General features: G+C 44.7%; 2 protein-coding genes across 2 annotated transcripts; both read left to right on the top strand.

Moving 5' to 3' along the window:
* Window positions 1–185: 185 nt before the first annotated feature.
* On the top strand, window positions 186–4116 carry LOC131282742 (cytokine-like nuclear factor N-PAC). Its single transcript, XM_058312277.1, has 11 exons — window positions 186–284; window positions 386–518; window positions 594–861; window positions 1164–1289; window positions 1356–1482; window positions 1553–1813; window positions 1971–2468; window positions 2592–2732; window positions 2808–3021; window positions 3106–3195; window positions 3260–4116. The coding sequence occupies exons 3-11, from the start codon at window positions 824–826 to the stop codon at window positions 3457–3459; spliced, it is 1695 nt and encodes a 564-aa protein (XP_058168260.1). The 5' UTR covers window positions 186–284; window positions 386–518; window positions 594–823; the 3' UTR covers window positions 3460–4116.
* A 45420-nt stretch (window positions 4117–49536) lies between these two features.
* LOC131293165 (uncharacterized) lies at window positions 49537–100740 on the top strand (the record flags this gene model as incomplete). Its single annotated transcript, XM_058321244.1, has 14 exons — window positions 49537–49662; window positions 90612–90965; window positions 91723–91920; window positions 93085–93328; window positions 94378–94408; window positions 94481–96541; window positions 97310–97607; window positions 97678–99090; window positions 99166–99722; window positions 99803–99883; window positions 99968–100148; window positions 100231–100323; window positions 100397–100502; window positions 100574–100740. Coding segments are annotated over 14 exons (5853 nt in total), but the record flags the coding sequence as incomplete, so codon positions are not given.
* Window positions 100741–144179: the final 43439 nt, after the last annotated feature.

The following is a 144179-nucleotide window of genomic DNA, read 5'->3' on the forward strand; positions in this document are numbered from 1 at the left end:
AATTCGAATCTATTTCGAATCCCAAACAAATCAAATCTGATTCGAATCCCAATCGAATCAAATCTTTAGAAGTCGTAAAATGGGATTCGAATCTTTAGAATCCGTTTAGGGATCGAATCTTCGAATCTCTTCCGAGTCCCGATTCTGCCAACACTAATCACAACAACCGCCATTTTTTATTACCTCGTCGAACGATTTGCACCAGCATCTTGTCAGCGCAGTGAAAACCCAGCGTAGCGTCGGCAAGCGCAAACTAATTATCTTTCACTAGCCAGTGCCTAAAAGTGCGTCCCTGAAGGGCATAAACCATTGATTGATGTTTTATGTTCGGTAGCTTGCTGTTGCAAGAATTATTTTTATTATTATTTTTCATCCCTCATCGCAGCAAGCTTCGAATCCCGTGGTTAGCAGCAAACAGCGCGCGGTACGCACACAAGCGCGCTTACATGCTGTAGCACGGCAACGAAAGTGACGCGCGGACGGTTTTCAACAACAGCAGTGCTGCTTCTCGTTTTGTGGTATCGTATATTAGCGCCGCTTGACGGGCGCGTAGACATATTGTCGACCGGGTGCTTAATTGCTTACATTAAGAGCGCGACCAGCGGAAAACTGTGCTAGCCCTCGGTTCTCTATCGGCGGCGGCGGCAGCGGCGTCTGCTTATCGGGCAGGTTTAGTTGAGTGCGTGTGTTTGTCGTGCATCGCGAGTGCGTACGTTGTCCGTTGTCGTGTCGGTTCCTTCGCCCGCGAGCAGTGTGAACTTCAAGCGTACTGCAAGCAGCATTGGCAGCAGCAGCAGCAGCAGCAGGAGGCAACAAAACAAAAATGTCTGACAAGGGATACGCAGTAAACGATTTGGTTTGGTAAGTCTCGAGCGTACCAACGCTAACCCCGTTTTCGTGCAATGCGCTCCAACAAGCGCTACTTGGATGTGCCATTTAACACCCTGTGAAAAAATGCCAGCTAGCAAGATTAAAAGTGTCCGTCAATTGTGTGTGTTGACTGCATTTGCACTCGCTCGCGATGTCGTCCGCGAAAGAAGCGGGAGAATAGGCAACATAACCTCAAACCCGAAGGGCGCTGTTGTTTTCCTACCTTCCGCCACGGATGTTGTTTTTCTTTTTCACGACAACCTGTTTTCTCACTCGTCCTTTTCTTTTTGCAGGGCCAAAATGAAGGGTTTCTCGCCCTGGCCGGGTCGTATTTCGGTCCCACCGGCCGAGCTCCGCAGGATTCCGGTCAAAAAGAACAACCCCGTCAAATGCATATTCTTCTTCGGCAGCAACAACTAGTACGTGGAACGTTTTGTTGTGGTTTTCCTTGGGGCAAATGAAGTAATCCATTTTCTTCTGTTTAGTGCTTGGATCGAGGAAACGCAGATTAAACCGTACCAGGAGTTTAAGGACAAACTGCTAAATTCATGCAAAACTGCCCAATTCAAAGAGGCTGTGCAGCAGATAGAGGAGTTCATGGTTGATCCGGAGGTAAACAAAACCGTACCAGAGAGGTGTCCTGTGACAAAGTTAATATTCCTTTACCGTTTGACAAATGTAGAAATTCCAGCCCTTATTCGTGGGCGAAAACGAGTTGGCTAATCGTCCGGATCCGGATGTGGAGTTTAACAAGCTCCGCGAGGGTGGCACCGGAAGTGGTACCGAGGAAAGCGGTACTGAAGACACGCCCACGGTCAACAACACGACGACACCGGCCGCACTTGAGACGGTAGAAGATGGCAACGCCACGCCATTGGCAAAGAAGACCGCAAAGAAGAAAGTACGTGCCTCGTTGCCAATCAAGTTGAACGTGGATAAGGTGGTGTGTCATCGTCCTTTTTTGTATTATGATTTCGTTTTGGCACTCCATTATCTGTTCCCGTAGACGCTCCCTTGTCCTTTTGAATTATGCCTCCTAAACGAATCGAATGTGTGTTTTTCAAAGCAATATTTAACTGATCATTTTCTTTTCACAACAGACATCCGCCACGAAGGTTCGTGCGATCGGCACCAAAGCAAAGGCGTCCCCGCTCGAGGATGTTTCTGCAACGCCCACACCGAAGCGCAAGAAGAAGCTGCTGGACGATACCGGTGATCTGTCCGGGCTCGATCTGGATAGTTACGCCAGCCCGGTACGCCGCAGTGCACCGATTTCGCATCTGCTTAACCGCCCCGTGACCGTCACCCGCCCCGACACACCGGAGATCGACATGTCGACCGTCTCGGACGCGGTCACGTCACGTAACATTCAGGCGTCGCAGCTGAAGTTCGGCTTTCTGGGCCTCGGCATTATGGGGTGCGGCATCGTGAAAAATCTTATCAAATCCGGTCACTCGGTAGTGGTGTGGAACCGGACCCCCAGCAAGTGCCGTAAGTTCGAGGAGGTGGGCGCCGAGGTAGCCCCGACACCGTGCGATGTTGTGGAGATGACGGACGTTACGTACTCTTGCGTATCCGATCCGCAGGTGGCCAAGGATGTGAGTACATATTACGTCTATGTAAACCCTTAAATGATTGAATGCAAAATGAATTGGAATCAAAACAGGATTGTACGTTCGTAAGTTTAGCTAGATTTTCTATCATGCCTCCTACCTCTTTAGCTGGTGTTCGGAAACTGTGGCGTTATCCAGGCATCATTGACGAACAAAGGCTATGTTGAAATGACAGGCATCGACCCCGAATCTTCTCAGGACATCGCAGAGGCCGTCGTTCGTAAGGGAGGCCGGTATTTGGAAGCACAAGTAAGTTCCGATCACGTCAATCGTCTCAACGAACATCACTAACGTTGCCTTGGTGTTTGTGACGATTTCTAACAGATTCAAGGCTCAAAGACCCAAGCGGAGGAGGGCACACTAATCATTTTGGCGAGCGGCGATCGGTTGCTGTTCGAGGACTGCCAAAGCTGCTTCGAGGCGATCTCACGTAACTCCTTCTATCTCGGGGACGTGGGCAATGCGACCAAGATGAATCTGGTCCTGCAGATGGTTTCCGGCATCGCACTGGCCGGTATTGCCGAGGCGTTGGCTTTGGGTAGGTGCAAACACAAATCACTTTTATAAGTTTCCCACTTCCATGCTCTTATGGTTTGTGTTTTATTTCTGATTGATCATCTAGCGGATAGAGCTGGTCTTCAACAGAAGGACGTTCTCGAGGTTCTCGAGCTAACGAGCATGTCATCGGAAATGCTCCTACAGAAAGGAAAAGGTAAACGAAAACCCTTGTGTTCGCTCGTGCACGATGATTAATGTACACCTCTCGTACTCTGTAGCCATCATAAAGGGCGAGTTCCCGACGCACCATGCGTTGAAATACATGCAGAAGGACCTGAAGCTGGCGCTCGGATTGGCCGACGGGTTGGAGCAATCCTCCCCGATCACGGCCGCCTCGAACGAGGTGTTCAAGCACGCCAAGCGTCTCGGTTACGGCTCGCACGACGCCAGTGCAGTCTATGTGCGAGCACGGTTTTAACAGCGACCGCATTATGAGCAGGAACAGGAAGTAGACGACAATGACGACGGTGATGACGACACCGTCGAAGAGTTTTCAAAATTTCGCCGATAATAACGAACGATGGGAGGCGAAAACAAAACATAACTAGGAGTATCCGTATCGTCCTGATACCATCACACCATTTTGATGGCCCTTAGCGCCCCTCTCCCTCTTTTTTATCAGCATGATCATCATCATCGTTCACCATCTCGCAATGGAATGGGTTTAGCGAATGTATGTAGTATGAGAGCTTTTTGACCGCCAGCAGTAGCAAACAGGGAAGACACTTTACATTTGAGAATAAATGACGAGCGGAAGAAAAGTAGCTAAAATTTATCCAACACCACCAAGCTACTCCAATTGTGCGTAGTTTGTGGATGTGAACATATTTCTAGTGAACAGAACGACTTCCACGACTTTACATGCTGCATATCGCTCGGGAGGTCGGTAGGAGGTAGCATTTAGTTTTATTTTTGTTTTTGGGACATTTTTAGTTGTTAGATCATTTTCACTTGCTAGATTCATACACCACCACCCCGTTTAAACACCAAATAGTGCAATGTAGAATGTGCGCGGACAAAGAATAATTTTTACTTTGTTTTGGATTAAAATTGTCGTACGTCGCGATGAAACGTACTGTGTGCGATGGTATTCGGTTTTTTTTTCTTTTCATAAACTGCACTTTTACATTAACGAAGCTCTAAACATCTCTTCCCTGGATTTGAAGATAAAATAAATATGTCTATCAAGTACATTCGTTCGAGGTGTGCATTATTGAGGGGCAGATGTTGATGCATGATGATGATAAAAAAAAAATGTCGATCAAAATGAAGGGTTGCGGTTGGTGGTATCAGACGACGATAAGTAAGGTCACCCACTAGTTCTGTAGATGATGGTTAGTATCGTCGACGCCGCAATAGTAGTGAGGATTTTTATTGTTTTTCTTTTTCTCCTAAAGAGTATAATTTTCTTTTTTACATGGTTGCATGTTCAACTGATTTTTCTCCTAGATTAAGTGAAGCAAATATTCTTAGCAATAACAGAAACAATAGTAAACGCGTGTATAGCTAGCAGCCTGCACATAATGAGCTGGATTTGCGTGTAATGTTTCGAGATGCAAGTACCGAATGCCCGGGTTAGTTCACTTGTACCAAGGAAACATTACAGTGTGAGGCAGCCTTTAGCCGTTTTTACAATTTTTGATTTACCCCCTATTTTTTTATAGTCAGATTTCAGAAAGTAAGCACGAGTGAAACAAAGTGTCTGCCGTATTGATGCACATAAAGTTGTTGGTTTTTAGGTACGGCCAATTCGAAACGATTCTTATTGCGAACACATGCACTTTAATCAATTTATTTCCTTCTAACCATTCAATGAAAGCAAAAACCATCTGGTGTAAGTACAAGTGGAAACGATTACGCGAAAAGATAAATTGACTGACCTTATTTTGATAGGGAATGAAGATTTGAGCGAGAATGAAGGTAAAAAAGCTGCTTAAACAAAACCGAGATGTAACAGAATATTTTTGGCAAAAACAGACAAAAAATACTAGCCGACAACCGCTCGAGCGGGTACGTAAGCAATGAGGTCTGGTCTGTTAAAATCACTCGTAGTAAAAGCGAAACAGGGTACGCAAACGGGCCAGTAAGAACACATGTTGTATTTGGGGAGAACGATGGGTAATCACTAACAAAGATTTTACCCCTCGTGAAATGCGACGAGTATGGTATAGAAGAAATTCAAAACGTCAGTACGTACGAAACGTTAGTTTCCTTTTTCTGTCCGGTAAAAGGCCGTTGGCTACAAAACAAACAAAAAAACGAATGAATAATAAATGTTGATTTACGTATCGGTAGCCGAAGTGTGTAAAACGTTTATGACCTATCAAGTCTTCCGTAAAACTTGCAAGAAAGAAAACTGGAGAGAGAGTTATCACTGGGAATGTTTTCAAATAGCCAGCAGCACTGAAATGGTGCAGAATGATTCTACAGTCTAATAAAATTCCTCTCTCTTCACACCCTTTTGACTTGATTATTATGTTGCTCGAAAGTAGAAGCACCTATTTCCAACATAAAGAAGACATTAAATCTGCATCATGGTATTAATAGTCATTGCTTCGCTTTGCTTCAACGGGTAAGGAGGACGAACAACAACAGTTAATCCGAAGTTAAACTGGCTGTCGGCTTGAATTGGATATTGAAGTAGTAAATAAAATAATAGACAAATTACGATAACAAAATTCGTCGCATTTTACAGCAATAAATTGATTAGGACTTTCCCTCATTCCTTCTACGCAAATGGATTGTGTGCACCTTGCATGGTAACTGCCATTTTAAAATGGCAAGCATATCGTTGTAGTTTGAGCACAATTTCATTGGAGCTAAGTTCAATTATCGATTAACTATTCAACCATTCGTTAAGGTGTTTAGTACGTATCTTAATGGTTATTTAATCAATCAAACTTAATGCATCATAAAATAGTTGTTTCCCAAGTCAGAACATTGCAAACCAAGCGTTTTCTACCAATGTCAATTTCCCAAGTTGATTGAAGTGCGGTTGGCTAAATGGAAAGGAACTGGTAGCCACTTGTTTGTTGCGTGCTTTGGGTGGTTCAAATTCAAAACTATACCGTTGAATATTGTGAAAAAATGCTAAAAAAAGCATTTTGGGTTTTGTAGAGTGGCGTGTGTTACAGTTACGAAATAAGATTGTTATTTTTATCGTATTGTAAACGCCGTTGCAACGAGATTGTCGATATTTGATACGTTCTTCCGTTGATCCCGTCGATTGTCAATCCCATCCTTGTTCAGTGGAAACGTCAAACCGCGCGCAACGAACGCCACCTGGCGGCTTACAAGCTTGGGGTGTGCGAAGAGCGCAGCAACAGCAGTAGGCAATCAACCGACAGCACGAGCAGTCGCGTACTTCAATAGTCGGAGGTGCGCGCAAGATGTCTGTGCGCGCGAGAAAGAGACAAGGATAGGATAGTGAGCGAGGTAAACGCGCGGCCCGCCACGGCAAACTGGTAGCAGCAAAAAAGACAAGCAATAAGAAAATAAAATGGCGATCTTTGCGTGTTGTACATTTTTCATTACGACCGTTTAAGGTGATTTTCCGGCGAAAACTAACACGAGGTGGTACGTGACGGGTGTGGACGAGTGGCCGGAAGTGGCCAGCTACCAGGTGCCAGTGTAGTTCGAGTGATCCGTTGCCTCCCGGGGCCACAAAAGTGGCCATCACGAGGCCATCATCGGTTGGAACGGAATTTTTGGTGTTGGACCCAATCGAGTGGCGGTGGCGATGATGAGGACTATCGGGTTGTGACCGTCGATTTCTTGCGAGTGCGAAAGAGCGAGCGTGACGGCCAGAAGGAGAACGATTGCTAGTATCAAGGAGAGCCTTCTCGAGCCTCGACGCGCTGCCTTGCGGCGGACGTGTAGACGTCGCGATGTCGTGTACGTAGAAACGTAGTAAGCTGGCCCATCAATAGTAGTGATCCCGCGAGTAGTGAACTTTCCGCTGCCCTCTCGAGCCCGCTCCACACGTCGCAGGGTGGTTGTTCTCCTTTTGCCGTGGCTCATTTTCACGAACCGAATATTCACTTTTCATTGAACATTACCGACTTGCAATCTCGTCGCGATCAATTGCGTGAACATTGTGTCGCATTGTTTTTTTCCTTCTGTTCCAACCATCGTGTGTGTGTGTGTGTATGTGTGCCGTTTGTAAGTAACCGTTCTGATCGATTCTGCGTGCACAATTCGGTTGTTGCACATTACTGTCGGCCACAATCGGCATCCTTTCATTTCGCCGGCATCGAAGGACGGATAGCCGTACGAGAGGAGTGAAGAAAAGAAACCATAAAGAAAACTCCCGAAATCCAAGGAGTCCTTGCGCGATTGACATTTCCCTTTCCTTCGGCGAGGCTATTGGTGGGTATGCGTGTGTAATGTTTCAGTGCTCGATTGGCTTGTGCGCTTTTGGCGTGCATTCAATTCAATTCCCCGCGGATCAAAATCACGGACCTCATTGTCCCAAAGAAGAAGAAGAAGACTTTGGGAGGAAAATTCGAATTTTGAAGATTGCGAAATATATCCGCCGAGTGGGGTTTAGCAGTAGCGCCGAATTGTTGCTGTTCCGCTTTGTTTTTCCTCTCCCTTTTCAGCGCAACCTTCCCCATGAATGGTTTCGCGAATGTGAATGTGCCGACGTGACACTATAGTGGTCTGTTTTTTTCGCTTCTCCACCCTCCACCTCCTGTTCCCTCTCCTCATACTTTGCTACACAGATTGGGTTGGTGAAAGCTGTGCCATCATGGCTCGGACTAGCGTAGCGCCGTGCACGAAAGGGAGGTGTGGAAAGGCATAAAGAAAAAAAATGAAGGCAAGAAAATTACTCACAGTCAGGGAAAACACAAAGCCCGATTGCAATCCGGGTGCCCTGAAGCGCCCCGTGGTAGCCGTGGGACGCCGAAATGGGGAAAACACCCCGCCCCCCTCGTTACTACATTTTTCTAGCGGTTGGTGTTTTGGGGAAGGGCATGTTGCGGGGAAGAGTCTCGAACAAGCCGAGAAAGACGTCGACGACGGCGACGACGAACCGAGACCGCGACCGTCAACGGTGCGACAACGAGGGGTTTTAAACGCAAATCAAGAGGAAAGGGAAGGAGCGGACGCGCGGAGTGTTACAAGTGAGAAGTGAGCTGTGTGTGGTTCGACGAAAAAAACAAGGCAAAAAGTTGAAGAAGAAGACGGTGACGGTGTTGGATCACACACACCTCGTGCGCCTCGCGGAACGGGAAGGGTGAAGCGTGAAGGGAAGGGAGAAAAAAATACTACGACGAGATAGAGCCAATTATAGAGCCCCAAGACCAAGACTCCGCGCGAGCCGACGACTATGAACAAGACGGTTTGTGCGCGGTGGCGCTGATCGCGAGTATCTGCTGGCCCGCGCGCGTGTGTGTGTTTGTTTCACCGTGTTCATAAGGGTGGCTTTTTTGCTCCACCCCATTACCTTCCCCTGGTGGGGAGATTGTGACACGAGAGATCGAAGTAGGCCCCACATCCATCCCATCCAACAACAACAACGCACGGCAACAGTAGCACGCACCGAGCTGGTACAGTTTCAGCGGTAGCTTGGTTGGAGAGGTGGGGCACCGGTTGGGGTTTTCCCAATCGAAGTGTCGGCAAAGAGGACAAGGAAGCGGCCCAAGGGACGGACGGTGTATTGAACTACCAGAAATCGTCTGTTTTTGTTGCGCTTCACACTCATTGCATTGCGTGCTATTGATGTGTGCGTGTGTATGTGTGCCGATGGGAGAATGCTTTTCATAGAACGAATACTCAACCTCTCAAGAAAGATCCGACCGCAAGGATATGCAAGGACCAAGCAACAGTTCGCCTCCAAACCGTCAAACGTTGCAGCGGTTGTCATTTTGCGATCGGAAACAGTAAGAAAGAGAAGCGCCAGACACTAGACTCCTCAACATTGGGTTTTCAAGGCAAAGCATGTATCACAATCAAACATCAAAAAGTCCAAACATCTTCAAAATTCCACTGCAAAAGAGGGTAAACGGCAATCCAAATCATCATCATCATCATCATCATCATCATTATCTGCAAAATGTCCTTACACCGATGCAAAACAGTAGTAAGTTTGAGTTTACCCACCAAAGAGGGTACGAACTTGATTGAATGCAAGTTTTTTTGAGCCGTTCTAATTTGTCTGAAATTTTATTTTCCAGCGAATTTTTCAAACAAATCATCCAATCCTATCATCTGAAATGGCGTTGGCTTTTGAAATCGTTCAACTGTTTTCTTATTGGATGTCATTTGCTGTTCCTTGAACATGGCCTTCCAAGTTAAATGCCGATGCGAGTCGATGATTGCATTAAATTGGCGTTTAAATCAATTTCTAAAATGAATTCATAAGGCAATCAGGGTCATTACGGTTCAACTAAGGTTTTCGTTGCATTTCACCTTAACCAATGGGAGACAACAAAAGCAATTTTTATTGAGACCTGATTTGATAAATTAAACCAAGTAATTTAAATATAGTCAAACTCGCGACAAGATGAACGAATCAATTTAAAAAAAAATTACATTTTAGTTCATCTAAGTTTCAATCTTACAATTTAAGTTGGTTCGCGCTTTGGAAATTGAAATTCGTGTTTTTAATTTTGGTAAATGCATCCAAACTTGCTGTAGTTTAACTAAAAATGTTCAACTTCAATCATTGATTTGTTCATAAGCTAAACACCATTGTTAGACTTTTTCATGAACAATAAACACCTTGCAAATCGTGCCCTTGTCCATGCTACACCAAACTACCTTGCGTTTTTAGATTACTTTTTTTCACCATTGGTTCATGTGTGCGTGCGTGCGTGCATAAAAAGTAAAAAAAACCTTTTATATGAGCGACCCCTTATGGGTGCATATGTATGCGCTCATCAATGCCGAATGAAATTGCATATGTTACATCTCTTGTTCAACTGAGGTTGTTTTTTTTCTTCTCCTTTCGGTTATAGTGCGCTTTATCGTACGGAATTAGCCATTTTATTGCACCTCCGGGTACGTAACCTCTCCCCCTCTATGCAAAAGAATCATAAAGTGCCACGGGAAATACGCTGCCGGCGATTCTGCCATCTTCGGTTGTGCCATAAAACAACTCTTCGAAAGCGATGAATTAGCGAAGTTAAAGGAGCCGAGGATGGTGCATTGACGAGTACGTAGAAAACTTTTTTTAAGTCCTCGAAATCGTACGGGGTACGGCGAGGGTGCGATGGTGGAAAGACAAACCGGAGAACTTTGGGTCCTTTTTTCATTAAAGATATCCTTCCTATCCGTTCCTTTGCCACCAACGGCAGGAGGAGTGAGTGTGAACTGGTAGCTTGAGAGCGACGAGGGCGCACGGCGAGGACGATGACTATGACGATGATGATGTAAGTGACGGAAGTGCATGCTGCGTGCGTAGAGTGAGTCGAAAGTTGCAAGCCGCCTTGCATAGACCACAGCGAAGAGCCTTTTCTGTTTGCGAAAGCACGGTTGCATTTTGGTTTTGCAAAAAGTGCATCCCCATAGAAGCGGGAGCAGGAGGCTGTGATCGGCTCTAGTGTGTGCGAGTGTGTGTCGGTGTATTTAATATAAAAAGGTTTAGCAAGGCTCTCTATAAAGATGGAAACGAATGTAGTTCATTGGCGAATGGCCGCTGGGCGGAAGGGGAATGAAAAGAAAAGCTAAGGTATCCGTTTTGGGACGACCGTATTTCAAAAGCCACCACCGGAGAGGGTTGTAATAATGAAGCAAAGAAGGAGAAAAGAAATAAAAACGGAACCCAACTTCCCTTAGCAGCAGCAGCAGCAGCAGCAGCAAAAAGCAAGTAGACGAATGCATAAGTAACCACGGGGCATGGCCACACGCGTAAAGAAGGCATGATGTGTGCAGGGTGTTGTGTAGTTGTGCGCACCAGAAAACAAATTTCTAACGCCGCGAAGCAAGCAGAACGTAAGGAGGAAAAAAAAGCTCCACCAAAGCAGGCGAACCGAATAATCTCAACCCGGTGGTTTGGTGGAAGCACAAACGGAACCGTCAGCACACGGCGGTCTCTGACGTTTTCCGCGCCCCGCTCGTAGTAGTGGTGCGATGTCCGCTTGGCCAAGGAGGATCTTGTTTTCTTCGCGCTCTGAGTGTGTGTTTTTGTTTGTTCATTTCGGGTGGTTGTTGTTTTTCGTTTTTTTTTGCTGGGTTTGTTACGTCGTGTTGCTCGCGAACACGGCCGTCGTGAGCCTTTTGTTTTTTTCTGTGTGTGCGACCTCCATCCTCGTAAAGAAGTGCGCAATCGAAATTCGCGGATCATCATTCGCGAACTCCCATTAAGCCCTTTACTGTTACCACAAGTGGTGGACGTGTGAATGTCGGTTGGTGACTACTTTCCAGTGTGTGTTGTACGTTGCATCGTGCTGCTAACTGTGTGATAAGCGCAATCGGTGATCAGCGCGCGAACGTGACTAAATAATTCTACTGCGCGCTGTGAGTGAGCGTGAGCGCGCTCGCTGTTGTGACGCAAAACCCCACACACCACGAAGGAGCCACGCAACGATTCGAACGCGCAAGCTTAAGTCAAACAGACCTCGCCACCATCATCGGCCCGTGGACAACGCGGTGATCTTTCACGATCCGCGGGGTGCACTCGACCAAACACGCACACACATACACACACACACACACACACACATGAAAAGCACTCCGCTCGCGATCGCGAGTCGCGCAGCACAGAGACACGCAGCAGCTCGAAAGCTCGCGTAAACAGCTGCTGCTGCTGCTGCCGCTGCTGCTATGCTGCGTCTTAAACGGGTGTGCGTTGAACGAGTCGCGATGGTGGCCACAACACCACCACCAACCGAAGCGGAAATCCCATCATCATCATCATCCACCAACATCCGATATCCCAAAACACAGCGCGATGGCGGCGGCAGCGGCAACAGCGACCGGACTTCAGCATGATTCCCTCAAGGTGAGTAAATGGATTCTCTTACATGTTCACCTGGTGGCGCGCTTGGATGGAATGGGATAAAAAGTGTTGTACTTGTACCTGCCAAGGAAAAGGTTTAGCGAACCACTGGAGTCAAACACACACAGCCAGTAGTGAGCACAATTTGTGCGATCGTGAGATGAAGGTGTGATCTAGCAGCATTACGATGAGCTGCTGATCACGTTTATCTCACTCGCTCACTCGCTGCTTCTATGTTTGCATGGTTCAAAGTTGTAAAATAATGTTGTTTGCAACGGCTTGAAGGAAACCGGTGGGTAAAACGTTATCATGGCTCCGGCTTTGAATCGTTTCCCCCCCAAAAACGCGATTCGTTCGTCCCTGGCCTTTCCGTTCGGTAGGCCAATCAATCGTTCGATCCATTTATCAATCAATCTCCCCAATTCGCCAGCCCCCCGCCCCACTCCACGCCTTCCGCTGGGAGGATACGAACATATTTGGAGCCATAAATTATTTCCTTCGACTTCGAGTGCAACCATACCCAGCTCCAATCGGGAGGTGCAGGAAAAAGAAGAAGCCCTCAATGTGCACCGACAAGCAGACAGCCACAGAGAGTGGGCGTGGATGATGCAGTTTTTGTTGCATCGGAAAACAAATCATATCGGAGTTGTGTTGTTCTGCTTCTATTTTAAACAAAGACATCGATGGGGGGAAAAAATAACACCAACCCATCGACATCGACTTTGCACGCGTCCCTTGCGTGTTTTGCTCGGAAGAGTGGCTGGCTCGAGGCTGGTGTTGTTGTTTTTGTTCTTTCCTTTCGGTTCACACACACACACATCTACACACACGCACGCAATCGGTGCGTTTGCGTTCGGGTGTCGTTGTGTACTGAACCCGTACGTGTACTACTTCCGTTTGGCCACTGTTCAATGAAGTGTAACAAGCGGAGAGGGAGAGAGGGGGGTTGCTGGCACAGGTGTCTTCGTCGTCGTTGTCGTCGTTGTCGTTGTTTGTCCGACACAGTTTGCACACGCAGGCAGGCTGGCAGGCAGGGGTGTGTTGGTGTGGAGTACGATAACATTACAACCACCCCCTCTGCAGATTTTAAGGGTGGAAGGAGGGTGGTCCCGATTGTGGGTCACGGTACCCGCACCCGCACACTCAGTGGAGGGTGGTGGGGTGGTGAGACGCTACGATGTTGACCATGAGACGGACGTCTCCGGCTCGAGAGTCAGAAGTCAACAGACAGCTCCGGATTGGCAAGAACCGGTTGGCAAGGTTTCCACCCGGGGATTGGTTGGTGATAAATTACGCAAACGAGATGGTCCGGTAAACAATATACCAAAGTGATCTGTTTAACACACTTCAAGTGGATTTCGATTTCTGCCGATATTTCACAATTACGTAACACTTTAATAAAACTCGTAGAAAGAAACAATGTTGAAAGAACATAAAATCATGTAATATTCCGTGAAATATGCGAAACAAAATTCTTCCGAATCCGATGTCTCACAGATTAATGCAGATTGATTCTCGGACCTGCTCGGCACAGAAACCCTGATTGGCAGTAACTCGCTGGTTTTGCCTCTGGCCTGTATCAAAATGCATTTATTAGCACCCACCCATTACGGTTCCCCTTTCCAACGGATGACGCATCGCTCGACTGTTGACGCTTTCGTGCAGGATGCAGATTGATGTTGGGCCAGGGAAGCAGTTGAGAAATTCCCCTAGAAGCGAGATAGGACGTTGAGTGAGTCAGACGTTCAGGGGACAGCCAAAATGAACATAATTTTAACCGATCCCAATGAATCACCCATCATTTACATTTTGCTGCCCCTACACACCATCATCCTTTCCGGCAAATCCTCCTAGTTTGGCACTAACGACACACACTTTCGGCGTCATACGAGGGAAACACAGTAACACCGCGTCGTCACACCATGGAGGTTTTATTCGGGTCAATTCAAGAAAGTGGATTCCAATCGATGACGGTGTGTTTCTCGAAAGTACGCTTTTTGTAGGTAGTATTTTGCAGTTCGGTTTTCACCTCCTTTGCATGGCAATTAATTGGCCAGTTTCATTGATTTCTAAGCATTCCCTCATGTCTATTCCTGCCTTTGCTCTCATTGAAACATGTTGCGAAATTGATTAGATAAAGCGCGGGCGGAAGTTCTGAACTTTCTCGTCAGTGACCTACCTCACCCGCTTTATCGTGCGATGCAAGAAGAGAAAAGTTTTGATTCCTTCCTTTTTTACCTACCACGCACCGAGAAACCTTAACAGCGGGGAAAGGTATTACTTGTGGTGTTTCGCAGAACCCGCTGTCGCACCGCTTAGATCCATCGCTTAAAAGGTTTTACCGTGACCTTCTTACGTTCGCTCCATTTCGCCCAAAGCCGCCCGTCGGGCCACCACGACAAGGGGGTTTTTCTTTATTCTTCGGCTTGGAAGAGTAAACCATCGGCAGAACGAGTATAAATAAAACATCCAGCGGAGGAACTCACGGAACAAAAATCCGTGCAGAGGGCGGGGGTGTGAGAAGGTGCGAACCGGGTGGGCGTCGATAGCTCTATAAATAGCAACAATATCCTGCCTCTAGTGGCTGACGGTCTCTTATCAACATCATTTCCTTTTTTGACATTAGCAGCGCTTCCCAGCGCATAACGAGATTGGCGTTTGTTGGACCACCTGATTTTCGATGTTCAAAAATAACCAAATAATAAATAACACGCAAACGCAAACATGATATGCCAAGCCGTTTCCCTAAAAAGTTTCGCTTCCATCGTCCCACACAGGAGCAAGTTATTTGTGCCAACAAGTCGATGAAATAAACGGCAAAGTTCAACTATTTCGATCATTTTCTTGGCGAGTAATTTATGTATATTACCTTCCTGGCTTTCTTAAAAAATATTTCATTTCTTCCGGATTCATATTTACTATGACCTAATCTGTCATATAAAACAAAGAAAGGTTAGGTTTCACGCCGAGAAGTTTTTAATTGTCTTAACGTTTTATCTGCCCATCTAGGAAAAGTTTACCGGGTTTTGGGGCACGACGTTGAACTACAAATACATACACTAGAGGGACGGAAGAAGACAACATAACGTGATGCCGCCACACCGCCACGGAGCGGAGCGGGAAAAGCCGTGAAAAATCCGTCTTTGCGTGCACGTTTATTTATTTTTACATCGACTGCCCATGTGCCGGACCGTGTTGGCTTCTTTTTCCGGCCGTGCGCTTTTCCGCCACCGTCGCTGCCGTTGGTGTTTGTGGAAGCGATGGAAATGTAAGTGGGTTTCTCCCTAATATACACACACACACACGGAGTGGAGAGCGAGAGAGGCTTAAATCGAGCGAGTTGGGGAGAGAGAAAATTGGCGAGAAAAGCGGGTAAAAGGACGTTCGCAAAGGGGGGGATGGTTGCTGTGAAGGCGCACACAACAACAGGGCACAAGGGCACCGAAGGTTTTCCGTCGACGCGTGCGTTATGCTAGACTGGGAAAATGTATGTCCATGCTGCTGCTGGCTTCATCCTCCCACCCTTCGGCACTTTCTCCGCGTCTGCCCCACACTTTCTTTGTTATGATTTTGTTTTGGTTCCTCACTCTCACTCTCACGTTCTCACGCGTGACACGGTGGCGGCATATTTGTTCTTCTGCTCTCCGTTGGGGGGGTTTTCTTTTTTTTTTTTTTTTTGTCGGAGAACGCCGAATCCCATCTCTCGGTTCGATCGCTTTTTCCCACCCAGCAACAACCACCACCACCAACCCACCCACAGCATCATCGTGTCACACAGCGATCGAAACGCATGTGTTGTTTTGTCGACGGTGGCCTCCGGTGAGTGTTTTGTTGTTGTTGTTTTTGTTTTGTAGGAAATATTGTGGGCTTCCCACCTTACCCACTTGCTGCCAGCCGCCTCACACAGACGCATGACGCTTTTCCGAAAGCATCGAGCTGACTTTGTTGCTACATTGTTGCCACCGGATCGGGCCTTCCTTTTCCCGTTCGAAGCAGTGTTGGTGTGCGCGTTTTTCACCCCCATCGAACCGGAAAGAGGAGGACAGTTGGGGGTGGACGGTAAAACTATGCTTCGCGACACGCGGACCGACGGACGCAGATACTGCCGCTTGGTTGGGTATTTTTTCCCGTCCCTATCGGTGGTGGAAAATTCGGCCAAAGTTCCGCTCCAGCCCGTTTTGGTGGCGGCGGCGAACGGCTTCGGTTCGTTGGTAATCATTTGCGAGTACATACTGCGCAGGACTAAATATTCCCCACACCTTCCCCCCACACTTCCATGAGCTTTCGGTTTGTACTTTCTTCCCTTGCAAAGCGTGCCACAACTTACGCTCATTCGACGCTGGTGCTCCTCTCTAATACCGATCGTAGTCGTTGTCGTTGTTGTTCCTTTTTGGTGAACATGGTAAGGTGCCTTTTCCCCCGGTGCCGGTATGCTGCTGCTCCACATGGTTTTTGCCTTGGGGGGGAAAAATTATGACCGGACGTGCTTTTCCGCAAGCATCACCGTTTGTACCCGAGCCAGTTTTTTTTATCCGTCAACTCAGTCACACAGTTTTCCTATCATTTCAATGCGATTGGGATTTTAACTTACTTTTATTTTTCGTACAAAAAAGCCTTCCTTTGGGTCTGTTCTACGTGCAGACATTGTTGTATTTTAACTTCATTGGTTTGATTTAGGGTATCCGGCTCAACTTTGGTGTTTTGTATGCAAATGTTTAGTTCTTCCCCACAGTAATTTAGAAGCGTGATGTCCTATTTACCCTTTTAATTTTGTCACTAAACGCAAAGCTAAATTTCAGCTTTTTGTTTCTGTTTGCGTGTAACAAAAGATCTGTATCGATGGCAGGACCTCGTTTTTTTTGTATAAAAAGCAGAAAAATGTATCGCAAGCAGCTCATTTAGATGTCCCACACTTTTCCTCTCCTTCAGCCAAGCCATCTATCGAGCTCATGGCGATGGAATTCATAGACCCGTCTCGGTATGTTTCCGAAAAAACCGAAAGTGAAAACCCGATACCTTACGGCAGGGGTCGGCATACATTTCCTAAAAAGGGCCAGATGATCAAAAGCAAACCGAAAGCAAACTGGGCAGATACCTTAAACGATGAATTGATGTTTTTAAAGAATCCTTTTGAATGGAGTATCAAGTTTCTAAAAATTAAAGTTACATAAAAAGTGGGAAAAAATGAAACATTTGAAATTATATCGTAAAACTTTTTTAAACATTTTCTAAAATATTTTCGTTGAATTTTGAATTTTTCTACGTTTAACAGGAAAACCTCTTACGACTATTTTAATCTTCATTTTTAGGAAGAAAACAAACCTTACATCATGAACAAGCCCGATAAGAATTGAGATCGGTTTTTTGTACGAAGTACTAACATTTTCTTACGGCCGGGATTTGGCCCATGGGCCGGACTTTGCCGACCCCTGCCTTATAGTGTTGTTGTTTTTTCCCCCTTTCGAAAGCAAAACGAGCAATTTCCATCCTCCTCTCTGCGGTGATGTGCATTCTATACGGATCAATAATCGGATATATTTACCCTCGCATCCCTTTCACCCCCTCCTCTCGCTGTCGGCTTCTTCTGCTCGATTGCGTGACGATGGCCAATCCAATATCGTACTCGACGAATTTCGGGTGGCTCGAGGTTTACGGAACCAGGATCTGCCCGTATTTAGGGTGGGTTTGCGGTTCCGGGAGTAATTGTTTCTCTTGCTTTTTTTTACTCCTTTTCCTTTATCGCGCAGGTTTTATGTTGGTTACCCGATGGCGATCAAATGATGTTGATGATGATGATGATGATATTCGTGACCGCCCAGCCGATGGATCAATCAATCGGCCATCAATCAGGCATCGGGTCGTTGGACGGTGAAAGGCGTAGGCTGCTTTTTTAGATTCTAATTCGTTCTACTACCGAATGTATATCCCATGCGGGCATTTTGTCCACATTTTCCACCAGACGATTGCAGGAAACTATCAATGTCAACCACGAAAAGAAAGAGATAACACTTGATTCGATAGATGGAAACTAAACTGGTCAAATCTCTCCTGAAACAAGAATGTCAAGAGATCGAAAGTCAAGAGCACAACAGGGACAGGACAATTAGTAACAATTGCCTTCAACATCACGCAACACTTTAGTGTGCTGTTTTTCCCACGAAAGCCCTTCTCGACTATGCACTGTTTATGTCTTAAAACGTCGCACAATGTGTATCTTTCAACTACAATGTTTATCACTTTTATGGTCCCGGATCTTCCCCCCGTTCCCGTCCGGACGACGTTTATGAATGAAAGAGGAAATTAGCGACGCTGCTTAAAGCTTCATCGCAAGAAGCAGCAGCAAGTACATTAAAATTTTATTCTCCTCTCGCAATGCTCGTAACAACGCTTCTGCGGCGCGGGTCGGTTCGATCTTCTTCGACCCAAGGGGAGGGAAGTTGAGGAGGAGTTTGTTGCAACTCCCTCTACGCTCTAATCCCCCCGGGTTGGCTGGCGTGTGAGTGTGTAATCACTTTGCCGGATGTCACTCCCTCCGGAGGAAAAACTGTCTTACCATCTGCCATACGGTTCGATTTGACGGATTCGGATCGCAAGGCAGGCAGGGAGGGCGAAGGGTAAGGATGCAAGGAGAGACAATCATGTTCTTACTTCTCCTTTTCAAGCCGGCTACAAATCGCATCTTCTCTCGATGCCACCGTCTTTCGTTCTCGACTTCTTCGCCGGTGAAGCGTGAAGCAATAAACATTTGAATAAACAGTTGTGCCGTGCATCTCCGCGTGTGCACGCGTGTGTGCAGCCGGTGGCGAACACACATGTGTGTCGGTTTATTTTTAGGATTTTTTTGTTGTTGTTGTAGCCTCTTCCCACCCCTCCCCTCCCCGACCCCGGGGTTGGAAACGCGTCTTTGCTCCTTTGACTGGCAAACGGGCGGTGCATATAATATTTTACGACCGTTTAAATGCATTTTCTTCCCCGATGCACCACACCGTGCGTTCTCTCTCTCTCACCCTCTTTCTGCCGGTTTTCCATCGATCGTACGCTTATGGATTATTATTGGATGCAACTTTGTTGCGCACCGGAGAGAAGCTGTGTGCTTGTGTGCTTGAGGGAACCTTCGTTTTTCCTAGTGGAATTTTTTTTGGAATGTCTTAAAGTGTGCGTGTGGGCTAACGCCGTGTGTGCATACATAATGACACCCAACGTCATGACGCACCGTCGGCGTCGGAAGGAGAACGTAAGAAACGCTCGTTAATCGGTCGTAAAAACCGAAAACCGTTTGCGTCTTCGGTTACGGGTGTCGATTGCGAAAAATGGTTTTAAAGGTTTGCGGTGTGGTGGGTGGGATGGGGCGGAAAGATAATCCTTGCCCTCCCGGTCGGTGTCCCGGTGTGTGTGCGCAACAGTTGGTTCTCGTTTGAGCGACACTTGAGCCGGAACGATGCTAACAATTGTCCCGAGCTATCCGGACATTTACTACCGAAACGTTTTGTGTTGCTCATTGCCTTCGTGCGGAAATTGATTATTCTGGGTTTCGGCGGGGGGAAATGGTGGAAATGGAGTGCCGTTTGTTGCTGCATGTGACTTTAGTGGTGCAATTGCAATCCGAGGGGTAATAAAATCAAGGATTTGGATTTATTTCTGCGTTTTTATTGTGCTATCCTCTGTTGAAACTGTTGCTTGTTGCTTCGATGGATTTAAATTAATTGATTGCCGCAAAATTGCTCTTCCAACTTTCCCGGAACCTCTCGCTTCCAATTTGGTGCGAATTTTCATTTAGCCAATCGGTCCTTTTTCCGAAATTATCGCTCATGATTACGTTCCGGAAAACATCCCCCGGGTGCCATCGTGTTTTTCGGACGTAAATTATGATTCCTTCGAAGTGGCGTTTGATTTTATTTCGCTCGTTTTCGATTCGATGAAGAACGTTCGGCGCATCTCGCGAATTGGACTTTATTTTCGCAACCGGGCCGCGGGAGTAGGGATAGAATTTCCCGCTAAATAATTTCATCGAACACGTCGGGCCGAATGTCGATTTTGGGGGGGGCCACTTTGTTTTCTGTGGCTAAATGCTTTCGAAGAAATTGTGCCATTTCTGCAAAGATACAGGTTTACTATTTTCCGACCGACGCCAGGATTTTCCGGAAACGGCAATGAATGATACACACAACATTCCCTTCGGTTGCTTTCCCCCCCAGACCGTCGAGAAAAGCGGTACTTCTCGACCGAACGGACCGATGCTTCCGAGAAGTGTTCAATCTTTATTATTACTAGATTGCTTTCGTCGTGTTCCGGCGCGCTTCGGTTTTGGGATGGATTTCGATTCAAAGCATCCTCTTCACGCTTCTTCCCCCTTGGCAACGGAAATGTTTGGAGAACAATTTTCCACGTCGCGACACGCTTCTTGAACGAGCTTTGACATTTTGCGGCTGCCGTCGTGTTTTCGTTATTCTATTTTCGCCAACAAAAATATATCCTAAACCAATAAATGAAGCAATTCGGTGAATGCAACCCAAGGAGCTATCCTTTTTTTTTTCTTCTTCCTCCTTTGTGTTGAGAGCGGTTTTCCGGGGATCCGGGTTGGGTGGGAAAGTTTTTATTTTGCCCTCCCATTGTAGAGGACGCGGGGTAGCAATCATATTTTTCTCGGTAGTAGTAGCAGTTGTCGGTTAGGAAAATGGCCGGCTTGGGGAGATGGGGCCTGCCACCCTCCGTGCGGCTTAATTTCTTGATCGCTTTACCGGCGCTTGGTTTGTTTTGCTTTTCTATCTTTTCTCGGGAGATTATTTTTAAACCGGGGGTTGTCTCTTTCGGGAGCATTGCGCCGCTTTTCCGCCGGCGATCCTTTTCCTTTAGGAATTTCGGAAGGAGGTCGGTGACAGTAGTGCACCTCGTGAAAGAATGCCCGCAAAACGCCACACATATGTGTGTTTGTATGTTTGGTGCGGTGTGCTAGAGGAAAATCAGAACCTCCACACCGTGTTCGGGCTAACCAATTTCCCGACCTTTTCCGCTTTTTTTCACACAGACAAACTCAACCCCGTTGCAACGTTTTGTCTGTTTACGTTCGAGGGCCGCTTTTGAGCTCCCCTCCCGATCGGATCCAAGGGGGTGAGGCAGTGGTAAGAAGAACCACGCGGCTCGAAAAGGCCGGAGTCGATCTCGCATCGATTTCACGACCGTTTCACTTTCACAATCTCCTCATCATCACATCGTTTTCCAAAGCGCGTCCTCTGCATTCGTCGATCGATTCGAGGTGGCGTCTTATGTCCGATTTTTTTCATTTTATTTTCTACCAACAGTTGTTTCCATAACGCTAAGTCGCTATCTGCGGTCTGTTTCGCGTTTTGCCTTGGAGCAGAAATAAATATATCCGGGAAATGCTGCTTTTATTATGTTCCAGATTTGCAGCCTCAAGCTTCCTCTCATGCAGTTCTCTCGCAAGCATCTGTTCAATGTTTTGATTGGACACGGTTTTTTATATCTTTCGTCGTAGGTGCGTTTGCCTGTTTGTGGCATAAGATTTGTTTTGCAAATATTTTTCTTAAAATGTTTATCATTGTTATACTCCATTTTTATTGAAAACTAAAGCCGATGGCGCCCGATTTTGCATCCAGAGCCGAGCTCCCTGGGGCACTTACTTTGAAATGACGTATTAAATTGTGTCTCTAATGCCGGGGTCGGCTTACATTTACTAAAAAGGACCTTATTATTAATAGGGAAATTGATACCTTAAACGATGACTGCATGTTTTTAAAGTAGTACCCTTTTTAATGTAGTATAAATATTTTAAATAGTAAAGTTACATAAAAAGTGGTAAATGATAAAATGTTTAAAATTTTAGCATTAAATTTTTTCTAACATTTTCATACTTATTTTTGTTAAATTTTGTTGTTTTTTTTCAAATACATAACAGGAAGATCTCATTGAACAATTTTAATCTTCATTTTTGCGAAGAAAACAAACCTGACATCGTGGACAAATCCGTTGAAAATTGAAATGGGTTTTTTTGTATGAAGCACTCACATTTTTTTGCTGTAATGCATCAATTCTAAAGTGGGTTCATATTAGTTTTTTTCTTTTAATAATTGTTTTTATTACCTGATTCGTTTGTAAATATTCCATGCGTATATTTTGGCCTTTTAATGAATCGATTTGTAATCGATAAATCAAGATTTGCAAGCTGACTAATTGGTGCCCCAGAGACAAATTTGATGAAATCGAGGCAAACAATGATTTTTTGACGCTTTGGAGGTTCAATTTAGTTTAACAATCAATCTCAACATTGTTGATGTTCTTTTTACATTAAAGAAGTTTTTCTTCATTTTCGTCTTGTTGCAAACTATTTGAGTTCTTTGTTTTACTTTCCTTTAAGAAGGTATATTTATAATTCTTTTCTTTTTTCTTTTTTTTTTCTTCTCTCTTCTTTCTTTTAAAAAAGCTGATAACAAAAGTTATCATGTTAAATGATAACTATTCACTTTGTTTGCATTCCATCTCTCCCACTTTCGCGCGTATAATTTTGAAATATTCAAACATTTAAAAAACCCACTCGCTTTCCTCACTCGATGACGTTGGCCTTGCCAGTGTTGGTCGAAACGAATGCAAAATAGATCGCCGTAAAAAAATCACGCCGTGCAAAAAAGGGGGCGTGTGCGTGTGTGTGTTTCAGATTTTGAGTGCATTACCGTACACCAGTTACATGCAAATCGCGATGCCCGCGACGATACGGGCCAGTGGGCGGCTCTGAGCAATCTGTGGCGGCTGCCGATGGGGGTGGTCACCCCCATGCTCTCCTCCCTCTCGCACCCTCACCGGCCTCTAATGAGACTAATTTTGTCTTAAAGCGTGTGTTTATGGGAGCAGCTTGTGAAAATATGTGCTATTTTCGGTACTCGGCTGCAAGCGCGCGCGCGAGAGAGTATCCGGCTGGCGACCGGTTTTGGCGCTAGTAACCATTTTCAATCCGTTCTAGCCGTGATTCATGTGTGTGTGTGTGTGTGTGTGTTTATGGGATTATTTGTGATGGGAAAAGAATATTCTAAATTACCAAAACCATGCCGCACTAGTGGAACATTACCCTTCTCGGTTTGTTTCCATTTTCTTTTCCCTCCCTTCGTGTTTCGATCGGAACGTTGGTGGTACAATTTGTAAAACACACAGCGTGTCCCGAGGCCGAGGTCTCACGGATTGAGCCGCCAGCAAGCCCCACAAAGTCCGGATAACAGGATAAACAAGTAGGATTATGCTGTCGTTATGCTCGTCTGGTCCGGGGTTGCGGAACCAGGTGGATTCAAATGCCCTCCCCCCCTGCTTGTACCCAACGGAGAGCGTAATGTCACGTAATCCAGTTATATCAATGTACCGATCCGGAGCAAATTGTATATTGATGGTGTGGTGGTTTGTTCTGTGCCATCTTCTAGCTTAGTTGCTTCATTTGGTTAATTGATTTCTTGTGGATTACATTTTTCTCTGCTCTGTGAAGTGTTGATGATGTGAATGTTGTTTCGTTACTCGACGCATCAAATAATATTGAACGAAGATACAGCTTGCGTTCATTGGCTTAAATTAATTGATTTTCAATTAAAACGTTTTCTACCCCGAAAAACCCATTTCCATTACCCGACCAATTCACTTATTCGTTTTATTGACGTTCACTTTCACTTTCTGGGCAGCGACTCGTTTGACCGTCTGCAACGGGGAAAGGGCAGCAAAGAACAAAATCGTCTCAATTAAATTATATCTTCTTCCCAACCTCTCGCCCCCCCCCCCCCCGCCCCCACACCCCATTCCCTTCTAGATAGAAGGATTGGGGGGGCGGTTTTTCGTTCGTTCGATAAAAGATAAGATTAGTGGCTTGTGGGATGACGAAGTGATGGCACCAAAGATTACCCGCGGTTGTTACCTCCCAAAAAGTCGTTGCCCCCCGCTCCGCCTGACAAAGTTCATCGTCGTGCGCATTTTTTCAGCCCGCAGAAAGGAAGATGAAAATAAGTTGTTGCCCTTTGGCAGCGTTTCCTCCTTCAGCTTTTCCGTTAGCTTTTTTTTCTTCGCTGGGGTGGGAGGGGGGATCATGGCGAAGTAAATCGTTCCTAATCGTACACGCTTGCTCGTACACGGCCTTTGGAAGGTGGAAAAGCTAATCTGGAATGCGGCGAGCCTGGGCCAAGCAGAGGAACACCGTTATTTCTAATGCCCTGTTCGTTCGTTCGTTCGTTCGTTCGTTCGTTTCGGGGTTTTGCGCGGGATTCGAGTGGTTCTTAACGTTCTACGTTCGATTGGACTGCCCCGGCAAACAGTTGCGGCGACCGTGGTCGAGCATTAAAAGCGTACAGTGGCTTTACCGTAACATTCCTCCCGGTTTTCGGTACGGGAGTACGTATTCAACCTTCTTCGAGCCGTTATGGTTCGGTTGGAGGGTTGAAACTAGCACAGTTTTCCTTCTGCTCACTCTCTTTTCCCCAGCGTCGTTGCTGCAGTTTTTCGTTGCTCGTATAGACTCGAACGATAACGACGTCCTAAAGTTGAAGCCATCAACCACACAAGAGTTCGCGGTGGAAAACCGAAAGGGTGGGGAGGAGCTGCGATTGGGCAGTCTGCTTTTTCCCTTCTCCGCCTCGTGTGTGTCTCTGCTCTTGGGGCTTGTGGCGCTCGATGGAAAAACTGAGCTACCGCAACCTACTTTCCGTTGGGCCAATGAACGCCGCGCTGGCGTTCTTCAGCATCATCATCATAATTTTTCGCATTTATTGCGCTTCTTTCTGCATTTACTGTTTTGCTGTTAGGAGGTATTTTTTTCCTTTATCGCATGGGAGTATCTTGCGATTTTTGGTGGATGTTTTTCCCCCCCTCCGATGCATCGGTTGTTGTTTAAGCATTTATGTTCCAATTTCAACCCCTGTGGGACGTTTAATGATTTATTCAAACGTTTTCCCAGAGCTGAGTGTTCATACTTTCTGCAGGAAAAAGCTCGGCCATTGCTCTCAACGAAACGAACTATGAAGACAGGGCCTTTCATCGTTAGAAAAGCCTCGATAATCCGGCACCGAAAAGGAAAAGTCACAGTAAATGGATAGGAAACCCGTGTGGCGTTGCTTGAAGGGAAGCGGTTCGGGGGTTGGCCAGTAAAGATGTCTTTTCTGCCCCCGCGAAGGACCTGTTGCATTCCTTCCGCACGACGAGAACGTGCAACAACGCTAGGTCACAAGCTCGCGATTATTTTCCCGGGAAACAGTAGCTAACAGCTGGACGGAAGTGTCATCCAGCGTCGTTTTAAATTTCCGTCCCGAACCCTGCTGCATCTTGTCTTCCATCGTGTCGCTGTCGTTGTGTGCGGCGACAGAAGATAAAAATGTAGTTAAACAAGCGTCCACTGGCGGAAGGATAAAACGGTCGTGAGAGACGGTTCGGAAAATTAAATGAACAGAAAGAGTAGGTGATGGAAAACTTTATCGATTTACGGTGGGCTATTTGCTGAACATATTTAAATTGTGCTGCCGGCTCGCCGTACCAATTTCTCCCATCGTCCGAGCCAAGGGGAAGAAAATGGTGATAAAAAGCGATTTGATGGAATGTACAACCGAACGTGTCCTGGTCGATCACAGGATGCAAAGAGTGTTTCTTTGATGCATTTCCTGCCGGCTGCCTCGGGTCTGAGTCGATTTTCTTAAAAGCTTTTCCCCGACGTTAACGCGAAGTGAAGACTTTCTTTTCCCGCGTCACGTTTGATGTGCTTCTGTTCGGGATGATTTGGTTATTTTCTGCTGCTGGAAAAGGGGGGAAACAGTGTTTCAATTGGAAATAGTTGGAACGAGATATTTTTTATAGCCCTTGGGAAGATACTTGAAAAGCGAAAAAGAAGGTGTGCAGGAGAAAAGCGAAAGTTAACGGTAAAGATATAGAACGAGCGATTTTTCCGTGCCACGATACAATTCGTTTCAAAGTGGATAATACGATGTCTGGAGGGATAGAAACTGTCAGTAATATGGGTGGGATGGTGTATATGGCTGGCGATGAAGGTTGAACGATTTAAATATTGTGTTATATTCTTTCATCCAGACTTGATGATAGAATTCGAGTAATAAAAACCACATTTAAATCATCACCAAAGCTCGATTTTTCTAAGTTGCTTCGAACACACACTTCTTTCTGTTTCCTTTGGTTGTTATCCACCTCGAAACTCCGTGGCGTGATGCCGGGCAATAGCGGTTAAGAGTTTTTCACTCAACAAATTCATACGACGTACGGTTTGTGTAATTAGACCAAAGTGGATCCAATCAACTTGTTGGTCGGTGGTTTTCTGACGACATTGGGCTAGGCAAAAACGGAGAAAACAAATCAAATGTTGCGATGTGAAGGCCAATGATTTGGAGTTTGTTTAATCGATTTGTATAGCACTGCCTTGGAGCGCGCAGCGTGGATCTTTATGAAACCACAGTGGAAGAACCCATCGTCTCGTTTTCGTCCTGAAATGTTATCCACAAACTCCGAAAAGAAAAAGACACAACTAAACCAAAACGAGCACGACATGGAAATCACGTTCAGTAAATAATGCCATGCAAACACTATATCGGCGCCGTTTTCAGGATGCGCTACAAAAAACAAAACGAAATAAAGGGTGAATATTTTCTATTTACAACCTCTCACCCGTTTGTTTGATGACGTACAAAGTAAGGACGGTTCCGAAGGGCAATACTTTCCGTATCAGGAAAAAACTGCTGGAGTCCTGCCAAATGCGAATGCTCAGTCCTGCTCATCTGTTGAAGCCGCAGAGCTGTTGTCCTTTTTTTTTTCGTCTTGCGCTATCTTGTCGTCCTCCGTTTTGCGAAGCCTTTTCCCTGGAAACAGTTGTCCCTTCCTTGACCTCGATTTCCAGTAACGGAGAGGAAAAGATGTGTCATTGTTTTCAGATTAACTGGAATTAAAGGTCTTACAATCGACAAAGGATTTCCTGGTGTGCAAACGAAAAATGTGTGCACTTCCGTCCGGGTTGCAAGTATCGGAATGTTGCACTTAAAAGGTGGAGTGGGCGAGTAATGGTCATACAGAGATGAATCTGTTATTCCAGATGCTTACCATCTCGTTCCGGGAATCCTTTGGTTCTGTATGATTAGATTTGTTTTGTAACATGTCGAACCTAATGTGCATGCTTGATTTATTTTTGGATCGAGTTCTTAGTTGTGTATATCATTTTTCGATTATACGTATTATATTCTGTGATGATGATTCCAGATTATTTTATTTCATAAATTGTTTGTTCTTCGTTCTGTATTTTGCTTTTCGGTTATTCGTATTATATTCTAGGATTATAACTCTAGATTATTTTATTTCATAAATTGTCTATTCTCCATGCTATATTTCATTTTTCGATTATTCGTATTATGTTCTGTGATGATAACTTTAGATTATTTTATTTCATAAACTGTTTTCGTATATAAACTGATCCATTGTTTTTCTCCTTCTCTCTTGCAGATCATGTACCCAACATGGCGAAAACGTTGTGTGGCGTCCCTTGGTCCTTTTTCACATCGGACACCAACGATTGGATACAGACATTACAATTAGCGTGTAATAACACAAACAGTCGCCGGAACAGGGTCTTACCTGTGGCAAAACGAAACGTTGTGTGTGACATTTAACAACAAGGTGGTTTCATTTGTGCATCTTCTCTATTCTCTTCTGTCCTGCAGGTGATCTGTGTATTTGTGTTGTGTAGGTGTACACGGTGGTGGTTTGACGAGATCAACACGAGCACCAACACACACGTGCCTCAATTAATAGTGCAAGAAATAGTGCAGCAGCAGCAGAATTAAGTACAAGTAGAAGCTGCTTTATTTTTCCAACCCAGCAGTGCAATTTCAAAGACACTTTTCTAACGACGCCCCAAAACGACAACGACGCGGTCGGGAAGTGTTGGTGTGCGATCCGATATTGTTTTCCCTCCCTCTCTATCTCTCTCTATCTATCTGTGTATCTCCGGTGGTGCATATTACCTTCTTCGGCACTGTTGTTTCTTGCGCTAAGAAAGCGCCGTGCTGGTGGAAAGGGTGTGGTGGCCGTGGGGAAATAGTGAAGAAATGTAGGCATAAGAAAAGGGAAAGCAGCAGCAGCAGCAGTGCAGATAGGTAAGAGAAAAAAAGCAGCAGTGGTGATTACCTGTTTCGCAACGCAGTGCAACAGTTTAGTTTTTGGAAGCGGTTGTGTTTGTGTTCACACAAGGGGATGGTGGTGTGCCAATTGTGCTGGGAGAATGCAATAGAAAATCAAGCAAAAAGCAATCGGAAAATAGCAAAAGTAGTGTGTGGCGTGTGTGGTGGAAGAAGTGCGGCGGGCCGTTTGTTGCGGGAGCAGTGCGCCAGTGATATTGTAATTTAAATATTAAAGCAAGGAAGCGAAAGCATTAGAAGTCGTGGTGAATGGGGCAAATCCTTCCGGAGTTCCGCCCGGTGGCGGCGACTGCTTGTGGAGTGTGAAAAGTTGCAAGTGAAACAGCAGGGCAATATAGAAAGGGTGTGTTACTGAAAAGCCCGATAAGAAAGGCACCTTGGTTGGTGCTGAAAAATATTTCCCCGTCCTCGTTCGGGTTCAAGCGGTGTAGAATAATTGCCAACGTGAGGAAAATCGAAGCAAAAAAAGAAAATCAAATTAAGTTCGATCCGCTGAGCCAAACTACAACAGCGTCCGATGAAAAGTGCTAGCGGGGCAGCATTAAAGGCCACCGGAACAGTAGCGTCTTCCTCGACGGCCCTTTCCTCACCGGTCAAGATAGGCATCATCGGCCGCAGCATCAGCATCATCATCATCATCGGGCGTCGGCGTCGTCAGCAGCAGCTGCGTTGATCGGCTGATCGCGTTTTCCGTCTTCATCGGCACTGTCGTCCGCGTCGTCGCTCGCAGACGGCCGGCGTTGTCGGTGAGTTGGACATGAAAAAAACGCAAAAACCAAGGTACGTCTAGACCCTTTCTTTATTCGCTTCAATTAAAAACGATGACGAATTTTTCGTTGCGTTGCACAGATTCTGTCCTTTATCTTATTCCAATTTGTAGAATTTATTTCTGCCCGAAAACTAATTCGGATGGGTTTCAGATGAAAACAAAAATTAATGTAAAACGTGTTGCAAAGGTCCCGGTGGGAAAGGGTGCTGTAAGCTAGCTTCGGTGTTGATAGGGTAACGTGTGGCAATATGGACCATAACGACAAGATGACCAATTGACCAAATTCAAAAATGATACAGATTGGATCAATTAACCAAAGGTTGTTGGTTTTATACCATAGATAGTGTTTTATCAATTTAATTAACGTTATTTACTTATGTTTTCATTGTCATATTTTCGATAGCTGAACTTATCGTGTGGATTTTCCAGTATTAATTTAAACCAGACGTCGGCAAAATACGGCTCGCCTGCTAATTTTATCCGGCTCGTAAGAAAAATTTAGTACCTTGTAGTGTTCTTGTTATTTCTTGAAAAAAAAATCAAAATTCAACGAAAGTATGAAAATGTTTGAAAAAGTTTAACGGTACAATTTCAAATATTTTATCTTCTACCACAATTATGTAACTTTGTTATTTAGAAAGTTGATACTCCATTCAAAAGGTACCTACTTTGAAAACTTTAAATCATCGTATAAGGTATCCGGTCCGCGTTTTTGATTTGCTTTTTCATCAACTGGCTCTTTTGCCAGGAAATGTATGTCGACCCCTGATTTAAATCAGAAAAGTTCAATTTTCAATCACGAATTTATTGCAACATGCTAGTGAATTTACCTTTATTACTTGCAACTTAGTCTCAATCAAATATGACTTTTCGATCTTTAAAACTTCCATAACGCAATTTTTTCTTCTGGAAAAAAATCTTTTCAAAAATATTGGGCAACCGACGATGAAAAACAATTGTTTTTTCGTTTGTTCTAAAAAATTGCAGAGTGATATCCTATGTGAAGGTATAAATCGCTCGATGACATAAGGCTTTTTCGGAGTTTTTCTGTGTAGAATTTTTTTTCTATAAATATATTTTCTCCGTTATGTTTGAATTTTCAAATTTATTATTGTGCTGTCGGAAACTGCTATGAACATACAATTCTTTATCACACATTTCAAATTTGCTTGCTGGCAAGAAGATTTGCAATAAAAATTGATAACCTTCGGTGGTTTGGTATCACCCCCAGTCACCCTACTTCGCAGTAGGTTGATCCTTTTGCCGGAAAAAAGGACTCGGATTAGGCGACATTAAGCCGACCGGCTCCCTATCCAAATCGAAGCAAATTTTATGGAAAACGGCTCCTAACCCCGTCGTTCTCGGTGTGCCCGAGGCGAAAAGGACGTCATTAATGGCCGGGCCGAGGAAGGCCAGACTCGCTGGAGCGAACCGACTTTTTCACCGAAGGACGGGGTTGACACAAAAGGCCCCGGTGTTCCGATGGAAATGGATGGTGGCGCTTTTTGTATTAATTAAATTTCCTTTCTCCATCGGCCACAGCTTAATCGGGGACACATTGCTGCGATAAGGAAAGGATGCTTGGTGTTGTGTCTCCTTTCGTCCCACCCGTGCCGGCCCTCTTCCCATACGTCGTATCGTACTGTGTGCGCACTTTGCGTAAAGCTGTTCCCGGGAGGCGGACCATCACCCCCCGCGGGCGTGTCGTATTCATCTGAATATCGAGAGCGGGGTCTTCCGAGAACTTCGCGTCGATGCCGGGGAGAAAGCGGAGGTCGCATGAAGCTCTCCTGCTTCCGTCATCCATTGGGCTAAAGTTCGCCGATTAAGATGCGATGCAAAGTTTTCCTGCTGACTTGGCGGGCGCGTCAGCCGTTCTCTGCCAGAGGCTAGCCGTAGAAAAATTGCCTCCGGTTAGCGTCCTGTCGGTGCCCCGTCCATCGTCCTCGGCGGGCTGGTGGACGTAGGTAGTCCCAGTTCAATGCTCGAGGCCAACAAACTCTCCTCCGTCCGCTGAAAATGCCGGCGTTCCGCAAACGCGGGTCGTCGCGCCGGCGAGCTTTTCCCGAGCACGTCCCGAGCGGTGGGAATTTTAAACAATTTTTCCAATCCGATGCCCAGCGATGGAAGAGGATGTGTGTGCAGTTGACGTACTAACTTTTTTTTCCACCCTCTATTTCCGAACCCTCCAGCCTCGATCTCGGGAAGTGGAAATATTGAGGCGCGGGCGGCCATCGTAAAAGTTCGTGGAACCGTTTGCACAAAACGTGACATCCGTTCGCTCGTCGGGATTCGTCCACAGAGAACGTTCCCTTCCAGCCCGGTTCCACACCCCCTCCCCCGTTTGCTTGAGGGCCCCCGGGATTGGCATTGATATTTATAGGATCAATAACAATCGGCGACATCAATGCGACTTCGTTGCGTCCCTGCAGGGGCGTGGAGGGGGTGGGGGATGGTTTTCCGCGAAATAACAAAAAAAAGTAACGCAAAGCGGAAAAGCGATCCACCACCAACCGATGTCACGGAGCGGTGAGCCGAACCGGTGGGTTGCGTTGCGAAGGTTTTTCGTTGCGTAAAATCGTGAAAATCGAACCGTGGAAAATGCTCAATTTACAAGGCAGGGGGAACGGGGGACCGTTAGGCCAAGGGAAAAACTGTCAGCCTAATGAACCGCGCCCGGAGACAATAATAGCGCGAGCAGGAATAATGTAGCAGAATCGACGGCAAAGTGTTACTTATCTGAAGGAAAATGAAAGCAAATGGGAAAGATGTAATTATTTGACATCTAATAAGGACGATGCCTGTGTTTGCTCGGCGTTGGCGGTACATTTACGCATGATAAAATTGGTATCCAACATTAAGATCGAACGCTATGTCGATGAAATGGTCGTTATTTCTTTGGCCTTTAAACAATCTTGCTTTCTAATCCCTTCCAAGTGCACAAATACAACTTGTTACTAGTGTTGTAGTGCCTTACGAATCTTCAAACGTTTATGAGTCTTTCGAAATTATAATGAATCTTCATGAATCTTTATGAATCTTTCACGAATCTCCATGATTCTTTCATTGCCCTACCCATTGTTTGCTCATAACTTTTCATTAGTTGATGAATTTTTGGGACTCATGAATCTCTAAAACACAAACAACCATTCAAATTCATGAATTTGAATCTGAATTACATTACTGTATTTGTTACATTTAATTCGTCAGTTCCCGGGGGGTCCGCGACAGCCGAGCGGTAGCGCCGGTTAGAAAAATCGGCCCATGAGCGCCGGGGCTCACCACCTCGACGGCGTGGGTTCGAATCCCAACCGAGACCGGACCCTCCCCTGTACGAGAGGACTGACTATCCACGTACAACAGGGAAACAAGTCTCGTAAGCCCTTAACAGGCAGGCATGACCAAGAGGTCGTTACGCCAAGAAGAAGAAGAAGAATTCGTCAGTTAGCAGAGTGTTTATTTCTTATCATGCCATCATGTTTTGATTTCTTGCATATTTAGATGTCAAGGTCATGTTTTGTTTGTTTGTTTGTTTGTTTGTTTGTTTCAATAACAATGGTAATAAAAATAAAAACTATGATGTTAATCCTTCATCAATCAACATATGATAAAACACATGTTTCTTAAGGAAAAAGAAAGTATATGAAAACAGATGCAAGTGCATACCACAAACCATCGCTGGATTAGGTTATTGTTATTATATCGTAGTATGTTTCAACACCCACACAGTATTCATTTCTTACGTCCAATAATACGTCCGTTACAATATATGTGTGTTTCTATTGGGCAAATGACTTCGACTGTCCATCCAATGTTTTGTTCATTTCTTTTTCACACGAATCAACCATCCGGAGATAAGAAACATTCCTATCTAGCACTATCAATTTCGTGCGCTCGGAAAAACGTGTCCTGCGATGATGGATCGCCACCGGCGAATGTTCGTGAATGGTGGCTACACTGGTGTTTTTGTTTTATCGTCCCCATTTTGTTGTTAGAACTGCTCTCGATTTCCACTTTCGCTCTCGTTGCATTCGAGAAAAATGCAGCCCCGCGCACCATCCACGACCGGCAGCGAACCTCGCGGGGTCATTTATTTATAGTGACACCATATTTTGGTCGTTGGGAAGTGGTGAAAAACGAATGTGATTCCATCGAGGTGCGAAAAACGAACCCAATCCATGCTGTGTTGTACGGCGAGCTGGAAAATCTGGACGTTATGATTGATGGGCAGAGCATATCTGTGTCCAAAATGGAAACTGTTTTTAACTTGAGTTTGTCACGATGGTCCCCGTCGCGTTGTACGTGTTGATTATGTTTAACAAGATTAATGCAAGGTACAGCATCAAAACGGTTCCACTATTCCGGTTTGTTTACTGTTGACTGTTGTTGCGTGCAGCACAAACAAATTTAGTCGTTCAATTAATCAAGCTTTTCCTGCCTTTCATGTGTGTGTTTGTGCGTCGAGAAACGATCCCCTCGAGGCGTTCTTGAAGCGTTGTTGCGTCGTAGAAATTAGCTCAAATGGATATCAAAACAATCGCAAAATAAAAATGGCGCTCTCGGGGTGACGAGGGGGTGGGGACAGACAGGGTTTGCGTGCGGAAACGGGGAGGAGCGATGGCGGCGACTGTTGCAAATTGTGAGCCACCCTCCCTCCCCTAAGCGCGAAGGGGTTGGGTGGATTGTGTTTGCTGGGAGGCAGAGCGCTGATGATGGTGGTTGTGTGTCGTTCGGAATGATAACGTCCGGAATGAGAAGCGCGACTGTTGTGCGAGTGTGTGCGAGCAATGGCCCAGAAGGGGAAAAGGGTTTAGAGAACGGAGAGCGGTGGGGGAGGCCCGGTGATGGTTCCGAAAAGGCGGCTGTTCCGATTAATCTAGGTTAAACACTCTGCTGCCAACCCACTCACACCTCGCACAGAGACGACTTTATTCGGGTCGAACGCACGCACGCACGCACGTATGCGATGTGTTGCATGGCACTTTTTCGCACGAAAACGCCTATGGCGTCGAAGTGGTATGGTGGACCGCAGGCGCCATTGCAATCGCCATGGGGTGGTGTTGTTGTTCTGCACGCGAACAACAACCCCCTCGGACGATGCCGCGGTTTTGTCGCCGTACAGACGCAGACAGACTCGCCGTCGCGAGCGAACGTACATTTACTACTACTACCTCCTAGCGAGAAGGGGAGGGGGGCGGGTCGCGGTGTATGTAAAACGTAGCAAGTAACAAAAACAAACCGTCGGTTCAAAAAATGGACGAGACGGTAAGAATTCGATTCGTTTGTTTGTTAGTCTGGTTTCGATGATCCTCTTTCTGCTGTATGGGGTGACATGATACATTGACGTGGTCTAATTTTCCATCAATATTTGCTGACCTGACCTTCGCTGCATATATTTGGTGCAACAAAGTCGCCATATTGTGATTTGTTTTCGTCTCGATCCCGAGTGCGAAATTTCACTGAACCTTTAAATCATTCGAGAGGTTTATTAAAACTCCCAATTTGGCCCGATTTTGTATTTATGAGCGAAAATTTCAAACTCAAATCTTGCTAATCTAGACAATTATTAACCAACTGCAGCTCACTCATTGATTTAATGGGGCACACAAGAAAATGTAGGCATGCCATATAAAGTTGAAAGATGTGTGTTATTTTGTCCAATTGAAAATCATGTGCTCATATATTTTTACACATTATTGATGTTATTTTCAAAACAATTTGCTAAAAAGAAAATAATTGCAAGTTTCAGAAAAGTATTGCGAATGGAAACGAAAAATATATTTTGGGGTATCTAGCCCACGGTTTCTATTTATATTTGTAACTAGCTTGACGCCCCGTCGATGCTCGGTAACGAAGGGGATGGAGCAAAGTGTTTTGTTCTCTACTATTTACTTGAGAGTTATATTTTTACGCTCGTCGCTAAAGTTATGCTTTGACCCTTTCCGACAAAACTTTATTCGAAACACTTCCAGGAAGAACCGGTCGAAATCCAGTTCTGGACATAATTTTCTATTTTAGGATAATCAGTTTTTTTGAGAGGTCTACACAATTATGGCATTTTTTTAATCATGCCCCCGTACTGTATGAACCCCACAGTATAATTTTTGATGAATATACCTAGATTTAGGTCGCTGTTATTGGATAACAGTAGTGGTAGGCGATGCATACATACGCGGGTTGATGGCTAAATTTAGTTTGATATTAATGACAACCCCGAAATTACTAGGATTAATTATTGTTCAACGTAAAAAGTACCGAAAGTTATAAACAATCTTTGATTTGTGCAACACAAATGTAGATTTTGTCCATTTTTATGATGCGCTGTTTTCTTGTTCAGCACTGTAGAGATTTTTCATGTTTGTTTTATTTTCGTTCGCAACACTGAGTTTCGAACATTAAATTTAGACGATTTTATTTAAAGGAAACAGGAATAAAAAAAAACTTTAACAACATCTGTAGCGCTTAAGTTTAATGTGAGAAAAGTTTCAGAAGTAACGATTCAGTATTGGTTTAGTTTTGAGTGTACACAAAACTACATACGAAAAACAAACTAAAGTATATAATAAATCTTTGCTTTGAAACGTGAGCCGACCCCTTGCTTAGAATAATCGTTGAAAAGGCTACGTAATAACATGACAAATGTAGCAATACGGCCAGGCCGTTCTTTCTGAAAAAATAACATGACAAATGCACGAGCCGAGTTTTGCATGTGCACGTAACGTGGGTGATGGGACGGAAATTATCACCTACGTTCTAAATGTCGTAATCATTTTGGTTGCAGTTTTTTTATGTCTCCGCGTTTCTCTTTGTTGTCGAGTGCCAGGAAGGTAGTTTAAACTAAGGAAGTTACAGACCACTCGCCAATGAACAAATGAAATTTAGGTGCTGATAACTGCTTATTTAAAACACGTCTTGCCTGAAAAAAACTGTAATATGTAATGTAATAACTATTACCACTATAACAGTCAGTTTTCGTTTGATTTCAGCAACAAAACTACTTCGATCGCTCTTTAAAACTGGCGCTTCGAAATAAAAAACGACCGCAGTTTGATCGACTTTTAATCTCGTGCAACCAAATCAAATGCTGCACTTGCATTAAACGGGAACAAATCAAACTCACGATTGGGTGGCTTAATTTATTCCTGTTCTCTTCTCGCCTCGATTCTGCATTTCATTTTGAGATCAGGTTCTAAAAGTTTTGCCGTATTCCCCCCAAGCAAGAAAATGGTTTGCAAAAGGTTTCGTTTTGCATGGATTTTTTCCTGCCCCAAGGTTTACGGTTTGTTTTACTTTATTTTTATTTTATTTTGCGTCAATTGCCAGCTACATAATAACGTCATCACTCGTTGCGCTACCCGAAGCGCAGCGATTTGATTCGGTTCGAAAGCTGGCGCCAATTGCCGTTCCCGCGCCGTTCCCCGGCCGCGTGGCGCTTCATTTCCCGACTGCTGCTTTATTATGTGTGAAAGCATAATAGTATGTTTGTTCGGTGAGGGAGAGGGTGAAGCCTGGGGGTGCAAAAAAAAAACAGGTCCAACGGGTGCTTTTCCCCATTGCTTTTCCTAGTCGCCTACGGTGCCTTGCTTATGACTTGTGCTTTTATTGTCTTTACCCGTACTAATAAACTTACCAGTACTCTACCTTATGTGTGCATTTTACAATCTATTTGTTTTTCTTTCTTTCTGCGTCCAACCAACCGCTATGGGATATTTTTTACCAGCTTTAATGCAAATGTTTGCCCACTGTTGTGATCAACTCGACTCGTTGGCGCAATCGGTATGGAGAAGAATTAACTGCCGAGGGCGTTTTGGGCCGCGAGGGAACAAAACGGGCCGTTGGAAGCTTTCTCACTCGCGCGCCCGCTCATAATTTCCGGAAGTTTGGGGGCTACATACAACACCATTAATGGCCATTAATGCAGCCCTTCTGTTTGCGTTGCGTCAGCGCAACAGCGTACTCGCTTTTCGGGAGTCTCGCATTCCGGGGGCGCACAGTTTAAACGAAGTGATGGATTTGGAAGTGGGATTGGGTGCGATGAATTTAAAGGGAGGCAGGTGTGTTGCAGGGAGATTTAAAAGTATTCAACTTAAGCTTTATACAGCTTCAAACTAGTTGCAAATAAGCGAGCATTATTTTAATAACTGTTGCAAATTGTTTTTTAAGAAATTACAGCTTTCTTTTAGATTGGTTTGATACAACTTTGTTAACACGAAAAAGTGGTAAGCTTGTAAAATATAACAAAAACTGTTTGATTATATTTTTCACTCCATATTGTATTCAGTTTGTTGGAAAAAAATCTATACACTGAAACAAAATTGTTTGCTTGTTACACAAATAAAAGCAAGCTTCAGCATAAACATAAAAATAGCTCACCCGGAAATAAATCATTTCTCGGCCTTGCAAGAAAAACACCACCACCCTTCCCACGGTGGTTGTTTACGCTGTGTTGTGGCGCACGAGTTTGTCGATCGATGGCGAACCGCACGCGGACGCATACTTACTCTGCGTGGTGTGGTTAGAGAAAACATAAAATTACACCCCGTTTTGCATAACGGATGCTGCCGCCGTTGGGCGTTTGGCGCGTGTAAAGGTCAGGCAGGGAGGAGTTCCACCGATTGCCTCTTTTTAAAACGAATGGTTTAGAAAGTCGTGCCGTGTGACGACAACAAGCTAAAGTGGAAAATGTTTGCATTACCTTGAAAAATCTTATTTAGTTGGATCAATTTGTTTTCACAGCGAAACATAATTATTTTTCCTGGAGTGTATTAAGTCATTTAACCGTAAAGCAGTATGAGGAATGAATCAACGAAAGTAGCAAATTGATGAATAATAATCGGTCAAAAAGTGTTCCGGGCGAGTTTGGTTGCGGCCAACGTTCCGAAATGGCTTTCCCGAACAGAAAATAAATAAAAAGAACTAGTAATCATGTCAAAATAAACTACCTTATGTATGTGTGCCGCCCGGTTCATCATCGGCAAGCAAGCATCTCCTCCAGCTCTGCCGATTATCGGGAGCGGAAAGTTTTCTTCATGAACCCCAAACCCGGGATGTTGTTCCGGTCCGGTATTTTCGGACGGTCATTTTGAAGCCGTTTGGATGGGGAGGTTGCTTGACCGCGGAGAGAGTGTTCAAGGGGGTTGGGAGTGTGGAGGGGATAGTACAGAGCTGCCAACAAACAAGCCTCCGATCTCCCCTCCCTTTCCCCACCGATAGATCGCGGGAAGAGCTATCGTGGCATCGGGACGGGAATGGTAATATTTCAATTAATTAGTGTCAGTTCGTGGCGGAGATGCACTCGCCGTCGCCTGCATAACGCGCATGGAACCGGATGGCAATGTGTGTGCGTGTGTGTGTGTGTGTGCAATGAGATGGGAACCCGAGTGAGAGAGAGAGAGAGAGAACGAAGGGGAAAAGAACCAAAAGCAATAGCAACTATTTTTCCGACATCAACGCGCGTGGTGCATCATCACACCGCGACCGGGTTGGTTGTTTTGTTTTTTTTATCCTTTCGAAATGTTGCTACATTGCCGCAAAACGAATTCATATTCGAGTCTTGTTTTTGCGTTCATTTGTTTTTTTTTGGGAAAGGGTTTCCTTTTTTCATCGGGCATGCCATCGGGTTTGTGAAAAATCGTGGAAATATTAATGGAAATTGCTTTCCTCGGCCTGGAAGGGGAAGATATGGCATGCATCCAAGAGAAGAAAATGTTAATTTGTGTATGTCTGTGTGCGTGTGGTTTGGAAATGTGCGTGAGCATTTGTGATCGGAATTATGCAGAGTTTAATTAACGTTAAAAGCGGCATGTTATGTCACCGTGGGGCGGATTCGCAGGCGTGTACCATTTTTTTCCGGTGCCTGTGACATATTTATGGCGGTTGCTGATGATCGTGGGTTCACGGTGGAAAAGATGATATAATTATCATAAACGTTAAAAACAGGTCGATTTCGAGGATTTCCTCGGATTGCGTTCTGGTGACAAGCGAAAGATCATCCAAAGAAGTAGGTAGTGGAAGTGGATTTGCTAGATAAATAACCCTCCCAGGTAAATGGCAATCCTGGCCACCAATCAGTGGAACGGAAGCGATGGAAATAGGTGGGTGTTTGTTTTTTTCCTGCTTTTCACACACGTTCGAAATGTTCGGCTGATTCCTGTGACCGGATCTAAACTCATTCGAAAATCTGTCAGCAGACTAAATTGGCCCGATTTGCTTGTTGTGGTGGAAGGGGGTGCCGACCGACAGGGACAGGTGAAAGTTGCTACTCGAACACCGTTGCGACCGGTTTCCGGGCTAGGATGTAATGTGGTAACACTTTTCCATCACGTTTCCGAAAGTGCGGAGAAATCCGGTGGAACCGGGTCTCGGCGGTGCGGATTAAGCGCAAAGTGTGGCACGAAGAAACGTGACGTGGGAAAGGCGAGGAGGGGGTGGCACAGGAGAAGGAATTTAAGCGAGGCAGGTGAAGGTTGTCGCAAGGTTGCTGTTGTGCATGCATAGCTGCTGGCTTTAAAGCAAACCCCAAACTAGTCTTACATGACCAGTGGAGCACGGGGGGCGGTATTGGTGTTGGTTGTACGCTTGATGTTGTGGTAGTGGCCACCCCGCTCCGGGTGACGAGTAGTCTGCAAAGTTTGTCTTTTGCCAAGGCTAAACGTAGAAAATAAATAAATAAACACTTTTATGGAGCAACACAACCCGACAGTTGCTTGCGTTCGTAACCGAAAACCTCAAATGTATCTTCGTTCCATTGTTGATGTGACATTGTGGTATTTATTGGTTATTATTCAGATATTTATTTACGAAAGTAAAAGCAAAAAGAATTACTGAATGGAACACCTTAATTAACTGAAACGGCAGAAAAAGGTGTCTATAGATCAAAAGGAAGTACTCAAAAAAGGAATAGATTAAAATGAGTATGCTTTTTGATAATCTTTCCTGATTATGCTCGTGATTATATTTCTTTGTTAATGATTTGCAGAATGTGAGGGAAGTATCAACCCTTTATAGAGGTTTGGATGAATCTTTATAACCATTCAAATCATTAACTTCTTCTTTTGTGAATTAAAACACGCAAAATGGTTTATTATCTGTATAAAGGGACTTAAATCCAATCCATCAAGGATTACAACACCTCCTTGGAATTTTATTTTGTGTGGCTAGTTTATAGTAAATGTTTTAACATAAACAATAACTCTTTTGGGATTCAAATCAGGGAATCATACACTTAACATCGATTCAAATCTCTGGTGATATTTGTGTCTCATTTCTTTTCGTCGTAATGTTTTCTGGGCTCGTGATCCATTACTTCGGATGGCTTCTGCTTATAATGTCCGCGCCAGTTTTGGACCTGAATATGACTGCTGATTTAGTCAACCGTCTTTTACGTAATTTTCTAAGTTTAGTAATTTCTAAATTTAGTTATAAGATTTATGTAGTCCATAAGGTCAGATAAATTAATAAATTGAATTTTACTCACTCTCTTATATTCTTCATAATACAACTTCGTTTTTGTCATTAAATCACTGTTACTGTCCGCGATGGCTTGAATCTTTTTCAAATCATCAGCTAACTTCTTTCCAATCAATAATTTTCATCAAATAAGCACATTACTTTTAAAACATACTACTCTATTCAATTTTTTCACTTATAATTGTTCGAGTTAATCAGCTCGAAGTTTGAGTAAATGCAATTGGTTTAATATTGAACACTCGAACTACTTACTTGGTTAATGTACCTAAATCGTTATGAACCTACATTTTCGCCTTCTCTCCACGGGTTCCCTTTCTTACTATCTGCACCCTCCCCCCACCCTAATCCTGGTCTGACAGCGATACAGTACATTCCATAAAACACTGGCAACACTCGACTCGAAAGAGAAAACCCGGAGAGAGTTTTGCGATGCGCAACGGTTGATAAGCCACGTGGTAATCAAATCATAAACCATCATATTTATCCACACTCCAACCACGGCGCTCAGCGAAGTACGGAACTGGTTGGTTTTTGCCGTGTTTTTTTTTTCTTTTTGTTGTTTGCGTGCAGATTGTTTTATATTGCGTGGAGGAGGAAGGTGCGGGATGGCAAAGCGTGGATGGTGGCACGGGTTTGAAAACATTAAATCAGAGTGTCCTTCACATGCTCCATACTGCTGCTACCGACGCGCCATATGCTGCGGTCGGTCGCTTCCCGGCTTGGAAAAAAGGGCCTGTGGGGAGGGAATCGTTGACTGGGAAACGTGCGTGACACTGGCACATCCTGTGGGAGGGCAGCATTAGAACGTTGCCAATTATGCTGAAAGTGTGCGTGTGCTGTGACGATTGCAGAAGGGGGACTTAATTTTTCATTTGATGAGCTAAATGTTGAGTGTATTTTATTGCACTTTGCTTTTGTTTCCACTCACTTTTGAGGTTTCGTTTTACTTTCCACTCTTTTCTAGAGAGAGAGACAGCCAATATTTAAAAAGGTTACATCAATTTTGATAACAATCCCTTTTCTCGTTTAAAGTGTACTACTTCAACACAAAGAACCTGAAAAATATGTTACTTTGTAACTGAACTAAAAATGAACACAGTACGGTATTTTTTTTTAGAACACTTTACCAATCAATCAGCTCTAGCCACATTTGGCCTTTCCGGTGGGTTGGTCATGACCCCCGAATCGTCCGTGAGCAGCAACCAACACATGAACTAACCTCGCCGGTTCCCGTTTATTGGTTTAGTTGGCTGACTAGTTTGAACCAACCAAAAAAACCCTAGACCAAATTCCAAAACGCACCGAGCTTCAGTCTCCCAATCCTCGATCAGTTTAATGCTATTAGCGAGCGAAGGGCAGGGGGAGGGGAGTACGGAAGTGGGATGGGAAGGTTACAATACTGCGGCTAAGCCACCATACTTTTGAGTTGCAACTTTTTTGGCTTTGTTATTCAAAACTTGATGCAATCGATCGGAACGGAAAATTGTGGGTGAGTTGTTGGGCGGGTTTTTCGTTCCTCTATTTATTTTTTTTTTTATGAAATTGTTTTCCACTTTTCAAAGGGGGTAAAACGTACCGTTGCACGTCGATTTATTGTGTTTGAAGCGCACATCGCCCTACGCGGCGGAGGTCGTAAATTGAAACAACAGAATTGTAAAAATTTCCGAAAATAAGATTTAAATAAAACTTCCTATCAATCGTTCTTCCCATTAAACAAGATAATCTATAGAAACCAATAGAAATAGTAGAATATTTAATTTGGTTTGCGTTGTTTGCCGTTTTTATTGAACAGCAATTGGTAAAATCGTTTCGAAAAATTCAGTTACTAAGCTTCAGCACACTTTGCAAAGCTGCGTTTACAACTCCTAAGCTCTATGTTGTCATTGATGGTGTTGTTGTTGGTGGGTGTATGTGTGCGGTGTGCTGTACCATTCATCGTGCGCTCGGTAATGTTTCACGGCACCAACAAAAAACAACAAGATCGTCGGTCCGTTGGATCTGCTGTGGGCCAATGCCATGTTCGGGAAATGCTGGGCCGCGCGTAGGAGAGTACAATATGGCGAACTACGGAGTTTCTAGTCTCTCCTCTCTCCTCCCTCCACTCCCCACTGCCGTCGCGTTATATCGACCGAAACCACCCGCAATCGAGGCTCGCTCTCGTAAGCGGATTATTATTGTGCCAACGGTGAAGCTAAACACAGGGTGCGAGGCAAACTTCTCAGGCAGCGGAGAACGGCACAGTTTGACTTCGCCCAACTCGTTCGATTTTCCGCATGTGTACCACGACGATGGAAAGGGGAAGGGAAGGATAGAGGGTGGGCGGGGTATGTAAGCCACGCAGTGGCCACTTTTTGTTGTCATTCGATCGGTATCGCCGTAACATCCGCTAACCGACCGTTGGAGATGCTATTTTGCTCTAATTGGAGCTACGCGTTTCGGACGGGGGTAGTTTCGAGGGGGGGAAGGGTGAACGGTTGGTAGACACTGGGAAGACGATAAATTTCAATTAATTCAAAACCTCACACGTGTGTGTTATCCGTGACGTCGTCACAGCGCATGGTTGCAGCACTTAAAATTTGGCCTTTTAATTTTTTTTAATGGACACTACCAATTTAAGCTCATGAAAACAATGTTCATTGATTTTTGCGTAATTTCGTTATTGGCACGTTTCCACGGTGAGTTCGTTTTACGAATGGGAAATATTTATAACATTTTATGGAAATCAAGTGTAACACGACCATCGGAAACAATCTTCTTGCTGATTAGAACATTAGTATTATCACAAGATGAGTTAGATGGTATAATGGGTCTTCATTTCAAGATTCTACAGTTGGGTACTTCAGACTCAGATTCATTCATACGAATGAATCTTTGCTTCAATTTTGAGATGCATCTAGAGTCATTTAATTCAGATTCAGATTCATGAATCTAAATAGTTCATTCAGTTTTAGAGATTCATGAATTGTGAAATGAGATATTCATGAATCCTAAAGATTTATCAATTGATGAACAGTGACGGGTCTAAAATGGGTAGAGGGACTCTCGTTTTTTGGTTTTTGGTCGTATGATCCACGCCAATGCAAAAATCATAGAAATTCGTGAAGATTCAAGAAAGATTCAAGAAGATTCATTACGGTTTCGAAAGTATCTTAAATGTTAGAAGATTCGAATCCCTTGAGATTCATGAATCCATCGGAATGAATCTTAGCTGAAGGATTCATATGAATGAATCTCTCCAAAAGGTTCATAAGGCACAACATCATCGGATGCATTAGATTTTTGTTTTCGTCATTCAGTTTTCAAGAATTAATCTGAATGAATCTTGGTTGACTGTTCAAAGTAAATAAATACCCCCCAAAAGATTCATCGGGCACAATTCAAAAAAGTTTTCTTTGTTCGTATGATTTATGAAATAACACAATCTAAAAATGTTACTTAACATTTGACATTTTTGTATCCGAAATTCAACATTTTCTGGTGCAATCTTCAACATGGTTCATATTTGCCTTGGTTTATTTTACCTCAATTATCAACGCAGCTTGCCCTTTCCGAACGTTATGCTTTGATTTATTCGCCTTCTCGGTGCATTCGCACGGATGCAGCTCGCCCATTAGTAAACATAAAAATATGGTACAGAGTTAATGACGCATCGCTCATCGGAGCGCATAAATCGTTGCCGTTATTCATTCGGGTTTTTCGTTCTTCGGTAGCAACCGTGCTGGAACACGACCATGCGGGGCCACATAAACCCTTACATTGCGAAGTCAAGTGCCCTTAGTTGAACGCCTCCTTTAAGCTAAACCCTCTTCAGGTACAACGGGGCGTGTGGTGTGCGGAAACGATGGAGCAAAATACATCATTACGAGTTTGCCCTTACATGATTATTAACTCGTTCTTGTGCCGTACTTGTAGTGGTTCTGTGTGGTTTAACGAATTGTTGAAAAAGAAAACTGTATCACGCTAAATACTACTGGTTCAGTATAATTTTCTATCAAATTGAGGATGATGCTACAAGTTGATAAGCAAATAAAGGTCTGTTAGTTGCGAACCTGCGCCCCTCCACAAGTACCTTGCTGTAAATGATCAAACTCGCACAACATTTGGTTGCTGGTTCGTTAGCTTTTGATAGCATAATCTGACAAAACACATCTCATTTCTGTACCTCGCAGTACGTTGTGCGGTGCACGGTTCCGTACCTCCGTACCAATTCCCTGCGAGCAGCTATTTTTGCGGTTTGCCCTGGCAGCCCTGGGCCGGATCTGCAGGTTCCCTACACAGATGATATTTGTTTGTGGTCCGTTCGAAGCACATACTGTGCTTGCTGGCTGCGTGTGTTGCGTTTGCGGCTTCGAAGAGATAACCGAACGAGCCCCGATCCGACGGCTGCTGCCCGGCTCTCGGCTCCATTCACACCGAAGCGCTGAACTATCAATCATTTGCTGATAAGCGTGTCGGTATTTTGTGGTCAGGTTGGGGGCACCATGCGCGCGACTACCCGGCTGCGTACTCGTCTCGTGTGCCCGTGTGTGTGTGGGTGTGTCTGTATGCGAACGTGTCTGGTTGGCGAACCGCGACTTCCCGTCCGTGCCGGGTTTGCGCGACCCGTGGCGAAGCTAACGGAAGCGGATTAGACCCGAGACGGCTGTCGGGAACAGTTACCAGCGACTCCCGGAGCGAACTGGTAGGTTTTGCCGTTGTCAAGACACGGCACTGGTCGTTGCTCTTTCGACCTGGATGTGTGCGCGCGTGTTTAATGGCACTGTTCGATCAGTGTGACTTTGATTTTTGGTATTTCGGTGGTTTTTGCGGCGTCCTCAAGTTAGGATGGAACATTCCATCAATTATCCCTCGATGGGAAAATGGTTGGTTATCATTGTTAAACACAATCTAGTCGAAAGGACTTTTCAAAAAGGAGGTCCAGAAAATCTGCCCACTTTAAAAACAAAATGCACCTGCTTTATAAGCTATTGTCAGACGTGGATTAGATCTTATTATTTACACCAAAGGAGGGGTTTAAAAGGGATATTAAACAATTGCAACATTCAGTTAACAGTCAAACACTCATTTCACTCATTTGAAACCCAACTTAACTTGTCTAAACGGGAAATAAACAAGCATTTACTTAACGTAGCGTTTATTTTTCGGCAATGAAATTTATTTGACACTTGCTCAAGTGACTGCTTTGGAAGGAGTCAACAGTATACAACCATTCAAAATGATCGTTAAACGAAATAAACAACGTCGTTTTATGCGATTTAGTTCACTCGAATAATTCAAAACGCTAAATGAGCGTTACTATTAATTTTAGAGATGAAATTATATAGCTCATTTACAATTCTGCATAGTTTGTTTATCGGTTGACAGTTAGCGTTATTTTGTTGTGAGTCGTGTGTACGCGTGATGAGTTCGGAATCATTCAAACAACTGAAGTGACGACGAATGAAGGCTTCTGATGAATGAAAGTTGCTGTCATCTATCTGCACTATAGTTGTGTAATTCAGATTCAGGTTCATAAATCTGAATGGTTCTTTGCGTTTGATAGGTTCACGAATTTTTTAATGAGAGATTGATGAATCCTAAAGGTGCAGCAGCTAATGAAAACTGATGAGCAAACAGTGGGTAGAGGGACCCCCTTTTTTTTAGTCGCATGATCCAGGCCAATGTTTGAAAATTCGAATCCCTTGAGATTCATTAATCAATTGGAATGAAATCTGAGCTAAATGATATTTCTTATTTCTTATTTCTTAGCTAAATGATTCATATGAAAGAATCCCGCCAAAAGATTCATAAGGCACAACACTAATCTCCACCGTAAGGTTTAAGCATTTCATTCTTTCCATCATCATTTTAAAATTACGAATAAAAATGTTACAGAAGTTCAAAAAATATTCGCGAGCAGCATACAACAGACAGTGTTATCCATGTGTGGGTGACGCATCGCATCACTTAGTACTAGCAGCTCGTACGCGCTTTCCTTCGCCATCGATCGAAATAGTAACATATTTACCAAAACGGCGTTGTTTCGTCTTTTATCTCCCTGAAAAGTGATACAAATGTCGTCCGGAGGAAGATAAAATTCACTTTAACCAACACGTCATTCCGCCGGAGCGCTAGTGTGCATAATGTTTTTTACACGCTCTTTATCTGCGCAGGAAAATCTTTCATGCGAGCGATTTTTCTTCTCTTTCGGCGCGTGGTTTCTTTCCTTTTTGCTTTGAAGTGAAAAGGCACACACACGCACCGGGGCTGTTGGGAAATAAAACAAAACGTGCAGCAATCATGTCGAAGAGAGCACATATACTTTATATCCATCCTGGCAGAAGCTGCTCTAGACTCACGGATACAAAAAGAAGGACGCACACACACACACATACGCAAAAGGCACACATGAGCGAGCGGCGGATATAAAGTTGTCCTGCGAACGATAAAGAATACCCGGCGGATACTTTCCCTTCCCCGCCACCTCCCACCGTGGCCGTTCGTTCTACGGGACCACCTTGTGCGTCCTTTGGAGTGAATTTTCCAAACGGTTTTGAATTTGCCTCCGTCCAACGTCGCCGATGGTTCGTACCGGGGCCATGTTTTAAGTATGCATGTGGCGCTATTGGTGCCGGTGCTTCGCTCAGCTGTTAGTAAGCTTAGACGACGACGACGACGACAACGATGACTCCAGCGAAATGTACGTGTGCGCTGTGCGTGTGCGCCCTTCCGTTGCGTTTGCTCGTCGGACGAGACATTCTGTTCAGCTTTCCGCCGGAGCCTGAAAATCAAAGCCCGGCGCTTGCATCCTTCCACAGCACAAGCCATACCCCTTTATCTCCTCATGCCTTCCCGAGCGCTTTCCACGGGAGGAAAAAGCTACCGTCCGGAGGTGTCGCTCCGCCGAGCTGCAACCGTTTCTTTGGCGAACTGTATGCAAACTGACTGCAATGGAAATTGTGAAAATGGGGTTCAACGACGCTGAGCCGCTGGAAACTTTTGTGCTCGGTGGAAAAAAAAACGAGTCCAAAAGGAGAGGGTACCTTCGAGGTCGCAGTCACCGTAGTCAAGCCGGGGTGCGTGGGTAGAGCTGATAAATAAATTAGCATGGAAACTAGACCCGAGCAGCGAATTGGGGTGGATGGTAAGAGGACCGGTACGGAGAAGGTCTTTTCAGTGCAGACCAGAGGAATTTCCCCCCCTCCCGGTGGGAACGTTTCCCTCTTCGACAAAACGATGCTTTAGTTCTCCAAGTGGATTTTCAACCCTGTACCATCGTGTTCATTTTCATGAAGTAGTCGGGTTTTGGATGATGGAAAACGGTTGGAAAACGAAAGCACACCAATTTCCCAACATCGGCACACTCGATCCATGCGGTTTACGGGGCTGGTGTTTAATTGATTGTTGTTGCATCCGAATGCAAATTGTAATGCACCGATTAATAGCGAGAACTTTGATGAAATCCTACCAAACGCTTCCGAGTTTTCCTTCATTTTCCCCCAGTGGGAGCTTACGCCGGTTTCGGTTTTAATCCAGCAATCGATTTTGATTGATAATTTGAAACGATTTGCATTAAACCGAAACAGTACTCATATGGTCTATCGGTGTTCAATTCTCTTTGAGGTGCGTGGCTCTCATGGTTCAACAGATTTTACATGTTCCATGTTCCTTTTGCTGTGATTTTTATATTAAAAAAATATACCTACCCTGATCAAGTTGTATTGTTTGAATAACGAGTTGTCATTTAAATTGGACTTCCTTAACGAAGAATGAACAGTGTATTCACGCACAAGAAATGAGGTTACCCTGGAAGGTCGGCACTCGAAAGATCGCCTCATAAAATCCGTCCCACTAAACTCTCATTTGATGACCGGGTTGGACGATACGAAGCGATTTATTCATACAACATGCCATAACCGTTCGACGTCGGCATGCATGGTGTGTAGAGCATTAAAAAGCAGTAACACTTGGGCAAAGCAAAAAAAAAAAAATGTAATAAAAATGCTCAATAATCGTACGCCCGCGTTACTTCCGGTTCGACACCGGCAACGACATACAGCTGGACGCGAAATGGAGCATAGAAAGGGAGAACATTGTGATAGATCGGTGTGTGAGATGGGTTTTGTTGTTCGATTGTTTCTAGTAATACACACATAGACACACACGCATGCGGCTATCGATCTGTAGCCATGTCCGCTGGAGATCTTTTGGCCCATTCGTTTCCATTTCGCTATGCTCCGATTTTATTGCTTTATGATTGGCGGAAATGCGCCGTTGCGAACGTGCCGCGCCAGGGCCGGCTCCATAAATTTGGCCGTTGCGGCATATAGCGTTTGGTGCACGGCGTGGATGATGATTTGGATGATTTGATGTTAACATCACATTCACTCTCGTCTATGCCCTTCCGTGCGTCGGTTTGCGGGAGAATGCGATATGAACTCCCTTTTTTCATTATTATATGATTTTATGTCGCATTGTTGTTTGACCTCTGATGGAGGTTGATGCGGGATGCGTTCCGTTTCGAGTCTGCGAACTTCTGAACCTTAGCGTGACTTAAACGGCGATTATCTAACTGTTTGGCAAATATTGGTATGAGTAGATCAAATGTTTTATTCTTTTAGTAACGTCCATTTTAGGCTAAGAGTTTAGTGAGACTTAAACGACACCTACCTTCATTAATCTAGCAAGTATTGATATGACTAGTTCATTTGCCCTGTTACACGGGCTGGACTATGAATATTTTCATGGGAAAGCTGTCTAGGAGGTGAAATATGCAGTTTTAGTCAAACATTACATTCACTCAACATTTTATTCCAAGTCCAGTTGGCCCACTTTTCGAACCATTGAAATCGGTACTGTCCGACTTCATATTAATCTTAGCAAGCTTGGTTGCTGAAAAATGTCCATCAAACATCTTCTTTAGTTTCTGCGTGTTGTCCATCGGAGTCAGCTTTGGATTGCGTTCTGGTTGATTAGTTCTTTATTGGTTGCATAGCAAAGTTGCATGCAAGCTGAGCTTGTACAGCTTAAAGCATTACAAGTTGTAAGCGTGCTTTACTAAATTTTATATAGATAGATAGATTGTAAATAGATTACATAAAATTTTATTTCTTTCAACAACATGCAGCTCCTAAATTGAGACGGTGATTTTAACTTCGGTTTCTGTTTTCGGTTTACAGGCACGATGAGCATGATAGGATGGAGCGGAGAGAACGGGATAAACAGGCCCGTGCCCAGCTACAGGCCGAACGGGAGCCGGAACCAGCAGCGCCACTGTTTGCAGCACCGGTTAAAGTGGTAAGTCCAGCGTGGGACAAGTGGTTGTGTTGAATTATTATGCGGAAGAATTAACCCGCTGGTCTGTAGTGGATAACAGATTTAACCAATGTCATACTGTTGGATTCGAATCAAAGTCTCAATATCTGTGCCTCGCACCGTGTGAAGGTAAAGGACTGTAGAATGGTCTTCGGCGCACAACAATTACGATGATCGCAAAGCATTTTCATAATTGATCAAACGAGGCATCGTGGCTCGTCTTGGGAAACGGGTAAATTAGGTAAATGAATCGACGCTCAAAAGGAACTGGAGTGCTGGTAACAGCTTGCGGGGGCTGAGCAGGACGAACGGCCGTGGTTGGTCCTTGGGATGCACCTTCCAAGCCACTCGCAAGAGCCTCAAGAGGGACAACATGCACGCCGCACGCCGTGAGATGCTCGAAGGATTGGGAATTTCTAACCATCGTTTATTGGTTTCCGGCCCTGAGCTTCCTCACCCGGTTGCATATTCCGCAACGTTCCGGCCTGCAAGCCCTGTTACTCTAGCCCGGGAGAGGGGCTGTCCGGTGCCGGAGGTTCTTTGCAACTGGATCAACATCATCTAACTTTCTGGCTGCGCTCGTTTGTCCGATTGGTCTATCCGGCCGGTTGAGAGTCTCGGAAAAGTCAAGCATTGTGTACGCCACTCCTGGCGAGTGTGTGCACACATACCAGCGGCTTCTGTGGTGTGCCCCGGGTGTAGTCAAAATGCATGCCTGCCCAGGAAGGACGTGGCATGTGTCTCCTGTCGGTGAGTGTAAGATGGGAAAGTTTCAGATTTTCGTGAAAATCTCCCGTTGCTCCGGCGGGGCAGTAGCACACTTCGGTGAAGCCAAGTTTGGTCATGGATTGGGGCCACAGAAAAGACACACATATACACACGCACACACAAAGTAGATACATATTGTGCCGTTGGACGGAAACAAACACTGGAACCGAGGATGGGTGCATTCGAATTCGCTTCGGTTTCCTCCATCGGTGTGACTGGTTTGTCGGTGAAGGGGAAGAAGCAGTTCAATGTTTATCCAAGCGTGACCCCCCAGGCCCCCCGGGTTGGGCGAGTTTCCGGTAAGATTGCCCCCGCTTGCCATCTCTTCCTGGGTGGCCCGGATGTGCTGGTTCTCGAGTGAAGCAGCTGCTAGTTGCAGTTACCCATCGTCGTCGTTAGCATTATCATCATCGTCTACATCTACGTAGGGTACGGCCCTACTGTTTTTGAAGTATTTTCAATTGGATGGGATGTTCCCGTAATGCTGGATAGATTTTAGATGGTGAAGAAGATGGAGATACCTTTCTTGCATTCCCACCATCCATACGAACCTTTTACGGTGGGAAGGTTTCCGTCAAACGTTGTTGGTTCTTTTAAATAAATCGAGTGATTCTACTTGTCCGAAGTTATTGTTCTTGCATCTGAGGTTCTAAAGAAGTTACTTACTTCCTAAACGTTATTCTTGGCATGCAACTTTGTGTTGTGCATCATGTATATGGATTGCTTTATACAGAGTTTCGTTCTATACAATGGAATGTTTCAATAGGCAAAGGTAACATTTAAAAAGCATAGTGAATAAATGCAATCGATAGAGAGAGCATTGCAATCAAATAGGGGAATATGGCACACAACTAAGGGAAATGTGCATACCAAACGGGGAGCTTTGTAACCGGTTAGAGGACCAAGTTGTCAACCTCACAAAACTTAAAACTTGCTTTCGCGAGTTGAAGAAAAGAGAATTAATCATCATGTATTTTTGCTCGTTTATTACTTGATTAAACTAGTTTACACTCGTCTGTCAAGCAAACGTAGAGAATTTCGCATCGAGTGTTCTCCATCGACGAGGTCCATTTCATGTTTACCACGACGAATCTGTTGTTTAACAGAACCATAACAACTCGAAATATAGATGGTGAAAAATTGGACAATATTATTTTATATTTCAGTAGAAAAAACTTTCTTGGACGAAAACAACGTTTTTGAACGTTTTATTATCCATTCAGTAACCATTTAGTAAAAAGAAATGATGAGTTTTGCGAAGTATGAAGTTTGGTCCCCTAACCGATTGCATAGTATCCCGGTGGGTTTTCATGATTCTTTTTGTTATATTCTCCTATTTGATTGCAAAGTTCCCCGATGCGCCTGTAAACATCCCCTGTACCGATTCAATTTTCCCTCTACCACTTGAAACATTCCATTGTATAAATACATCGAAACTCTGTAATTGGTTTATAATTTATTGTGACCCCTCTATGAATGAATAAGCCAAATTGTTTGCTTACATTAATAATCAATGATATTTTTTCTTTTCTTCAGTGATATTCTTCCATTTGCTTCATTGTTGAGTGTATTTCTGTGTGCAGTTCAAAGTTTTTGTTTTGCCTTTCTCAGACTAAGCTGCCGTGCACAAATGGTGTTACGAGTGCCTTGGGGCGTGACGAAAATGTGTATGTGTCTTTTCCGGTGGACTACCTTTTTATTTGCCTTTTTTTCCAGATCCATGCCGACGCTGCCTCAGGGTGGCGCTCATGTTCCGTGTTTAAAGTTTCATCCCCGATCGCTTTTGGGTTGAGTTTTGGTCCGATTGGATGCGAATGGGTGTATTTCTTTCCTATTTGCTTTCCGCCTATCCCTTGTGAACTTTAGCAGCTGTATCTCGGTGTAGGTGCAACACAAGTATGTAGATTTGTGGTTTCCAGCCGGCACTAGGAATGTTCCACCGAGTGCTCCCGGAAAATGGTATATTCCAAAAGGGAGCCACTTCGAAAGTCCCGCGTTAAAACCGGATGCGAACGTCCTACCGAAATTCAACCAACCGCTCCGCCTCCCCACTGTTAAGGGAAAACGAACTCAACTTGCCCAATTTTGCTACTTCCTTCTCGAGGTCATGATGATGAACGTCGTTGGTTGGGGTCCCCGGGTCCCAGCGGGTCGTGCAAAATTACTTCATCAAGAAAAGGAAAAGAACGAAATGAGAAAGGCGGGCAGGACGAACGTCTTCTCGATGCACTTGATGGAGAAATTTGTCCGTGTCCCCGTTGACGGGTCGGGCGAATGCGTGCGGACTCTTGTGCTTGAGCTTTTGTGGAAGGGGGGCGGTAAGGGAGCGAGGAAATGACAGTATTTTCTGGAGAAAAGTTTTGCATTACTTTGTGCTTTCATCCGCCCGGACCGTTCACCGCTTCCGTGTAGCTGGGAGTGTAGCTGTTTCGGATGGCGAAAAGCGTGTTGTATGTTTCCTCTTGGACACTTCCGCCGAACCCCCCCAGCTCGTAAATCCGCTTTCTTGGAGATCCCTACGAGATTGAGTAGAAGAGTAGAGGGATGTAGATGGGGACGCATTGAAATTCTTATCTCACACTCCTTGCACGCTAAGTCTTAGCATAGCCACAGTCGTTCGCAGGATCTAGGAACGAGAAGCGAACTGTTGAATTTCTACGTTGTGCTTGATGCCTTCTTTTGCGCTCCCATTTGTGCTTCGTGTTTTTTCTCCTGTGATCCGGAGGGTATTCTTGGATAGCGCTGTACTTGGCGAAGGAAGACAGGTGTTGGTTGGGAAGGAAGTAGTTGAATTTTTCGATGGTTCCGTCGGAAGAGAACTTGCATTTCATAATATTTCAAGCAGGACCGAAAATTGTCAACCTTTGTTTCGATGGTTTGAAGAAAACTAAACCATCATTTTCCTATGTTTGATATTTGTAAACCGCTCTAAGAAAGAAACAGAAAAAGAGCTAATTAGTTTGAAAAGCATGAGTTAAACGTGTTTTTTCATCATTATCCTTGATTTTATGTTCTTTGCATGACAAAACCATGTACCATGCATGTGTGTGGGTGGTAAACCGTGCTTATATGTTTGCAATGGCAAAACGATCATTTGTGCACACATTATCTACCACATGGCTTACTCTCCATAGTTCTCCAAGTTCCATCCGTAGCAGAGAAGCACAATTTTCATTTCGCTCGAAAAGGATTATCAAGTACGCTTATATCCGCTATTCGTATTTAATATCAACTTTGGCAAATCCTTCAGCGTACAGAGAATGATTATGCGGGACGGGAAAATCTAAAAGTTAATCCCTCGGGAATGTATTTCAAACCGAACTAGTAGCATAATAACAAGCTGTGGTGCGCTTGATAAATTCCATAATATTTTTTTTACATTTTTCTTTTAAAACATGGTCTTATATACTATGTGTTCAATTATCGTGTGCCTTCAACTAATTGAAGAATGTTTTGATGATATGCTAAGGATTTCGTTCTGTATAATTTTGTCTATTTCTGATGTAAATTTATCCACACTTGCTATGCATTATTTGAGGTAGAACAGACAAAAAATGCCATAAATTTTTAAAATTTATTCCGTATGCGTGATGTGATGTCGCGCATTTGCCCGAGCTCCCGTACTGGCGTGCGGGAGGCAATTATATGCTAGAAGGCGCTAGCGAAAGATGTGCGAGCGTTTTTAAATATGTAAAACAATCACGTTCGCACCGATTGTGCATCATGCATTAATTGCAGATCCGGCACACGTGTTCCCCTGGAAACGGAAAGGAAAAGCTGACTGCGGGGGAAGCGGTGAGACGAGAAATAAAGCATACACTTAGCTCGCCTTGTGTTGTGTTACGGTTACTTTGGAATCGGTCCTTTTTGTCCTTTGATGATGGTTGCTGGTTCGATGGGATGAATCTTTCTTTTCCTGAACGAATCCCTGTAAAACACGACCCGTCAACAAGTGTAATCAATATTCATTGCCGCCGTGCTGTTATTTGCAAGTAAAAAGATCGATTAAACTTTCCCCATATCTTTATTTTTCTTGCGGTTTCTTTCTTTGAGCACGTGGCTCAAAGTGTTTGATGGATAAACTTATTCATCCGGTAAGCCAAGTTTACTGTTTCTCCAACGTGTGATTTAGAAATCTTGTCGACAACTTTTTGATCAATGAGGAATTGTTTACACTTTAAGCGTATGCTGGCGCAGATTTACATTAAAGCCTCGCCAGTATCACACCGTTGCACCGTTTTGTGCTTTCCTAATGCAGCCAAAACCACTCCGTCACACCTTTGCCCTTTCGAGCTAGCGGGTTTGGGGAAAAGTTCGCAGCCCACAGTCGTCGTTTCCGCTGACGGAGGTGTTTGTACCTGACAAAGCAAACACTAATTACCATAATTAGTCGCGGGAAATTGTTTCCAAAGCGGCCCGCGACGAAGCTGCGAAGCCATCGCGACCGGGTCGCTTCCGAATGCTGATGATGCTTCACGTGAACTCCCGCGCGCGCGTCCTTTTGTGCTATAAACCAGCGGGACCAGCGGGATTCCGTGTGCGAGGGAGAAGGATTGCCGGAATCGATATTGGTTTTTGCCAAAAAAAAAACCCGGACACACAAAACCTTGCGAAAGCTAAACCGGGTGGTGCATGGGGAGCATTTTGGGTAGCTTTGGAGATCCTGTCGGGATAAAAAGGACGACAAAACGGCAGCAGGAGAGAGGACTGAAAAAGAAAGGACACATAAAAGCACCGTGTGTTTGTTTTAGCCTGTTAAATCCTGCCCGAGGTTTTTTTTATGGCACACACCACCGGTGTTGTGTTTTGCTGATTTAGAACGACGAGCGCTTGGCAAAAGATTCTGATGACGACGAAGCGATTGCTTTTTAATGAGACCGAAGCCACAGTCTCGCGAAACACGAGCATGATTTCTTCGCCTCGCGCTTCTCCGTATTCCATTTTCTGCCTTTTATTTTTTGTATGGTGCCACAGGGCGAAAGCAGGCGCGCTCTCATTTTTAGCGACTTTCACTGATGACTTGAGTGAAGTTGATTTCGCTTCGGATGCAAAAGGTGATGGTAATCGTTTGTCGCTGGTGGTTTGAAAAACACACTGCAGTAGTTAACAAATAGTTTTCCAGCAAGGACATTTTACTTCTTTTTGTTATGTTTTATTACAATCTGAAGAAGTTGTATATCATTTTAAGTATAACATCTCAAATCTAAAGCGAGTAAATAAAACGGTTGTAAATGACACAATTTTCTTCAACCAATGTTAATGAGCTCCTTCGTTTCACCTTCAGTTTATTTGCGTTTACCTTTGATTTTGATGATTTTTCCCTAACGAATCCCCACTTGCTTACACCATTTCCAAGGTCGGTGCGGTTTTCCTCACATCTTGGCATGCATGCGTTTGGAAAAACTCAACCGAGACCTGCTTCCAACCGAGATTCTACCGTGTGTGCGTTGCTTTGGCAACGACAGCGCGGCGGGTCGATGGTTATAAATGGAAATAATTGATCCATAAAATATGAATGGCAGACAAATCTAATCACGCTTGGCGATTAAATTTTCCCCACTGTCGAGACCCAACCGGGCGACGGGTGACCTCCGACCTTTCGCATGCGAATGCGGCAGCCATCCATTTTCCTTCCAACTTGGATGGATGGAAGGTGATGAATCCGTGCCTACGGTTCGGGATGAACCGTCCCGATGTCGATCTAACGACGATGTCGTCTATGGCGATGATGAAAATGCCGGTTCTCTGGATGGATCGTTCTGGCCGCTTCTTCAAGGGAATGATGGAATAGAATTATCCAACGACGGTGGCGCTTCGGACGCCAGGAAACTCCTCCGTCATGTCTCGTTGCATTCCAGTGGAAATTGACATATGCACCGGTATCCATCGGTGGATTTTGATGGACCGGTTTCAAGAGTGTCGGTGTGTGTTTCGGATTTGCGGGTTGTCTTCTTCGAAACGATCAAGTTTAATATAAAACAGACATATGACAACGGTTACCAAAAAAAAAAAGAATTATTAAAATTATTTTTCTCCCATATTTCACTAACGACACAAATTGCGACTCACTGTAGGTCTGCCTGGGTTCCCGAGCATTCCCGCCTGATTGCACTGTGGGCGGGGATAATCAGCGATTGGGAGCTCAAAAAAGGACGACGAAATAAGACCCGCAGGTAGGCGGTTATGCAAATGTCACCCGTTGTGACGTACTTGCGGCCTCCACACACCACTTTGACAGTCGGGAAAATGCCGAACCACCGTCGTACTACAATGTTATCGATGCTTTGAACGATGTGGCAGAACCACCGGGGTGTGTTTTCTGCCGGTCGCGCGCTTACTTTTGCATAAGAGTGCGCTCGTCGTATCCGTTCCGCATCCGTTCCGCAGCCGAAAAATCCGTCTGGGAAAACTGCACGTCACAAGCTGTTCTGCTGGTGTGTCACAACCACCGTACGACCAAACTCGGTCCCTCCAGCCTGTGAAGCGTCGGTTCCGGGAGTAATCAACCCGAAGGATAAGAGACGATGACGACGAACGACTACCGACCGACCGACGGTTGGACGATCGAAAGAGCAAATGATCCGGTTGTTGCAAGTTTAATTACACATCGTTGCTGGTCCTTTGCGGCTAGACGGAGGACGGAATGCTTCGGTGGACGAAACGATTCAAAGGACGCCAGAAGTCTGGGAACGGAACTAAACTGGAGTCGAATCAAAATTAAATGCTTGACATTGGCAGAAAAAAGATGCACTTCCATGCACATCGATCCTGATATAAAGTGTTAGAACTAGAGTTGTGTAATTCAGAATCAGATTCATGGATCTGAATGGTTCGTTCAATAAGAGATTCATGAATCTTTAGATGAGAGATTCATGAATCTTTCGATGAGAGATTCATGAATATTTCGATAAGAGATTCATGAATCTTTCGATGTGAGATTCATGAATCTTTTGATGGGAGATTCATGAATCTTTCGATGAGAGATTCATAAATCCGAGATTCGTGAAAGATGATGAAAGATTCATGAAAATTCATTAAGATTTCGAAAGATTCATAAACGTTTGAAGATTCGAATCCCAAAAGATTCATGAATCCATTGTAATGAATCTTAGGTGAATGATTCTTATGAATGAATTTTGCCAAGGCACAAAATTAGTTGGAACCCGTTGGTTGTTAACGGGGTGGTATACACTTCAATCCTCACATGATGATTTCAAATTTAGTCTTATTTTGCATTGAAAATCCGAAACGTTCCTTCAAAACCTACTTTATCGTGTGCTGGTTTTTATTTTGCGAGAAACAAAGGGAAACATAAAATTCATTTCGACAAAAATAATTAAATCGCACACCATTCGGTAGTTATATACATGAACATGTTTTTTGTTCGCGAATGCAATGGTAAAGGAAACCATGTGATTCACGTACAAAACATAAAAAAGTACCATATACTGTGGTTCAATATAAGACAAAACAACATTCTTCTTTTGGGAATTTACATCACACACCGACACAAGTGCATGTAAAGGCCACACCGATGGCTGGATGCACATAAGTTATCCTTGTTGTTTTGTTGCGCTACCCAAGATAGCGCTGTTCATTTTTTTTTCTCCAATTTCATTCGAAACTTTTCGCTTCTCAAGCTAAAAATAATTATGCAAGGGTTCCATGGGCTTGGCCAACTAGTTTTTCCTACACTTTGGAGTTATTCTCGCAGGGGAGAGCGCATTCCGTGCTATTTCGTTGGCAGGGGGTTTCATATTATTTTTTCCTCCTTTTTGCATAAAAAGTATAACTCCCGAAAAAACTCCTGGTGGGAAATGTAACAATTTTTTGGAAATTTTTCCATTTCACTGGCTTGCAAGAGAGGAAAAAAAAGAAGAAAAACACTATCTTTTGTACACGAGCAAAGTACAAATGTCGAGCAACAATGGAAAAGCAAAATTTCATACAAAACATGTTGCCTATCCCGCTGAACCTCCCCCCGCCTTCCCCTTCCCGAATCACCTTGTGGTGTCCCGGGCGCGGGTTTTTCCGAGCGGTGCTGAATATTGTTTTCATTTATGTGTGTGCAAACGTTAAGCCCGGGTGTCATTCGCAGACGTACGCGATTGCATTTGGCGAGGCAGACGACTTTCATACCCCCGGCTGGTTCCGAATCCGAATGAGTAACGGGCTGCTATCTACCACGCGGTGACGCTTTTCCTGTTCGGACGAACGGTTGAGTGGAACGGGAGATGGCGCGGGGGACATATCGCCAACAAAGTACAGCCATGGGAAAAAGGAATCGTAATGAAACGGACGGATGAGATGGATTGACTAAATCGTCGGCTGAGTTGTGGTTCATAAAATGCAGTGATTTGTGCAGATCGAGAAGGAAGGACGTCGTGGGATGGGGCAGAGAGGAGGAGAAGGAGGAGTGGTCTGGTGGTACACATACATGCAACGGTGACGGCGGTTGAAATTAAATGCACCGAGCGAACCGGCCGGAGGCAACAAACATGATGGTCCGCTGTTTGGAGAGATTTTTTCGCAAATAAAGCTGAAAGAGGTCCCGAACTCCTCAACCTCAGCCGTCAAGAGTTGTACCTAAAACTGTGTGCGATGCGGTGCTTTGGGTTTTTTGTTTTGTTCCTTGTTTTTTGTTTTTTGGGCGGTTTTAGCGAGGTGAACGGAGGGCTTTTGCAACTGCTCTCCACCGCATCCTCCAACACTCGGTCTGGGGTGGTTTGGTTCAAGGACTTGAAACATAACTGGCACCGCGAGCAGTAATAAAATGGCTGCTACATGGCTATGTCTGCTCCACTTTGCTGTGGAGAGTTATAGCTTTTTTTCTTCCTCCTTAAACCACGTAAACCCGACACGATTTAGTTCCTTTGTGAACATTTTGGGGGCTGTATTTAAAATGTAACTCTTTTAAGGGAAGCAAGGTACCGCTGTCGTAATGTACCGCTCGAGTTTAATGAAGTAGCTAACCCTTGCGTAATCTATGTTTCAACGTTTGTTTTAAAGAGAAAGCTACTTTGTTAAGTGGCTTAGGCGTGATAGAATCGGAAAGCCGTACACCTTATTCATTGTGAAACGAATGATTTTCAAGGCACTTACACAGTTCCTTTGGTTGTTTGAATATTCCCTCGCCGAAGGTCGGGGGAGGCCAGAAAACAGATACAAAAGTGCACGAAGTCACATTCCACTCAAAACGGGGTGGTTTTTTTCTTCTTCATCCAGGCAAAAGGAACAACTGAGTCGCACTTCCGATATCAGCTAGAATTTACTGGGCGAACCCGGCGACCAAGGGAAATTGAAATTCAATTTTCCATTTTGCTCACGCTTCGATGGAAGCACCTACTCGCAAACACACACACACGCACACACATACATCCACTTACGCCCGCTTTCTACGTGCCGGGCAGGAGAGATAAGGAAAATCCTCCAGCATTCCAGACGGGTGGGGTTTTCGGGGTGGCGGAGGAGCACCGTGGTGGGAGATGTAAAAGGTGTACGTGACGGAGCATGAACTTCGGGAAGGTGGAACGTTTTAGCGCTTTTTGCCGCTTGTTCTGAGTTCCAGGGAGGTGGGTTGGTTTCGTTGGTAATATGGGATTGGAGTACTTGTGTTGTTTTCCATTTCCTTTTTTTTTTGCCGAGTGAGTCCGCGTGCCCATCGTCCTGCGAGAGTGTGTGTGTGTGTGTGTGTGCGACCACAATAAAGGATAAATGGGCGGCCACCCAAGTGCGGTGGTGCACAGTTTTCCTTTTTATTTGCCGGGCGCGTTGGTGGAAAGTCGGTGGAGGTGGGTGCCGGTGACCGGTGTATAATAAATTACGATTCAATGCTTTTCTGAGGTACCTGAGGTGGGTGGGGGCGGGAAGAAAAAGCACGGGGCCGGTCATCTTTAGTCGTTGCTAGCGAGCGAAATATTGTTCGCTTTGTTTGGGGCTGGTCAGTGTGCGCCTGAGAAACAACCACCACCTCGAGCGAAGAGAACTATTTTTGTCCATCCTGAATGGTGGGTGGGTGTGTGTGTGGGTGTCCTATATTAGGATTTCTTTTTGCGATGTCGCTTACAGGATTGTCACTCGCCGTAATTTTTCATTTTCATGCTATCGAGTCTAGGACAGTGAAAAAAGTAAAGGGCATTGCTTTTATTACATTCGTTATGATAGTTTGTTTGAATATTTCTCTTCTTCATTTTGTATATGCATCTCTAATATTTTCTCCAATATCTTAAACAAATTACTAACTCTAAGATTTCGCTACTTAAATGACCAAAGTAAACACAAAAAAAAAACACTACCTGTGGCTATCTGTATCCTTGAAATGAATGTCCCAAATACCAAATGAGCAAAAAAGCGCGCGCTTCGCCGCTTTGATTCGCAGCCATTCGCCGAATTTCTTTCGTTCACTTTCTTCGGCGGAAGCCGCTTTTGCCCCGGGCTCTGTTTGACAGCATCCGCATTTTGTCTGCATTGTTTCGCTGAGTGGTTCCAAAACAAATTAGGCTTCAAATTTCCACCGCTTCTCCACGCCGTCAGGACGAATTCGCACTCGTTGGCTCCATTCATTTCTCCTTCTCTTCACAACATCAGATGTCAAAATCAGTCAGTTCTCACTTGGGGGGTATAGCAACCCGCGGGCTGAAATGACAGAGGAGGCCCTCTGTTATACCTCCTCTGTGTTCGAGGAAAGCGCTTTAAAAAGGAAAAGTGCCTCCCCTGCCCCCCGCACCCGATATCGTATTCCTTCAGTCGAACAATAAACTCATCCTTACTCAACCACGAGAGCAGTGTAGTAGAAGGATGTTGAACCGTTTCCCGATACCGGGAATCGGGCCCCGTGGGTCGCTTTTCCGCGTGATTGCGTTGCAAATGCTCTTGCCTACATTTCCCCGAAGCACTCGGTGGTTTCGCTGCCAACGTTTGGGCAAAAGAGAGTAATAGTAGTGGAAGGATAATTGTATAATAGTCGAACACATTTTCCAGCTCCAACAGTCGGCGGTATCATTTTCCGCGTTTGGATGAATATTCTTTTCCTCGCTATCATCGTAAGGTTTCAAACGGGAGAAAAGAATGTGATGAAAAACTGTTAAACATCATTGGTGATTAGAGTTTCTGGGAAGAGATTGCAGACCGGAGACGTAAGGTTCTTCTGGCAGCAAAATGGTGTTGGTAGCTTGTAATAAATAAAACTGAAAGCTGATGATAATTTTTCTACGCTTTCAATTATTCTCTCCTTGCTTGATATTTTCTTGAAATTAGAATAGGTTCAATATTTTTACTCGAGGTTGGAGACTGTATTTTTTCCGTTCAATGCGACTGGAGGCTGTCAAAGGGACGTTCAACCTATTGTTTACTTTTCATTTAACTGGCATCAATAAATCATTAAAGACCGTATTATCTTCTGTTCTTCCTCTGAGTTTTAATCGAGTCAGTTCGGTTGCTTCGCAATGACGAATTGAGCTTCTGGGGTTAATTAGCTTGGATTTCTTATTTTCTAAACCTATTTATGTGAATGTGAATTTGTAAGTTTTGCAATTTTTTTCTCTATAATAAATTGAAGATATCATGCGAAATTTGACGTCATTTACACCGATCTGAAGGCCGCATTTGACAGCCTGCCTCATGGCTTACTGCTGGCAAAACTCGAGCGGCTGGGGATTGGGGAGCCTCTTTACTCCTGGATCAGATCGTTCCTTAGCGGACGGTCTTACTCTGTGCGAGTGGAGGGTACCTTCTCTGATCCGTACATCGGGGTGTCTGGTGTTCCGCAGGGCAGCATCCTCAGCCCTCTCCTGTTCTCTCTCTTCCTTAATGACTGTGTCAGTGTGCTGCCTCCTAATGGGCACTTGCTGTATGCTGACGATGTCAAATTATTCCTTCCCATATCCTCTCCTTCCGACTCCTTACTCCTGCAAGAATCCCTCCTCCGCTTCTCTGAATGGTGCTCTGCGAATGGATTGACTCTCTGCACATCCAAGTGCTGTGTCATATCCTTCAGTCGCTCCGCTGGGGTGACCCACTTCGACTACTGCATTAGTAGCGTTGCGTTGTCGCGAGTGTCGGTTGTCAGGGACCTCGGGGTGTGGCTTGACGCTGCCTTGTCCTTCTATGTACAGATTGACCAGGTGGTGTGCAAGGCCAACCGTTTGTTAGGGATTATTTCTCGCCTGGCATCGGAAGTGCGGGACCCGCGCTGCTTGATGGCGCTTTACTGCTGCTGGGTCAGACCGATCCTCGAGTATGCTTCCGTGGTATGGACCCCAACAGGTGTCACCGCCTTGGGAAGGTTGGAGGGGGTGCAGAGACGCTTCACGCGCCTGGCGGTGAGGCGTCTTCTCGGCTACAATGCCTCCTCCCTCCCGCCTTACGAGTCGCGGTGTCAATTGTTGGGGCTATCCACGATTCAGACTCGCCACCGGAACGCTCAGGCTATTTTCATCGCCCAACTTCTCCTACACTCCACTGACGCTCCGGAACTCCTCTCTCATATCCCTCTATATGTCCCTTCCCATAACCTTCGGGAAAGGCCTCCTCTCCTTATTCCCACGCGCCGTACGCGTTTCTCCCAAAATGGTCCTTTTATCCGCGCCATGTCTTCCTTCAATACCTTTAGCCACCTGTTTGACTACAACGTCTCCATCCCTTCCTTTCGTTCACGTCTTAACAACTCCCTCATGTAATCCATTCCTCTCCTCCTCTTGTACTTGGTCTTCTTGTTTTAAGTGTATCTATAGTTTTAAGAAATACTTTGTATAGCCCGCGTGGCAAACAATGTAAAATAAATTAAAATTGAAATTGAAAAAAAATTGAAATTGAAATATGACACTTTTTCGTGTTTAAAATATGAAGCTGCTTTAGTTTTGAAAACTTCGTCTTTCTAAAACAAATTTCAGAATAAAAATTCTAACAGCCAGATGCCTCTTTTGCGCTGAAGCCTTTCTTGCACCGTGCGGTAGCGTAAGTTTGCAAAGTAGTTACAACTTGTTTGTTGCCACACGGAAGGAGAGGGTGGTAGCTCTAATTTTCCCAGCAAACGGCATGAGTTGGCAATAAAAGTCTTATCTGCCTCGGGCAACGTTGGGGATATTTTCGTAATTATCAATTAAAAGCAAAACGCGGAAAAGACTAAGCGAAGAAATTGAGTTCCAGTTTGGGGAAAGTTGGAAACTTAACGAACATTTCCTAGCTTAATTTTAGCTAGGTGCTCTCCTTACCATTATTTACAACTTACATATTAAGTTGGTTGAGAACCTGCTGGTTCAAGCAGTTGCTACAAACTTACATATATGCGCTTGACTTTCGGCCAGTTTTAAATATACTTTTCATCCCAAAAAGTACGACGTTGAAAGATTGAGAACGGGCACGATTGACTGCAGTACCATCAATTAATGGTAATGCCGTTAATAAATCGTAACCAACCAACCTAGCAGTAAACGATTTGGCCGCTGATGCTTCTCACTTACACTTTAATATACGGCAATAACTCATCGGGCGCGCACACCCGCACCTAAAAGGAGGTTAAGGAAATGCCGTACTTTGCTTTCATCGTCCTTTTCAACTGCATCACACCGCGTCGGGCGGAGAAGCGGGTGTTATGAAATCGAATGATGAGAAAACGGAGAGAAGCGATTTATTTTTCCATCGTGTCATACAATTTATTGTAAATCTTTTTCATGACTCAAGCCTCGGTCTGGTCCTTCGGAATAATTTTATTTACTTTCAACGATTGTTCAATTGTAGTGAATATTGTAGTGTGTTCTTTATGGGTACTCGTGTTCTTAGTCGAGTTTTTGTGTTATAATTGAAGTAGCATTAGAGTCACGCTATCGTAGTCTCAATGCCGAGGAAAGCCCAAATATGCTTCCGTTTGATTTTTGCCTTGTCCTTGGATGATTTATCGGCGTAGCGTGTTAAGATGTATTTTAGGTATTCAGCCTACGTGGTTTACATACTTAATTGCTACAGCGATTCATTGAAATTGCGAGAGATTACATTAACTGGAAAGGGTAATTTTAGTCAAGTAATGTCTTGCATGAACAAGTCACACCTGGTTACTCCGCGAGTTTCGTTTCTTCAACGAAATCCACCACGGTTGGAGATAGAAACCTTTCGATCATAGTAAATGTAATTATTCCGCAAAATTTGGCAGAAAACCTCCCCGCACACGCTTCGCTTCGTTAGGTATTTGTTACGTGCTTCTCGACCCAATTCATTAGAGACGTCGAGTCACATTAATTTCTGTTAAACCTGTCTTCCCTGCTAATGACCACTCGAGACGAAGGTGAGCGAAAGTTCAAGGTGCTTACCGCACTCTAGTGTGTTGGTGTATGTGTGTGTGTGCGCACGATAGTGTACCGCTTCTAAGCAAAGTCAGTCTGAGAAGCAACCGTACAAAGCCCTTTGTTCTCCCCTGCATGACTCGACAAGATGTTTGCAATGTTGCCTGGATGAAATATAATCTAAGAATATCCTTCCGATGGACGTAGAAGGTTCAACTACACTTTTATGAAATATTTTTACTTTCGCTCGAAAATTGTGAAAGAATATAAATAAATCATCCCTTATCAGTCATCCCCCTACCCCCACCCCACACCTCCCTCGGGGGTGCGTTGTCAGAAGGTGCGTGAATCGAAGATGATCGGACAAGAAAAGTAAGTCACAAAAAATGGGGGCAAAAAAATAAACACGTATAACTTAATGAACACCCAAAAGCTGGACGGAGTTCAGCCGGGTCAAGATGATGGATGACGTCTAATGAGACGGTCCTGCTATCTCGACGCGTGCTTCTTCTCGTCTTTTTGTTGGTATAACTTTGACTGTGTTGTGTTTATGTGTGTGTGTGTGTGTGGCTGAAACTTCTGCGGGTTCAAAGCAGATTAGAAGCAGGTCGGCCCGTTCATCCGCTAATATGGATGACCTTTTTCGTGCGTTAATACGTTATGGATTAAATTATGCCACACAGGAAATTAGTGAATCGCTGCTACCCTATGTACCTCTGCCAACTTTAACATTATTATCAACAACCACGCTAAGCTCGCACTTCGCTGTAACACTATTTGACACTTTACATGGAGCCAGCCTACAAGCACAAACACACTTGGCATTGTGTGTTCCCTTTGTCATGCCTTTGTACATGATATGTTTCCTACGGCAATTTCATGCGCACCTGCTTCGGTGCGATTACATTGCATAATTGACACTTATTTAGTCCTAAATGGTGTGCGTCGTAAATTTCACTACACGGTGCAAACTTCCTTGTCCGATTTTCACCGAGCATTTTCACCTTCAACCGGGCGGTGTGAGTTCGTCCTCTTGTGCACTACTATGTGTGCGGGAGGGTGGTGGTGGTGTGCTCTAGGGAGGCGTGTGTATGTTTTGACTGCCTAATCATTGTTTATGTAATAGACGGCGTCGGGCGACAGCCGAGCCTCCGAATATCGGGCGGGAAATTGTATGAGCGGGGGATGACCGGGAATGGCGTGCGAAGAAAATCAATTTTCTTCATCACCTTCCGTGCGCAAGGCAAGGAGTGAGTGTGGGGAGGGTGGGAAATGAATATGAGGGTGGGGTTTTCTACCGGACCGGTCGGATGATGGATTTTCCCGCTTCACTGGAGAACCAACATAAGCGCGCATACTTGTGCCCCGGACCGACCCGGACGCTTTTCCTCTCCTCGGTACACCCGTTTTCCTTCGGGGTTGGAGAGTACACGATAATGGCATCGCTATAAATCAAATACAAATAAATTTACGGCCACTAATCTCTTTTCGTCTCGTGCACCCCGTCTCGGCCGTTGTCTTCCTTTGCTTTTGACGTGTTATTTTTTTCCACTCTTGGAGTATTTTTGCATCACCGCTCCCCGTGGGTTGTCTTTTATTTGTTGCTTTCCTTTTCGGTACCAAGCGTTGATTTATGTGCAAGGAAAGGCTAACTGTGGTGTACTGCTTGTGCGAGAGTACGTACGGTAAACATTTTCACGCCTAAACCCGGGCGCTCTCCATCTGGCGATGATCGATGCGGGGTGATAAAGAGCGAAATGTTTCTTCACCGCCTGATGGGGGTGGAAATTCGAAACAGTAGTTCAGAATTTTACGCAAAGCTTGAAAGAACTCCCAGTTGTGAACGCAAAGTTTCTTCAGCGTTCTCGTCCATTCGTTTTTTTTTGTTGAGGAAGATTGTCGCTTGCGGTACAAAGAAAACCCCCTTGTCAGAATAGTTCCGGTGGATGTTTTCTTAACTTTGACGGATCGTAACAAAAAGCACATTACAAGTTGCAACTATCTCTTCCCGACTCCCCGCCACGAAAACCCACCTTCGGGAGGGTGAATGGAAAACACATTAAATCGATGATCGTTCTTTTATGGTAGCAATTATTCGATTCTCGTAGATTAAGTGAAGCTGTTCCCGTGGCGCATCGCATTGGCCGTTTTTATGAGCTTCGGTGACAAGTTGGATTGTCGAGTTGACTCGTTCGAGTGAGAAGTTTGTTTTCAAACGGAAGGGCGATTGTGCGGTAAAACCATTTGCTCGACTGCTGCAATTGCTCTCGGTAAGCTGTGTGTGTGTGTGTGCTTGTGTTTGTGCGTGCGGCGGAGGAATCAGCCATTTGATGGTTTTATTTCAACTAGTTAAACCACTTTTATCTCCGGGCGATAAAATAAAACCGGGTGGGATAATTTCGAATTAGTGGTTGTAAAATCGAAGTTAAAGTCCAATCCTTCTGAATGCAAACTGTTAATTTGTCCTCTTTAACCTCTCGTGGTATCGATGCAACTAAAAGATCAATCGATGCATAAGTGATAGGGAAAATGTGAATATTTCAAGTGATTTATGGTTCATGAAAGGTCACAAATCATGATTCACTTTAAATTGATTTGATATTACAGTTTATTAGCAGGATGTTTTGGATTAATGCCACTTCCAAATTGACAGTTGACTTTATTTATTCATCATCTTTTCAATGTTTGCTCTCCCAGTCCTCTCCCAACGTTAAATTAGTATCAAACTTTTTTGCGCCCCACAATGAAAATGTTGTCGTTTCAACAAAGAAAGCAAACCAACACACAATCGATGGTATCGCAAGGTTCGTCGTTATGCCATTACTGCTGCCATGAACGTGACATTGCACGTGTCATAGTTCGCATACCCGAGAGAGGCTCATGGGAAGGTCATGGCTAACCTTTAACGAATTCCAGTTCCCTCCGGCCTGCCAACCTTGGCAGGTCCCTTTCACTTTGAAAACATTGTTTCGTGTGTGTTTGTGTGTTTTTTTTTATTGTTCGAAAAGCGTGAATAGTCAAATTAGTAGCACAAACCGGTCTCTTTTTTCCCGCAACCCTGGTGTGGAGTGGAGCTAAAACAATTGTGGAAGTTAACCTACCCTTCCACCGGAAGAGCAAAGTTTCCTACGTGGCTATCAATGGTGCGGCTCATGATTCTTTCTTTTTATGCTGCCCTAATCCGCTTCTTTTCCTGGATGGATTAGTTGATGAAAAACTCAGTTTGGTTGGTTGGTCAGTGAGGTTTCCTTTTGCGTTGTAGGGCTTCGGTTTTGTTATTCCTTCCAGGGGGTGGTGGTGTTGGTGGTGGTTTGGAAATAGGTGGTTGAAGTTCGTGCAGGCGTACTGTTTTTTTTTGTGTACACCCCCTTTGCTGCAATGTTTTCTTTGTTGTGTTTCTGCTGTCAATGGTAAAAACTTGCTCCCTTCTCTCCTGATCCACCGGTTTCCCTACCTAGAGAAGGTGAGAGCCCGAATGTATGCCAAGGTCGTTGGACTGACACGAGTCGGGTAGTGCAACGGTGGTTTTGATGCGATGACGGGGATAGTTCCACGAAAACGACTTCAGCAACAAGAAGAGAAGTTATGCAAAATGCGAACTTGAATTGCGAACTGGAAATAATTTGCCATCCGAGTAGAGAGTGAGAGGTAGGGTGTATGATGAGAGGATAAGTACGGTGGAATGACGGCTGTGTTAGGCCCGGTTGTCTTTACTCGGAAAACGGCCAATCCGACGGTGTGCGGTTGGAACCGTCCGGGTCCTCGGCTCACTATGGCCACTGCGAGACAACGTTAATTAAACCTTCATCGTTAGTTTGCTTGCTGCTGTTCGTGCTGGTTTTTGTTCTCCCTGGTTGCCATTTTTCGTCGCCATCTTCCATTCCATTGCGCCTTTTTTTGTTCTTCCACGAACGCTTAATCGGTTTCATTTCATTTTCCCCCTGCCCCTTAAGTAGCGTGAGTTGGAAAAGCTCTCCCGCCGGGGGTGGCATGACGGGAGCTAATTTTTACTCGGCATAAAGATGACATTCACGATCCTTTGAGAGATTTCCCGGAAAGTGTCCTTGCGGTTAGGGGTGAGTGAAAGAGCAAAAAGGGGAAAAGTAAAGGGGCTTCCTTTTTTCTTTCACCATACGCCATTCATCGCTGACAGTTGTTTGGAGTTGATTGGAGTTACTTTCTCAAGTCTTTTTTTTTCATTCTGAGTTGTGTCCATTTCAGTGCTGTTTAAATGTTGTTCTGGTAGAGTAGAGAAGTTCCTCGCATAAATTTCCTCAGCAGCTTTAGATTTATTGATTTACATGAATGTGAGAATTTTTGATGGTAAACGCATTTAACCATTTTATTTCAAGAAGGGAAAAAGATTTATTACTGCTCTTCCACCCTACCAAGGACGTTCGAAAGTACAAACAGACAGAGTGCAAAACAAAAACTGCAAAGGAGTAAAAAAAAAAAGCCAGGCATGCACATAATGTTGAACACTTGAATTAAGCAGCATCGCACGCGCACGTACCATCCATATTTGTGGCCAGCATAAACAACGTTCTTTTTCTCCCCCCGGTCCCCGTGACACAAAGGGACTGGACAACGAACCTGACTCCTCAGCTCAGGAGTGGAGTGGTTTCCGGGGGACAGCTTGCCACCGACGATAATCACACCCATAAAACGGACGAGACGACGGAGTGGAATTCCGTTTTGCCGGTGGCCAAAAGACGACATTCTCGCCCTCGCCCTTCTCCACCTCACATTGTTTGTCATTCGTCTGAGACCCTCTCCCTCCCCGCCAGGCGTCCCGGCCCGTTCCGTTACGGAGGAAATCCCTTTTCCCGGCTAGACAATATGACAATTTCTCAACTGTCTCGGGCAGTTTTCGTTGCGTCGCCTTTGGGTTTCTTGCTCTCTGTCTCTCTGTCTTTCTCTACTGCTCGTTGTTTGTTGCCGGCAACCGTCGTCCGTACGCAGAAGCAATCGTTTCGACGTTTGTCAGACTCCTGTTGAGCCGCATGCGGTGTAGGTAGAACCGGTAAGAAGTCCTTGTGCTAGGTAGGTGGTGTGCGATTGCTTGTGGGTCGCTCCTTTGAGTACTGATGTGTTACAGCTGCAGACGTGTGGGTTATGGATGCTAGGACGCCGTGTAATGGGCCCCGGCATACGTCGTCCCGGGACACGACAGACCTGTCCAGGGGAACATGGGAACGCTTGACATCCGTAATGAACCCGAAGGGCGAATCATAAAAGACTCGCAATTAGTGATCAACTGTCTGCACTACAAATGAAAATGAGACATGAACTAATATTTCTCGGGACAAACTGGCGTCACAACGAATTGAATGTTTACATCACGAAATATTACGATTTACACTTCAATTCTTAAACCCGTGGGTGCCAACTAAACTATAAAAATAAACTGTATCTCTTGCGCGCTGGCAGCACAATTACCCTGAATTACACGCTTCAGTTAAACGGTGTTAATTATCGCTGATGGCGCGTGAAGTAATAGTTCACTGTTGCATCTTATTTCTCTGTAACTGCTACGGACGGTCGGGGGTAGTCTTTCGACTTCGCTTGGAAAATCTGTCACCTTGCTCTTTCTTTTTCAATAATACTAGTTGTTTTATCGACTGTCCTATTTATGGAAAGGATTTAAGAGGCAACAGTTTATTCTGTTAACGCTTTTGTTGACTGTAATATTGTTACCTCTTGCTTTGTTTTTTAATGTGTTTAATTGGAGCACCTATTTCTATGCGCTACTAGTTTCATTTGTTTTATTACCCCCACCACATCATTCCCTCGCTGCTCCCAGGCATCTCTGTTCTGTAATTTGTTAATTGCTTTGTGCCATTTAGTGGCATGATGGACTGATTAAATTCCATTTCAATCCCACTCCATCAGCCATTACCCAGGAGGGGGGAGAGATGATTTGCATTCGAAAGCCTTCCCTTCTACTTGATAGCTCTCGTTATTTCGGGGGGAGAGAGTGAGGATCCTGGGTGCCATCAGGGCATTGCTGCTGTGGTAGGTAAACAATTTACCGGATTGTGTTGTAGTTCAATTTAGTCACACATATCTCTAGTGTTGATATTTATGGATAGTACCTTTGATCTCAGGTATTGATAGTTGGAGGTGTAATTGGCTACTTTTCTATGCTCAGTTGCCTATCAAAGTAATTATTTAACCAGAACCTAAATTTAAACCTAACAAGATTATGGAAACGGTTATTTAAAAAAAAGAGTTTTATTTATGGATATATACTAAAACCTTCGAATGGATATTATATATTGTCGAATAAATTAAACTAGATTATTTCTCATGAATATTTTGTTTCCTTTTCTCGTTTCAGGTACGTTACTCAAATATCAGGATCGATGGGCCAACTAAGCAAGTAGAATTTGTACCCAAAATGTACTTCTTGATTACACCGAAACTCACCATTAAATTAATAGATTTACTCCAAGTCTTTACCAAGTCTCAAAAATGCAGTTGCACTGTTTATTTTTATGTTTCAATGGTTGGTCTCTTCAACCTTACTGTAAGTTATGTTCATCAATTATAGCACTCTGAAACTAGCAGAACTTGCATTTCCATTTCATTGAAACCCTTCAAAGTTTTAACAATCATCGTGGCAGGGACCAAAATCTTTCGCCATGTAATGTTGCAACTTTTCCGTGCGCTTTTCCTTTAAGAGTTTCCTCCCCGTTGCGCTAACTCATATTCTTCGCTGTTGGCGAGATTCTCGGTACGTTTTTCTATGTACAGTTTGCCGGGAGCAAATCTTTATGGTTTCCCATTACGCAAGTGAAAACGTAAAGCGAGACTCGGGGGGTGTGTGTGGAACAGAGAATGTGGATTCATTGAGAAAATGGTTCGCTCCCCAGAATACTCCCACACAGCCGGTTGATGCTTGCACGTGTTACCTTCAAGAATATGCCGTGCAGATTGTGCTTGGAGGTTTTTGAAAAAGCCTGGAGTGCGTACGTACGTACGAGAAGAGGAATGCATTACAATTTAAAACTAAACAATCTTCGTGAATGAAGCTCTTCCGTCCGTAAGCTTCGATGCTGCTGGGCTGGCCGTAGCAAAACTCCAGCCGGGGAAAATTACAGCCCATCGTGTTCCTACGCTTGACGTACGGAAATATGTTGCTGTTTTATGTAAGAACATAACGTCGACCGCTTCAACCCGGGCCAGACGGTTTCGGAAACGGGTCGCTCGTTTTAAAATAAACTGATGTAGAGTCCTTTATGGCACTCGTCAAACGGAAACTTAAGCGGAAAAGAACTTTCTGCACTCAAGCTCGAAAGGGGTGGCTGTAGAACACTTAATGATAAAAGCCTAAAAGAGGGCAAACATAAGGAAAATTACAATTGGGACAAAAGGTTGTAGAACGAAACGACACCTTAAGAAAGTTTGATTGTATGTCGCATAAATGGTATTGAAATGCTTTGTTGATAAGATGTCTTTAGAGCAATTTTAATGAACGTGCTCTTCGAGTACATAATTGATGTTTTTATTTTTTATTTAATTCTATTGATTATTTCGTTAGTATTGCTTAAAAGAGCAATATTTTCCTTCTTTCACGAAGTTATACAATCTTGTTATAATTTCACTTGCCATATTTCCACGAACAATGTGACTTCCAGCGCGGTTTCTGCGTAGGTAAAGGCTTTTCAGTTAAAACGTCCGGGAAATCGATTTCAAACTTATTTATAACGCCGAAACGGAAGCACAGTTTTCCGCGTCACGTGGATGAACCGGGCACGCCAACGTGTCACGGCACGTGTGGGCGTCCGGTAGGAAATAAATTCATCGCTAGAACGCCGAAGCCATCGCCACAAAGTCGCTGAAATTATTCATGTGCTTAATCGTTTCTCGCCTGCTCCCGATGCTAATCGATTGCGGCTGATCTTGTTTTTCCGCGGGTGGTTTTTGTTGTCGGTCGGGGTGTGTTCGTACGTTCGTTCGTATGTGTGTGATGTGATGGTCGTCAGTGGGAAGGCGACTGATTATGTGAATTAAATTACCATGCTGATGATGATCTCCCTGCTCAATGAGTGCAAAGAATTATCATTATGCTAAAAACCCAGTGCTGCTTGGAATGCGTTATCCTTCTCGCAACAACCTGCTTCGTGGAAGAATGAAGATTCCTCAATAATTTAGCTTTTCGATTAACGAAACAGAAATCGACCCGAGCTCAGTAATGGCCACACGAAGCCGATGATCCTGCTGATGAGCCCTTCGGCTGTCACGGCAGTCATCACTTTTGCACAATCAAGCGGCGTACCTAACCCCCTCGGCACTGTAACACGCAACCACAGGCATACACACGGACATGCAAGGCAAGCCGTGCCTATTACACACACCGCCATTGGCGTAGAATACTCGCGGAAAACTGAAATACAGCTGTTTGACGCCTTCGAATGGCTACAGGGTGCGACTTGCGTCATTTACCCTTCTTGCGTCGCTTTCTTGTCTGGCAGTATTGGTGCGCGGATCGGTTTTATGTCCGCTGTAATAATAAGGGTTGTTTTTGTGGCATCGTACAGTGGCCTCACGTGGCGCACTATGCGGTCGCGGGCCTTCGGTTGGCTGAACCTGATAGTTGTTGGTTGAGTTTTGTTTTGTTTTTCCTTCAATGTTTAACATTGAAAACATTGGTGCGAGCACAGCTTACTTAAATGTTCATAAACATGTTTTTGTTTCCGATTGAGTTCAAAGTGATAGTTTATCAACACAAATGGATAATTCACTTCTCATTTGATTTGCTTCATTAATTTCCATTTCTGTATGTTCTTCGACATGTTTATTAACTAAACTGTGTTTGTGTTTTATTCGATAATATCCTTCAATAGATTAAATTGATTTTCACATTGGCCATTTTTATTTTAGACCAAAAAATGATCTCCTTGATGATTCGGTTTCGAATGTACTGTTTAAAAAAAGTAAGGAAAACGAAGCATCTTCACATTCGAAAAACGAGCAAAACAAGCAAAGAAGACATGAGACTTGACGAAGCTGCATCGGTGCCCTTTCGAATGCTCGTCCATTGCAGGCCACTTCACATACACCCCATTGACCGTGGCGTCGTAAATGTGTGTGAAGCATTTCTTTGCACCTCACTTACCCGTTTCGCTCGTTTCCTCTAATCTACGGTGGTGCCGGTACTCATTACCACCAATCGGTCGCCATTTAGATAAAGTCCCGAGGCGCCCGCCGGGTAAATCGTTAGAAAATCGCGATTATTTTGCCTTTGTTTTGTGTTTAGCGTAGCGGTTTCTTTTTTCCTCCTAGACTCGTATGAAATGCGGTAAACCATTTGTGAGAGTTCTTCAGAAAGGGTGATAAATTGGTAGTCAGAGGGGTGACAGGGTGGTGTTAATAGGTGGCACCAATGTTGCTTCTTGATCAGCTCTCTCTGAGCTTAACATTGTACCAAAGAGGTGCACTGAAATAAAAGCACTCGGGTATTCTATACATTTATTAAATATTTCTTTAATTATGAAAGAACTTGGAACCCATTTTAAAGGCGTTTTTCCCAGTAACTTAAAATTATTTCCAAGCAGTGTGAAGATGAAGTCGATGCGATAAGAACCCACTTGCAATGCCCTGCTCAAAATCGCACGTTATCGATAACCTGATGCGAGATATGACACTGCTTTTGCAAGTGTATTTGTTTCTCAAACCGTTGCGTTTCGTATCGGGTTCGATTCGCTGTTTCTTCTTGATCGCACATTCAAATCGCTTCCAAATTGCTCCCATCCGGAACCCCCCCTGTACGATTTTTACGATTAGGATGACCTTTTTTGGTCAAGAGACGGTAGAAACCTGGCACTCGCTTTGCAGCAGCCAAAACCAAACCGTTGGGCAAACCAGTTTTCGGGCGATGGTGCCAGCTGAGGACGAGATGGAAATGAAAATGATGATATAATTTAAGGCAACATCTGCAAAACAGCCGGCCCACAACAGGTGTACCGGTCGGTGGCCGGTAAGCTCGGAACGCGCGGAAAGGAAAACCGGAGAAAGCGCCAAGAGAGTGCTGCAGAAGGCAAAAGAGATTAATTGCCGTCACATTTTGCGTGTTAGCATAATTTTACCAAATTCGTTCTGTCAGCTCGTCGTTTTGCTCTTCGCCTTTTTCCCCCCCTGAGGCATGCCGTCTTCTCCCGGAACCATTATTCTCCGTAACGGCGACGGGTTTATCGATCCGCGGGCAGTAACGCCATATGCTTCGGGAAGATGTGATGCAATTTAAACTTGGAATGAATGATAATTCCTTGAATTTTGCAATGCTTTGTATAAAATAACTTGCTTGACGTCCCGTAAATAATAATAAAACTGAAAGTAAAATTTAAAATGTGTGGTTCCCTTTAGAGAAAGCATAAGTACCATGTGTTACTTGGATAGACTCAAAAGGGCTTCAGTTTTCTTTTACCTAACCATCATTGTAATGATGGCAGTTCAATTGGGGAGCTAAAAGACACTCAATAGCGGCTTAAAAGCCAAATTTGATTGATACTATTTCCTTCCCAACTCTAAGTCTCCCCATGATCGCTCTGTGCTGGGAAAGCTTCAAAACGTGCGACTCCACTGGAACCGGTTCTGAACGGTGCCGCACGTGTGTGTCATCTTCGAGCTCAAGTGGAAATAAGTCACGTTTTGTTTTATTGGCGGAAACGCGAACGGTTTAACAAGGTTCTCGTTAACCGTTGGTTGGCTTACATTCGAAATAAGCCGTAGGTCACCGAGGAGTTCATCGCTTTAAACTTGTGTTTCTTCATTGTATTGTTCCTAACAGGGATGGTTCATTACATCTTTAACTTGTGTAAAGTCAGCATTTTTATGACACTACTCACTCACGATGCTAAAAATGGTTTATTACTCAAACCTTGCCGGTAAAGAAGGAAGATACCACCTCGAAACACATTTGTCATGCCCGCTTGGAAAAGGCAAACGCGTTTCGAGAAACTGATTCCGTTGTGCATGTGGCGCGTGCCTAAATTCACGCACGCAAGCACGTGTGTTCGAGTTGCAAAATTCCAGCTCCAACTAGAAAACAACTCTCCAAACAGTATCGGGTTTATCGCAAAGACCGATGGTGAAATACCTTAAAGAATATTTAGGGTTTAAGATGCTCGAGAAACGTTAAACGAATCCTAAACTCCTTCCGCCGACGAAAAAAAAAGCTATGGATCACAATTGGTGTAATGGTTCCCACGTGCCACCCCCCTCGCCCCTCCTCCCCCACAATACCTCCCACGGGAGTAGAATGTGGAGCAAGCGAACATTTCCTTTCTTGGAAATTTTCTTCGTCGGAAAAGGATTATCCTTTGGCAAGTAAAGTAAGCACACGAAACGAAGAGGAAACCATGGGAGCAATGTCCTTGATGAAGCCTGAAGCTCAACGGAAAACCACACTTTACACGACGATGTGCTCCGGTTCTGCACCCGAACGATGGTTGCTGATGGGTTTTCTTCGTTTGCTTTTTTTTGTTTGCTCTTCCTCGGTAGCTCGTTGACATTCCGTTCGTGCGAGTAACACATGAAAGGACTCGACAAGAAGGTTGTCTACTTCCGCCGATAGGTTTCATGCGCTCTCCTGGGGAAGAGAGAAGGTTGTTCTCTCCGTCCGTATGGCCGGGAAAAGTTCGCATGCACAGGAACCTCGAAGCAATAGGTTCAAAAGTCAGTGTTTTGTGCAGTTTTTTTTTCTCCTTTCGTAAACCCGAAAACTAATATACCAACTTGAACCGCTCACGTAAATCAGTGTCACCTCACGTACGTTTCACGGGGCATGTGAGCTGATAACAGCGTTGCAGCGGTTTTTAAAACAGCGCGAGAAAAACGGGCTCCCGGCAGGATGGCTCAAGAAAGAAAGTGCAAACTGGGTTTTCTTCTTTAATGTTGCGCCATGACAAATTGGATGCGATTTAATGCATTTGTTGCCGCACGGATTAAGCGTTCGTGGCTTCCAGTTTCATTTTGGGATTGTCATGTTCTTTAGTCTATCATCTATGTTATTTTCTTATATTCTATTAATTTTTAAATTTGGCTTCTCCTTTATTGCATACATTATCTGTACATCTTTTTTTCTTAATCATAAATTTATGTCTCCAATGCGCATATTGGCAATGAATTTATTAAAAGCGAATCCCGTTTCATCCCTTGATAAACTGCCCGGTGATTTGCGAATGCCAATAACGTTCGTCCCACGGGAAACAAAGAGAGAAATATATCAATCCATAACGATTGTATTTCAATCGCTTTCCGCGAGCTTTCAGTAAATTTACTATCGAAAAATCGATCACCAAGAGGAATGCGAAAACCATCGGCGGAGGATGTAAATGATTGCATGTTTTGTCCTTTTTTTGTATTTGACACAAATACTTTATTTCACACGAGCGTATGGCCGTGCGTTTTCGAGATTGTCAAATCGTTTTGCGAACGGTTTTCCGGCTGTCAGAAAATGCAAAAAAAAATAAAAATAAAATAAATATCTGTGGCGGAAAATCAACTCGCTGCAATATATCAATGCGACACCAATCGATCGATGGCACTTTTGCCGATGTCAATTTCCCGAACGAACTCTCCTCGTGGCTGGCTAATTGCCGCGGCAGGTCATTGAAACAGGCCGCACTCGAGGGGGAAAGATCGCCGCTTGCGGGGGGGGGGGGGGGGGGGGGGGGGGTGGCATCGGTGGAAGAGAGGAGGCAAGCGAAATGCTGGCGCAAACCACTATCGATTCTTTGTGAAAGGATAAAATACGTTTTATTTAATCATCCCCTCGCCGCACGCGCTTGTGTGTGTGCCCGAAGGACATGGAACAAGCACTCATGGTGCAGCATTCTTTCGACGAAGCGGAACCATAAAACACACTAAACGGGCGAGGGGAGAAAGATTTTCCGCTTGATTTGTGTCCGGTTCAAGCCCCACACCGGGGTTGGTTCCTTGTTCGGAGCGAAGCTTTATGACTCGCCCGGTTCCACTTGTTGCACTTCACTAAAGGAAGGAAAGAAGACATCGAAAAGCTGTCCCGGTACTGATAATTGTTCCCATGCGTGGTGTTTAACTTACAACAAAAAAAAAAACCAGTGGATTATCTGAAACCGGATAAAATCTTTGAAGAAGCACGCGATGAACAATGATTTAATTAATTTCAATCCGAAAATGTCGACAACTTTTTGTTTTGTGGAGGATCGTACTTGATGATAAATGTTCTTTTCTCTTTCACTTGTATTTTGAAGTAATCACATTACACCCTTCCGGTAAGGGTTCAAACGGTGTCGAAATAGTAGACTGATGAAAACCCGCCCGGAGGGGAGTCTCACGTGAGCAGTTCAATGCAATTTTCACCCTTTCAACTCTCGCACGCTCTCGGGTTGACTATTTATCGGTGAACGCATACATATGTCGGACGCAGCGATGTCCTTTTCCTTCGGCTCCGTGGGGGAGGATAGGGGCGAACCATCGGGTGAATGTAATTGAATGTTTACCATTTCATCAGCTCTCCTCTCTGCCCGCAACAACAACCCACCTTTGCGTGTCCTTTCGGTTCGGTCGATATCGACAGCCGGCCCCGTAGGTGGGCGAAGGTTACTCAACTCGCTCGCCGAGCAGAACATCCATCCTGTGATGCCGATGCTTTTGATGTGTACGCGCGTCTGTGTGTATCGTAGCATGATATGTGGTAGCTGCGGGATGACTGGCCGTCCCCGTCGTGCACCGCACCGCGACCACCCTGCACCCGTCGGTTGTGGTTTGTGCAAATTTAAAACGATGTTCAAGCGATGCACCGCATCGTCAAACCGCTCTGGAAGTGGGTTTGCGTCTCTAGGAACGCCACGGCCATGCCAAACACGGGATGAGTTTGCACTATTCTGTTCTCTCTTACCGTGGGGAAAACACGCTGTAAAAAGGGTGCTATAAAAAGGAGATCAGAAGGTACTTTTGATGTAACTATGAGATACTTACTGTTTTGTGGAGAGCATTAAGCAAGAAAAAAAATCTAAGTACGTCGAAAGGTAATCAAAACTCGGATGCCTTTTTTTAAGTTCGAAAGGGTAAAGTGCTAGTTCCTTAGTATATGTTTTTTTTTACCGAAAACTCCCCTTCATTACCCGAAAGGGAAATTGATTCACCGCATTTGTTCTCCTCCCTAAAAGTAATTTGAGATTCTTATCGGGTCCCTGTAGTGCTGTGCTTTTGTTAATCTTTAAGTGAGATTTATTCATATGAATCTTTCACCTAGGATTCTTTTAGATTGATGCATGATTCTTTTGGTATTCTAATTTCCAAACGTTAACGAATCTCTTAGGAATCTTCCACGAATTTTCTTGATTCTTTCGTTGGCGTGGATCAAGCGACAAAAAAGGGTCCCTCCACCCACTTTTTGGACTTTAGTTTTCTGGGCTTTTAACATTAATGAATCTTTGGGATTCATTAATCTCTCTTTGAATGATTCATCAATCTCTAAAACGATGCAAAAAATCACTCAGACTCATGGTTCTGAATTGGAATCACTCAACTCTAGTTCTCTACAATCACTGAAATTGTCGTCAGTCCCTTCGGGCCGGTCAGACACTAACGACCCGCACAGTATGTGTGTGCATCGTTTGTAGATTTGATGAGCTGATCAAGATCTAGATAAACGTTACTCCATCATTCATTAAACCCGGCGGAGTCCAAACGGACCTCGTTGATGGTTCATTCTTTGTTGTTATTCTACTCGATACAATTAAGAGTCTTGTGTCCTTTTCCACAGTATTCAATTGCGGAACCGAACGCAAGTAAAATGTTCATACACGTTCGTCAATTTCGTCTTCGTCAGCTCGTGGACAGGGCTGATATCGATCGACGATGATGGTATGAAGCGAACCTTTTCCTCCAGACCTCTCCCAGAGTGTGTCCATCCGTGCTGGTTTGATTTTCCTCCGGACAAAAAACTAAAAGGACTCTTCCCGTCGCGTGTGCTTTCACTCGAGGATATGTGGACGAGCGTTTCCCAGTTTTTCCACCATTTTCTTTTTTTTCGTTTGGTTTGGATGCCGCAGTCATCCGCAGTCCAACTTTTCACCGATTGTTGTCGACAGATTTATTTATCGTTCGGTTCAATGAATCGTTGACCAACATGTGAGAACGGGTGGGGAAAGAGTGTGGCGCACCACCCTTGCGGTGGTGGTGTTAGTTGGAAGTGGATTCATTGAAGTATTTATTTTATGCTACCACCGGTGCCACTATCAATCCGATGTTCCGCCTCTGCACGTGCGCACATAAATATCGATGTATGTGAGGTGGCGATTTTGTGGTGCCATGTTAGATGTATGTGTGTGTGTCTGTGTTTGTTTGGGTTTTTTTTTTGTTGCGATGCAGTCGCTTTCGGCAGAGCTTCCATTTGTTTCCGCTAATTGAGTTGTTGACAACTCGAAAGCGTAATTGTTTTACTTAACCGACGGAGGCGGCTGACGGTGAACTTTATTGTGTCGCTAATTGATTCGATGAGAGCTTTTCCGTGCACCCCCACTTTAGCTGGGGAGGGAGGTTTGGGTGATAACCGTAAACCATGCCCCATGCCTTCACAAAATGCCTTCGTTGAAACGATTCAAATTATTACGGCAACAAGAAAATAAATGAAACTATTTTCGTGGCACAATATTTGTATGGCCTGTTTCTGATTTTTTATCCAAACTAATGCGTATTGATAATGGGGGCACTGATGGCGTAGCGGTAGTGTGAGAACAGACTACGCTACAAACCGTAGGTTCGAATCTCGAATCTGGACATACAATATACCTTTTCTCAGTCGAGCTTAGTAATTCTCCTCGAATGGGGATCAATTTCAAAAAGAGGATTTGACGTGCCATTTGAAAAATACATGCATTAATCAAATGCTGTTTTTGTGTCACTTTAAACAACACCTACAGTATCGAACTACAAATATACAAAGTTAATGAAAAAGCGCCTTGCATCCAGAAATCAGCCCCAACCCATATTTTGTCTTCTGTTTCAAGGCACTTTTATTGCTGCTTTTCCAAAGTTTTTCCTCTTCAGCCCATCGACCCGCCGCCGTGTCCTTTGCATTCCAGTGTATTTGAGGTATCTCGGTCGTGTTTGATACTGTTTTAGCGCGTCCGTTCCCATTCACCCGTTCGCTCGGGCGTGCACTAATTAGTCTTCTAATTAATTAAAATTCAATTTTCTTCATATCGGTGTGGTAGACAAAGTGCGGCTACCGTACTCTGCAGCATCAGCAGCAAACGTTGGTAGTGCAAGTAAAATGAGTTGTTAAAGTATGCAATGCCAGGACATGGAGGAACACATCTAGGCTCCATCGCCCAGCGTTCACCGATCGTAGTGGGCGAAAAGCCGTAGTCCGTAGAAGGACAAAAACGTTGCTCATTGTACATCAATACGGGCCAATGGAGAACATGTTCCCATCCCATCACATTTTCGCTCCCAGCGCAAACGAAGAGGAAGGCTTACGCCAAGGGACTATGGGCGAGGAAAATGCAATCGAAAGGATGCGATTGACCTGGAAAATGTGAAGAAATGGAGAAAATTAAAAAAGCTTACACAAAATGGACCCAATGCAAAAAAGGGGGGGGTCGGTTAATGTTTGGGGAACGATGGGTCCGAGGGGTTGCGGTGGAGAATCAGGCACAAGTCGAGCCGCGAACCAACGAGCCAAGCTAGCTAGCTGGCTGGCTGAAGACGTACCATTCCCACGCGCATCGGAGCCAGCGGCCCCGAAAGGAGATTCCTTTTTCCAAGCCACATTGTGCCAGCGCGCCGTTTTCTATCCACCATTTTTATTTCGTAGTTTTTCTTTTTGGAAAACATTCCATGTACTATAATTTTACGAGCACAACCGGTGAGCAGGATATTTTCACCCCGCATTCAGCGCCAGCTGGTGCACGCGAAAAGTAAAGTGCATTCGTTAGCCGGGCCGCACACAACGCCACGTGGCCATAAGGTGAAGCGATGGAAAGCGGCTCACCCCACCCAACACCTCGTTTTCCGCTGCCCCATTTTTCTCCAAGAAATTTTTCCTGTTTACCTTTACCATCGTCCCCGACCGGGAGAGTGGGAAGTGGTGTTTCTTTTTTGGTGTCATTTTGTTCTTCGTTATTCGTTCCTCGGATCGGATGGAATTTTCTTTGTCCTCGTTAGAGTGAGACTTTCGGAGGCGGAGGACCGTAGATCGCGCTTTGTCGATGTCGTCGTCGTCGTCGTCGGTGAAGGGCTTTCGGAACGAGGTAGACAACACTGCACAAACGTACGAAAATCAGTTCCTTCGCTCGAAAGACACGAACCAGGGAGGAAAAACCCTAAACATCGTTCTAATGAACGACCCCTGGCGATGGACAGTAGTTCGCAAGATTCTCCTCGGTTTGGGTACACCATTTTGCAATCGCTGAAAAAAGGAAATTTTAAGGGAGGGTACCGGAGAAAGGGAACTGCCAATATTTTGTTTTCGTAACTCCCGTTCCGAAATTGGAAGCATTTTTCTGCCAACGATGCGAGAGATACAAATCGAAAGAAAATAGAACTGGACGCGCAATCACTTCTGCGTTCATGTTTCTGTTGCCCGCAAAATGTTTCAGAGTTTTCTTAAGGGAATCGAATGCAAGCTTTTTCCCGTTGTTAGCGACGGTAGTCAGATTGTTTGCATTGTAAGAGCGTTTTATTTTGTGCAGAATTGAACAACATGCCCAAGTCTATATACAACGGTGAGAGCCCATCCTCCTCTACCGTTTAACCACGAGTTTTACAAACCCAGCGCCATATGGTGTGTTGTTAAGCTGAATGTTCGATATTCAATCGACACGAACAGCTTGTGCAAGCATTGGATGTTGGCAGCAAAAGCTCTCGAATGATGAGAGGTAACAGCCGTTGCCACAAAACTTTGCCACGAAAGCATCTGAGTGTGTCTTTAATTCATCAGTTTTGTTTTTCTTGTGAGAAACATGAAAATAGAGAAAGGTAATTCTGGTTTTTCTTAGACAATTATACTGTAACAACAATAAATAATCACTTATTGGTGCCTTCAAACTATCTTTTGCCTTTAACAGTGACTTTTTGTATCGATTTTTCGAGTACATTTTTTCAAAATCCACACAGAAGCGGTGAATTCTGGAATATAAACTCATATTTATACCTGTCAAATGTCATATATTCTATTTGTTTACAATCCCTGCCATACATTTTTAATTAGTACCAATCTTTGAAATTCATTAACAATTTGGCCTCTTTTTCTTTTTGTTTTGAGATTTGCAAAATTATTTGTAATACAAGAAATAATACAATAATCATATTTACATTCATTCCAAATAATAAAATTTGAAACAAAACCTGATGAATACGAGTCAAACGCTGATGGGTTACAGACAAACTTAGATGCGTTAGAGATTGAAATTGATGCGACGAGGACTTTAGCTGTCATCTTTGTCCAGACTTTTTCTGTCAAATCTTGTTTGACAAAAACATTCCTTCCTCAAAAACGGAACTGAGCATGCCTGATTCCGTTTTTGACAGTAAAATTCTGGGCAAAAATTAAAGTTTAAGTCCTCGTCTAATGAGGGCATAAGGAGTTTTAAATGTACACAAGGTTTTTACAAACCCAACGGATTGAGCTTTTGATTGCCGATATACTGAAGGTTGTTTGGAATAAACTTGGTTCTATCGTTGCTCGAACGAATTGTTTATATTGCATCACATGGTAACAAGCCCCTCATAGCTCATCATCTACAAACGTTTGCGTTCTCCTGCAGTTCACAAAACAAACCTGTAACCTGTCGTATCTCTCTGTGTACAAGGAAACACGGGAACTTCCTCACGCCTTTGCCAGATAAGTCAAATAAATGACGTTTCTCGATCACTGTTGCTGTTTCCCAAGGTGTTGCTGTATTTGCAAAGTGTGGGCTTAATTTCGAACGATATAAGCGAGCCCAAGAACGTGTTGCTTGTTGGCAAGCATTTGAGCTCCGTTTTGACTTGTTTGATAGATCTTTTTGGTGACCCAAATTCGTGGCTTTATTCTTCCACGATCATGCAACGGTTGCCTGTTTCGTTGAACAATGTTTTGTTCAGAAATTCTATTGATCCCATACAAGCGCATATACATGTTAAAACGGTTCAAGTTGTCTTTCCTACCGGAAGAGGTTGTGTTGAGTTGAGTAATTTATATGTTCCCTCCGCAAATAGCCCTGTTGAAACTCAAGTGGAAGTTGGAACGATTTTCCGGGGGGTCCTTCTCACCTTTCCCTCCCCCTCCATTTTGGGGTGCCAAAAGTGGTGTGCTTTACCAAAGTCGCACGGAAAAAGTCGTAATTTTCACGACCCAACGGGGGGTCGTCTGTGTCGATTGCTTTTATGGGTTTCTGCCCCGTTCTACCACCACCACAACTATGTTAAACTTACCTTACCTTACGGTTGTCTCCTTCCGCCCCTCCCCGGAGCTGGCCGATGCCATTTTCCGCGTGGATTTGTTGGGAAAATTCCTCTCGCCGGGGTTCAGGTGTATCCGAGGCTTCGGACGTGACGCCAATGAAGATGGCACGGGCCACGAGCGCTCCAGCGCAATTTCTTTCGGCTCTTTCGAATATTTTGGCTAGCGGAGGAGAAGGCAAGGGACCCTGCTGGACTGACACTTGCTACCGCTCGCGCGTTTTTCCGCAACCGTCAAGTTAATTTTCTCCGTACTTTTCTGCACACTCCGGTTAAATTACTCTCACGCGCATCCTTCCGGCTCGGGGTGGACTGCAAAATGAACTACACGCCGTCGGAGATTCCTCCACCGGTGAAGTGAAGTTTTATCGTTTTTATTTTATGAAAGGAAAAACCATCCCTCCATTTTCCCTCTTTGTGGTCCCCATTTTCCCACGGGTTTGGACGCAAGATTTTATCATTTCACTCGAGCATAACTTGTGCTCGCAACAAACGTCTGTCTGGCAGGGGAGGAACGACCAGCTCGACTCAAAGCTACACATTCACTCGTGTTTAGTTTTCCCTATTTTCCTCCCACTCCCCACTGAAATAAAAAGTATGAAACAATGTCACGGAGTGCTTTCTTTTGCTGCCAGTATTAAAAGCGCATATGTCAGACTCATTTATGAATCGCAATTGGAGAAGAGGTCCTTTCCAATGTCTACAGCATGTCTTTCAGCAGGAGGCGTTTTTGCGTAAAGTATGCTTATACTTAAAAGCATAGCGAGTGGTATGGGCTATAGACATTCTCTGTGATGCTCCTGTCCAGGGTCATAAGCGAAACGATACACATATTGTATTCCACGCATAAATCATTGTGCCTCCATTGTTCGCACACGGAAGGAGCTGTGGAAAATCGGTGGAAAACCGCTCGAAACGCGTAGGAGGGGTGCTCATTCCCAAGAGGACTCGTTCCTTCCTCCCTTGCCATTGCCCGCCATTTGCAACAATGTTGCGTGTCCGTGAAGAGAACGTAGAAACCGAAACGCATACACAACGCGCGGTTATCGCTTAAAAATCAAACCCACACGGAAACCAGCGATTGCCTCTCCTATTCGGGCCCATATATCAACCGGAACTGGCGGCCACACATTTACCCGGCCTTGGATTCGTCCTCCCGATACGATAAAACGGACCACAGCTTCCGTGCGTGGGTCGCGGGTGGACGTGAAGAAATTGATTTTAGCATAAATCACAAACGCACTGTCGAAAAGAAGGTGCGGGTGGAAATTTCTCGCCGAGGCTTTACTTCGTTCCTGCAACACACAGGGGGAGGGGAGGGAGAGGGAGGGGAAGATTTATTAGCAACCGACGACGCAATCGAGGGCAGAAGCTGGAGAGCCATTCTCCGACGCACACGACGTTGGTCGCAGATTTCGTTCGGTATTGTTTTCCACTTCCATGGATCTTCGGGATTCATTTGTTTTGTTTCGGTCCATGGTGAAGAGAATGCTTTCCCGGTGCAACGTATTTAGGGTACCATTTCGGGGTTTGTCTCACTCGCCAGCACATCTGTAACAGAGAGTGAACCGGATCGGAAAATATCTGCCCTAGACCCAACGCAGAGAGAAGTAGAAAAACAACCCCAACGATCTACGGGCAACCGGTTGTGCATGGGAAATGGCGGGAAAACATCACTCTACCCTCGGTCCGCCGAACGGTATCAATCGTAGCAACAAACCCCACCGTTCGATCGATCCGATAGAAATGTGTTTCCGAAACGATGAAAAAACGAGGACATCCTTACGCCATACCGGGAGGGGGGATGAGGGGATCCATTTTCCAATCGATCCGACACTCTCCGTCGAACGTTTGGCAAAACGGTTCACGATGCGCCAGCCTTTCTTCCCGGTGGATTCTCCGAATTGGGGTATCGCAAGAGTGCTTTTCCTGTAACACACGGGGCACGTCGTGGGGGGAAAAGTCGTGGAAAACGTTCGCGCTCTCTTTTTCCGCGCGCGCACTCGTGCAAGCGAGCACAGGCGCGTTTTCCATCGTTGGGGAGTAGCCAGAAGCAGCAGCAGCAGCGGTAGAAGAGCCGGCAGTGTCAATGTCATTAACATTACGACCGTGGGGGTTTTTCCTAGAAAAATCGTCATGCTAGAATCGCGCTGGGAAAAGGTGGCCGGTTGGCGGAAGCAGTTAACTCAAACGTAACCTGCTGGAAACAGAATGGATAATGCGATGAGTAGAGTTCAGAAAGACACATACACATACACAGACTTATGGTGCGCGGATCCATTGTTTGGTCGTTAGGTCAGAACCGCGAAGCAAATGACGAACTTTCGTGCGGCGTTTAAAGTTATGCCTTAGTTTGCATAGCGCCTCTCTGTGCTGGGCTGGGGACAGAAATAAAGACTAACCTTAAAAGATATATAAGGATGGGGGAAAAATCAAGTTCAACCTTCGTTTCTTACCCCACAACAAATGTGGCATGGGCCCCTCCTCACGAGTACCTCACACAAGAGGCAGCAATGTTTCATTTAACCTCCGAGGTGGCGTCTTGTATTTTCTCCCGCATATGCCATGTAATGGAGCAGTATCAATTTAAGGAAAAGGGTCTTTTGTTGGACTGTTTATATTAAATGTTTTAAAACATTCCCCCTTTATCGAGAACTCACGTAAACCCAAACCCTCTTGGTTATTTAATGGTTAGAACCCCAGCGCCCCTTAAAAACATTCCGTTGAAGGTGCCTCCACTTAACTTGTGATGCATTTTCCCTCCAAATTTCTAATCCTCCATATCGGCGTCTGCATGGGGCTGCGTACAAGGCCGTGAAAATCCGCGCATTTCACTCACAATCTCTGCCGACATGTGCTTGCCTTTTGTGTATCCTTGTCGGCACGTTAGTAAAACACCTTCAACATGAGTTCCTCGGGCAAGTCCCAAAACAGTTGGATTAGACGGGAGCTTAGTACGGCGCTTTGCACCTACGTTGCCGCGAAGGTTGTTAGCTCTCCAGGTGCATTGATTGCATTATTGCATCTACAGGACGCACAGTGGGGAACGGTGCAGGGAGGGAAGGATCAGCTGCAAGACAATTGCCAGTAGCTATTGCAGGAGCCAACTTCACTGCACCGTTGCCCTTATTTGACGATGCGCCGTAAATCACCTGTGCCTGTCTGTGTATGCCTGTTCATGTGTATTTTCTTTGTCCGTTGCGTTTGGGAAAGGGTTCGGCTGCTCGGTGCATACCACCGACATACGCCTCTCGGGGCCGTGCGTTCCGATGCAGTTTAAGTGCATTGCAATGTTTCGCCCAATGTGTCTCTGTACTGTTCGTCGCTGCAGGCGATGGTAGCAGTTGATGACGCCACCGTCCAAAAGAAGACTTCATGCGAATTGGAAGCATCTTCCGGGGCATTAGCAATGCAGAATGTGTGAGCTTCTTCTCGTAGTTTTGAAACTATTAGGGATTGAAACGCTTGTTTAATTGGATTTATAGATCGCTCTTGAGCATCGGAGGCTGAGGTTACTTTATAATACCACTCAGATTATCCCTTTAGAGCTATACTAAAGCGTTCGAAAAGCTCATTTTAATTGCTTTCCATGTTTTGCAGTTTATGTGGTAAAATTAATTATTGTACTCCTTTTTGAATGTAGTTATAGTGAAATTATCATTGTATAAGAAGAAATTAAGTTCAGTAAACCAATAAACTGAGCATTTTTATTATCAGCAATGCAGTTTACATGGCCAAGTAATTTTCAAAACATAAAAACAAGCAAGTGCATTCAAACGTTCGTTGTTCTTGGTTCGTCTTTTAAGGGTAGCTCAAAAAGTCCGGATTTCGAATGGAGTTAACTTTATTTCACTTTGGAAAACATGTTTAAGGAAAATGGAAGAATATTTGCATAAACAAATTTCTATTTGCAACAATTTCAACGCAAGGTTCTTCAAATTTGACACATTAACAGAAGCGGAAACACAACTCTAGACAATGAAAAGTCGTTACGAATTGTCTTAATTTTGGCTTTTCGATTATCTGGATGCACGGATCTTCAAATAGTTCGGAACGGAACACACATTAAAACACAAACGCATGTAACACACAGTGACACACAAAAACAAAAAAAAACATTTACCTTCAGATCACATCATTTTGCTGAGATTACTACACGCCAGATGCACAAAACATCCAAAACACAATACAGAACTCACTCTGATGGTCTCTACGTGGAAACAGAAGGACATGTGCTATGCACTATAATTTAAAATCTGGTTAAGATTGATTTGCGATTGGACTGTATTGATAAAAATGACTCGAAAGTGATAAATTTTATGTTTGATTAAAGATTTACACTTCCTTACCAACCTTAGAAATCGTTCAGTCCGTATAACCGGTCACATAAGCTAGTAAGTTATAAAAGAAGAAGTTTGTGGTGCTGTAGAGAGAGAGAGAGATACTATACTATGAATCATACACATCATTGAATAAGTTCTAAAAATGATTTCCAGTTAGAACGGAATTTCCGTTCAGTATTCTTTTCCACTTCAGCTCAGTCTTTTATTTTATTTTGAATAACAGTTTACAATATGCTTAACAACAATGCCGTTTTGAACAGTAATACTGAAAAAGAAACGCAAAGCAGCTAAACACATTTCCATATTCGTCATCGTGTGTGGAATTCCTCAGAAGTGTGGTTCAAATTTCTTTTTTCCCTCTTCTTGTGAGCCATTAAAAACTCTCACCCAAGCCACCCCCATGTGGGTGGCGTGTGTGCGAGAGGCGGTTTTCTCCCGATGCTGGATGTTCTGGCTGCGCCGTTGAGATTACGGCTTCCTTTCTCCTCTACAATACGACTACCAGTCGGTGCGTGAATGTGTGTGGATTGTATCTGCCTTCGTTCAGTTTTAGGACCGTGCATCATCTTATGGTGTAGGGAGGGGTAGAAGCGCGTGGGTCGATGGATGGTGCCATTTTCCGGCACCTGTTGCTTCTCGCGATGACGAAGCTTGCCGTGCGTCGCGTTTGCTTACCTTTTTCACTCACTTTTTTTTCAAGACAGAAATAAACCTTAAGACGGTAGCGAACGCGTTCGTTCGTTCGAAAGAATTCGCGCATCTTTTTGAGTTCCATTGAGGTTTGTGTACTGAAACGTTACCGTATGTATAGTTTTCGATACGGCAGGATACACAATCCAGAACGAAAATTTGTCATTTTATTTGGGTTTAGACTTTGTGGAATTTGATTATGATAATAACCACAATTATTTCTCTCTCAGCTTTAAAAACTTCGATCACGAACCGTTCGGGAATCGATCATGGCCAAAAACGAAAATTGTGTATTTTTCCACAACACACCATCAACATACGAATCATAGCATTCACTGCTCCACTTGTTGTGGCTTTCATTTTTACTTGCCCCGCATGCACAACCGGCCGTTCGGCGGAACAGGTTCATTTCCGGCGAGTCAGCATGAGTTCAAGGGTTTCCCCTTGAATCCGCAGATTCCCCCCGTCCGACCCGAAGGATTATTGACTACATAACGATGCTCTTCCCTCGATGTGGAAACACCTCCGGGTGGGTGGGAAAACTGATAAGAGGATTTACGTACTGCCCATCGCGCCGCACACAAGCATGCATGTGCTCGCCTCTGCAAACATACCAATGACGGTCGCCGTGATGTTCATGTGTACACTATCTCCACCACCAAAGCGTTCACGTTTCGGAGGAGTGGTGGGGGAATGGGGGTGGGGGAATGGGGGTGGGGGAATGGGGGTGGGGGAATGGGGGTGGGGGAGGTAAATGGAACCTACTCATTCGGAAGCACTTCTCACCACCCTCTCGCTGGAAGTGAAGCACGATAATCATTTAATGAAATAAAGCGAGCGATAATGATAAAAATTTAATTGATTTCATTGCATTGATTATTCAACACGATATTTTGTTTCCTTCGAGATTGGACCCGGAGTTTGGGAAAAGGTGCGGAAGTAAAACAACCGGGGGGAGGATGTTTAATTCGAATCGAATGTGACACGCTCGGGGGTTGGTGCTTGTGAATGAAATGAATAATTGATGGAAAATATGCTTTTATGCACAATCACGGGCCTCTCGTCGGAGGGGTCCGTCTAGGATGGGCGATAAATACGATACAATTATTTACTAGCTAGCTTTCCGAGGGTTTGTTTGCGTTAGTTAGCCAGCGTGAAGCGAATGAAATTCGAAACAGTTATTTATTCTTTCACCTCGCGTATCTTGTTTTATTGAGCTTGTTTGGCTTCAAATTTGGGGGGAATATTGTTTCATCGGGGGGAAAAGCTTGGGAGTTGCCGTATTTTCCCGCATTTTTGTGTCCGTCTGTGTGCACCCACCCGTCCGGCCGTACGAATTTAATTAAATGTCAATAGGTTACGAAACATTTTGGCACAATCCTGTAACCGCCTCTCTCTTCTTCCACCACCTCCACAGCAAAGTCCATCCGAGGGGGACATGCAGATCGCCCAGCGCCTCGGCAACTTCGAGGTAGCCAAGAAGCACATCCTGGAATCCTTTTCGCATCAAGTGATTGGCATCGCGCCCAGCCCGAACCCCTCGACGCCCCTGCGCCCCGCCAGCCTGCCCACCGGCAGGTCGCTTGCGCCGAAAATCAATAGCAATAGCACTAGTACCAATAGCAATAGTAACGCCAACTTTGTCAAGCCAGCCGACAATCGGATGCTGTTTAATGGCCGGCCGCCTGGGTCAACGTCGACGACGTCCTCGAGTGCCAGCCGGACAGGACACTACCCGTTCGCCGATGCCGGTTCTTACACCAAACATGAGGTAAGGTGCAATCGAGAGGAAAATGATGGAAACATTTAGAGATGGGAATAATAATTCTTTTTGAGTCAATTTCAATCAGACTGAACAATCATTGGTAACTCTTGTGTAATTTAAAACAAATCAAACAAAATTGTAATTGTAATCCCCTAAACATTGTGTGATTTCCTAGCTAAGAGTTTAACCATTATTACTTGTTTGAATTGAATTGAAAGATTGAATTACCAAGCCGGGATTCGAACCCTAAGAGTTTATGCATAGTTATAAAAAAGTCGCATCACGGATGTAAATCCTAAACACGCAAAACCCGGAAAAGGTGCATAAATTACACAAAGAGTAAATAGGTTAGAGCGCAAGTATGTAAATTTTAACATATTTCTAGTTACTTTTTTTTACCAACTCACTCTCGTTGTTAATTCCAATCCTGATTAGGGAATCAAATCTTTGTAGTCATTCCTAATCACTCTTTTCGGGACTCGATTTCCCGTCGATGATAGAAGTATCGCTGTAGTATTTTATTCCATGTTGGATGTTTTCAATCCAGTTCAATCCAGCTCAAACAAGCCATATTGTAAAATGAATAAAATTTGTCCTACAGTTTCTAAAAGTACATGAATCCTAAGTATACAAGCGGTCATCATTTTCCGTTCAACAGAAGTTGTTTTCACATCAAACTAGCATCCCAATCATTTCCAACATCGATTCCATTCCAATTTGTAGCATCATTTTTCATCGCCCCGTTTTCCATTCCGTTTTCCAGGTGCACGGACTCCCACCGAAGGGACCTCCCACAGCCATGCCGACGTCGCTGATGAACGGCCGTGTGTCGGCGTCGTCCGGTGGTGGCATCGGTGCGGGGGCCACCACCACGGGACCATCCGTCGCCGGTGATAAGTTACCCTCGCAAATGCCCAACGGCCGACTGCCCCAGGTTGCAAATGCAAAAATGCCTAGAGTAGTTAGTTTTCCTCTTTTTTATGTCCTTTATTTTACTCACACATGTTGTGCTCACACAAACACACACCCACCCGCATACTGCATCCATCGCTCGCTCCACCCGTACACTTTCTGGTGGACGGGCTGTTTCACTCGGTTGGAGGGAAAAAAAACGCACGAAACGTAGCATAATCGCCCATTGCTAGAACGTCGGTCCCTTCGTGCATTGATCTCTGCATGAATGTTTGATTCCCTTCGGAGACTGTTTTGTTTTCCAACGATCGAACGCCCACCAGTGGGGTTGGATATTCAATCCCGATAATTGTCTGTTTGTAGTACGCATTAGTAGATGTTCTCCTCTTTTCATTCGATAAAAACTCCTCCTTTCAGTAACTTTGTATTATCCACATGTCCGTTATTTTTTTTATTATTTCGGTCCATCATAAAAAATACACTAGAAAAATTGTTAAATGTTTGTAGGTTATGGTAGTGAATCAGAACAAGTGCGTCTGCTTTAGTGAAGTAAACAATTTTCTCACCTCAAGCCAAATGAAGTGTGTATCTTCGCCTGTTTAATTAGAAAAGGACATGTTCCGTTGGTTCTACTCTCAATGTCTTGTGTGTGGAAACTAATTTCCTCATCCGGACCGAAGTTTCCGGTTGCCCTTTTCAACCTCCATAGTTCCATAGTACCATTGCCCAGCGAAAGTTTGTTTACGAGAAGTGACAAGATTCTCGGTTCGAATCTGATGGTATCACAAGTTTCCCCATTCCGTTGACCATTCCAGCACTCTAGAGCATCTGTTTTTCTTGCGACTCTTTACCATCCTTTGTGTCCTAACTCGCCTTGTTTGTGCATGAAGTAATTTGTCACTAGTTTTTATTGACTTTCGTAGCTTTTGTGTTTTTGTGTCTTGCCAATGTTTCTGCATTTCCATCTGCCACAGCACGGAAGGAAAACTTTGTTTCTATTTTCTAATTTTTTCTACTTTTATTTATCTACTTTATTCCCGCTCCCGTTTCTACACATGTGTTCGATTGTGCCATTTTGCGTCCATCTGTTTGACCGTTGCAATGGGGGTGCAACATTCTCATCGGTTTCATCACATACAAACACAAACACACATACATTCAACTCAACGAGCATACGTACACAATAAAAAAAACCATCCTACCGACACCGCAGAACTCAAGTGATATTTCAACCCCGCACAAACAGGGCAGCAACGTGGAGAAGATTCTGCACGAGATGAAAATCAACGTCATGACGCCGCTGACGGAAATCGGGGCCACGCCGCGCAAGGAGCTGGAGTCGAAGTTCAACTTCAATCCGAACGCGAAGCCGACGCACGTTTACGCCACCCTACCGCCCATGCTGGGACCCTTGAAGCCCCTGTCGGCGTTGTCATCCGGTCCGACCAAGTCGTCCTGTAAGTAGTGCAACCGGGGGTGGGGACGAAAGGTATGGGGAGGGGGAGGAAAAGGCGTGGACGTGGTAGTTGATGAGGGTTGTCCCACGTGTGCGAAAATATATATGTGTGTATCGAAGGCAGTTATCGCGTAATAATTGAGTTTATGGTCGGTTGGACGCGTTGTGTTTCGGATCTTCTTGGTGCCTCTTATGATCATTTGTTTGTTTGCTTGTTTGTTTATTTTCTTTCTTCTTTTTATGGTCTTGCTCTGCTTGCCAACAATGTTTCTGTGCTATAAGCAGACCATTATCCAAGGGGAAAGTCGTTAGTATACGAACTGGCGTTAGCTTTACCAAAGACGTAGTTAAGATTGTGATTTTTTATATAAAACTAAATAATCCGATTTAGTACTTTAACAAGTTAATTGTTTAAAGGTCATTCGAAATAGTTGTAAATTAATATAGCCATTTTTATTATTCAATCAATATTTATCCCATTTGCAAGATGGCTAGTAAATATGTAAAAAATTTACTATTTCGTTTAGATTTTAAATAAACATACAACTGCTCTTCATTAAAAGTTGTTTTCCCAAGCTGAAAGTTTCCCCCACTGGACGTGTTTTCCATCAAACGACCGATTTTTTTTGACCTGATATGCTTTCCTTCTCACTAAGAGGTGTCCTTTTGTGTGGCCCTTACCCGGCCAAGCCGAAGAGTGTTCTACTTCCATCATCGTTGAATTATTGATTCCAACGTTTTTAATCGATACCTTTCTTATGCTCTCTTTCTTTGCTCACCGTTTCCATTGCATCCTGCCCGCTGCTGCTATCTTTGCTCCGTCACCCTGCGTGACCTACCACCATCTGCCTGTGTGGCTGTGTGACAAAATGCTACAAAATGTGTGTCATGTCCCTGGATTATCCTGCTGCCGACACATTCGCTAACCCGGCATCATTCGATGCGATGATCGATTGCCCGTTTGGTATGACTGTCATTTCAACGTCACCCTGGGGGGGTTCATCGTGTCCGTTCGTGCCTCGCGTCGGTTGGATGTGTGCGGTGCTACAGTTCCCGGATTGGCAATGCCTCGTCCGTTAGGGTATGTATTTTTTACTACACCCAATCATGGACTGTCGGATTTAATAACTTTGAGTTTTGTTCCCCTTTTTAGGCCAAGCTTAGAGGACGATAATCATAATAACGCCTCCGATAGTGACGACGCTGGGGACGGTGGGTCCAAGAAGCGCCAGTCTAGTGATACCTCATCGAACGAAAGTGCGGACGAATCGTCGAGTGAAGATTCCAACATCGGCAATAAGGGGCTGGGCAGCGGGGTTCCGCTCGGTCCCGGCGGCGGGCCGATAGGGGCGGACCTTACCTCGAACGGTGGTGTGGGTGTAGGTGTGGTGGGTGGAACGGCCGGTGCCGGTGGAACCGGCGGTGGCAATGCCCCCGGCGGCGGTAGCCCTGTCCGCCGACCGATGGACTGGTCGCTGCTGAACTTCCTCAAACAACCTACCAACAGTAGTCAACAAGTGCCAAGCGAAAGTGCCCCCCATGGAGGCGGTGGTAGTGGTGGTGTTATTGGTGTCGGTGCCATAACCGGGAGTGACCGTCATCACCATCTCAACGCCAACATGCATAATCACGAGGAAAACTCCGTCTCATCGCCGCTCCGACCGCTCCGGATCAGCTCCGGTGGTGGTGATGGTGGAATTGCATCCCCTGCCGTCTCGGACCGGTCATCGTCCGGTGCGGCCATCAAAAATGAACCGTTGCCCCCGTTGACCGACGATGACCACCTGTCGAATGCGAGCAGTAGCGCAAGCAATGGCGACGGTTCGATGGCGGCCAACTCGGGTGTTGGTGGCGTTGGTGCGACCGCTCACATATCCTCGGCCAACTCCGTGAAGCAGGAACCGTATCCCAGCGAAAACAGTGCCTCATCGCCGCCACAGACCGGCATCAAGAGTGAACTGAAGGAAGACGCGATCGATCGGTTGTCGTCGTCTAGTCCGGGCAAAAGTCCGGATGCTCATCCGCTCGGCGGAAACTACCACCAAAACAATGCTCACCATCACCAACAGCAGCATTTGTTCAACGATGTCGTTGAACAGGAGGATGTGATAAGTGCCCTACAGGAAGCCAAAGAGTTTAGCCTGATCAAACCCATCTCGAGCATGTCGGACAGCGATTCCGATGATGCGGAAGCGCTCCCTCCGTCGGCGGTCATCGGAGACATTGAAACGCATCGACTGAATCTGCATCACTTAGTGCAGGACGGCAGCCCGGTCGGGGTGACCGCCACCGGGAACGGGGTAGCATCATCTGCTACGGCTGCTACTAAGAAGAAAAAGCTAAAACGCAAGCCCATCGGAGGCTCGGGCACTGAGCGAGAATCGCGGGACAGTTCCACGAGCAGCAGCGAGGACGAACGGTACGGCGGTCCCCGCCGAAATCGCTCGCAATCGTTCGAAAAAGACAAGTCATCCCATAAAACGCGGGGACGAGTGAAAAAGGCAACAAACAATGGCAGCAATACTCAAGGCGGCGGGGGTGACGGCACGACCAGTGCCGCGTCAAGCGCGCGCTACTCGGACGCGGACTCAGTCGCGAGCGGGCGTGGTGGCACGGGTAGTGGTGGACGAAGATCCAGTAAGACGCCCTCGCTCGGTTCGACACCGACGAAGAAGTCTTCGTTGACGAATTCCTCCGCGCATCTCGGCGACATCGGTGGCATCATGAGCCCACCGATCAGCATACCATCGGTGGATGGAATCGGTGGCGTCGTGTCGAAAAAGTTGGCCTCCTCCCGCAAGTCACGCACGGCCAAGATTCTCAGCAGCGAAACGGTGATCTCCAGCGAAAGCAGCTCAGCTTCGTCCGGTCTGTCGGACCACCACCACCATTCGGCTTCGTCGGCCGAATCGGACTTTGCCACCGAAAGCCCGGCACCGGTCGAGATCGAAACTCCTACCCCGGCCGCCGTTGTGGTACCTGTGAAGACGAAGAAGCAGAAGGCGAAGAAGAACAAAGCGGATAAGACTGCGGCGGCGATGGTGGTGGCTCCGTCGCCGGGTGGTGGTAAGGTCTTAGGAGCGGATGTCGACGGAGTCGAGTTACCCGCCAAGATCAGCGCCAACGGTGGTGGAGCGGGCAATCGCGGAAGCAATAGCAGTCGAAGTAGTAACAACTTCCCCCTGCACAATTTGTCCTCGGACAGCAATGACGAGTGAGTTGTGTTATTAATCTATAAATCTATCATTAGCATGGTAGCTTTTCACTGAACGCTAGCTGACAAACGCAGTATTTGTTTTTAATATTAGATTCTATCGTATTTTTAGTAGGGTGTCGAATGCCAAGAGTGAAAAGAACAGTTACAAATTTGTTAGGGATTTGAATATTTAATTGGAATTCGATTCCTTGCCCGGATTCAATGCTCTGCGGCTCTGCAGGATTTACCCACTCTTGAAATTCTAATCCCCCTACTTTAGATTCGAATCCTTCCTTAACAGCGATCCAAATCCCAAGGAAGGATTCGAATCGCTGTTAAGGATTCAAATAAAAAAGAGTCAACAAAACTATCCGTGAGGATTTAAATCAATTGATTCAATAGCAAGATTCTACTCACTTCGAAGTTATTCTTACTTAGTACGCAAGTGACTGATTTTAATGTTTTGGTGTTAAATTGAAGCTAAGAATATGATGTTACCTTGGTTCAGGTACAGGTACAGTTTTAATTCACTGTTCTACACTAGAAAATTAGAACAATGTTTAGATTATGTTATGATCATTTCGAAAATTATAGCGCTAACAAAAATTTCATTATTATGGCTGAAATCTAAGAAAAAATGTACCTGTTTGCTCAGTTTAGCATCTAAAATATCTCCTTGCTGCACAGCCTGTCATCTGTAGGTTGACAGAAATGTTTGATCTATTATACGTAAGCAAATAGCCATTTCTAATCGTACATATTTTCTGCTCTTGTGTTTAATTTTAGAAGGCCTTCAATAATTTCGCCGCCATTCCCATCGAACGGTGCGAGGACCGCGGAAGTGGCAAATCATGCAATGGATGCCAAGGGCAAGAAAAAGAAGAAAAGCCGCAAAGGTTCGACGGCGTCAGCGCTCGGATCGGTCGACGAAGAGGATGACAATCGAGTGCCGAACGTCAACAACATCGACAACCACGACGACGACGACGATGATGACGACGATGACGATGATGACGACGACGATGACGATCGATCCGACAGCAACAGTGACAGTGACAGCGATGCTCCGGGCAAGAAGGAGAAGGTTTGTGTCCGAATTGGAATCCAAGGAAAGGAGAATCATCTGGTTAATATACATTTGTTTACCCTTTTAGAAGCAGAGTAAAAACAATAAAGCTGCCGTGTTCGTGCGCGTCTTCATCAACACTGCAGGCGCCAGCGGTGGCAAGGGTAAGGGTGGAAAGGGTAAGGGCGGCAAAGGCAAAGGGCAGGTTTACATTGACCATGTGGATGAGCTGCATCCTGCCAAAAACCCAACTGCCACCACACCGAACTCTGGAACACCATCGTCAGCTTCAGCGACCGATTCGCGCGGACGACCTCCGTCCCGGCAGCATCTAACCGTGCCGGGATTGGCGGTGGCCGGTAGTGCCTCGACCCCACCCAGACCTCCATCCGCCACCGGGGATAGTGGCCGTCCGAGCAGCCGAGGAGGTACAGTTCAAACGAACTCCTCCGCATCACCCGCGCCTACGATCGACAAGCAGCTGCTGTTTTCGCCCGCACGAGGTGCCTTAAGCAATAGCAACTCACTTTCACTGCTCTGCCGGATCGACCTGACTCGACTGCTCAAGATTCCACCGCCACCAAAGAGCAACGGTGGCGGATTTGATTCCCGGCAGCAGCAGCGACCGAACGAAAGCTACAGTGCCCAGCGCAGTGCCTCCGCTCGCCAGAAGAGCAAAAGTCCGTACGATCAGCAGCTGCACAGTGGTGGTGGTAAGCGGAGAAGGAATTCCGTGGGCCAGCAGCAGCACCAGCAGCAACAACAGCAGCAGGATCATGACAGGAGCGGTAGTTCGGTGCATAGTTCCTCGTCGACGCCACGATTGCTAGACGACCGGATGTCTTACGGTGCCGGTGGTCGACTACTTCCCGATGGTCTGCTCGATTCTTCCTCCCCGCTGGAGAACGGCTCCGGACCGGTGCGACATCGAAGCAATTCCATCAACAGTGACCACAGCGGTGCGGCACAGAAGGCACGTGATTATCATCGGGCCGGACTCGACGGTAGTGGAGTTTATTCACCGTCGATGAACCACCGGGGCAGCCATCACAGCATCTACCAGTCCTATCATCAACAAGGGGACTCCGGGCCCGGCGCGAAATCGTTAGGTGGCAAAGCGTACGACGAAAAACTGCTCACGAAATCGGAAAAGCTCGGGTACGGCGAGCAACAACGACTGAAGGAGGATAAATCGTCCGTGCTGTACGGGGGCAAATACTCCAATTACGGTATGATCAAACAGGAAGGTAATTCCGTGCAGTCGATCATCAAACAGGAGTACGGTGGTGGTGCCGAGATGGTGGACAGTAAGATGGGTAAGATGGCTCAGTCTGGTGCGTCCTCTGCCGTCGTCACGAACGGGACACTGGGTGCAGAAGGTGACCCGATCGGAGGTGGTAGTGCATCGTCCGAAAGGATGCGCAAACGGTCCACCAGCTCGGGCAGCAACAATACGTACAAGGAGAAGCGTCGGAAAAAGGACAAATCTACCAACTCACAGGTGAACTTCTTTGGGGTCGCTTTCGTAGGAAGAACGTTCATTAATACCACTGCCTTTTCTCCCCTTTGTTTAAAGACTGATCAACTTGACCAACTTCCACCGACCAACCACGATCGGTTAGATGACTGCCAATCGGTACCGGAACGTTCAGGAGGATCGTCTTCGACGATGGTCGCCTCAAATGCGACAACATCCGAAAGGACGTCGGGCGGCGGAGGAGGTATGCAGCATCCATCGCATCACAATATCAACCATCATCACACACAGCAGCAGCAACTGGTGGCCGGCGGCGCAGCGATGGGTTCTAACGCTGGTGTAGTGACGGAGATTATCAGCGTACCACCGGTGCTAGAGGCCGTTCCACAGTCGTCGGTGCAAATCAAAAAGGTGTACGTATCGTACTTCGAGCGAACCGACGACGAAGTGCCGGAGATCCGTGACCAGAATCGATTCCTATCCGAGGCTAAACGATTGAAGCATGCCGCGGATCGCGAACTGGACCATCTGAAACAGGCGATGCTATACCTGGAAGCCGTACTGTTCTTCCTGCTCACCGGGGACACGATGGAGCGGGATCCAATCACCGAGAAAGCTGCCTTCACGATGTACAAAGATACGCTTTGTTTGATTAAGTGAGTACACTTTGTTTGGGAACGAAGGAATGAACCGTCGGTGCATGAATAACCGTTTGTACTTCTGTTCTCTTCATCAGGTTCATTTCATCAAAATTTCGTAGCCAACTGCAGCATCCAACGGTGCAGGGCAACATTCACACCAAGGTGGCCATTTTGAGGTAACTACTCACTCGACACGAAAAGTCATAGGTCATGCATTTCAGCTAACAAGTTTCCATACCATTTGCCCTTCACGCTTGCAGCTTACGATGTCAGTCGTTGATCTATCTGAAGCTGTACAAAATGCGACGAATGGACATGAAGGAGGCGGTCAAAACGATCGGCGAGTTCAACCACAAGACGAGCATCGTGCCAGCGCCAACACCAGAACTGATCAACGGTAACACACCGTCACCGCTCTCGCCGACGTCCGTAACGTCGCAGGTAATGTTATGGGAACTGCATCTCGGTGAATGTCTTAAAGCTCACAGTTTATTTTCTTTGCCTTTGTAATGCGCTAAAACAGAGCTCAGGATACAGTTCCGGGCAGAACAATCAGGTCGGTGCAGTACAACCAATGAGTTCCTCACCTGCCCAATGCATCATCATGCCTATGAACGTAAGTAAAACGGTTCGAGGACATATGGAAAACTGTGTTTTTAATTTTAATCCTTTTATATCTTTTAAATCAGGTCCACGGTGCATACCAAAAACAAACCACCTTATTCACGCACCTTTCCACGTGTCTGGATCTATGGGAACAAGCAGACAGTTTAGTGTTACGGGGGAACCATATCGGTAAGCAGACAGCGGGGATCGATTTACGGCTGTTTCGAGTTGTTTTTACATTGGTTTTTCTTTTCTTGTAGAATTTTTCATCGACCTCGATCACGAAAATGGACCTATGACGTTGCACAGTTCGCTGTACAACGTCGTCAAGTACGTACAAGCCGGCATCCAGAAGCTGCGGCGCATGTAACATTGGACGCTTTCGCCGGAGCCACCGTTGGAGAAGTTGTTAGTTCCGTTCTAGCTGCTCGTCTTCTGTTTTCCTTCCTGGTGACAATAATAAGCAACGACAAGAGAGGGCGGTAGGACTGTTTGATAACTATCTCCCCACGCCAGGGGTGGTTGAGGATCATCACGATAAACTCGGAACTCGGTTTCCGCGAACGACGAGTATCCAAAAGCAATGGGTTTGATGCCATTCAACTGGACTGCTGTGCGTGGGTGCGTGAGATTTTGGGCGCTTCCATCATCTTCAGTTCGACCACAAGAAAGATCCAATGCTTTGGTAGCGTTCCACAGCAGTCTTATCTAGCAATCAATCAATCAATCAAACAAACAAACAAGCAAACACGTGGGAACATATTGGATAGGAGGCGGAGCTCGGAGAAGTTGCAGTAGGATGGAAAAAGGAGGGACAGATAAGAATACGATCAGCAGAATCCTGATCACTGTTTAACCAATGTGGTTGAAATTCCACAAAACATTACCAGCAAATTTTACTTTCTTTGCCGTGTATTGAATGATTTTTATTGAACAAAAACACCTCCATTATGTTAACGTAATGAATCCATATAACATGATGTTCCCAGTCTTTATTATTTGGATACACTATTGTAAAAACCCAGACCTCTGCTTTTGTTTCATTTCATTTCTTCGGTATTGTTAACCATTGTTCCGGAAAGAATCGACACGGTTCCTAATCATCAACTCGATTGAACGATTCCTAACAATTCTCAAGACCACCCAACACACTAAGCAAACGAAGCGGAGCTCAAATTCGATATTAAACTTTTAAATTTCAAAGACGGACCATATACCGAAGCTCACCAATTCTCTTTTAGTCCCCGGTATGAGATCGCAAGCAAGTCAAACAGGACGTATACACTGGAAGACGAGTGTGACCGGATGCAATAGGCAGTTGAACCCTTCTTTGAAAAATAGTAATTGTCCCTAAACTTCCTCACAGTCGACGGAAGAAGTGGAACGGTAATGTAAGCGACTATTTTATGAATACTTTTATCTGTTTATTATTAACATGCTGTAATGCTCACACAAGACACAAGTTGAAGAGACACGGGAACAGACAGAAAGGAGACGGTTTATTGGAAGGGAACCGTAAAGGATGCGAACACGAAAGCTTAAAAAACGGCAATAGAAGGTACACCAAACACAAAGAAGAACGGTATAAGAGAATGGAAAAAAGCTAGCATAATTTATTGAACCACAATTTTACGTAGCAATAGCGGCAGCGCGCAATGGAATGGAACGAAGGTAGAGAATGATAGTGGCTGACATCAAAGATTAAGTAGTTAAAATTTAGTCAAATGAAAGAGCGAAGCGGTGCGAACGGCAAAAGAAGGTGATGTCGACGACTGTCTTGTTCGGCTTGAAAACCCGACGCAAGTTGTATAGAATCGGTACACTGTTTAGATTGCTACATTTGTTTTTATTTGTATACCTATTTTCTTCTGCTCTTCTCTTTATTTGTTGAATGAGTAAAAATATATCTACACACATAAGTTAGTCACATACTCATGTCCTTTCCCTTTTTGGTTCTATCGTTCGTCCAGGTTTTGTTTTCATAATGTTTTGTTCGTTTTTGAGAAAATCTATCTTTGTTCGATGATTTCTCTAGGTTCGTTGTGGCTAGGAAAAGGATACGTGTAAATTCGAGCACAAAACTAGTGATCTTCTTTTATGCCACCCATACGTAATACCATCTTAAGATAACGAATGGCGGACCATTCTCAAACTTATATTGGCGTTGGGTGAGGTGAGACACGTCATTATCATCTTCGCTAATCCCACAAGTCTTTTCGGCTCGTGAACTAAAGGTGCTTGATAATAAGCTGCAGGAGATTATTATTACGCAAAGTCTTTAGTTTCTGTATTGGTTAAAGTTTGATGTGCAATTTCGAACGGTGCGAGATATTTGAAACAGACTCTAAGAATTACAAGGCAACGAAGAACTACCACAAGACAAATGACCCCTAGCCTATACAAGGCCATCAATCATGCATACATGGCGACAAACAGCATTTGTTTTCCAGAGTATAAGTAACTATTTGCGGAATTCCAATATTTAGCATGTGTGCGTGTGTGTGTGTGTTTCCTTGCTTTTACTACGGTTGTTTTTCCTTTATGAAATGTTATTTGTTTATTGTTCTCTATGAAACTGTAAGAGCTTTTTAATTTTTATTCCGTTCTATTTTCCAAGATGTGTTTGTGATGTAGTACTATTTTTTTATGTTAGAAACACTTTGAAACGTGTTGCTCACAAGAAAATGTCTCCCGCCAGTGATGGTATATGTTTCTTTATGCGGACCAATGGTTTCATATCAACAGGACTCCTCCCTAGAAGCCTTTCTCTATTCCTTATCATGCTCGATCAATGCATCCAATCCAATACTAGCTTAGCAAGTAGGGCCCAAGGAGTTGAGTTGTAGGACTAGTGTAAGAAATAGGCGTGCTTAAGGTTGATAAGCGCGGAACCCATAGCTTGGCTGGGGTAGATGATTTATGCTGTGCACTATCAGCGAGCATCATATAGAGTTTGACTAGCAGTGGGCCAATTTCAATTCTTTCGCATCAACGATCCACATAATCGCTTTAAACAAGATAACTTTTAACATACACACTGACCACCCTGAGCAGCGAAAAAGCGATTGATTTATTATACTGAACGAATAAAAAAAAATGAAACCAGGGAAGCAAAGGAACCGGAAAGGAATTCAATTCAAACATGCAGGCGGAAAAGTACGATTAAAAAGGTTGCCGAGCCGTGCCCACCATAAGGTAGTGAAAGGTGGTAGATTGTTGAATCCATAACAAACGAAACAGCTCTAAACCATTCACAAAGTGCATCTCAACTCAACACAAAAGCAAACACCTACTCGTAACGTAAGCAAAAGTGAAGACCGGAAGAAGATGATAGCATTATTTGCAATCATAGAAATAACCTGCAGCGAGAATGTCGCCACCTTTACCTAAACGGAAAGAGCAACAAACTGAAAGCATTATAAACTAAAAGACTATAGTAATAAGCGTTGGTGAATCAAACGCAAGCCATTCGGACCGGAAAATGAGCAATGACAATTCATTCTATATTGGTGTTTTCCGACAGGATTTTTCGGTATACTACCGAACTACCGGGTATAAAAAAAAACAGATTGCTAAACATGAATAACAGACATATAAACTTATAAACACGAACAAGGTACCATGAGAAAGCCAGGCAAAAAAATTTCGCCAGCAAAGATTGGAAAAGAAACGATCTGCGTGAGGAGAAAAGATCAAAGAACAAAACCAACATAGCAAGAGGAATCATTAAAGCAAAGTTATAAGAACGATAAGCTTAAAGTGTATTGTGAGATATTATATAGTGCTATACATCTATATATACACATGCATCTACATATATCGATATATATATTGTATACAGAGTGGACGATGGATAGCAGAGGCAACATACCTACGTATAGATTTAGAAACGATGTAGGGAATCAAAATTACCAAAAACAAAAATATAACAATAGGAACAATGGGGGGAACTAAGCAACGTACTAACAGGAAGCACGTGTAAGGAGAACCATGGCCGGCGTTTGCATTTTGCAGCAACCGAGGCAAATCGCGTAGGGCAAGGCCACTCACAACTATCCTGAATCGCGATATTCGGGTAAAGAAAACGTAACAACAGCACATACAACAACAAACATTGATTAAGAGTTACTATGTAAAAAAAGGAAACCTAGCAGCAATGAACGAAACGTGTAATAACATAAAAAGGAAAACAACTATTTGTAAGTAAAACCCACAAGCAAAGCAAGACAACAAACAAAAAACAACAGCAACTAAGCAACAGAAACTGTATAACATCAAGAACAACTAATCCTAATAGAATCCTATTTGTTGCGTGGTTTTGCAACGACTCTCATGAAATGGCGAACAGCAACAACAAACAACTAAAACCGTACGACTGGGGAGGGCAATTTATTTTTCGGTGATAGGTGATTGATAATGTTAATGGAAGTAAATAGGAAAAAAAGAATGTGAAACTGGAAATCATCGTGACTACGAGTAATTTTGCAGGTGAAAGCATCGATGTGTAATGTAAAAACCACAAGGATCAGAAAATCATAACAATGGAGAAATGTACATAAATTCTATATACACAATATTAATATATACCATTAATATTGCTATTATTATTAATACAATTATTATATTATTATATGAAAATTGATTGAAGTTATGTAGAACTTTTAGAATAAAAACTGAAAAAATGATTCACAGCTAAGCAGAAACGAGTATCTTTTTTCTTTGCCTTGATGTTGTGCTGGATTGTTGCAAATAAGAATACCATTGTGTATAGACAATAAAACGAAAGTATTTAAGGTGCTCTTTAAATTGTAATTTTCGGATTGCGATCAACTGTTAATTCAAACCTTCATCGTCGCAGAACCCTACAACGGTAGCAAAGGGCCTTGGTGTCAAGTTTGGAGTTGGGCAATTGATTAATTCATTAATGTGAATGAGTCGCTACATTTATTTTGAGATTCGTGAATCATTAAAATAGAGATTCGTTAATCTTTGAATAACAGATTCATGAGGCTTGAAGAATCACAAAAAAAATCAAAAAGATTCCTAAGGTTGTTTTGTCGGCGCAACAAAGAATCACGAAGAATCACGGCAAATTCTTTAAAAGATTCATTAAGATTTATGAACGTTTCGAAAGATTTATCGATGTTTTAAAATTCGAATCCTCAAAGACGCATGAATCAATCTAAATGAATCATGGTTGAATGATTCTTATGAGTGAATCTTCTCAAGAGATTCATAAGGCACAACACTAGTACTACTGTCAAGATCTTTTATTTTGATAGGTCGCTGTTTGTTGTTTCGGCAGGCACTGCTGTTGATACAGTTGTAAAGTTGTCGCTGGATTAAGTGTGAATTTATTTGATAATTTGGTAAAAGAGTAAATGAGGCCCCGGGCTAGATTCTCCTCTTCCTGCTGGTTCACATTAAGCGCCTGAAGCTATGCAAAGCGCGACACATGCATTCGTTTCGATTTTTGAACGCTAACGGTTCGCTTAAAAGAACATAACGGTTTAAACTAATCACGCAGTGGAGGTTGAATGCGGGTTAACATACTTTTACATGTTAAGTTACTGGTAAGTAAACTATACCACACATGATGGACAGCATGAAACAATGAGTTTAGCCGAAGAAATGATTTGGAAACGGCGGCGCGCCCGCAGCGAGCGCAGCGAGCGGACTGCGCTAGGTCTACCGAAAAAGAGAGTTTGTTATAGTTTTGAGAAATAAGGGGGGCCCGTGGGCCCCCCTCATACCGCACCCCCTAGGTTGATTGCGTAGCAGAAATTAACGGTACACACTACGGTTCAAATATTCGTAGGTTGAATTTAACGAATTAATGTTTCACCAATTGCATACATTCAGTTTAAACGTCCACAAGAGGTGTAGCCACGATCGAAAACATGGCGGCCGGGGCCTCATTTACTCTTTTACCGATAATTTTCATTTTCTCGTTGATTACGCTCGTCGTATGCACTAATAATCTCTCAAACTCGAAGAGAATCTTCTCCATGTTTTGTTCGTGCACTTGTGCGGTTAGTGAATGTTTTGATGAGACTTCAGGCCGGTTGCTAAGGAAAGTGTAGTTGCGTTATCGTATGCATTTGGTTTGGTTTGTGCCGTGTATGCCGGGCAAAACAGATCAGGACCTGCCGAATCTCGTTCGCTTTCAGCGGCCTTTCCTCCGGAATATTAGCTGACGTCGAAAGTTCCGGTTTATACTTAACATAGTTCCATAAACGAATCTGTTTCCATCGGAAAAGTCAAAAACTCTGAACAGTGGAAACCTGCCAAGAGCAGCTGTTTGTGTTGAATGGCAGGTTTCCATCTCGAACAGGGTGGCTCTGAAAAATACGTTTTTTAAACGATTATAGTTTAAATCTGCTTTTAAGTTTTTGTTTGCATGTTCTGTGTGCTCTCTTAAATGTGTCGAAAACTCGTCGAAAAGGGTAAGTTTAAAATTAATTGCAGATAATTTCAATTGGATCAATTTATCAATCAATTTAATTTATAAAGCATAACGTTTAGAATGTATCACCGAACAAGCCCATTGATTAATCGTCAACACTCATTCCTGGGGTGTCGAACGATCGTCGCAACCATTATTTAAAAGTGTTTTTGTATCAGCGAAATTATAATAATATTTTCTCTGCATCAAGTCTCTTTTACCAATCTGCTTTTGATAGCCTCTTATAAGACGGTAGGCCCTCGGAATAAAACTTTTCCAAATTGTCCTACTGGAGAGATCAACGTCCAATCAAGAAGCAGACTCACGTCAAAGGTTAGACACTAACAAGATGGATAATTTGTCTTCTATGTACGTCCTGTGTTGAGCTACATAAAATATAAAATTTCTTACCAATTACGGACACGCATATACGGTCGACATCACCCTGATACGATGAGTTATAAACTCTTTAATTCTTTAACAGCATTGGACTAATTCTCTTCAACTGATGGAGAGTTCCTCGTAGGTTTGAATGCTAGGTGATGGTGACAAACGACGGGAAAGAGGGGTAAAAGTTGTGGTTACCGGTTTATGCCGTGGCCTTTCCCCATTCGGTGGTAATTGGAAGGAACTAATCCTTGAAACCACCGTCCCACACGAGGACCTTTTCGTGGTCGTTCGTCGTTTACGGTGGCGAACAATGATGACGAACTAGAAGAAGAAGTTGATGATGATGATGATGATGATGCTGCTGCTGATGGCAGATGATGATATGTTGTGGTCTGCTTGTGCCTTCTTGTCCTTGTCTCCTCCGGTGTGTAGGAGGGCTTGGGATCGGAAATGGTGGCCAGCTTCATTAATGTCATGCATAAAGTTGAAATTAATCGAAACCAAACCAACGCCTCCGAAACGGGCCCGGATGTCCTTTGAGGTCCTTCCGAGAGGCTGGAAGGAAGAAGAAATGAGATGGCGAATAGAAGAATGTCCCGTGATATGATTTCCTTCCGTTTCCCGGGGGAAGGTTCAGCTTCTTCAGTGGAAGGAGTATTTGTTTTTTGTTCCTCCCCCGAATGTCTATGCGTGAATTCTTCCAGTCTGGCTGCTCGGATGCTGGAGAGAGGTGGTTCTAGGAGAAATGTTTTCACCCCCCTAGGGGTGAAAGTCTGTTTCTTTTCTGAGAAGGGATGACGGGTTGTTTTCTTGCTTTACGAGCATCACTTGTTCTTGGTTCTTATTTTTGTTTTTGTGTATTTTCTTGTCACTTTAATTCTTTACCCTTTTTTTGTAAATTAATTTATCTTGTAAGATAGTTTTTGATGTGTTTCTTGGTTGTATGGCAAAATATAAAGTGTTTTAAGGTTTATGCCGATTTCATAATGGCTGAAATATCGTTCAAAATACCATCAGTTAAACATTTTTTGACTTGATGTACCTTTCGTCCCATATTTTGTTTTTATTGTTGCTAGATTTTTTTTTATATTTGCAAAATGCTTTACAACATACCTATTTGTATGTATCCAATGACCTGGCGTCCCCTTGTTTGACCTGCTTTAAGCGTTTGCTCTCTATTCCGTTACCTCGAAAATAAATGACCAAAAGCGGGTTGCGATTTGTGAAAATCATACCCATCTTCCTGTCCTCACTCTTCTTATATTCTCCTCCCACACTTCCCGCCAGCTCCGCACAACCAAAACCTGCCCGTCGGTGCTACCGTGCTGAGTGCTGCTCCATTGACTGCGCTGGAGTGCTGATGTTGAAGCCGGGTCCGGGGTGCTTAAGCTCCCGGTCCGTGAAAGTGGTCGAAACCATCACCTCCATCGCCTGCCAACCGGGAGGCACACTCCTGCAGGCCACCATCAGGTCGATTGCTGTTTTCTCGGGCGTGGACAAGAAAATAAAAGCGTGGAAGTAAAATCTCGCACCTCGCACTCGTCGGCTGGGAGTTGTTTTTCCACCCGCGGTTGTTTTTTTTCTTCTTCTTGCTCCCGACGAAAGTCGGTCAAGTGACCTGTCCGCCCGCTTTCAGTAGCTTCACCTCGTGACGGGAACTTCTCCGCTCGCCGGATGGGTGTATGTGCTCCTGCTGGTAGTGCTGGTGTGAAACAACTATGGACAGGACGATGCACCGACGCGGACGATGCACATGACACGCGGAAACCAGTACCGAGACTTGAAAGAGAGAGAGAGAAAGAGAACGGGCTTGTGTGTGTGTATGCCCAAACCGAGCGTAGTACGGGACATGTTTTTTTTCCCATCACTCGTGGCCATCGGAATGTGGCTCCCGCGTCCGGAAAGGATAGCCCTGTGGGTGGTGCGCATGCTCGGTCTCCTTTTTTTTCCACGGTAGATTTACGGTGGTTCTGGGCTTCGAAACACACCCGCGTGGGTTTTTGGTTAATGTGGGCCAAAGGGAGGTTCGTTCGCACGAGCACGACTGCAACTAGGTGCGGTTTCTGGGGCTTATTATGATACCTTTTACATACCTCTGGAGTCTGTGTCCGAGAGATGTTCGAATGTTTGACACAACAATCAATTGATCAATGTTTAGAATAAAACATTAATAGTTCTAGTCTTTATTTTATTTCCCCCAAAGCACGGGCTTATGATGTCTGGTGTTTTACCTACGACATGCCCGACCGTCGACCGGTAGAATTTGCCTCTGTGTGGAGGAATTCGGATGCTGCAGCATATCCGTCTGTTGGGGCGAGACAGTTTCCCCAGCCGTCACTCAGCCGGTGTGAGTGTTGAGTTCTCTCGCCTCATTTCCCGGCGAGTGTTACCAGCTGCTGAAGGGAAGTAGAATCCCACCGGAACACGGGACGCTGTCAGGATGCTGGATGAGCTTCCAATGCTCCTGCTCGGTCACACTCCCTTCGTCGGCTTCGTTTCATTTCTCTCTTTCTCCGCTTCAACGAGATGATAACAAACCTCTCGCGCGAGAAGATCGAGGGCGCATCATGCTCGCTACCGAAAAACGGGAGCCTCCCGGGGGCTTCCTTGCATAAAACCACCCGTTTCACCCCCCCCCTCCCCCCCACCCCCTCCCCGATACCTTTCCTTTGAGAGCCCCAAGAAGAAAAGGGCGACCTCGAGCACAGGCTCCGGCGCTGGTTCCGATCGGCACCGTCGTCATTTAGTTGCCGCACTCAATCGAATCAAGTTGTGTCCGTTTTTATCTCTCTGTCTCTGTACCGCCACCACCGCCGCCGTCGCCGCCGCCGTCGTCGTCGTCGCCATCGTCGCCGTCGCCGTTGTCGTCGTTTGACACCATCATCCTTTTAAACCGGCCAACCATCACCAGGAAGCAACCGAATCCGCCGACGTTTTGAGCCAATTCGCAGCGCACCACCCACACCGTGGACAGGTTTTCCACTCTGATCGCCCTGTGGTCGGGGATAGAAAAAAAAAAACGGTTCGCGTGCGTTCTACCGTGAGTTTGTGTGTTTGTGTCCTGCAGTGCAGCAGCAGTCGTACGTGCATCCTTCCTTGCAAGTGGCCACCATATTATCAGACTGAAGGAAAGCGTTTTAGTTTCGTCCATCTCACGCAAGGACTCTGCGTAATATCTTCCCTCAGAAGCTCCGGCACATACACACACACATACACCGAGACTGAACGATATATCTCTTGTCAATCAAAATCTATCAAAAAAGGCGCGTCGTGTGTTTTTCTTTGGCTTCGTATTATCCTTTTTTTTTGGGGAAACATTCGTTTTTCAATTCCGTCCTGTTTGGGAGATCTTTTTTTTCATACAACAAATGTTTCATACCATTGCTTGTTTTTATCATCAATCCCGAGTGTGTATGTGCGTGTTGGTGCACGAGAGTGCGTGAATTGAGCTTAACATTTTAGGTCAGACACAATCGGAAGCTGGCGGATTGCACAACGCTTTTCTTTTACGCCACGATTTCCATTCATCGGCCTCGCCCTCAAACATTCCGCCGGCGTCTGTGTTGGGTTTGGGCCTCAGACAGACCGATTAGTAGCAACAGCCATTTTCCTCACAAAAACCTATCAGCACACGGAAAATTACTGAATGAAAAAAACTTATGTATACTGAAACAACATTGCCTTAAGCATTGCATTTCTTCAAAGACAAATGCAGCTGACGTTTTGTATGCGTGTGTGTGTGTATGTGTGTGTTTGTATTCTTGTGTATCAGAGTTAACTCATTCATCAAGGGAACTGGGTGGGTCCACCGATCGTCCGCTGATAACAGATTCCATTCCACATAGTTAAGATAGTTTTCGTTTCTTTTCTTCTTCGAAACACAAAAACAAATACCAACATCGTAGGTGTTTTAAAGGGTTGAGTTTCCTCGTCCTCGTGGTGTACGTGCTCGTTGGTGTGGTTTGTGAACAAAAAGGGTGTTTCAAAAGTCCGTACAAGACCTTCAGCGCCGATTTGCGTTAATCGTTTGCGAATAAGTGACGTTTTATGAGTACAAGTGTCTCATTTGACTGTATCGAAAACCAGGTGAGCAACACAATTTCCTACGATCTATTTCATAGTTTTTTTAATCATTTATTTTATTTTATCTAGGAATTAGGATGTTTTGCTTTTGACTACATTTTTCTCTCCATCAACGAACTTGTTATTGTCTATGGTATTTTTTGGTAAGAGAAATATATGATTTTGCGCCAAGGTGTGTCCAATATTATATTGATTTTATTTTATCTTCGTTGGGAACGGCGGTACTGCGGATATTTCTTACCGTAAACGGTTTAATGCTGCTTACATTCCAAAGCAATTCAGGTTCTTAGTAGAAGAGGAAAATCAATGAGAATAATAATTCAATCCACCCACGTGCTTCCACTTTAGGGCGGTTCCCTTTCCGCACGGTGGTGAATATTGTTTTCTTCCTTTCACCATCATCGTTTCCCAATTCTCTCCCATTTTCCAATACCGGAAGGAAAATCTTTGACGGCACCGGCCGCTCAAGCGAGCCCTGGGCCGGGGCTCAATTCTTCATCCGAATTGGTTGTGATTTTGACATTTCGAACGTACGGCAAGCGTCCGAGATTGCGCTCGCTTCGCCCACGTTGATTTTGTGGCCCGGGGGCGGAATGCTTAATTGACCGTACTACGGCGTTGCTACATTGATCTACGGATAAGGAAGTCGATTTCAGTAGCGTGAGAAAGCGGCATAGTTTATTGTTTTGTTTTGTTGTGCAGTTTCGTAATTTGTTGGGGTACTTAAATATGCTGTAACATGTCGATGTATTTCGATAATCGTAAAATACCATGCGTCTCCATTTGATAGGTTGCCGAAATAGGTTTTATTGAATTAAAAAACATAGAAAATTAAAAACAAAGTCAAACTCTCTAAAACTGCAACTTAATTACTTAAAAAAGCAAGCTATTTTATTTGTTACGTATTCAACAATAAACAATAGCATTTGATTGTCGTTCCTTCAAGCAAACTTGAACTTTATTTTCCAGAAGCAAACGCTTCCATTTTTCGGCTGCCTCGTTTGCCCTCCAATTGCCGTTGGGCGTTTTCCTTCGGTTTGTTTGCTATTGCACCGTTCCTTTGCTTGAGCCGTAAGATTAGGCGTAATTTTCCTGGCGGTTGCTTACGGTGCGGCCAGAAACATCCACGTCAAATGAACGGCCGTATAGACCCTCGCCGCGGTTCTGTTCCGGGGCTTTGGGCTTGTGCTAATGATGAATAAATTTAAATTAATCCTAGCAAAAGGATTTTTTTCCTCCCGCGCAACCGAAGAAGCAGCCTTCCGAGAAGGCGAAACGGAAATGTCTTAGTTCGTTCGTACGGTTGATTCAAACTTTTTTGCTCCACATTGTTCCGGTTTGTTTGTTTTTTTAACACATTTGAACACGGTAGAAAATCTTTTCTTAACGTTTTTTTTTTGTACATCACAACGAAAAACGTCTAGGTGATGGGAACAAATTGTACTAAATTCAATTTCGGTTGAATTTGGGAGATTTGAAAGCATAATTGAATCACTGCCGGGTGTTGGCGCCCGCACAATAGAACGGAAAGAAAGCCTAGGGAGGACTTCGTGTTCATATCTTGATTAAATCTAGTGATTGAATTTAGAGGAGTGCATCGCCTCAGAGAAGCTTAAAGATGCTCGATTACAGTTTTTGTATATTTGTGTCATTCCACTTTGAACGAAGATGCGGGGCGTGGCATACTTTCGAGGTTAAAAACAAACATTAAACTGAACAACCAACAGTTTCACTTATTTCAACAAATTTTCAATCCATTCGATGGTTTGATTTGCGAATTTGTTGATGATAATTGAGTGCATCGTAAAGGAAAATTCAAATGGCCCCTCAAACTGAACTTGAAACGCATGGACGATGCTGTGAATGGTTGGACGCGTTCTACCGCAAAAGATAATTTAGGCATGGTTGGGAAACACCAAAAAAACACAAACTCGAGCCCATTTGTGACGACTGAGCGACGCTTTGTTTCGTTCCGGGAGTCTTATCAGCAACGCCTAATCGAAGCTGTAAATATCCGTCATGCTTCGTCGGGCGAACCCCTAACCTCAAGTATCTTATTGAGGTTGCAAAATTTTATGCCCTTAAGTGAAATGTTTCTTTTCGCCTCCGCACAAGGGAGGGGGTGGGGAGGGGGGAATAAGATGGAAGATGAGCCGCGTTAAAACATTGTGCAATTTGTGGGCACAGCACAGCAGGTCCTTGGGGATATGGCCTTTCGGCTTTGCTTACAATCTCTATCGCCTTTCGGATCGGTGGGCATTTCTTCACTCCCCCTCCCATACTCCACCAACCCCTTACCTTATCTTCTCGGTTTTGGGCAAAAGCAAACGCTATAAATCTCTGCCTCTGATGGCTGGCTTTAGTTCACTCGAGCTTCCGTCTGGATGGTAATTTTATGCTTTCGCTGGCACTGGCCTTTTTTCCGTTTTCCCTGCAGTTGTTTCGCTTCGTAGGCTATTACTTCAGGTTCCAGTTGTAAATTTTTTATGGATTTTCTTGACGCCTCCGCTGCGGCGAACCCGGGGCTGCTTGCTCCGGCTAAGATGCGGCCAAGGTGGCCCCGTAGAGATCTCCGGTGTCGGGTGTGTGTCGCTGGTTGATGGTTGAATGGTGTTTTGTCTAGCCGTCGAACGGTGCACAAACACTCACACAAATACACAGACCGTATCTACCAATACGGTGTAGAAACTTCACATGAAGACATTTTAATACATCACGACCGGAGAAACGGTCCAGCTTGGCAGAATATTGAACAGATCCTCGGGAAAATCGGGAAAATGAGATGTGGCAAATTGTTCTCCATATACTCTCGTTACCACGTACCATCCGAGTGCGAGCTGTAGCGCTGACACACGCTGTATATTGTGTGGAAACCGTAGGGTTTCCAATATTCCCCTCCCCGTTGCCACGAAAACGGAAAATCATTCGCAAAAAACGTGAAACATCCTAAGGGGAGAAAAAAAAAATCAAGAGATTCCATTTACTTTATCTGGGTGATTTTTTTACTCCCCCACCACTCACAGTACACCCCCACGCTTCACGTCATACGTGGGCGAATGTGAGGGTGGTGGGAGGAAAAAGACGACGCAAATGAAAAGCATTTGTTCTCGCCAACGCACGGAAAAAGCTTTTCGGCAGCCGGGAGCAGAAGCTGAAGCTGGGAGCGGAGTGAAATCATGAAAATAGGTATCAAAAGCCTCGAGTGAAAATGGTTTCGAAGCGTTCGAATTATTTGATATTCGCGTTCGACCCGTGGGCGTTTCTGCTTTCCCTTTTCCGCTGGCTAAGGTCACCTTCTACCTTGCTTCTTCGCGGGATTGCTTGTTTGATGATGAATATTTCAATCAGCTTTGATATATCAATATTTACCGCTTGTGTTTCACGGAGTATTTATTAAGTTAATTTTGGTAATGTGTTTCTTTAATTTAATTTTAGTAATGCGTTTCGTCAGGTTAAGACCGCGCAGCGGTTGTAGCGCCACATAAGTAAGTAAGGTTGTTTAAAATACCTAGCCAATGCATTTTTCATTGTGATCACCGGGTTCCCAAAACAAACTAAAGTATTAGATGTAGTAAGAAGGTGCTTAGTACAAACGAAGAAAGTAACATAAAATCACCTATCGGAGCAAGAATGAATGGCTCTTTTGTTATCCAAAAAGAATAAATAGTTCATCCGGCAAGGACAGGAATAAAGACACAGCAGTTTGTTTTCTGATGTATTTTTGTTCCTTTTTCTTCTAGATCTATTTATTATGCTTGAGTATGGTTAAAATTTCCTGTGTTTGGAGGTAGTAGAAACATATTATTCAGTTCATTGGAGCATATTGAAGATACATTGTGAGTTTTTATTTGATCATGAAGTATATATTTTGCTCGAATCTTCACTTTGATAGAATTTGATTACAGTTAAATGGAATTGTTGGAATTTAAAGATACTTAAAGGTACATTCTTCGAGCAGACCAAGTATGGCAGGCATTAGTACCAATTTGTTTGTTTCTCGGGCTGTCAGCAGAATTTCCCATGCATCATAACGTGTTTCTTTTCATTCATACCTCTCTGCATGTTTGTGTTCGAGGAAACACGATAAGAATCGATTACAGCCGTTTATCTGTGAGTGTGGAACGACCCTAACCTCCCTACTCACAAGCTTTTCCTTGTGGGGCTTTTTGTTTCACTGCGCTTCCGGGTTGTTTTTTTTTACCCACCCCCGGCTTCAGAACCGAACGGAGATAGATTTTTTACACCAGCCGAGAAGGCCACTGCGGGGCTACACTTGGGATCTTATCCGTTACTCCATCTCCGGGCGCGAGTATCCAGTTTCCTCCGAAAGGGATATCCGTAAACCCTTCCAGCAGAAATGGACCGAGGAAGTGGCCGTCTCTTTTCGTTCTCCTGGTGGTACCCTCTCCGGTGTTTTCCCACGCCACTTTTGTTTTGTTTTTGTCAACCTAATGACTTCTTCTCCTTTTGTGCTCTTCACGTTGGCACTTTTTTGCTGGAGCTGGTTTTTCCCCTAAGATAAAAATGCTCTTCAGATCGACTTTGACAAAGTTGGCCGAAGAGATAGTAAAACACCGCTCGAAAGAAAAGCTTTTGTTTGGCCATTCGCAAGGATCAACATTACTTGAGAATATTCTTGAAAGCGGTCAATAGGGGTAGCAAACACCAATGAAGAAAACTCTGCTATCATAAAAGTATCATGGTTAGAGTGTTTGATTTTTTCTCATTCCTCGTTAAAATTCACGAAGAAATAGCATTGTTGTTTCGTAGTGTAAATGTGTTTTAAATCACTCGTGTTCGCCGTGAAACCCGATCATGGTTGTATTTATATACCATTCTGGGTTCTAAGGTACTTGCTCGAGATCGTTTCGAGAGATATTTTCCACCCATCGATTATGTCACCAAACAAATTTCTTCATTGTCCTCCAGGCCTTGATATTCCTTGCCAATCCCTCGCACAGCTATCGAAGCTCTCTTCTCGTAATGAATTGCACAATAACACTAACGAGAGTCCCACTGTGCAATGGGTGGTTTTCGGTTTCCAGCATCGATCGTCGTATTGTGTGTGCGGTAGGGAAAATGGCACTAGAACTGAACGGAACGTTTGCACGAAAGCCCTTAACTAAATTGCGTTAGTGGAGGCAAATGTTCGGAAATCGAATCTCTAATTGCTCTCTCTCTCTCTCGCTCTCCCCCTCCTTCCCACGGTGCGTGTGTTTGGCTTTAGAAAATGTGTTGAAGAGCTGCAATCAACGGCAACGGGATTTAATTAGTTGTCGACACAGTTTGACGTACACCCGACGGGCCAGCAGGAACCACAGCGAGCCAACGTTGACCTCCCGCCCGCCGCCCGAGGGCGGTTTGGAAAAACGAGGTTAAAATGGCTTCCAAGAGGCTTGATTGTGAGCCTTTTCCGATTGATGGGAATTAATGGACGTGGAAAAGGCACGTGCACCACGGCCGATTGACGCCCGCGCACTCCCAAGAACGACTCCCTCTCGACATTGACGACGTATATTAGTTTTCCCACGGCTAAGGGGAAGTCGAACAATAAAAGATCCATGGACCTACCTTGACGTCATTTCCCGCTGGAGTACGATGCATTTTCATGGCGCGATGAATGGTTTTATGGTTTTATGTTTCCCTGGTTTTGCTTTCCTGCTTCAGCAGGTAAATAGGTCAGCCAACCCAGGTGGAAATTTGTTTTTGATATCGGAAATCAGATGAACTAGTCTTCGTGTGGAGCGATGGCAGGACCATTCTGCAAACTACAATTATCCTAAACCTTTTTTAATGGCACTTCAATGCTGCAACTCAAAGACGATTATTCTAGTCCTTGCATCAAGAGCGGAAAATTGTACCAAGTGTCCTCTCGTTTGAAATAGAGCTCGCTATGCCTTTTACTCTACGCGACGCGATACCGCTGTAACTGTATTTGACATATGCTGCATTAGGAAACAAGTGCTCCCATCCCAAAGTGATGGGATACATTGCAGCAAAGCATATAACAACAACAAAAAAAAGAAAACCAACGAAAAAATAACACCTCCCTGCAATCCGACGTTGCGCTTCCGTCGACAGTTCCTGCACGCGGATGTATCACTGTAAGAAAAAAAGACAGCGTAAAAAAAAACAACGTAAAGTGACATCCTGCATGCGTTCATCCATACAGTTTTGTCGTCGTACTGCACCATACTGCACTCTCTCGTGTGCAGATGGCTTTTTTTTGTCCTCTTAAGGTTGCCTTCCTGCTCCGTAATGGAACAGCGGTCGGGTAAAGCGATAGAAACTTGCAGTTGAAGGGCTTTTAAAGCTTTCGGCAGCAGACACCAAGGCTACAACAAGTGGGCTGTCGAGTGGGCCGGAGGTGGCGCTGAAGTTCTCGTGTGGTAAAATGTTGCATTTGGAAGGATGGGATTGTTGAAGTATGCACATTTTGTACTAATGGCATTGAGGCATGATTGGCCTCCGATCCGATGCGATACCGATGGGTGCCTGATAAATCTATTTCGCAAATCGTTTCAAGTTCGTCGCTTTGATCTGACGCATTCTCTACTCATAAAAAAGGCATATTTTTAGTGTGGTTTAAGTATATTTCTTTTCTTAGGTTTTATAATTTAAACTAGTTCATTTATTATTATTTATTATTATTTTTTAAAAATATATTTCTTCTTGAGTTCAATTCTTTTGAAGCTTTTATCCATTATTTGTGACTACCATCAACCAATGATGGTTATTTCAAAAAAGAGGAAAACTTTTCATACTCTTGCACGAAAATGCAATGCTAACCGGGAACTTGAAATCCACTGCATTCTCCATCGCTTGGACAGCGCCGAGGATGAATATCATTTCTGGGCGTTTGACGTGGCGAAATGTTGTTTCGTTATCTTCACACTTAACCGTCACACGCAGACAGCACAGTACGCCTGGTGCATTATTTCGCACCTAACCCTCCGACATTAAGCCACTAGCAGAATGTGTCCCGCCGCTTCGTGTTCGTGTGAAGGGAGGGAAAGCAGAAAAACTGACCGTCATCGACCATTTGCGGTGTTATGTTGCGAAGTAGTGTGGTCAGTATCAGTACATAGTTGAGGATTTCCACTCTTTCGAATCAAACTTTTAAATGTTTTTAAATTTATTTTGCTTAGAATGACTCCGGATGGATAATGGTGAGTTATTCTGCGCTCAACCACGGCGCATCAAATATATTTACCACATTCAAATAAAGCGAATCAAGGAGTTTCGATTGAAATACAAAACCGTTCGAAATTGACCATACGAACATTCATGCACCCACCCAAGCACTCAAAATAGCATTACAAAGCCTGAAACCACCCCGAACAGAACAATCCGCCTACCGGGAACGGTACTTTCGTAATTCGATTCCGGAAAACTGCTCACCGGTCGCAACCACTGTGAGCCAGCTTAACCCGAGGTCGAGTTAAGTGAGACCGACGTTCTGCAGCCGTTGCCATTTCGAAGCTTGCTGAATTTGCAATCCCGTGCTCCTGTTTCGATCATCGACCGAGCTAAACGAGGTCGGGATCATCGATGCCCCAAACCACCCAGCAGTTGGAGCCAGTTCTTCACGGTTTAGCTGGAATTTGGTTATGCTTTATTGGTTTCGACAAATGGTCAGCAATTATTAAGCTCGCACAAATAAAACACAAATGTTTTCGGCGTTCGTGCCAGGATTATCTCCGGTGGCTCCGGTCGGGTTTCGTTCTATTGTGCTGCGAGCGGAGGTCATAAATTTTGCGCTACTGTTAATAGGAAAATAATTGCTGCGGTTATTTTTGGGGGCCCTCAGCCGATGTTGGTATCGAATTTTAATTTCTATCAATTGAAGGGTAAAGAATATGATTTCGGGCTTCATGTTTTTCCGATTGGGGTTTTTTTCCACATTTTCACCAATCGTTTAGGTGCAATTTAAAACTTTTATTTTTGATGTTTTCTACTACACTTTTTGTTCATGATTCCAGTGGAAAAATTTCGTCAGGAAAAAAGCTATCAAAAAATAATATAAAAGGACGTTAATGATTCAAAGGATTTAATTTTTTAATTTCAAAGGAAATTAAACTTATCGACTTATTTTTTCTCCCGATTTTTTTCGAGCAGCGAAATAAAAGCAAAATAGCTGAAAATCCTTCAATTTAATGAGGAAATCCCGATGTCAAGCGTTCGTTTTTTTATTGTCGTCCCTCTTTTTACAGTTCTCCACATTCATGTATCTTTTTATGTGGATTTAAAAAGGCACTGATCCCATTTTAAGACATTGGCGAAAAATTCAATTAGTTTTCAAATTAAAAACCATTGAACACCGACCGAGAATCTCGACCGGTCTGCACTGGAAATCCACATCCCCCCTCCCCCCCACCTTTGCCTCAATCCCTTTAGATTTCCAACAATGGTACGGAATATGGTTACGGGAGGAAAACTCTGCCAACGGTGGTAAAGTTCTATCGACCAACCGGGGGTTTCCGGTTCTCGGGGTGGATTTTCCATTCGATTCCACAGATCGGCATCGGCAGCTTTTCCGAAGCGACTCCGTTTGGCGAATGGCCAAACCTGATTAAATACCACTTGTCCCGTGTCGGCGTCGTCCTCCGGACCTCCGCCCGAAACCCAACTCCCAACTCGTTCCCATGGGGTTGGGTGACAGAAATGTGGAAAAGCATCATGTTTTCCGGTGGCTCGCTTCCAAAAAACTGATCGATAATGAAAGTCTAAATAATTGAGCACTTTTAAATCCGAGCCTATCCCTCCGGTTGGCACCCGTTCCAACCAGTTGCGGGCCGGGACCGTGTGTGCCCGGTTTGTCCACCGACCGAATAGCAATGGATACAGTGGACGAAGCCACCCGGAAATGGGTGGAAATATTGATGAGCTTTCAGGGAAAACATCAGCGTGTCGGCTCATCGTCCTCTCGTGGGAGAAAAAAGCCACACCCTTTCAACGCCATCATCACGGCTGACCATCCGTATCGAAGGGTCACCTTAGCCTAGTCCTGATGCTGCGGCCCTCAGCCACCAGGCGCCTCCATCGGCATCACCAGCAACGTCATCATCAACACCATGCCGCATCGGATGCATCGGGCATCGGTAACATCATTATGAAAATTGCTCCGCAACCAGCTGCAAGTGGAGTCTTTTGCGAAAAAATATTCCCACACTTCCGGCGTTGCCGATGAAGAGGAGTGCCATGAGCAGATAATGACTTTTCCATGTGGTCCATCATTCGAGATTGGGAGATCGGGAAAAAAAGTTATGTTTTTACCTTTCGCGCTTCCCGCTTCCGGCAACTGGTGGCGGAAAGCCGAACGTGACCCACATACTTAGCTTAGACCATCCGGGACCGGGTGATGCGGGGGAGAGGGGAGGGGGGGGAGGAAGATGCAATAAAATTTTCTCCCTACCACCCACTCTCCCCTCACCGATGAATTTCTATCCAGTTCGATCGAAGTTGGTATGAAAATTGCATTCAGCAAAATCATGATTATTTCGCTTCCGGTTTTCTCATTCTTCATTCGGCGCATGTTCGGCTCATGTTTGCTTTATGCATTTGTTATAATGAGCTGTAGGAGAAAGCTGTTTTCCGATTGAAAAATGTAGTAAAATGTTACGTGATGTGCTTGAGTAATATTTTCATTGAAAAATTCCAAAAATGTGATTGATCGTGGGAATTTAGGGAAACCTTTTCAGATAAAGTCCTTCTTGCATAAAAATATAATTGAAATTCTGTCAATTCTTTCTGTGGATATAAAACATTTCAAATTTTTGATCTTTTTCTGTTCGTTGAGAACCTCTTTTAATATTGAATTTTTTTAATCCATTGAATTAAAATGGATTTTCCGGCTAGTAAGCATTCCGCTGGATATCGTGACAAGGGACAATTTATGGTCTCAATATTTTCATCCATACGCCTACGGTTAGCTCCTCTGTAGAATTTCTCCGGATTGACCAAATTCCAACATTCAACAAGCCGAAAGAAATAATAATCCATTGTGCGTGTGTGTGTGTCTCATGGCAGTCTGTTCGATTCATTGCACCTTTCCGTTGTGAGCCAGCAAAGTCTCTTTGAAGTTACGGACGGTATTGTGATCGGTAGTGGCCATTGTCACAGTTGAACTACCTCCGACCGGGCGGAGGTCCATCGTTCTGGAGCGCAGCATTCTGCAGCATCGAAAGCCACCGAAAGCAGGAAATGCAATCTAATTTCCTATCATTGGATGTTGAATTATTGCAGCGAAATTCAATAACGGTCCACCTTTTGTCGCTGCACACACGAAAACAAAACCCCCTTTCGGAAAGGGGAAAGGTGTGGATCGAATGAGGATGAGGAAATCCGATCGGAGGACGCTTGCAGGACGGCTTGGTGTTGTCCACTTTTTCACGTACGTGTACACCATTTGTCCCTCAGGTGGTTTAAACTCTGTCCCGCCGTGTATCCGCTTTTCCTCTGCCTGGCTGTGAAAATGTCGTTTAGTTTTGAAACACGTCCTCTAGAGGCCTTAACCGAACTCTCACTAGCCTCTTGCAGCACCTGCACCCTCCTGCATCTTCCTCTCCGACGGAAACGACCGAAAGAGCAGCTTCGAACGGATCCGGTGCTCCGTTTTCTCGTTCCCGTTCGATGTATCAATAACGGGCTGAAAACCAAACTCAATTATAAATATCCCGAGGCACGGTCAGATGGAACTTTTGTCTACCACTCCCACGCCCCCCCCCCCCCCCCCCCTCACTCGTCAGTTTAAACCCTCGCATTTCTTCTGTCCTCTTCAATTTGTCTGGGTCCGGATCTTCGGTGGTCGGCTGGTGAAATTTTCTGAAAATCAGTCTATCGTCGGCACACAAAAAGGCAAACCCGGACCCCGTGGCCCGTGGCTGGAAACAGATGTGGCATCACACCGTGACTTCGAGGGAGGTTTGGCTGGGAACCAATCAGTAGACTAATCCTCTCAACGGTTACCACCAACGCTCACGTCGAGAGTGGCATCGGTTGACAGCTCTACCGTTTCGTTATGGAAACGGTTCTCTTATTGGCTTATTTCATGCCGATGGTTGGGCATTATTTTCTTAACAAAAGCACCCACTTTGAACTGGCGGAATTTGTGAACTCTGGTCTACGTCAAGAAAGTGAAAAATATAAACCATTAAAAATGTTATATGCACTGTGTCATAGATGGATCCACCCTAATTTATTATCCAATTATTTTTGCATTAGGGTTTTTCAAGCGTGATAGATTTTTAATCCGATAAATATTTTCTCAAGGTTGGAAATTCAGTAAAAATAATCAGCATTTTCTTATACACTTTGGAAAGAGTAGTAAACATGAATTGCAAACCAAAATCTTCCAAGATTTCATCCATTCCTTCAACGCAGGCCTTTTTCATCCATTATAATCTCGATCGGGGACACTTTAATCATCCGTTCTTCGCCAACGGGACCCATTTTCCTACCAGTCGATCGCTTCACGCTTCAATCGATCCGAAGGATTCCATATTATTTACATATTATTGGATTCTATCAATTTCCTTACCTCGCGTGGCTCAATTGAACCAAATAAAAAAGAAGGCCACCATCCTTTCTTGCCTGTCGAAAGGAGTTGCTTTCCAGGTGTGTGTATGTGCGTGTTCGGTTAGGTAGATAGGATTTCAATTTTTTTTCCCGTCCCGGAAAAGGTCGGAAGGATCGTATTTTATTGTGATTTTGGCGGCTATTTGGGTTGATGCGACGTGAGGAGCCCAAATTGACGCAAATATTGACATGTTGAAGATTTCCCCGTTCGGGTTTCCGTGCGGTGGAAACCCTCGGGCTGCAGCGATGGCACCATTTCAAAGGCATCCTTGTGTGCCCGGGTTTTGCAAGGAAATTGTACATTATTATCCGTTTTCAATTACGCTCCCTTGATATGCGTGGGTTGACGTGGAGGTATTCGAGAAATTCGATTTCAAATTTTATTTGCTTTGAGAATCGGTTGAAAATATTAAAATAAAACTTCCGAAGAAAAGCTTCAAACAAACTCAACTGGATAATAATTATTACTAACCCCGTTTTCTTATTTCTTTTTCCAGATCTCTGGCGTTTTTGGAAGCTCTGTTGATGCTGTAAGTATTGTTGCGTTGATTGAGTTGACTAACATGAGTTAAAGGAATTTGTGCTAAAATACAAATTTCGAAACTTCGCCCAATATTGTTTTCCCCTCCTGGGAAACCGTGTTTGAAACGAGGTTATAATTTAATGACTTCTTTATCTTCTCGTCCACCACGTTCGTAACATGTTTCTAAACAATTTTATTTGCCCTGAATTAGAGCTGGTAGTTTTCCGGCTGCAGCTTTCCCGGCGGCACACCTCCGTTCGGAGTGTTTTCGAAAATATGAAAACTTTCCTACGATAGATAAATTGTAGTTGTTGCGGCAGCATTTGTTCGCGTGGTGTTGCCGCTTAACGGTACTGAAAAAGTGTGCCAGTGTTTTTGGACAATGTGGTGTGGTAATTTTTACTACCACCTGCTGATGCTCGTGGTTGGGTTTAGGTTGAGTTTTCCTCAAATGTTCTTCTTTCCATAGTTCCTTCCGGGTACCCTTTTGTGCACATGATTTTCATGCGAGTGCATATTGCCTCTGGTGCGGGAGCACATATTCTCAACTTCTTCATTTTTTGGAGCTAGAAGGTACACAATTTCGGTATTTGTAACTCGCATCGTAGGAAAATCAAGGAAAATGGCAACGATGTGTCGGGATGGCGATATAAACCGGGTAACAACGGGGGAAAGTGAATCGACTGCACACACAACGAGCTTCGCTTGTAGGGAAATGGCGAGAAAAGCTACTCGCGTTCGTGCTGGGCAAGGGGAAAACTTTTTCACACCACCCACACACCGTCATCATCACCAAGCCAAAAGGGTTGGGCAAAAGAAAACGAGCACCCACGTGACCGATGCGGACGAACGCTGGGAAAATGGCAACCCGTGCGGAGCGGAGTTGAAAGTTTGCCAGGGTAAATTGCACAACTTTTCTGGCCCTATCTGGGCGCCGCAGGGTGGTCTCGGAATGTACGGGGTCGGGCCGGGTGGTTGTTGCACGTTTTTCTTTTCGTTCTTCAGCTCGCAGCCGATATAGGCGTGGCCGGGTTTCTGGAGCTTCTGGAACGAACTCGATTTTTTTTCCCTTCAACCCCTTCGTTGTGTGTCCATGCAATCGATGTCCCGGAGGCTGGGCTCCGCGCGCGTGATCCATGTGTGTGTGTATGCTTTCCGACGAAAGCCGGAGGATGCTCGTTAGCAGCGAAAATACAGGCTTGGCTTGTAGTGCAATCGCATTCCTTGGCACTTGGGCCAGTGTCGAGTTGCGCTTCGGTGCAGTTTAATCGAGGAAACACTCCCTTTTAGGGAGCCTATCCCTCTGGGGGGAACCCAGAGCATTTTCTTGAGGCTCGTAAAGCTCTATTCTTAGTAGCGGGTCTTGGCAGCGGTTTCCGACACGTCTCGCCAGCCCTTGCGCACCACCTGGGTCACATTTGGGGAAAACCCGTGTGGCATGCGCCCAAAAATGCACCAGACTCCACGTCCACTGGAAGTGACGTTCGGGTTTTCGGACATTGCCGATGACAAAAGCAATCCCGAATTCCCACGGAAAGGGTGGCGGAAATCGTTTTCGATTGGGCTGCTGGGGCCGGCTCGGACGTGGTCCGGATTTACTGGGCCCCGGACTACACGGTTGTCTGTGCCTGCACACATTTGGTGTTGTGCCTATTTGTCGTCCGTGTTTTGGACAGCATGTTTTTTACTGCAAATGTCCGCTCCGCTGGCAAAAAGGAAGCTGAATGCCGCTGATGGACAAGGTTATGTGTCCCTAATGGCCCTCCCGGACAGCTGCAGTTACGAGGAATGCGGAATACATGGGACATTATTTAGCCACATTGTCATTACCCTTTTCGGGGCAATTTTCCCTTATGTTTCTCTGTGAATGAAAGTTACCTAAATTCTATTTTATATATTTATGTTATTTAATATTAATGCCAGCGGGCTCCATAGTCCGCTAAAATGTTGATTGTGTGTTATCAAATGTAATTTGAACTAATTTATAGTGCGCACCTAAAACTGAAAACTTGCTAAAAGATGTTTACCGTGTTCGTTTTGAGAAAAGTTTCTCGTTTTATCGTTTTTTAAGTTTCTCGTTAAAAATTATAGACTTATGTAGTAAACTAGTTTTTAAAACCTATTCAATATAAATGAAAATAGTCATCTCTTCTAAACTAAAAGGCTTTACACTATAAGCAGTAAATTATTTTGGGGATTGAGAATAAATGCTGTCTAGTAGTAGTAGTAGTAGAAACCGTATGTTTGGTTGTAATTCAGTATGGTACATAATACATTTGTAGACAGTTTTTTTTAACGGGTTCGATCACATCTTTCCTCGTTATTTGTAATAACATTTGAGCTAGTCAGTTGGAAATGGTATGCAGCCTGACGGCGTATTGATGAAGTTCAGTGGGAAAATTGGTTAGTTTAAAAACCCACATGACGAGCAAAAGAAAAAAAAATAGTTATTTACTTCAATCTATATCCTAAACCTTATACTAGTATTTGATTGGATCTTGATCGTGATCTGCCTTAAGTAATGCTGTCTAGCATCATATTACCAAACGTAAAGTTTCTATACTTTATGTAAAAAGAGGAAATTACGAAATTAATAAAACATGTTTTTTTAGATGTTAAATAATTTTAAAAGTTTGTTACCACAATCTTCACTATCTACGTCGATTTTCGATTTTGTACAACACAGTCAGAAATGGTATAAGAAAATTTATTTTTTCCTTTTGACCTTAGAAAAGGATTTTTTAATCGTTCCTTCATTTCATATTTTCATGTACAACAATACATCACGTTGCCCTTTAAAAAAGTATAAATGTCTTCTTTCTCTGATCTGTTGGTATGTTTCACTCGACTTACAAATGCGAGTACAAGAAAACAGCATCTTGTTTGTATTTACTCGCCCTCGCTCCACACGTTTCGCCCTGGGCACGTTTCATTCGCTTTCGTAATCTTAAACGAGTCACGTGTGGTCAGTAAAACCTACACCGGACGGGTTTCGGTCCAGTACTCGGATATCAGCATTCCCAGCCCGGGTTTCTCGCCCCCACCCGAAAGCCAAGATGAGACTCCATAAAGCGACCTGCCGGAGGAATTGCACTTTATGGTCGCTTGCCGTTCGGATCGTTGGATTGGAAGTGCGCCGGTTTCGCATCGGGTTCGGTCGGTCGGTCATATCCATAAAATTGACGATCCACCTTGGGAGTGCTAAAAGAAGGGTGAGGGGGGATGAGGGAAGCAAAAAGTCGTCCACTGTCGTGGTAATAAAATGGCTGCGACTGGGGCCCTTTTGTGAAGCAGTAAACTGCAGCCGTTCGATTCCCGTCGGCGCAGATCGGCAAAGTGCAGTGTGTGCATATAAACATGTCGCCCCGGTGGTCCAACCTTCCCCCTCAACACCCCACCACACACCCACAAACACATACGCAATCAGTCTCACCGGCTTATCCACCCACAACATCTATGAGGATCTGGGAAAACCGGTGTATCAGGTGTCGGAATGCGCTCGTGAGCCACCCGTGAACGCACCGAAATGGGAAAATGGGGAGCTTTTAGTTCACAAAACCGAGGGTCATATTTACGATCGTGGGTGGAAAATCTCTCCCACACTCGCCCCAGGTTTTTGCCCAGGTAGTAATAATATTTATTTGATGTAGTTATACGCATGTTTGCCTACGCGGTTTAGTTAGGGTCCTTCGCCGTGGGCTGAAGTGCTTCGAGTGAAGCTTGTTTGCGCCTCGTGAGTCATCGGGCAAGGGATCAATAAACTTTTCCCTTCCGGCCCTTTTCGGAAACGCAATTGTTCTCGCCCGTTGTTATGAGTCCTAGGGGAGGTTTTTTCTTTTTAAATGGCACCTGGAGCAGCATAAACAAATTCCGACGTAAATGCAGCCCAATTCTTTCCGTGGATAGGTTTCGCTTTGAAAAAAAAGAAAACTTCAACATTGCTTGTTCTCACTGTATTGCTATGGCTTCTCATCAACACTTCTCTTTTCTTGCTGTTGCCTCGAAACTTCTCCACGTCTCCACTTTTGTTTCTACTTTGCTCGATTCTTTTCCGTAACCTACACTTGCTTCTAACTTTCCCTTGCCATCGGCGTCATACTTACGAACAAACTTCCCGACCCGACCGGAGGAGGGCTCTACACGTGCCCGTTTTCAAAGAAGGGCTTCCATTCCAGACTGCCCTTTTGGCTGGACCGAGGTGGGATTAAAGGTCAGCCAGGATACGCCTCGTCAACTTGGTGGTGGGTTTGTGTGGTGGTGTATCATGCCCCCCGTTGTGTGCCTATGCACAGGTCATTAACCGCACGGGGCGGGGTCCCATTCGACTCTCTTCCATTCCATTGTGTCTCTAATTGAGGCTTCCTGTTTCCATGGGGTGTTCCTGCGGGCGTTAATTAGCGCCCGCCATCGCGCGGAACCTTCGGGCTCGCGATTAAGCTCCCATTTCCATAGCGGGCAGGACTTTTGTGGGGCCCCGATCATAAGCCGCCACTGGGCCGTGTCGGGGAGACCTCGAGTGCGACGACAACGCGAGGGGCGTGTGCGGGGTGCAGGCTCTGACAAATGATCTATTTTTCACCACGTCGTTTACCGGTAATGGACTGCCAAGCGTGTTACGTTGGGCCGCGCAAATGGTGCTAAATGCGGATGGGAGTATTTGTTCTGCCCGCCTGGTCTGTGTGTTTTCCAGACAGCTGAAGGATAATGCTGGATTTGAGGGAAGTGGAAATTGGATTATTACGGAAGGATTTACACCGCAACCACTTGCCAAGGGTAGCGTAATAAAATGCAGGAAATGTGACAAAATGAATTCTTTGAGTGCTGTTTTGCGCGACTAGTTTAATTGTGTTATTTGTCCCTTGTGTTTCACACGTTATTGTGTTAGTCTTTTTCCAGCTGTTCTTTTGTATTTAAATATCCTTATTTATATCGTTAGTTTACTAGTCGATACTTGTTTCGGAATATTTAGTATCGAGTTTACATTTGACGTTTATTTTTATTTCAATTGATTCATTCCTTTAATTTCCTTGATTTTTTGGAAATTCAACATAAGAACCATAGTAATATTAAAAACAGGTTCTTATGGAAGCTATGTCTTTGCTTGGCCTTCGAAAACCGTCGGTTTGATAAATGTCACAAACAAATTTCATTAAAAAAGATTGTGCTAAAAGAGTGTGCATCTTGTTTATAATTGTTCATTTTTCGCTATTCAAACATTTTGTCAGTGAGTATGATTCCTAAACGCTGTTATCCCTGCCGTTAAATATAATAACTTCATTATCCAACTTCAACTGAAATTCTTATTTGTTTCTGATTCTTATTTGTCGTATAGGGTTTTCATTATATTTTCCTGTATAAGATATCTAAAGACATCTATAAGATATCTTCTTTGGATGAGGATGTTTGGAAGAAAGGAAGACTGATGGATCCTTCTCTTTTGTATAAAAAGATGTTTAGATAGTAGATGAATGTCTGCTTGCTTTCTATTACTATGTATAATTTCAACACCTTTAAGTATGATATATGTTTTCCTATTTCATTTGTTCCGGTTCGATCCTCCGTTCTGTTTTGATACAAGCAATAAAATTCACAAATGATATAAGAAATACGTCAAAGAACATATTCCACTACTTTATGTATTCTTAATTAACATAATTCACAATACCAGCGTATTTTGCTCCACCGGTGCATCTTCCCCCACTTTCTCCTACACATGCTCAATACTATCCAAAAGAAAATCACCTCCACTTTCGTATTTCCATTCAAACCACGCACACTAATTCTAAAAAAGCATTTTCCATCCCCCCAAAGCGATTATTTCAATTTTGTCGCCACGAAACACTCGACTTCCTTAACGCTCTCGTCTGTAAGCGTAAACCCATCCAAGTAGTCTGGCCCACGGTGCGTGAGTGTGCGTGCGTGTCCGATGCGACGGGTTTCGATGGCGCAACTTGCCGGCCGTTTTCCCGGTCGGTCGGTCGCGGTTTGAACGCGCCGGACTTGGCCACAGGCGCTCAGTTTCCCGGTAACCGTCGAGGGTGTTGTTGGTGCTGCGCGCTGCGTCATTTTTTTGTCGTTTTTTTCCCGACCGGACCCGCCGGCTGGTTTTTCCTTTTGTTTTCCTTTCTCCGTTTCTCCGTCTTTCTCTCTCGTTTACGCGTTTACGTTTCGGTTTCCGTTCCGTTCCGTTCGCATACCGGGGTACGCGGGGTTTTTCTTCTGTCGCTCGTTCGGTTTGCCTTTTTTTTTTGTGTGTGCGGCAGATTTTCCCGACCGCAAGGTGTGCCGTGCCTCTACCGCTAGCCAAGGACACGGCGGACGCTGCTTTCGTGTGTTTTCCATCGTGAATCAGAAGTTGCGTACAGTTTTAGGTAATTTTCCCACATTCATTGTGAAATGTTTATGCCCGCATCAACCACTTGACCGGCAGCAACAGTTTGAATTTTCCACAAGAAACATTTTTAAAACACCACGTGGCATCAGTGCTTTTATTCTAAAAATCCTTAGTTGTCATTTGTTAGATCTATTAGGTGTAGATAAAAAACCAATTGAGCTCTCAAACGAGTCTTTCCCAAGTGACGAACAAACTTAAAACATCCTGTTACAATAGAGCAAAACCATCGCATTACATAATCGCTCGCTGGTTGGATTTTCCGTTAATAAGTGTTTGTTTCTGCATCAAGCGTACTCCCGTTGGGAAGGAAAAATTCGTTCTACGGGAAAATATGGTGTACTAGAATCGAGCACGGGACGAAACGAGTGTCGGAAAACGAGATAAGGAATCGAAAAGTGTCGATATTTGCTCATAGATTTTCGACCCTGTGCTTCGGAACGTGGAGAATAATTTCCACAGCGTCCCACGGGGGGGCTAAATATAGTAAAAACCCGTGGCAGTACAGTTCGGTTATATTTATTCAATTATTATTAATACCCGACGCAGCGTGACGTGCGACGACCCAGCGAGGCAGGGGAAGAACCGGATCAGGTTCGTTCCGAACCGGCTCGGTGTTTGGTGGAAAAATAACCCGGAACGACCGGCTTTTGTTGGGTGGCCATTTTTTTTCTTCCCCCTGCATCTACCACCGTATTCGCTACCGGCAACCGGGGGCAGGAGTGGCGCTGGCCAGCGGCAGGATCCCTTTTAGTAGCCGACATATTTAGCGTATCGTCATCATCCTGCATGTATTTATTATTATAGGTAAGGTTTTTGCGCTTACTCTCGCGCGCGCACCCGCGTGCTTTATTTTTATCTTTTCCCTTTTCCACGCGCTGTGGGAAATTCGGTAGTTTTGCCGGCGAAGAGTAAGGGGTGTTGCCTTCGTTCCCCCTCCCCCATCTCCCTGGGGGGAACGTGGTTTCGGCTGAAAGCGGGTGCGCTATTCCTGCTGCCGCGCTGGTTGAACGTGTTTGGGAGCAACAATATTTCACCGAAGTGATCTGTTTATATTTACACTTCTTTTTCTAAGTGCGCCTTCGCGAGCGGCTGCCGGTTGAAGAAACGTTGAGCAATGGCGATACAATTTGTGCGCGTTCGTTTTAAGGGTGAAACAAACGGCTTGAGTGAACCGAATCGTTTGCCAATCGTGTTAGAAACTTTAATGTTTGCTTTATATAAGGATCGATTCGTACTCACATTACCATAAGGTGAAGTAATCTTGAACACAGGCTTGCCGTTCCTGTCTTCGAGGTGGACAATATTTTAGCCAAATTTACTGTTATTATCTCTTTAACGAGCGTTCAAGGTTTTAAACGATTTGACCCATTTTGATGGATGGTTTTATGCCCCCGAAAGCTCGTTTTCCCTCCTCGGTGCACACACCTTTTCCCGATGATCCGATGCACCGTGAACAAGCTCACGATGCACCCTCGCCCTTGGCTTTCCCGAACCCTACCGAGAATCCCGGTGGTCGGGATGAGGCGCTTTCGTAACAACGTTTTCTGGCCGAATGAGTTTCCGCCCAACTTAAGCAGATGCTCCTAAGCGTGTCCCGCTTTTGGCATCCATCCCCGATATGCTGGAGAAGCAATGGGGTTGGGTGGATCGGGTTGAATAGATGGGTTTCCGTACGATAATCGATCGTTTGCCAATTTAGGGTAGAAGGCACACACACACCGGAGAAGTGCGGGCGCTCATTAATGTTCCATCGGAAATTTATGGATGCTATAAAATTAGCGAAACATTATACACAACCCATCGCCTCGAGGGCACGACGCTTCTCTCGTGGTGTTTGAGAACCTGCTATACTTCCAGCACTTTTTTTCAAAATTTTCTTCCAATCGGCTCGAGGCGTTCCACAAAACGTGGGCCTGCGGGGGAGGGATTAAATTACCATCACGGATTGTTTCTGGCTGGATTGTTGCGGTTTTTTTTCTTTGTTTCCAAATTCCGCTTCGTCAAGCTAAGCCGATGCGGTCAAAAAAATGGTAGTCCAATTGATCCGAAAGGATTAAGTGCAATGGCGGTTCGATTATGCTGACTGGATCGGTTTCAATTGTCATCCGGCGCTAATGCGCCCGACCCGAGCGAGTGTCCAATGAGCTGCAAATGGCAAATTAATGCCGCTTTTATTGCACACTAAAGTAGCGGAATAGCGTTAACCTGTGTAAAATTATTGATTGAGGTTGTTAGCAAAAGCAATAAAAGGTGTTATGACAGTATTATTGAGCTTTTTTTTACAGACGATATAACACAAACAGTTACGAAGCTGCCCATGGTTTGGATTTCTCTTTGAAATGCTTTTCATTTAAATAAATTAAAATGAAAATCTTTTGCTCGGTTGTATGTGCGGTGGAATTTTTTCGAGCCCGTTGAATTTTAATAAAGAATAACTCGATGGGATTAACAAAATATGCAGCTTACATTCCACAGCTTAAACTATGTCACTTTTGCATGCATTTGTTCTCGCGTCTGTGCGTGTAGCGTGCATGTGTGTGAGGTCGGTCCATTCATGACAGGTTGCATTGGGACTTGGCAGAGAAGTGGGAGGATATGAAAATGCATATTTTCCCCCGGCATCCTTAGGCGTGAGTGTGTGCAAGTATCTCTTTCTTTCATAGCGTTCCCTCGGCATGCTCTAGTTCCACCGTTTATTGTGGCATAAAATTGAATGTTTGTGTTGTTTTGGCCGACGAACGTGGCGGGCGACCGCACGGCATCGGTTCGGTTTACCGTTTTAATCATGTGCCATTGCATGGGAGGGCCTTGTAGTGTGGTACTACCCATACCGCTATAATTAATGCCGTTTGATATGTGTCAATTAATTCAATTAAAAATCCGTTGAACTGTGAACTGCCATGCCGTTGCCGGAGTTCCGACCCTCGTGCGAGCTCTTCGGGAGGGAAAATTTATTTCTAACCATTTTCCATCGCTCTTCCAAGCGCGTTCCGTAGGTGTGTGAAGCGCGCTCGTGAAAATTCACACTCGCGGGACCCAAAACCCCAACCCAAACAGAAGCAACCACCGCCCGGTTGGGACGGACGCCACCGCCATCGCCACCGCCGATGACGCTGATGACGACGGTCTGGCAGAAACCGGGTCCGGTGTGCGCGATGGGAGTTCAGAAATTTTCAAAAATAGAAATTTTGAATAGCCAAGAATCTATTTTAGGGGCCCCTTCTCAAAATTCGACCATAAACACTCTCACGCGCTCTCTTTCTCTCTTTCTCTCTTGCGCTCCGGTTCTACCTGCCGGCGTTTTGCTCTTTGCCATGCGCTTTCGGGCGGCATTTTCCTCCTGTCCCTTTTTGTTTTGCGTCCCCGGTGTGCTCCAGCTTCACAACAAAATCGTGATCGTCGATGCGAGAAATCATCGTGGTCCGCCTTAGATTCTTCGGAGAAAAACAAAAGAAAACGTTTTCAGCAAGCAAGCAGCAGCGTTTGGGGTGCATTTTTCTAGCAACCCATTTGAAGATTTCACTTAGGAACAAACTGCAATCAGAGATGGTCCGTTCGAGCTGGAGAATAGCACGGACGAAGAAAGGGAAGAAATGAATTCGAGCTGGAAAATGGAAAGACACACAAAAATCAACCTTTCGTCAGCAAACAATGGTGACGAATTGATGGATGGATTGGAAAAGTTTCGCCGGTGCCAGAACAAACCGGCACCGGAACGACAATCGTCAAGCCCTAAACCCATCTCCGTGCGGAAACGTGAAAGATCGCAAACATTCCTCGCCCCCTCATCCTCCCTTCCCCCATTTTTGCTTCTTGCGAAAGTGACGAAAGCATGCTGCAGTTCGCCATCGGCAAGATTCCAGATTCTGGCGTGAAAACTTGTCTGCACCAACCATTCTTCAACTGCTTTGGGAGCAATAAAAAAAGCACCCCTTGGACTTGGAGATCGTGGCAGACATTCGGAGAAAATGCACTTTGGGTAGTGGAAATGAACTGCGGGCAAAGTTTGGCTCCGAACTAACCCAACGGGAGGGGAGAAAAAAAATACCAGTGCCAGGAAAAACTTATTTCGTTACCAGGGCGTGGACCAAAATTGGCAGAATGATTCCTCTGCTTTTGGTGCAAAACTGTTCGTTGGACGGGTCCCCGGAAGTGACGGGTCCTTCGGCTCTCGGTGTGGTTGAGAAAAGGATATGATTTCCCGCACGACGCTGGTGGTACGCAAGAGGATGCAAAATGGGAAAAATAAATAACCCGAAATACACAATTGCACAAATTAATCATGCCAAAAACTGGCAAACCCGATGCTCCGGTTCTTTCGAGTGCCAGATTGTACTGTTTGTTTCGTCCCGGTTTTTTTTCTTTTTGTTTTGTCGCAAGCTTTCCTTCCGACCCTGTTTGGTGAATCTTTTGCCGGACCGTTTTTCCCCTTTTCCGGGAAGGCAAATTGAAGGATCAGCCCAAACCGAAAGGAGGCACCGGGCCATCTGCGCGAATCGGATCATTTCTTCCGAGTCGCCCGCCGTGCCCTTCCCTTTGGGTAGGATTTTTGCATCGTTTTTCCAAACGGAAAAGTCGTGTCCTGGCATAGTTTCATCAGTCCTTTCGCAAAGCTCTTCCATGAGCAAGGGGAAAAGCTACTCCAAAGAGTAGCATGAAATATGGTAAAGAATATGCAACCATCAGCTTCTGGCACTGGGAACGAACAAAAAAAAAACACACACACACTGCTCCGGATTATATGCTTCTTAGTGGAAAATGCAAAGCGCATCTCCCAAAAAGCCTCGCCCGAACTTTTCCCGCACTGGCCCGCGGGAAGCGGGCGAAGGAAAACTGTTTATTTTTGTAATTTAAAATTAAGATGCACTTTCGACGCGACTCTGGCCTCCGGGCTGCTGAAACGGATGCAGATGTCCTCGTTGTCCCCCGGACGTTTTCCTTCTGCCCTCCCCTCCGGCCCGGTTGTCCCAACTCACGTTGGCCCAATTTAAAGCCAACCGGTACGGGCATTTGATTTGATGCTCGCCTTATCTTGCTCCCTTTCGTCTTCTTGTCCATTTTTCCCTGCTTCCGTGTGATGGAGTACGGAGGAAGGAGGGGGAGGAGAAGTCCTTTGGAGTTGCGGCCGGTAGTTTCAGGCAGCAACACTGATAACAAACCCTGGGAAATGGTAGAAAAGAAGAAGCCTAGCGCGGAAACAGAACAGACACGACGAGAATGTGTTTACGGTAGCCAGAGCTCCCGCATCCTTCTTCCCTTTCGTGCTCGGGTTGTCCCGGGTATGCAAATGGCCCATCTCCGTCCCCAACGCGCCACCCCCCGCCACCCTGGGGAGGAGGGTTATGGAAATGAGGCCAGAAATGTTGCGCCTCCACAGCTCGGTCGGGTTTTGGAGTATGCATAAATGATGAATTTTATGGCACCATTCCACCGGTGCACGTGTCCAAATACACATACACACACATATGTGGGTGTGTGCGTTTGTATCTGTGGTCGTATGATAAAAAGTGATGAATTGTGCTGCGGCACTCGGTGGCGGCCATGTTATTTGTTAGGGGAGGATCTCGGGGTGGGAAAAACCCGTTGGCTCGGCGAATCTTCATCACATGTTCCACCTCCAGTGTTCTGTGGTAACCTGTTCCTCCGTTTGCCACTTGGTGGCGTTTGCATTTTGCTCGTTCTTGTCATTCTTACTCACAATGGCCCTTGTCCATTACGCACCTTTTTCGGGGAAATTTATGGCGTGCGTAAATCTTTCTTTTGCCTCCAAATGAACGCACCTTTTTTTTTCCTTCGAATGATAAAGTTTCAGGTGCTTCGTTGGATGTTTTCAGCTTTTTTCTTTGTTTCTAGTTTAGTTGTTTTTTTTTTACGGTGTACCCCTCTGAAGGAGATTTATGGAACTCTTCACCCCATAAAACCTTTTGCAGGTGAATTCCTTTTAGTAATGCATTGTATTCCTAATTCTATTGCATTTTCCAAAGAAACAAGCAAGGTTGGACATTCTTAATACGGTCATTGAAAGGATATTTTCACGCTCAACCGACTCGAATAATCCGTTACGAGACATAACCCCAAGTGGAATTATGTTCGGTGCAGTGAAAATATCAAATTACATCCTTTTCCGTCGGTGCTGCAACCGAATGGAGGCGCGCTGCAACGACAATGCACTTCTACGGTTCGAGAGAGGTCTATCGATCCCCCAGTATTGATATATTGTGGTGTGAGATAAAAAAAACACCCACAACCAGGGCGAATAGGAACCGAAGCCCAACGTTAGAGACTTTGTGTTGGTGGTATATGTGCACCGTAAGTGGCCAACGATGTGCTTTCAACCGGGAAGTGCATCGGGTGCAGGGGAACCCATGTTGTGTACGCGTCTGCTGGAATAATGTTTGGTGTCACTTACGAAATAAATGTCCCCCTGTCACGTTAATCTTCCATGTTTCGCTCGCCCCCCAGGTTCGCCGCTCAGCTGTTCCTAACGACCCATGCGTTTTGAACCCTTCCGGGAGGGGGCGAAGAGTTTTTCAGTCTATTTCGAATTTTTTTATGCAGTTCTCGCGAAGGGTTATCGATGAGCATTTTAACCCTGCGCTATTTTTACGTGTATCCTATAATAACACATTTGAATTGTGTGCCGTAGAGTATGTTTCAAAAATATTTGTTGATGTTTTATGATCCTCGTTAACGTTGCGTCGATCTATTCTCGAAATCGAATCTTCTCATGCTCGCTTCCATTTCCTTCGGGCACCAGCGTGCCAGACTTATTTTTGAACGCTTTATACCTTCGGGTTTCGTCACAGCTCGTGATGGAAGAAGTATCATTTTGAAGAATTTTATTGACTTACGTCGCAATTGATCGTTAGCAATTTTCGGATCCCTCTGTTTCCGAACCTGATTTGATCAGAGTTTGCTATATTCGTGTTCCCACTCCCCAGGGGATCGTACATGATTTATCGATCCTGATTTTGCCTCGCGCACATCGTGTTTCCGTGAGCGTGGGATTATCACTCTTTTTCATAACATTTAAATAACACTTTTATTGCGTTTTTTATCAAAGCAATTAGCCCGATACCATATGGCACCGATAGCGCTTAGATAAGGCACGGCTTTCGGTGTTATTAGAGGCGACCCAGATCGATAAAGCAACGCACGCCGAGCCGAGTGCCTGGAAAAACAAACGCCGTGTGAATGCGTTATAGTTTTAGCAAAATATTGATTCACGAACGTTATAGAAATGGGAAAAAAGATGAAACGTAGGGAAAAAAGTGTCCGAGAGCGATAATTAATTTAGTAATCAAGAGAGGTTTTTCATCGACTGGTGTGAATGGCCCGAACCGTGCGGGCGGAAGTGGGTGTTTATTTTCTATGCCGTGGCGAAAATCCGGCGCGCTAAAACCGGTGGGAAATTAAGGGATTTGCATATGTATACTGCCTAACGGTTTGGCACTTGGCAGTATACGAGCTTGGTGGGGTTTTTTTTTCTCTATTTAAGGCTTAATTTTAAGCATTTTCAGGAATACCTAAATTAATTAAAAGGATGTGCCACTAAGAGAGAGAGAGAGAGAGAGGTTCGCGTGTGTCTGGGTGTTTGTTGATTGAAATTTTATTCCATTCCATTTGCACACACGAAAGCCCAAAACACCCACGGGCCGTTTTTCCAAAAGCCTGCTGCGATATGATTAACGTCGGTGAAGGATTTGGTATTGTTTGTTTTATGCAAATCGTGCCACTAGAGTTTGGATTTAATTATTCGTAGGCCGTAAATGTTTCGGCGTCCAACTTTCGTCACCGCTGGCGTGTATGTGGTGTGTATGGTTTTACGGGACACTCCGGGTACACGAAAGCCGTGACGGATCGTCGTTTCGGTCTGGTCGTCGGCGTCGGCCGTCACATGTTGAAAGTTTGCATCCTTTCCGGCACATCTTTCGCGACATCGCCGGAAGTGGAAATTATGTTGGAAGGAAAACCCGACCGGTGCACGCGCGCGAATGCTGGCGAACACGTCGTCGCCACACCAGTTGCAGGCGCCATTGTAGCTGAAAATTAGAACAAACGTCACACAACGTCCTGCTGGAGAAAGCACGACCTGCTTGTGGTTCTGGTTGCTTTTCAGTCGGCCGTTTCGTTCCGCGTCCGAATTTGTGCGACAATCCGCTCATAAATCATGCGGCCCTGTTCTGCCTGCCAGTCCCAATGACGAGAGACGGCCGCCTTGACACTTGCGGGTGGCTGTCATGTGGGCTCAATTTTAAGCATGTTGCTGGCGATAAACTACTCACGAAACGGTTCCCTTTTCCTGTGGAAGGATTGAGGAGCAGTGGAGCGGTTTCTAATCAGTGGAAACCATTTTCCGGGCGACCGGATTCTGCCCGGCGTTTGATTACTGCTGAGCAGGGGGCCTAAATTTCGCGCTCGCACATTGGGAAAGTTTTGCGGAACATTCGAAACGCGAATGAAGCCGCTTTGCTATACCCGTATGTTCCGGGCGGAGCCAGTTTTCCGCATACGAACCGATCGAAGATAGGAGAATTTTATCAGAGTTGCTCCACTTAGGGGTGCTATCGGAAAATCGACACCTCGCCAAAGCCATTCTCATCAAAAGTTCCTCACGAAAATGTGGCCCCACGTTAATTCGTTTCGAGTGGCGGTGAATTTTCGTTTCGAAAACTAGATATTTAAGCGCATTCCAAGTTGGCACTGACCCTTTCTAAGCAAAAAAAAAACACCCTCCCGCCCTAATGGCTCGGTGCAAATTGGGACACCCCTTTCTCTAGATGCACCTTACGCACGGTCGGAAAATGGACTCCACCCGCAACACGTAAATTAATCCCCACCTCTGAGGGGGAAGGGCAAGCGAAGCGGAGTGCGGTTGGCCATCAATAATTTATCATCGAAATCTCATCGAAAGCTCATAACGGATGGCATACGACGTGGTGTTGCTTTCGCTTCGCACAACACGAGACGATAACGGGAAAAACATGCACCGTACAAGGATTTTATCGGGACCGAAACCCGAACTCCAGGCGGTTTTGGGTGGCTTGCAATGAGTCGAAATTGTGCTCCGTGAATGTGTGTGTGTGGGATGTGTTTCTCTCTCTCTGGAGCACCAACCGAAAGGTATCGTTGCATAAACAATGGCCGGCGTCTGTTGGCTCTGTTCGTCTGCCCCGTTCGAGCGCCCGTTCGATTCATTTGCTAGTTATTTGCACAAATCCCGCATAATTCCCGGACTAAATCTATATTTGGCCCTTGCAACACCACGCTGCTGCTGTGCGGTTTTCCGATACAATATTTGTACACGGTTGGGCAATGGGAAAACATTCGCCGGGAAAAGCAATAATCACCCCGGCCCCGTCAGTGGTTGTTGGTCGACGATTCATTAAAGGGTCCAACGTTCCCATCCGAACTCGAACTCCGTCCCAATCGAACGGAATGTTTTGTTTGCAATCCTTATTTATTTGTGATTGCATTTATTCATCGTAGATGAGGAGGAAAACAATATAAAACCGTAACACGCTATGGAAAACGATTTCCTGAACCGGGCGATGGATATAGATAAAGAGCGAATTAAAAGAAAAATTATTGCTTGCATTGGGCTTAAACCAAAAATAATATCGTGTTTGCAAAATGATTCCAACGAGCTGTTCCTGTTGCATTGCACCTTACAAAAAGGAAGATTGGTGATAAAAATGCACAGAACAAAGAGTTTGGCGATGTTTTTAATGTGAGTTTAATTTGTTGGTATACATTTTTTAATGAACGAGAAATTTTCACTCCAGCCTACACTTGGGCAATCATCTTTTTTAACAGTTTTCATTACACAAATATTGATTCAAACATAAAGGTGCGTGTGGCGTGAGACAATTTTCCCACCCTAATGGGGGGAGATAAAAATGTGCCCCCCATAACCCTCCGAATTGGTCCCATTTGCGCTTCGCACTCTGGGGAAAAAAGAAAAATTGTGATGAAACATGTTAATGGAAACTTTTAATTTGCTTTTATCAGTTTGACCATAAAATGTGAAAGCCTACTGGAATTTTTTCCCCAACCAAAAACCACCTTGTGACTGACTGGTGGCAAGGAAAAACAGGAGGTTGCCCAACTAACCGCGGGAAGACCGGCCTACCAGACGCTCCTTGCCGAGAGGTGGTGTTGGTGTGCAAGGCATTTAGCATGACAATTCGCAACGGTACATTCCAACACGCCGCTTCGCAGCGCAGGGGGCGGTGGTGGTTTTATTTCACGCCCGACTTGACCCCCTTTCCCTTCCAAGTCCCCCATCCCCCCTCGGCTCCCTCCCGTTCATCATTCATTTTTATGTCGTTCATTATGGCTGGTGTAATGTGGGTTTGAAATTGGCACATTATTACACAGTACGATTCCGTGCGGCTGGCCAAACGAAGCTTGTTTGCGGTGTATCCAAAAATGGTGGCTGACAGAACACTTCTTGGCTGACGGGGGTGGGGGAGAACGGGGGCAGGTTTGAACGACATGGAATTAAAGTCATAATGAACCAAGAACATAAAGACACCAATTTTGCTGATGAAGTCGGATGGTGAAGCATTATGTCGGAGAAAAGCTTTCGTTTAGAATGTCAGCCGCAATTTGTAGGAACAATTTACCTTATGTTTGTTTTTCCACTTTTCTCGAAACGATATTTTTCTTTAATGAAAACATTTGGATTGGGTACGTTATGTTATTGCAAAAGTGATGACACTCAATTCGCTTCCTATTACATCGTGTGATTTGTGAAATGGGTTTTCCAGAGTCAATGTGTGACGTTGCCTCCTTTGCATGTCTTCCCTCGATTGGCTTTATGATTAATTGAAACGTCATGCGATGGCCTAGTCGTGCCAATGCAATAGATCAATCGTTTGACGGATGCATGCGAACTTTTCACGCCAGCCGTGTCACCGCTACGCCCTCGGCCCAGCGGGAAGCGGTTAAGGGAGATAAAATGATCCATTTGTTCCACTTCTGTCACTCGCAGACACGGCCCGGAACACCACAACCACCACCATCCAGCTGCGGATGATCGGTCCGGGACCGATGGTGCGCTGATTTGTGATGGTGCCATTTTTCACCGGCAAATGCCTTCATCTATCACGACCGCACGAGTGGAGTAATGCGCTCGATGCAATGGGCCCGGGACATCCGGCAGCCTCCCTTAGCTGCATCAAGCCACAAACACATACACACACATGCACACGGGGAGTTGCACCGCTGGGTGACGAATGTCAGCGGTGGGAAAACTAGGTGCAAGGATTTGAATTCATGACTGACTGAGATGGAAATTTGTCTACGGTGTTTCGTTCCATTGCCGACATTCCGACCGGAAGATGACAATCCAGCCGAACGGCCCGGGAACAATGGGAATCAAAATCGGGTACAGTAATGACGCCCAAAACGGGGACCGTTGGACCGCGCCACGGAGGCCAATCGTTCGGTGTGCGTCTGTTTTCCCGGCCTCCCAAACGATGGAAACTGTAGATTTATTGACCGGACCGGGAAGCTCGGCTTGTTGGCTTCGTGCTGCCCCCGGGGGAACGGCATTTTGCGTCGCTTGTTCTCAGAAAGAGGGATGCATGTTTATCCTTCCGTTTCGGCTAGAATCCCATCATCGAGGAAGAAGCGTTTTCCCCAAAACAAAGCTCCAGTTTTGTTGGCCCATCACGTGACTCCGAGAGGAAATTCGTTTTTCGGTTCAGCTGCACAACAACGTTTCAGCAGAGTGCGGGCAGAACTGGGGGTGGGATTAAACTGCGTGTTCAGTTTCCCGCTTGTTGAGTTTGTTGCACGAAAGCTGATCGAAGGGAAAACATCATCACTGCTAGTGCGCCTCGTCACGACGATGTAATGGTTCTCCGAAAACGATAGAATGCCTTCCACCAAGCTGGAAACCAAATCGTGGTCATAACGTTGTAGCGGAGGTCAACTGTGCTCTTCATTCTCAACTCGTGTGTTGTGATGTTTGGTAGGAAAAAGGTTGGAACGAGCACTAAAATGATACAAGGACTGGAAAAGTATCGTTGAGTTTCGTTCGTCGGGATGTTCTGCTCCCGTTTTCGAGAGCTGTGTACATTGAGAATTTGTCAATATTGACCATTACGGCATCCGACCAGCTCGGTACGATCTAGAAGCTTGATTAAACAGCATAAATAAATTGCTTGTAAATACAGAACGTTGCGGAAATATGCCCAGTAATGTATTATTGCGTCCTGTGACATAAGTTTTGCTTGTTCATTGTACAATACTTACTCTTCTTGATTAAAAACTCAACATAAGATTTTAAATAACTGCATAGAATGATTAATTGTGTTGTACAAAAATTTAACCGCGCAATGAAAAGTGTGCGAGATGGATTTACGGAAGAACAAATGTTGTATGATATGCATAAATAAAATTAATTCCAAAAGACAATATTTATTTCTTCAAAAGTATTGTAATCTTGAGGTACGTCTTCGAAATTGAAAACCATTACTAATTCCGAAGTGCTTATGAGTAGGTTTAGTTACAACAATAGTTTTAGATACATCTGTAACTTTCCCTTTATTTTGAAACACTCGATACAACTTAGCGGTGTAAAATTTTCCGCTAGATCCTTTGCGGTTTAGATTTTAATTAATCTGAGATGTTTGTTTAATACTTCGTATTTTTTGTTGTCTTTAACCGAAATAGCAATACCAAAGAACTAAAGTAGGAACCGTGATATTTACTTAAAATATAGTTAAATGTTCTGGAAGATGGATGGACGAGTGAGTGGTATCAAATTCATATTGAAAACAGTAACTTTTTCAGGTGAATGAATTAACTGGTTAAGAAAATCGGGGAAATACGCTAGAGCTTAATAAAAATACTTTTTCTTCTTTATATTCCACCGTACGAATCTCTTGTGTCCTTGTAAACTAGTATGTTTGCAATGAAAAATCGATCCATATTTTGGATCCTTTCCTTTTAACCCTTCAGAAAAAAAACACTGTTTGCTTTGTCACCAATGGCGAGAAGGGACAGCATTTATGTTAAATGTATATGCGATAAAGGAAGCATAAAATACCCCTTTTTTTAATCTTGGCTAAAAACCGACGAGCGTTTTTCAGTTTCGGTTTCATGTACGTACATAGCATTTGCCGCGAGATCGTATGAATAATTCGCCACAAATGGGAACACAAAAGCAAACAAAAAGCATAGATGACCTTATCCTCAAGCAACAAAAGGGTTTGAATTCGAAAGAACCGTTGGTGGGTTGGGCGGAAATTGTAGCTTTCCTATCCATAAAATATCTTTTATCCCCCCGCCTTGGCAGCCTTCGTTGGGTGGTAGACCGCCGAGCGAGGGAAATGGGTTTTCGCACCATCAAGCTGCCACAAAAAAAAAACACACACAACTCAAGGCTTACCATCGCAACGATGGTCAGATTCAATTAAACTTGCCGAGGCGTGATTTTCCATTTGCAAAATCGAACCCGAAACGAAAGCAAGCGACAGCGTTTCTTCTTAATTTAGTGGCCAACGGGGAAAGTGGGGGGAAAATGTGTTTGGCGCACGATGGCTGACTCCGTAATTGCAAACTTTGACACGCCAGACTTCTGTCGAACTTCACTGCTCCGAATCTCAGTGGTTCCGACTGGCTGAGGATGAATGTGCACCAAACGCAGCATCATCTTTATCATTCGCTGAAAGTTTATGGAGTTAGAGTTGAAAACGGCATTGGCGGTACTTGCTGTCCTTCGCCTCCGGACCAAAACGACAGCGCGGACTAGAACTCATTTGATCCGGGTACGAGGTTCAGGCGCACCGGTTTAAGGAGTCTCATAAGATCAACTTTGAGAGCGTGAGGGTGGTTGTAGATTCGCTAGTGACTAAACATTTGCTTTGCGAAGACGTTCATCAAGACACATTCATTATATGCTCGAGTGCACTCGCAACGGGATGGAAGCGAATGCGGGTTTTGTGTTGCCCGCCGATCGATCATCCTTGATGAGCAAGATCCCGACACTTGCTGCTGGTGGACTTGCTTTTTAGGATAGTTTTCTCTAATTAATTTTCCCCATAAGAACCACAATCAAGTAGTTTCCTAAGTACCTTTGTTCTGTTCCTTTTCCATTTGCAGATAAACAACTTGAACAAATCACTTCCACGACGTATTCTTTTCTCGAATGTGCGGCGCTTTTCTAGGAGATAAAACACAAGGAATAAGGCTGCTCTACCGTTAGACAAAATAGCTGATTATAAACAGAACGAAACGGGTGGTAAGTGTCTTTTTTGCCATTCAATGCCTGATTTACCATAATCATCTATGCTGGGAAAGGATCACCTCAAAACGATACTCCATTCAGATAGGAGTTTTCCCGGGCTTTTGGTTTGGTTTTTTTTTTCAGTTGCCAGCCGGGGACTCAACTCAGGTTTCGTTGGCTTGGTTTATGATCCTTTTTTCCTTTGTTTATTTAAC

This window comes from Anopheles ziemanni, chromosome 2, assembly GCF_943734765.1.
Source record: "Anopheles ziemanni chromosome 2, idAnoZiCoDA_A2_x.2, whole genome shotgun sequence".
Lineage (NCBI taxonomy): Eukaryota > Metazoa > Arthropoda > Insecta > Diptera > Culicidae > Anopheles > Anopheles ziemanni.

Bases quoted from the DNA above. Each gene is read 5' to 3' on its own strand.
- LOC131282742 (XM_058312277.1), top strand. From the start codon at position 824: ATGTCTGACAAGGGATACGCAGTAAACGATTTGGTTTG. The intron at 1,290-1,355 runs GTACGTGGAACG...TCTTCTGTTTAG, and splicing joins TTCTTCGGCAGCAACAACTA to TGCTTGGATCGAGGAAACGC. The intron at 3,196-3,259 runs GTAAACGAAAAC...CGTACTCTGTAG, and splicing joins GCTCCTACAGAAAGGAAAAG to CCATCATAAAGGGCGAGTTC.